This window comes from Arachis stenosperma, chromosome 7 (genome assembly GCF_014773155.1).
Source record: "Arachis stenosperma cultivar V10309 chromosome 7, arast.V10309.gnm1.PFL2, whole genome shotgun sequence".
Taxonomy (NCBI): domain Eukaryota; kingdom Viridiplantae; phylum Streptophyta; class Magnoliopsida; order Fabales; family Fabaceae; genus Arachis; species Arachis stenosperma.
The window spans coordinates 90,906,014-91,014,974 of NC_080383.1; the positions used below are offsets into that span (position 1 = coordinate 90,906,014).

Below are 108,961 nucleotides of genomic sequence, written 5' to 3' on the forward strand. Positions count from 1 at the left end.
AATTTTTCCTATACCATTTGATAGGACATATTATCTCTTGTACACTCATCAAAACACGCACATTTTAAGACAAAGATAAAATGGTGCATTTTAACTCATGAATGTTAACCTCCCTTTCGCTCACAAAACTTTCTCACATTCCTCCTCTCTTCTCGCTCACAATTACGAAAGGGATCTTGTTAGGGAGACAATAGATTATTTGTATAATGTGTATAATAGATTATTAAGTTATAAAATGAGTATTCTTTATACTATCTAGAATAAGCATTCGAGTACTAGGGATAATAAATATATTACCAAAAGCAGATAATGGATAATAAACATCTTCCCAAAAGCTTAAACTAATTTTGGGATTCACCAAAAATTAAACTCTTGACCTTTCGAATCTAGTTCTTTAATACCATGTCATGATACTACTCATCCCAAAAACTTCAACTAATGGAAAAATATAACACTAATGATTATATTTCTAATATTTCATAAACCTTTATTATACACATTGTACAAATATTTTATTGATTCCTCATATTTTCCGTTACGAAAAACCTTAAGCAAAGCACACTTGAACCAGAGCATGACCACGAAGATAGAGACAATAACCCGATGACATGATGGAGAATTGATGGTGCTCACTTGGCAGTGGCGTTGTAACACTCTTTTATTTTTTATTCTAAGTCTTATTTTAAGTCTTACTTTTTATACCGTAAAATAAATAATAACAAAGTGTCACAACAATTTTAAGATTCTTACAATATTATAGACGCTGCGGTGCAAGAAGACACTAGTGAGTACTGAGTAGTGACAATAAGTTTTATTTCCATGTGATTAAAATTTGTGCTCTATGTGATTAAATTTGTGCTTTTGCATTATATTGTCTCGGTTTTTATTCCATGTGAATTTTGAGAATAGTAGTACTAGAGGTTAGTATATTTTGTGATTTGTGGTTATTAATTAATTATTATTAATATTTTTAATAATGTAATATTATATCTAATGGTATAGAATTACATACTCTTTTATTGATAGTTAAATATTTGCTAGATTTTAATAAAAATGTTGATCCTAATATTTTTTCTTTTGACAATTAGTTTGTTTTAATTTTTTGGGTAAGATATATTTTGTATTTAAAATTTGTTAAAAATTTTAAAAGTATTTTTAAATTTTATTTTATTTTAAAAATTTTATATTTTCATCAAATATATTTTTGACGGTTAATTTTTTGAAAAAGTTAGAACTAATTCAACAATAATTTTACAAAAATAAACAACAATACAAATAAATTAGAGAAAGCTGTTATACATTATTACTATATTAATCTTAAATACACGAGAGGAATTATAATATATGTAAATGGTGGGATTTTCCTGAATGAATGGTAACTCATCTTGAAGGAATGAACCAACAAAATAAAAAAAAAATGGTAAAGCTGTTGAAAACTTGGTGAGAAGTGAGAAGACAAGAAAACAAATACATTTTGGATGTTTAATTGATGGATTGATTTGGGGTGATAGAGTACATATTCACTTGGTGGACCTAACCTTCGTAGGTCACACTCATCAGCTGGCCAGTAGCCACAAAAAGTCAGCATATATAATCAATTGGGATCTCATATATTCACCACCACCACCTTTACTTTTTGTCTTGTTTTAACACTCTGACACGGGGTCCAAGCTACCTTGTAGCATTTTTAAGTGCACTGACTTGCAAATCGAGGTGTATCCATCATTTGCAGACATTCATATCCATGAATCTTATTCTAAGTACCCTCCACTCATGAATCTTCAGATCAGATCAGATCCTCGTCCCCATTTTGGGTAAATCATTGTTCACTACTAAGCTAGTACCCTTTATTTGATTCATCATCCCAGGACATCAGTAAATTAAAGTTTAGGAAACATTTTAAGTGTATCGGAAGTATTAGTGCTCTAATTATTTTAACCGTTAATCTGAATTATAAAATATATATATAATATATGTTAATTGAAATCAACGATTAAAATAACTGGTGGATCGGTAAATATTTACTAAAGTTTAAGTGTGTATCTCTCCAATTTGTTAATTATTCACATCACGTTGGATCAGATGAGATATGTTAGTTAAATTCCCAAGTAATTAAGATTATGCACGCAATTTCGCTGTTTGGCAAGGTGATGTGCTATATCCAGTAAACAAATTAAAAAAATACAGACTATTAGATATTACGATATTTAAATATAATTTCATTTTTTTGAGTTATTGAAGATGGCTGCCAAATGTGTGTGAATGAAACAAACGCGGGTTCGGTGGTCCTGGAAGCCAAAAACTCAATTTGAATGCTAACCATACATTAACATCTTATCTTTTATATATTTATATATTTTAAGTCCCTTGGACATTTCTCTTGCTCCGTAATCCTCTTCTAAGTACAAGATATATTATTCAAATAATTATAATTAAAAATACAATACAATATAGATGTTTTTTAAATAAATATTTAATTTAGAAAAAGTCTACGACCAATAATTTTATTAAATTTTGATCGACATGTAACCTACAAAAGAAAAATGAGTAATCTCATGTCATTGGATAAAATTTTACACCATTAAAAATATTAGGATCTCGCTAGGGAGACAATGGACTATTTGTACAATGGACTATTGAATTACAAAATGAATATTCCTTGTACTATTTAGAATAACCATAATAAATATCATCCCAAAATATTAAATTGATTTTGGGGTTCATCAAGGATCGAATTATTGACTTTTCGGATCTAGCGCTACCACTCATCCCAAAAGTTTCAAAATGGTTATATCTCTAATACTTCATAAACTTCTATTGTACATATTGTATAAATATTCCATTGGCTCCTCATACTTTTACAAAATATTATTGATCACAAAAATTACTGGATCTAGCACTTATAATTAATTTAAGGAAAAGTATATGGAACCAACTAATAATCAGCCAAGAATGGAACAACATAATTAATTATAATTAATTTTAGGAAAAGTATATGGAACCAACTAATAATCAGCCAAGAATGGAACAACATAATTAATTATAATTAATTTTATTAATTTATAATTTAATTTGTTTTTTAAATTATTGTTGACCACGTTCAAAACATAAGAGAAGATACGCTAGTGATAGGAGAGAATCACGGAACAGTTCATTAGTTAGTTCCATATAATTAATTATATTTTATTAATGCGTAACACATGAAACATAGAAATCATATCCATATAATCACCGGTGCCTCTGATTTACTAGTTGGCTGATTCTTGGCTTATATAGAGTTGGTTCCCTAGCATTGTTGTTAATTTAAAGGAAGAAGCAAATGAAAGCGTTACAAGATTCCACAATATATTGACTAGGTAGAGATAGAGTAGTAATATACGTAGCTTTAATGGTATGACTTTTTCTTCCATAAAAGCTTTAACCACTTCTCTCTAGTTTCTTCAACAGAGACTGCCCTCTGCTCTTTTTCTTCTCCCAATTAATAGAGCGAGCAAAAGTCACAGTTTCTTAGAAAGAAATTAACCATGGCTGGTCTTGGTCTACAAAGATCTGCAGTGTCCTTCAGAAGACAAGGCTCATCTGGTTTTGTTTGGGACGACAAGTTCTTGTCTGAAGAAATCAACAAAGCTGAAGCTGCTGCTGCTGCTGCTGCCGCTGCCGGTGGCGGCGGTGCCAATAACAACCAGCAAGATAATAAAGACCTTCATCAGGATGCTTCTTCTGCTGCTGCACCGCCACTACCACAAATCAACACCGTCCAGAGAAGCCGTTCTAACGGCGGAGGAGCTCGCGGATACCGCACCGGAAAAGTATCGCCGGCAATCGAGCCACCGTCTCCTAAGCTCTCCGCGTGTGGCTTCTGTGCTGCTTTTGGAAAAGCAGACAAGTCTCATCGGAGAAGCCAAGTACCCGCCAAAACCAAGCATCATCGATCGAGGTAGTTTCTTTGTTTTTATCGATGTTGCTGTCGTTGTTGTTGTTGTTGTTATGCTAGGTGCCTTTTCCGGTGGCCGAAGAGAGCATATTCCGGTGAACGCAAATTAAGGGGTTTATTAGTGAATTCTCTTTAATTTAGATGTGTTTAGGTTTGTAGGGTAGAGTAATGATGAGTTTTGCGTTGCTCTTTTGCCTTTACAGTTTTCAATAAGTTTTATTTTTCTATTCAAAATATTAATAGTACTTTGATTTCATTATGCTTCTTGCAGACATGCTTTATTTTTAATTATTTTGGTCGGCTTATTATTGGATAGATAAGTTTATAATGTATGAATGTATCTATGTGTATACACTTGTTGGGTTCTTCAGGAATAATATCATTTGGATGTTTGTATAATGAAAATCTATATATAGAGATGATTACTATATATTGGGTTTTGAATGTTTATGAGAAATTATATTTAGTTATTTACACCAATTTTTTTCTATTATAATTATCATTTATCGGCAATAAGCAAACATACACAATGGTGGGGGTACATAACCCACGCTTCTATGTTGGCCTTTTAGTTTCAATCACATGATGATCCCAAACCCTCACCTATGGCTATTTCCCTTGTGGAAACGCAACTACACCAAAAAGAGAGAAAATGGAATCCTTTTTTAGTAACAATGTAATCTTTTTATGCTATTAGATTTTTGGAGACCTGAATTACAATGGATCTTCAACCCAAATAGGCCCAATAAATACAACCCAAATTTATTTGGTCTTTCTCTCCTCTTCAGAGATTCATAACCACTCATCAAAAACGAAAAAAGTGAACCAACTTGGTTGGTCGAATGGTCAACTCACTCGTCCGTTTAAGTAAGTGTTGGGGGTTCGAATTCCGCCTTGTGCATGCAGCAACCCGGTGAAAATGGAGATATTGATGTTGCAAGATTAGAGAATATGGATAGAATTCATTAAACTATGAAGGCACTTACTAGTTTTTGTTCTTTCTGGGTTCGGTTTGTCGTTTATGTAGAGAGATTCATTTCATAACTACATATCTTGATCAACTTTTGGTCTTACTTCGCGCAATTGGTGTCTTTTAATAATAAGTGTCTTAATTAAAACCACTATCATTATTATTAATATTAATGCATATAGTTTAGAGATTCTTGAATAAATTACTGAAATATCGAGTACCCTAAACTAGTTGAATTCAATGAGATAAACTTGATAGTGCACATGACATCACAGCACGTTTCAGTGTTGCCAAATTACCATTTCTAAGAAAAATCAGAAATTTCAAATTTATTTTCTAAAGTATTTGAGATATTCACCATCCATGAGTGACCAACTGACCATTAACCAAGTAGCTGCCAATCTAAGATGAAAAAGAGCCAAGTGCAATTTGTAGGAAAGTTCAAATTTAACTAGTGAACTGCCAAATGTACCTGAAGCTTTAACTCAGAGAACAATGCCTTATGATCAATCATAAAGTGCCAGTATATATTGCAGACTCTGCTTTTACAGGTAGCCACATCCCATGCTTCAATTCATAGCACGGAGTGAACTAAACACCCTCTTCATAAAAATAATTATAGAATGAAAAACCTGCATCGTTTCTTTCATGGATGCTGTCCTCAAGCATGGCAGAATCCAGATAAAAAATATGGAAGGGTCATCTTTTTTGAAATTCTAACTCCCCGTATACTACATTTATATATTACATTTCCTCATTCCCTATCTTACTATAACCTTTAGATCATGTTCTGCAGGATGCTCAGAAGCCCTGGAGTCTTCAATCAAGGTCTGCAAAATAACTGAAGACTCTGAATGCGTACCTTGACCCAAGTATTTATCTAATATCAGGGAATACTTAACAGCAGTTTGTAGGTCAATCTTACTTATGTCGCAAGTTATAGTATTTCTCCACTCTTTTGATTTACCTTTCTGGCATAACCCATGTAGCAGAGCGCTGAAACATACAGGATCCATAGGAAACCCCTTACTCTGCATCTTTGTTTGCAACAACTGAGCAGTATCAAACATTTCATGCTTACAAAGACAAATAATAATGGAATCATAAGCAGCAATCACAGGGCTCCATCCATCCGATATCATCACTGCAAAGAAATCCAATAGCAAGGTTCTGCAATCTTTGTCAGACTCATTTTTCTCAACAAGAACCAGTGCGTTTGTATTATTTGTCAAACCATTTATCAGATAATGGAACGTAGTGTCATTTGGGAGACAACTATTTGTCAGCATAAGTTCAAAAAATGTTGCTGCCTTTTCAAGTTTAGCGGTCTTGCAGAATCCCCCTATAAGTATAGTGTATGTGACAACATTAGGCTGCAAATTGAAAGATTGCATCCCTGCGAAAACTTTTTCAGCTCTGCCCAAATCTGCTATATTGCAGAATCCGTTGATCAAGGACGTGTAGGTGACCACATTTGGCTTGAGCTTCTGTTTCACCATCTGCCCAAACATCTTGAGTGCACTTTGCAAGTCATGCTGCTTCACATACCCATCTATAAATGTGGAATAAGTGTATTCATCTGGAGCATGACGTGCATTTTTAATCCTATTCAAGCATGACACAGCATCTGCCATCTTTCCGAATTTACAAAAACCTTTAATCATGGCATTGTACCCAACAATGCCGGGGTCTATACCCTTTGCAATTATGACTTCAAAAAGCTTTCTTGCCTCATCAAGTTCACCATTCCTAATTAATCCATCTACCAAGGTGGCATAAACATATGCATCTGGTTGAACATTCCGGTCAAGCATTTCTGAAAGTAGCAATTTGGCAGCAGGAAAATTCCCTTTCTTGCAGAGGCTACTCATCAGGACATTGTAAATTTGGGCATCAGCAATTACTCCCCTTTCCATCATTTTAACCCGTACCATAAGTGCAACATCAATTTCCCCAGCAGCAACAGCTCCATGGATAAAAGCTCCATACGAAACCACGTCTGGTTTTTCTCCTGTTTCGGCAATCTTAAAAAGCATATTTGATGCCTTAACATAATCCCCTTTTCTGCAATAAGCATGCATAAGAGGCGTATAACTAAACTTGTTAGGCATTAATCCCCTTTCTATTGCCCTCTCTAAAAGTTCATCAGCTTCTTTGATCCTTCCAACCCTACACGAAAAGTTAAGCATAATATTGTAAGTAGTAATATCCGGCTTACAGCCCATCTCAGCCATCCTTCTCATTGTCTCAGCTACTTTTGCCACCAGACCATGCTTGTATTGAGCATCAATAATATTATTATACACTTGAATATCCACACGCAATCCCCTCTCAGCCATTTCTTTCATAAGTTGATCAATTGTCACGAAATCCCCTTCCTTGCATAAACTGTTAATCATAGCACCATAAGTTTCTAACGTTGGCAAAAATCCCTTCAATTTCAGTTCCTTGAAAACTCTAGTTGCAGCTTGGAGATCACCCTTCTTGCAATACCCATCAATAATCATATTGTAGAACACAACATGGGGCACACAACCCTTCCCCCATCTATCTACAATCAACCTTCTACCTTCCTCAACCTTCCCAAAGTCGCATAGACCCTTAACCACTATCCCGGTGCTATAGTTATCCACAACCTTACCAGTGCCACCATCTGTCACAAGCATTTCATCATACAGCTTCCTTGCAACCTCAGCGTTCCCCCTTTTGACCAAACAATTCAGCAACGAATTAGAAGCGACAACACTGGGAAAACAACCATGCATTTCCCGCACTGTATAGAATAACCGTAGGGCAGCATCAACCATCCCAGAATCTCCGTAGGCTCGAATCAAAGAGTTCAAAGCTTCATGGGTAGGCTTCAAGTTCCCAACTTTCATGCTGTCCAGAACCAGCTCGATCTCAGAGAACACTCTGAATCTTGCCAGGAGCTTAAGAAGAGAGGAATAAGCAAAGCCATTGAGGGAACAAGAAAAGGGTCTCGAGTTAGCCCAGTCGAAGAACTTCAAACCCAGTTCCGGGTCGTGTATTCGGTCTAGAATGAAATGAGCAACGTCCGAAACTAGAACCTCGGATTCTGCAAAGCGAGACTCAAGGGAGTCCTGCCATTGGGCGTGGGTTGCCAGTATTCGAACGGCGTCAATAACGAGGTTGTGGATGCAGGGACTGAAGCGGGTCGGCGTAAAGGTGGTGGCTTTGGGGAGGTTACGGGGTTTGATTCGAGCGAGGATGGCCTTTGACATTGGATTTTGAGGGTTATGGTGCCAATCATTTGTGAAAGACAAGCTCCCTTCTTGGAGCTGGTTGATTTATTGTTCAACCAGATTCTGTTACAACCAACACGAGCTAATTATTTTGGATTCATTTCCACGGTACTGTGTGATTCATCTATAAGCATAGTTGTAAGAACCGAATCAGTGATCAAACCGGTCAAAATACTGATTTACTGATTTATTAGTTCAACCGATAAATTACTGTTTGAATCCATAAAACCGATTTCACGTAAATAAAAAATATAAAACAAATTGTTCAATGTTGGGGAGCATAACCTATTTTCAACTGTTCAATTCAAACCTCAAAGGGTTCCTGTTAGGCAAGACAAAAGCAACCATATATGCATTCACTAAAACCTGTTTTGGACATAAAACCAATTTTGCCAATTTGCTGAATGATATAAATTATGAGTAAGATTGGTGCCTAACTAAGACAAACAACCATGAGAAATTGAAAATGGATAACAAGCACTAACTACAAGTAAAATGGTTGCATTCAACTTGAAAATAACCATTCAAGTCAACATACATTTAAAAGCAACACCATAGTAGTTCAACAAAAAAGAACTATCACTACACTAAACAGATGCTCAATAAAAAATTCAACAAATTCAGTAAATTCATAATCAAGAATCAACAAACTCATAATCAAGAATCAACAAATTCAACCAGTTATAATTAATCATTTAACATAAACAGAACAGAATAACTAAAAAACAGAGATAATGGCATAATGCAGATCTTAGAGAAGTGAGGAATGAGGAGACCACCGACCTGTCCGAGATAGGAGGCAGTGGACGGAGAGGACGCGACGACAGCGCCGCCGACGCGGAGCAAGGTGCCGGGAAGCAAAGAACCGCGACGGAGAAGAGGACCTGCGAGCAGCGGATGTCGTCGAAGCCGCATCAAGACGACGAGACGAAGACGACGAGACGGCCGGCGGGATTGGAGCCTGGAGGGGTTGCTAGCTTGCTGCCTTACTGGGGAATGGGTGCCGTTGAGGGGTTGAGGGTTAGGGGGAGTGGAGATTGGGGAGGTATTCGAGTGTTTCGTGTTTTTTTTTTTTGTTAAAAAGACCCAAAACGACGTCGTTTTGGCCAAGGAAAACAAAAAAGGAGCTTCGAACCGGCCGGGTTACACAAAACCGCCGGTTTGCCGATTTATTTGGTTTTTCTCTCATCTTCAGAGATCCATAACTAACCACTCATCAAAAAAGAAAAAAGTGAGGGATTTGTAGCCAATATTTCATGCATCTGATACAAGGCAGCAGAGAGAGAGAAGCACAAGTAAAACAAGAAGGAAATTTCAAGAGAACCAAAAAAAGAGTACCAGGACTTGTATTAGTTGTATCATGTATGGACTAAAAATAATAAGTGAAGATTGTGAGAGTACATAGTAAGGAACTTTCGTCTTTCACGAGTATTGGGCACAAGCCAAATATAAGACCTATATTTCGATTTGTCTTCTAAAGGAACTATGTCCAACTATATTAGTATTAATTAGTGAACATAATCATTGCCCAAGTGAATAAGTGATACTTAACTTTATGTAGTGTCATCTTAAAAGCAGGTTTGGGCCTCACCTAAACTCTTGTGTAACAATTAACAAAATGTCGGTAGTCTTAGATTCTGATTTCTGAGTGAATGATTGGAAACCAAGAATGGCCTGAATCTGACAGAGAATGAAGAACCTGGGATATTGTTCATCCTCAAAAACAACAATCGTTATCTTCATTCATGTGGTAACAATACTTGTCACTCAATATCTCACCCAACGAACAGAAGCCTTTGACCCTCTTATCCAGCTGCCACGTTCCACCTTTACCAGAACCAGAACCCGAACTCGACCCAGATCTCGACGGGTCATTTCTGTCATTGATTTTGCTGCTAAAGGGGATGGCCTTCATAATGACACCCAGGTAATCACAAAGTTGTTTTCTTTCAACCCTATTCCATATTTGGTAACCATCTCTTTACCTTGTTTTCAGTCATTCCTCGAAGCTTGGAAAACTGCTTGTTCTTTCCCTGGGTTTGCGAATGTTGATGTTCCATACGGGAAAACTTTTCTTATCTATCCAGTTGACATTGCTGGGCATTGTAAATCAAAGATCACATTAAGGGTATGCACAAATAAAGAATCAAATCTCTCATATACACATGTAAATCTTAGCATCTGCATAGACTACACACACACATATGTAAGACGTTTTATCTACTTGATGTTCTTAAAGATTTTAGGTACAATAGTAGCTCCAAAAGACCCTGCAGTATGGAATGGCTTAAATCAGCGCAAGTGGCTTTACTTCCATGGGGTGAATCACCTTACTGTAGAAGGTGGTGGAAGCATCAATGGAATGGGACATGAATGGTGGGCCAGATCATGCAAGACCAACTCCACAATTGTATTGCCTAGCTCCTTACAACCTTAAATTCATGTTTACTTCAAGTCTAATCATCTGGGTAACTGAAAGTGTCTTCAAAATGTGTCCTTTTTGCAGCCATGCCATCCTGCTCCAACGGTTAGTGACAGTTATTTAACATGGAGGTAGTAACATATTTATTTGGTGCCTGGTATGAAATGAAACCACATTTACACTGCAGGCCCTCACTTTTCATAAATGCAAGAACCTGAAAGTGAAGAACCTTACCTTGTTAAATAGCCAGCAAATGCACTTGGCATTCACTAGTTGCATGCGGGTCGTTGCATCCCATCTTAGAGTGTTAGCACCTCCTTCAAGCCCTAATACCGATGGAGTCCACATTAGCGTATGTAAGGGTGTTGAGGTCAGAGATACTGTAATTAGAACAGGTGTGTTGGCCTAAAAGAAAAAGCTATTATGATTTCTTTCTAGGGTAATATTAACATGTAACTTTTGATTGTAATCGTGCAATTATTAGATAGTGGTTCATGTTTTAGATTAATATACACATACCAATGATTGGAATTTGGGACATGCGGAATGTCATGCATGTTACTTTGAGGAAAAATGGTACAAAGTACAAAGTATGCACTCTAGTAATTTGTCAAAAGAAAATAATTTGCTGCATAATGTTTGGTTTCAGGAGATGACTGCATCTCTATAGTCCGAAATTCTTCACGGGTGTGGATCAGAAACATTACATGTGGTCCAGGCCATGGCATCAGGTGAAAGTAGTTTTCATTTCCAGTTCACAAACACATTAAGAATAAGAAGAGAACAAATGTTAATTGACACTGGTTTTTATTTTCAGTATTGGAAGCTTGGGAAAATCAAATGTATGGGAGAAGGCACAAGATATATACGTTAATGGAGCTTACCTTTCCAACACTGACAATGGGGTGAGAATCAAAACATGGCAGGTAACTTTCTTCATCTCACATTTTTCACCAAGTTATATATAACTTCCCCCATTTCATACTCACACAAATCTCTTGCCTGCAATTTTTATTAGGGTGGGGCAGGTTTTGCATCGAAGATCACGTTTCAGAATATTCTTATGGAAAATGTGTCAAACCCAATAATAATAGACCAATACTACTGTGATTCCCCAAAACCATGTAAGAATCAGGTATGTAATTCTTGAAAGTTCTAACTCTCATTCATTTGCCACCATTGTGGATTGTTTTCTGGTAAAAACCTTATGTGGTTTTGAAATATGGTATGATTTGGGGAGCAGAGTAACTGCATAATCATCTTATCATAATCACTGGAACTGATAGCTTAATTCTTGTACTGACTGCAGACTTCAGCCGTCAAAGTAGAGAGCATATCCTTCATTAATGTTCAGGGAACTTCAGCCACCAAAGAAGCAATTAAGTTTGCTTGCAGTGATACATCTCCATGTGAAGGATTATATCTGGAAAATATTTCTATTGTATCAGCATCATGCTCCTTCATAGGAAACACATCATCTTACTGCTGGCAAGCTTATGGCTCTACTCAGGGTTTTGTGTACCCTCCTTCCTGTTTGTTAAGCAATGACAATTTCATTAAACAGAGTGTGTCGTTAGGATCAAAACCTGCTGCTGAATCAATCTGAACTTTACTCGAGTACACGATTTCGCAGACAATGATGAATATTATAAAGAATCCACAGAAGTTACATTTCCATCGATGATTATTCTCCTTAGTGTCTGTTCTTTTCTTTTTTGTAAATTCTAACAATCTATTCGTTATGTGCATGAATTCCCTAGAAATCGTGACTATTAAATCACAGATTTGGACTCAACCTTATATGCATTAACCTTCCTTTTTTTTTCCATTAACTAACAATAACAAATTTTAAAAAGATTATATCAATTTCATGCATTGGAGTGCTAAACAGTACTTCATCCTCGTAGGATCACAAGGAGAACACCAAGAAAAAAAGTAAAAAGAACTTCCATAGTGTGATAGTACAGAATCCAAATACATTGTAAGAATACAACTTATAGAGAAGATAGACACCATCAGAGTTTTCCCAAAATTTTTCTAATGTACGTTATAACAAACTTATATCTAGTGAATCAAATAAAAACAATGAACATATTGCAATAAAAATTACTGCAACATGTAAACAAAACTTATCCCAAAACCGAGACAATATTTCTAAGTCAATGAATCTTACAAGAAAACCCAACCTGTATTGATGGCCTGATCATCAGAGGCAGCAGCTCCATCCAACTTGAGCCCCCGCAAGGTTAGCGGGAACCAAGTTTGGGGCAGGCACAGGCAAGAGGCAAGTCCAGGTTTTCGGCAGTTCTGAAAGTTTTAGGTAGCATCTTATCAACATAGAGAGTTCCATCCAGGTGATCGCACTCATGTTGTAAAATCCGAGCCTGCCAACCTGTAGCATTTATTTCGATGGGCTCACCATGACGATCATAACCGGAAACCTCAACATCGAGGTAACGCTCCACAACACCTAGAAATCCATTAACACTGCAAAAATAAAGATGAAAACTATGTTAATAGTCCAATGGTAAAAATGGATAACAAGATGTTATTGGGAGATACCTCAAGCAGCCTTCAAAGAAAAGGGCTGTCCTGTTGGTCTTGTTCTTTAGCTTAGGATTCAAGATAACCTGTCACGAACAAATAATAATAATAAGAGTAAAGTGACAATTAGATTCTGAAGATTTTGACTTCGGACTAATTAGTCCCTAAAAAAATACAAATTTAGTCCTCCAGGATAGCAAATGGTGGACACATAATGTCCTTCTATCAATTCATCAACTAAAACTTCATGGTGATGTTTATATAGACTGTTAATTACTCTGATGTGTCTATCTATGAAAGATAGTAATGTAAATAACAACTTTTAGTGTAAAACTTCAATTGTTTTCATAGGATTTATAATAAACAGAAAGCAGTTCATAAAGAGTATATGAAAACTCAAAAAATAATAAATACTTCACTGTCCAAAACTAAATCATTTTCATGCTCATGTGACAGTAAAGAAACATGCATTACTATAAATAACGAAATACATAAACAATTTTGTTTTGTTTCATACTATTCATTGACAAAAGGATATACATGTCCACTGGTTGCTATTTTAGAGAATCTAATTGGTATTTTATTTTTTTTCTTCAAGGACTAATTACTCCAAGGTCAACAGCTTGGAGAATCTAATTGTCACTTTACTCTAATAATAATAATAATCATGCATGATTGAAGTAAGAGAGCTTAATGAAAAAAATGTGAATTTGCTCACACCAAGAGATCAAAAGGTCTTCTATCTTGAGCTTCAGCCTCTTCCTTAGTGTCAAGACCAATATATTCTTCTTTATCTTCCAAAACAATTATCTTCACAGAATCAACGAAAATTAAAACGAAATTACTAAGTCTGGCATTGAGATTGTTCATAGAAAATGGAAGAAAGAGAAAGTTAGGGGTACCCTAAAGGGGATTCCAATCTGAGGAGCAGCGAGGCCAACACCAGGGGCTTTCCTCATGACCTTGATCATGTCATCGATAATACTCTGCACTTTCTCTGACTTTATCTCCTTCACATTCACTTCCATTGCCCGCTCGTGCAGAACCGGTTCTCCAGCTTTCATAATGGAGGGCAGTTTCGACTTCTTGTTCCTTTCGAGCCCGCGAAACCACCCTGACCCTGCTTTGGAGCTCAAACATCTCGCCAACGACGTCGTATCTGAGCTCCGTAGTAGTGATATGGGAGCTCTGTGCGAACGGAGCAACCACAACCGCTGCACCACCGCCCCCATCACCTTGTAGGGACCGTACTGTGGTGGCGTTCTTTTTTTTATCTGTAATTTTGGGCTGAAAGCCCCTTACTTAACAAAAACGGGTGTTAGGTTAAGGGACTTCTTTTTGGGCTCCAGAACGTGTCACCTTTTAGATGGGCGGGCCCTGCGGGATATGCAAACCCCAAGGAAGTGAGGAACTATGGCGAACAGTGGAAGGCAGCATATGATTTTTCTTTTTTATTTTTTTCAATTAAATATGAAAATGGCTCTTTACAAAACTATAAATAGATGAGTAAATGAATAAATGGTCAAACTCTTTCTTGAAATATCACATGTTTTTTAAATGGGTCTCAAAAAATTATTTTAAAAATTTTTTCTTCAAATTTGAAGTTAATTTTTTTTAGTATTTTTATTTTTATTATTTAAATTTTTTCAAATATACTATAATGCACGGACACTGATACGGACATGGGACACGATACGATATGTGACACGTCGACACGCGAATTTTAAAATCTTACATGACACGGGGACATGCATACATATAAAATATAAAGTATTTTTTAAATATAAAGTATTAATATCAAAATATAAATTAAAATTTTTAATTATTTTTAATGTCTTATTTTAATTATATCAAGTATTTAAAATATTTTATTTTAATAAATAATAATATATTATATCTAAATTTATTTTAAGAATAAGACTAGACACGCATGTTGGATGAATATTGATAAGTGTCCGGATATGACAATTCAACAAAGTGTCCGTGTTTCATAGCAAATACACCAAATAATAAAAAAAATCTTTTTCTAACATATTAATTACACCTAAATAAACTCTTAAAAATTTTGAAAGACAAATTTTAATATTTTATTAAAAAAATTTGGTAACCAATTTAGAAAAAGAATGATTTTTTAGAAAGTAAATTGATGCAGTTGTCTACTTTAAAAAAAAAAAACAATAACTAGTAGATCAAATATATCTTCCTTCAATAATGATATGAACAAAGCAACTAAATTTACTGATTCCTTTGATTATGAGGTGCCAGAATTATGTTTTTTTGGGGTGGACAGGGTTATGAGTAGATGATGATATGGTATGATGGCTTTGTCTACATTTGAGTTGAGTGAAGTTTGCTTCCGGAAAAGGAAAAATATATGCTTGTTTTGAGATTGAAATCCTGAAGAAGCATGTCCTTGTTAACTCAGGAGGGATTCCATAACATAACGAAATGAATATGTGGATATGGATAAGGAATCGGATCTCTATCTTGCGTTTCCTTGGATAGAATCCAAGTCACTTTCACGAGACTGAGTCCATTCCCAAGAGCCATTCAATTATATACCATCGATTCTGAAGCCGTAATTTTTATTTTTATATGTGCCCCTTTTATGGGTAATATATAAATTAAGAATTCTGTTACAGAGATAATGGATTATTTATACAATATGTACAATAAATTATTGAATTATAAAATAAACGTTTCTTATGTTATTTAGAATAATTATTTGAGTATTAGGGATAATATGTACAATAGACTATTAAGTTACAAAATAAACATCTCATATACTATCTAGAATAACTATCCGAGTACTAGGGATAATAAATATCTTTCCAAAAGTTTAAACTGATTTTGGAATTCATCAAAGATGAAACTCTTGACTTTTCGAATATAGTGCTCTAATATCATGTCATAATATCACTCATCTCAAAAACTTCAACTGATAAAAAAAAGTAACACTAATAGTTATATCCCTAATATTTCATAAATCTCCATAAATTAAGAAGCCCATGTGGATGTAGGATTATGAGGTGCCATGCCTCTGAATTAAAGCCACGCATGGGCATCATTACATTATTATAATATGCTTAATAATTGGTAAGCTTGGTGCATGCAATGAACCTATCTAGAGAGTCCAATAATTTATGGTTTAGGCAGGAGGGTAAGGTGGGTGTGCCAGGTAATGAGCTTTCCCAATTAGCACTAAGAGTTGAATTAACGTAGCATTATTATTGTTACTTGTCTCGCCAACCATGGCGCTTCCGAAGGCTTAACAGGCACTAATCCATGTCTTAAGCCGTAAGATCAAATTAAATGGTCTGCTTCACATTTGGCACAACCGTGTGGGACTATATACTTCGAACTTCAATAAAGGCGGCACACCCTTACCGCTTTGACTTTTAATTTTCTCATTGGAAAATAAAAAAGTCATGATAAGTGACTATATATATGTTATTTAATAATAGAAAAAGTATAGGGAGCCAATGACCTAAACGTATAATGTATACAATGAAGATTTAGAAAGTATTAGAGATATGATTATTAGTGTTACATTGTTCTATCAGATTACGCTTTTGGAATGAGTCGTTTAGGCTATTGACTCTCTAGCACTACTCTATTTAATAAGGTTGAATTTAATGATATGTATTTAATAAAGCTTTCTTCATACAACAGATAAATTGTTTTATTTACTAAGCTTAGCATAACCGACCGGGTAGATATTCTAAGCACTTTTTTGCTTGTTACCATCTTTTAACTTTCTCAATTTTATAAACTATAATATATAATGCTACATATAGCTTTACCTATATAAGGAAGGAAAATGTGGTGAAGCATCACATAAACACTACACAGAGGGCTTTGAGAGATTTTTCAATTAGAGAAGCAACAATGAGAAGGAATAACTATGTTGAACCTTCAACTTCAACTTCATCAAGGGACAAGCAGCAAGCTTTTTCAGATGAGAAAAGAAAGGAAGGGACAAAGACAGCATCATCGGAGAAGAAAGAGAGCGGGGAAAAGAAGCTAGAGAGGAAGAACACTGAAGATATAAATGCCAGCGCTGATGCCTTCATCAAGAACTTCAGGCAGCAGCTCCTTATTCAGAGGCTCCAATCCATTGAGAACTATGAACAAATGCTTGCAAGGGGACTTTGATTAATGCAATATAATTATATATCATCATTAATTACATATATAAGGTTCTGTATGCATGCATATGTATGGATGTATCATGAATATATATTTGTACATTTGTTGTTTCTTTATTTGCTCTTTAATTAGTGCACAAGCAAGCAGGGTTTATTCCCCTGCTGCCAAAATGGAGCATCATGATGATGATGAATGAATTGAAGCCTTGACTGATGTGTATCATTCATTTATTTGGCTTATCATTAATGAAGAGTAGTTTATATATATAAATATACCTTGTTTTTTCTGTGATACAAGGATTCAATCATCAAACAAAGTCCTTCATAATGGTTTTCTAAAGCATTAGACTTTTCGTTATGGCACAGAGATACATAAATCTTGGTAGAATGGATAGTCATTTTGTTTCTAGAATGCAACATATAAATCTTAGTTAATTGCTTGTGTTAGGTTCTTTTCTTAGATAACATTTTGCCTTTTTTGATGTTCATTGGTAGAATAAAAGATCCATAATCAAAAAAAAAAAAAAAACTTTACGATTTATGAAGAATACTTTAAATTTAAAATATTCAAGAGCGAAATTTAGTTGAGACAATAGAGGATTATGGTTTTCCAAATTTTTTATAAAAAAATTAGTAGTACTTTTTCAAAAAATAACAAATAGTTTAGTTGGCTCAAATACTTTATTGCTAGCAACTTCTCTATTCGGATTTCGCAGTTCTCTGTTCAACAAGTAATACTCTCTCTACCTTTGAGTTCAAATATAAAAAAATAGATATTTTTTATTTAATTAATTTAATATTATTTTATATTTTATTGTTTATTTAATTTAATTTTTTATATAATAAAAAATATTAGAATATTCAATAAGTATTGATATTATTGTATTTATATAAAGGGATAAAAAAATTCAATAAATATTATAAATTACTGAAAAATTTAGTTCTTATTCAATTATTGAAGATTTAAGTCATTAAATATTCGAAGAGTACCATTATATTATATGAGAAATGCTAGGGGGCTAGCAACTTTGGTATTTTGTAACCATCAATTGGCCATCAATAGTATTTTTAATGGTGTTAGATTACATCCAATTGTGAGAAATCACTCACTTTTCTTTTGATGGTTAAGTGCTGGCAAAAAAATACCAAAATTGTTGGTTACTAGACTTTTCCATTTTATATTTTTATCTGTAGAATTATTTATTTATTATCTTATTAGTAACAAACTTAAAGAATAATTCTATTTATAAATTTTATTTTAATATAAATATTATTATTAAATTTTTATGTTAAATTTTTAGTCTCTCAAAATTTTATTTCAAGTTCTGCCACCGAATGTATTGGCATAATAATAATAAACCCATACTACAACACCATTATATAATATATATATATATATATATATATATATATATATATATATATATATATTATTTCATAATGTTATATAAAAAAATAACATTTACATACAATTTAAATAGAATAGATGTCTTAAAATCACTTTGAATTAGAATGTTTAAACACAAATTCTATAACAAAGTAATTTTACAAATATATGATTATACAAATGATTTCTTTATATCATTTAAAAAAAATGAAAACTAGATCCTAATCAAAGGACGGCTTTTTTTGGTCAAAGAGAATCAGTTTTTTTTATAAGTTTTTGTTCATGAAAGAAAGTTGAAACAAGTGATGATGGATTTAGGATGATCATTTATTGGAGTTGTGCACTGTCAGGTTCCCATATATCATTTTCGTGTAAAGCCCATTAAATGACGAGGCCACCACATTGGAAGCAATTTTTTATTTTCGTACCTCTAGATTAAAAAACAAAAAAAAAAAACATTCAAATCAACCAACTTATTTGTCAGCTGAAACTAATATCAATGATTTCAAACTTTATTAATCCAAGTTATTTTTGTTTACCATATTGGCCGTTATATAATATTGTATATTGAATACAGAAACAATCAAATCATAAGTATATATTCTGTTAATGCAAAATTTTTCCAATCAACCTATAGTAAATTAAGTATCGTGCAATCCCCCTTAATTACTAAATTCATGGGGTATTACTTTAACTTTGAGGTGTGCAAGAAATGTTTGTTTATTGAGAGTGTTAGGTTAGTTTGGATAAATAACTTAAATAAATTTTTTTAAAAGAAGAATTTAAAGAATAAAACTTTTAAATAAAAGTAATTTATAAATCAGTTATTTTGTATTTGAATTTTTAGTTATAGAAATATTTATTTTAAAGTTACAGTGTTTTGATAAATAATTCAAAAAATACAAATTTTTTATATAATAAAATAGATATTAAAATAATAATTATAACAAATACTTTTTAATATTGAAGGTTAATTTTACATAACCTATTTACTAAGATTGTTTAGGCAACTGATTTTTTATTTGTTCTCTTATTAGTTCTATTTTGTAGGCAATTAGTTCTTCTTATGTAATATCATTAAAAATTGGTTCTTCTACTTCATCTTTACTTATAATGGTATTCTTGTATGTGGTGAATAGTAATAAAATTTTAATTCACAATAATTTTGGTGACAATGTCAAAAAAATTATTGTGTAGTTAGTGTTTGTTATTTTATTGTGTATGATATGGTAGGTAAAAATAAAAAACAAATGTGAAATGTGTGGGCGGTGTCCATATATATTTTATAGTTGTTTTTTATTTTTTTACTCCTATTAGAAACTCCATACTCTTTTATTGGAGTTAAAAACTTGCTATAACTAACTATTTTTAATTAGAATGAAAGTAGATTTTTTTTACAGAAGTGATAGAATGACTTATCAAAAAAAAAGTCATATATTTTTACTTTTTCGAAGTAAATTAACTTTTCGAAAAGTTAAAAATTTTTATTAAAAGATGTTAAACGCGTACGGTGTCTTTTCATAATTTAAAAGTAAAAAAAAAAATAAAAATAAAACATGCTTTTAGTCAAACTTCTATATATATATATATATAGTAGTCATCACTATCTATACATATCCATACATTTGAAACCAAGGAGGAGAGTTTCATAAATCTGTTAACAAATTATTTGAGACAAAACTGCCATAGATGTACGAGTCAGCTTGATTATTATACCTAATAGTAATGTAACATTGTATGATATGTATCCCTATTCTTTTGAATTAAGAATTTTTTATCAATCATTTGAGTGAGTTAGGCGCATTAATTAATGATTAGTTTGCCATGAAGGAAATTAGCTTCACCTAACCCTGCTTATGATTTGTTACTATTTCCTAATAATAATACTCCGATAAAAGTGATGATCTAAAATTAATTAAGCATTGATGAGAAATAAAGTAATGTAGAAACATATAGAATAGTAATCACTGAGCAAGTTGGTGTGTGTTGGGGATGATGGTATTAGTAAGGTTGATAAGGGAGCAGGATGAAGAAGTGACGGCAGCAACGGCGGTCAAAGGGATGATCGGGAGGCTATCACAGTTGCAGATCTCTATCATGAAGGCATCAGGGTCATGGAAAAACAGCTGATCCACTTGGATGCCACTTTCTTCGACCTTTGCCCTCACGTAATCTATCTCCATCTCCTTCAGCTTCTTCTCTACTGCCCCCATGCTCTCGCACTGAAATGATATATGATTGTCCTTCGGATTAATTTCACTCTTCTTCACAATCTTCTCTGGATTCTCTGCTTGCAGCAAGTGAATTCCAATCCCATATCCAAATAGCCTGTCATCATGAATCCACTTCAATTTTATTACATGCATTATATAAAGAAGATCGCTAGGGAGCCATTAAAATTTATTGTATTTGATCATTAGTTAGTTATCAATATTTAAAAACGTGAAATAAAATATATTATTTGATGATTAAATTAAAAAAAATTAAATTAAAAAAATTAAATTAATAAATAAATAATAATAAAAATAATAAATTTTAATAATCTCCTTCATTTCTCTTATGTAAATAATAATTTAAATAAATAAATAAATGCATACCATGCGCCATCAAATTTGAATGATCCTGGCCTCCTGATTGGGAAAAATCCAAGAAGGTTCTGGTAGAAATTCATAGATTTTTCCAACGAACTGCATATCAATGATATGTGGTTCACGGATTTTAGTTGCAGAGGATTTCCTGCACTTTCCTTCATTATTTTTCTTCTTTCAACACACACATTAGTCTTAATGGACTGGATCCTATATATAAAGCAGCACTACATGTGTGCCACGTGTCCCCATCCCATTAGTTGCATCCACTGTGGATTTTTCTTTTTCTTTTTCGATGACACCTCATTTCCACGTTGCGGATTCGTATCCCTCCAAAGACAATAACGTCACTAGTAGTTTTGCTTTTTCTTCTAGTTTTCCATTTAATGTACCTTTACATTAAAATTTAACGTCACTAACAGTTTCTTACACACTATATCATCTTGTCTTCATCAAAAAATCTTTTAAAAATTATCCTTTATGTGTATTCAAATCTATACTATGATATTTTATGTGGCCCTCTTGAAATAATTTGTACTTCTTTTTGGAAAATTTGTAAAACTAAAATGTCTCGTCAATAATTTCAATAAACTCAGGCTGTATCTAGATATTCAATTCGAACCAGAAACTCGAAAGATATTCATATTCAATAATTAATTTCTTGCACCGGATATGATGACCCCCTGCCCAATTATTGAGTATCCACTAGATCGAATTCTTCGTTTTATTATACATGGATTTTCACATTTTCACATCACCACCAACTTGAATAATATACCAGTCATAAATGTGATATATATCTTCAGTAGTGCGTGGTTTGATGAAAAAGATATGCTATACTCTAAAAATTATGGTGAAAATTCAGGTGAAGTCGACTTTAGATGAAGTTGATATCTAAGAGTCGTTAAATGAAAATTTAGTCAAATCAGTCAAATCATCTAACAACTCTGAAGTATCAACTTCAGGTGAAGCCGACTTTATTTGAGTTTCTGTAAAAAACTATATATTCCATTATTCATGCAGTGCCACTTAAATTTTTTCTTCTTTTTTCGAAATGTTTTTGTGGAAGTATTATTATCAAACAGTACCTGTCAATTCTCATGTAATTTCAAGTGGATCGGATCAACTGGCAAGTTAATAATAGCAAAGGAGTTGGGACAACGAATGATTTGTTGGATCTTATCTGCATCAATGTGAGAATTCAGATTCATTTTAATGCATTTTATTTACACCGCTAGATGTTGCAAAGAAATCCACAAATTAAATTAAAATACATACAGAACCCCACTTGCTTTACGATTGTGTATTATTATAGGGATGCTATAAAAAATACTAATGTGATCGATGATGAGAAAGGACCATTACATATTTAAATTTACATTCACATTCGCTTTTGTTTAATTTTATCATAATAATAATAAAGTTGGAAATGATTGTACGTGGCAATTATATCTTAGTTGTAATCGTGTTATTTTGAAAATATACATTTTAAGATTGTAACAAACAAAAGGCATATAGCTATATTGGCTAGCTTCTCTTTTGGACGAACATGAAGGAATCCGATATAGATTCTAAGAAAGCTATCTACCACTAATTAGGCTGCGTTTGTTTTTAAAAATATGATAGGATAAGACACTGAAAATAGGATAAGACACTGATAGACAGAAACACAAAATTTTATGTTTTTGTATTTTGTTTGGTGATAAATTAGAATAAATTATGAAAATTTAATTTATTCTGATTTTTTTCATTCAAAAAATTTGAGATGAAAAATATAACAATAAAAAATATAATTATAAAAAATTAACAAGAATAATGAAAGAAAAATAAAAAATAAGTTTGTGTACCTTGTTAGTATCTTTGTGTCTTTTCTGTCAGGATGAACACAAAATACATTAATTTAGTGTCTCTGGACACATTGTCTCTATCTATATCTCTTCTGTCAAATACGATTTTGTGTCTCAGTATTCCTATCTCTATAAACAAACGCAGCCTTAATGACACTTAGTAGTAGCTAATCAGCTGCAGTGGTATCGAATTTTGAAAGTGACAGAAAATCAAATAAGGATTCTAATTTGCTTGATATGCCTTGTCTTGAAAGTGAAACTTGCACACCTTTAATTTAATTTCCTAGCTTTGTTAAATGCACATGCTTCATGCCTGATCCATCAGCAAAAAATAATTTAAGCAATAAAGTCCAGAAAAAAATTAATTCAAATAATAGCAAGGTCCTATACGAACAATGAGCCAAATGCGTTTCGTTAGACAACACATGAAAAAACATATATATAGATGGAATTCTATGGGCAAAAACGGGTGGATTTATACAATAACACGACAAATTACTTTTTTCATTTTAAATTTTACATGGTGAGGTAAGCATAAACACAAGTAGTAAGAGATGAGAGGTATAATATAACACGAAGATAAACTTAATTAAACTAACAAATATAATGTTTTTTTTTTACCAAAGATAAGAGACTCGAACCCGTAACCTCTTAATTAAATATAAAGAGACTATGTCATTTGAGTTATAACTCATTGGCAACACTCCCTTTCCCTTTTTTTTTTATTTATTTTTTGGTCAAGTAGATTGGACAGTGCCTAATCTTAGGCATTAATCCCATATTTCACACACCTACACAACATACTCACACACACTATATGGATACTATGAATTCTTGTAACATCCAGCCTCAGCTGGGATTTGAACCGGATGCAGCTTGATGAGAGGCGTAGAAATCCTCCATCTGTGCCAAGCCTCAGCTGCCTCTTTTTTCTTTTTGGTCATGGAGCTTTTTGTTTTAAAAAAAGGTGTAAGATATTGTTGTTGTATAAAAAAGGAGCAGCCCAATAATAAAAACAATAAGAGATGTTTGAGGCCCAATGATCTTGGCCCAAGGTGGGTTGAGAGAGAGAGAGAGAGAAAGAGAGTTTTGTACGTTCTACGTTGAGGTGCATCGAGGTGGTTGTACTTTGTAGTCTACATCACGAGCTGCTGTAAACAACCGGTTAGGGTTTTTTGATTCATCGTCTTCGTCTTCGTCTTCGTCTGAGAGAGAGAGAGAGAGAGAGAGAGAAGGTAAAAATGGAAGGGATAACGGAGGGAGTTAACAACATCAACATCTCTGATTCGTACAAGAAGAATCGCATTCAGGTTTCGAACACAAAAAAGCCTCTCTTCTTCTACGTGAATCTCGCCAAGGTACACGTTTTATTCCCCTCTCTCTCTCTCTCTCTCTCTCTCTCTCTCTCTCTCTGACTCATTATTATCGATTATCTGCAGAGGTACATGCAACAGCATAATGAGGTCGAGCTCTCAGCACTCGGGATGGGTATCATATTCTTTCACGAATATTTTCCTCCGTTTCTTATTTATTTAATTTTATTTAAACAAAATATGTTGCTGCTCGTAGTCACATAGGGTTGTTGGCATTGTCCGAATCTTTTAGCTTCGAAGATCTTCCCAACTCTAATTGGGTTGCTCTCTACCCTGAAACTGCCCTGTTCCACTTCGGGATTTAAAGTATAATCATTTCTTTAATTTGATCAAATATGGAAGTGTCTGCACAAAATTCGCCATAACAACCCTGCTAAGGAATGTGCATTTGCAATTATGACATGAAGATTTAGCTGAATCATTAGGGAATAACTTATTGGATGCTATTATATGAAAAGTCATATTGTTTCCTTGAATAGTTGATCTTTACTCTCTAGTTTTCAGTTCCATCTCTTTTATACCGGTCACCACTTTCCTTGAACTTTGGTTTCACTACCATTGTAATGTGTTTCTATCTTATTGCCACAGCTATTGCCACGGTGGTTACTGTTGCTGAGATATTGAAAAATAACGGGCTTGCTGTTGAAAAGAGTGAGATACAATCTTGTTTCATCCTCCTGGGGAACTTCCCTAACCACTTACCTTTCTAACTCCTAGTTGGTTGAATAATCTAATTTGATTCGTGATGGCGTCTTAAATATTGATGCAGAAATCATGACATCAACCGTAGACATAAAGGATGATTCTAGAGGTAGACCTGTCCAAAAGGCCAAGGTAATGTACAAATGCTGTTTTGTTTTACTCTAGAATGTTTGCCTTAGAGCCTGCTTGGCTTTGGCCATTGGCTTGTGGGTTTGTTCATTGAGGAGTTAAAAGAAGTGCATATAAGAATAATAACAATAACTATTTCAGATTGAAATAGTACTTGGAAAGACAGCAAATTTCGATGAGTTGATGGCTGCCGCAGCTGCTGAAGATGGTGAAAATGGAGATATTGATGAGCAGGGTGCATGAAGTTCTACGTCCATGTGGGATGATGATGTGTATTTCCTAGTGATTTGCATTTTTTTGTTGTTGCAAGATAGAGGATATGGATAGGATTCATTAGTAGACAAGCCCTTCAGTGTTGAACTATGAAGGCACTTACTAGTTTCTCTTCTTCCTGGGTTCGGTTTGTCGTTTATGTAGAGAGATTCATTTCATAACTATATATTGATCAAGTTTTGGTCTTACTTCGTCGCAATTGGTGTCTTTTAATAACAAGTGTCTTAATTAAAACGACTATCATTATTTTTAATATTAATGCAATATAGTTTAGAGATTCTTGAATAAATTACTGAAATATCGAATGCCCTAAACTAGTTGAATTTAATGTAATAAACTTGATAATGCACATGACATCACAGCACGTTTCAGTGGCCATTGGCAAATGTACTTGCCAAATTACCATTTCTACGAAAAATCAGAAATTTCAAATTTATTTTCCAAAGTGTTTGAGATATTCACCATCCATGAGTGACCAACTGACTATTAACCAAGTAGCTGCCAATCTAAGATGGAAGAGAGCCAAGTATATATTGCAGCTGTATAATTTATATCATTCCAGACTCTGCTCTGCTTTTACAGGTAGCCACTTCCCATGCTTCAATTCATAGCACGGAGTGAACTAAACACCGTCTTCATAAAAATAATTATAGAATGAAAAACCTGCATTGTTTCTTTCATGGATGCTGTCCTCAAGCATGGCAGAATCCAGATAAAAAATATGGAAGGGTCATCTTTTTTGAAATTCTAACTCCCCGTATATTACATTTATATATTACATTTCCTCCTTCCCTATCTTACTATAACCTTTAGATCATGTTCTGCAGGAGGCTCAGAAGCCCTGGAGTCATCAATCAAGGTCTGCAAAATAACCGAAGCCTCTGAATGCATACCTTGACCCAAGTATTTGTCTAATATCAGGGAATACGTAACAGCAGTTTGTAGGTCAATCTTACTTATGTCGCAAGTCATAGTATTTCTCCACTCTTTTGATTTACCTTTCTGGCATAACCCATGTAGCAGAGCGCTGAAACATACAGGATCCATAGGAAACCCCTTACTCTGCATCTTTGTTTGCAACAACTGAGCAGTGTCAAACATTCCATGCTTACAAAGACAAATAATAATGGAATCATAAGCAGCAATCACAGGGCTCCATCCATCCGATATCATCACTGCAAAGAAATCCAATAGCATGGTTCTGCAATCTTTGTCAGACTCATTTTTCTCAACAAGAACCAGTGCGTTTGTATTATTTGTCAAACCATTTATCAGATAATGGAACGTAGTGTCATTTGGGAGACAACTATTTGTCAGCATAAGTTCAAAAAATGTTGCTGCCTTTTCAAGTTTAGCGGTCTTGCAGAATCCCCCTATAAGTATAGTGTATGTGACAACATTAGGCTGCAAATTGAAAGATTGCATTGCTATGAAAACTTTTTCAGCTCTGCCCAAATCTGCTATATTGCAGAATCCGTTGATCAAGGACGTGTAGGTGACCACATTTGGCTTGAGCTTCTTCACCATCTGCCCAAACATCTTGAGTGCACTTTGCAAGTCATGCTGCTTCACATACCCATCTATAAATGTGGAATAAGTGTATTCATCTGGAGCATGACGTGCATTTTTCATCCTATTCAAGCATGACAGAGCATCTACCATCTTTCCGAATTTACAAAAACCTTTAATCATGGCATTGTACCCAACAATACCGGGGTCTATACCCTTTGTAATTATGACTTCAAAAAGCTTTCTTGCCTCATCAAGTTCACCATTCCTAATTAATCCATCTACCAAGGTGGCATAAACATATGCATCTGGTTGAACATTTTGGTCAAGCATTTCTGAAAGTAGCAATTTGGCAGCAGGAAAATTCCCTTTCTTGCAGAGGCTACTCATCAGGACATTGTAAATTTGGGCATCAGCAATTACTCCCCTTTCCATCATCTTAATCCGTACCATAACTGCAACATCAATTTCCCCAGCAGCAACGGCTCCATGGATAAAAGCTCCATACGAAACCACATCTGGCTTTTCTCCTGTTTCGGCAATCTTAAAAAGCAAATTTGATGCCTTAACATAATCCCCTTTTCTGCAATAAGCATGCATAAGAGGCGTATAACTAAACTTGTTAGGCATTAATCCCCTTTCTATTGCCCTCTCTAAAAGTTCATCAGCTTCTTTGATCCTTCCAGACCTACACGAAAAGTTAAGCATAATATTGTAAGTAGTAATATCCGGCTTACAGCCCATGTCAGCCATCCTTCTCATTGTCTCAGCTACTTTTGCCACCAGACCGTGCTTGTATTGAGCATCAATAATATTGTTATACACTTGAATATTCACACTCAATCCCCTCTCAACCATTTCTTTCATAAGTTGATCAATTGTCACGAAATCCCCTTCCTTGCATAAACTGTTAATCATAGCACCATAAGTTTCTAACGTTGGCAAAAATCCCTTCAATTTCAGTTCCTTGAAAACTCTAGTTGCAGCTTGGAGATCACCCTTCTTGCAATACCCATCAATAATCATATTGTAGAACACAACATGGGGCACACAACCCTTCCCCCATCTATCTACAATCAACCTTCTACCTTCCTCAACCTTCCCAAAGTCGCATAGACCCTTAACCACTATCCCGGTGCTATAGTTATCCACAACCTTACCAGTGCCACCATCTGTCACAAGCATTTCATCATACAGCTTCCTTGCAACCTCAACGTTCCCCCTTTTGACCAAACAATTCAGCAACGAATTAGAAGCGACAACACTGGGAAAACAACCATGCATTTCCCGCACTGTATAGAATAACCGTAGGGCAGCATCAACCATCCCAGAATCTCCATAGGCTCGAATCAGAGAGTTCAAAGCTTCATGGGTAGGCTTCAAGTTCCCAACTTTCATGCTGTCCAGAACTAGCTCGATCTCGGAGAACACTCTGAATCTTGCCAAGAGCTTAAGAAGAGAGGAATAAGCAAAGCCATCGAGGGAACAAGAAAAGGGTCTCGAGTTAGCCCAGTCGAAGAACTTCAAACCCAGTTCGGGGTCGTGTATTCGGTCTAGAACGAAATGGGCAACGTCCGAAACTAGAACCTCGGATTCTGCAAAGCGAGACTCGAGGGAGTCCTGCCATTGGGCGTGGGTTGCCAGTATTCGAACGGCGTCAATAACGAGGTTGTGGATGCAGGGACTGAAGCGGGTCGGCGTAAAGGTAGTGGCTTTGGGGCGGTTACGGGGTTTGATTCGAGCGAGGATGGCCTTTGACATTGGATTTTGAGTGTTTTGGTGCCAATCATTTGTGAAAGACAAGCTCTCTTCTTGGAGCTGCTTGATTTATTGTTCAACCAGATTCTGTTACAACTGAGCTAATTATTTTGGACTCATTTCCACGTTAATGTGTGATTCATCTATAAAGTTTCTTAGCTACAAAATATAATTAAATTTAGGATCCCGTCAAGGAGACAATGGACTATTTATACAATGTATATAATGGGTTATTGAGTTACAAAATAAATATTTTCATACTATCTAAAATAATCATCCTTTAATACCATGTCATGATACCACTCATCCCAAAAGTTTTTAATTAATGAAAAAAGGAACACTAATAATTATATCTCTAATACTCCATAAATCTCCATTATACACATTGTATAAATATTTTATTGACTTCTCATACTTTCTCTTAAATTTAATACCTATTATTACTTCATTATTAAATTAAAAAGTAACAATTAAATATAATTAATATCTATATTAAAAATATAATCATAACAATTTTTAATTACAAAAATTTAAAGTGTATAATAACACAACAATATTTGTTTATTATGGATATATTCTAATATATCATTATTAATAAAGTATATTTATAATGTTATACTACATTTTTTGTATTTTTATTCTCAATTATTTTTTTTAAATTATCTCCAAATATACTAAAAAAAACTTCAAAATTACACTATACAATACCATCAACTCGAAACTATCAACAAACAAATAAAAAAATTATCTTCTTAGTATTAATTATATTTAAATTTTTATGATAAAGTATAATAGTGTATGAGAAATTCTTCTGTTATATAAAAATATTAGAAAACACAAATAAGTCAATATTATAGAAAGTAGCCGACTCTACAAGACTTCTGTTGTTATATATATATATATTTTTTTTTTGGCTTTTTAAAATAATTATATTAAATTATATATAAATTATAAAATTCCGCCTATGTTACACTTGCGGTATATAGCTGGTCCCAAGCTCGGATAAAGGAGGAGGGTTGTGTTAGGTCTTCGGCAACCAACATAAAAATATAGCCGAACCCCCATGACATGAATCAAAGACATTATTGCGCTAAAGCTAGGTCGTTGCCCGGAAGCAACGCGCCGTATGGCTCGAGTACGGTGTCGAAGCAAGAGCCGCTGCATCGGTGCCCGGATGTAGTGTTAAATGAGCAAGGGTTCTCGCGTTTTCGTGAACGGACGAGGGTAAATAAGCTAGTTCACAAAGGAAAAGGTAAAGGTCGAAGCGATAGAAGGTTGAGATTTGGGACATGGAACATAGGCACTCTAACAGGAAAGTCCATGGAGGTGGTGGACACCATGACAAGGAGGAAGATTAACATTATGTGCCTACAAGAAACGAAATGGGTTGGTGCAAAGGCTAGGGAGTTGGATACTTCTGGTTTCAAACTTTGGTATACAGGAAAGGTGAAGAATAGGAATGGGGTCGGAATAATTGTGGATAAGCAGTGGAAGAAGGACGTAGTGGATGTCAAGAGGGTGGGAGATCAAATCATCTCTATCAAACTTGTGGTGGAGGGAGGTGCTTTCCATGTGATTAGCGCCTATGCACCGCAAGTGGGTTCGGACGAACAACACAAGATAAGGTTTTGGGAGGATCTAGAGAGTTTGGTTCAAGGCATACCTTTGGGAGATAAGATTTTCTTAGGAGGAGATTTAAATGGCAATGTTGGGAGAGAAGTGACTGGATATGGGAGTATTCACGGAGGCCATGGTTTCGGGGTGATCAATGCCGAGGATAAAACTATTTTGGACTTTTCCTCAACTTTTGATCTTCTCATTGCAAATACATGTTTTAAAAAGAGAGACGAACATCTTATAACCTATAAGAGTGGCATGACAAGCTCTCAAATCGACTTCTTCTTGTTGAGGAGAGTCGACCGGAAATTTTGCATTAACTGTAAAATTATCCCGGGAGAGAGTTTGACAACACAGCATAGGGTGCTCGTCATGGATTTTCGCGTTGAGCAAAAGTTGAGGAAAAGACATCATACCAAGAACTCAAGGACGAGGTGGTGGCGGATGAAAGGTGAGGAACAAAGAAGCTTCCTAAGACGGGTAGGAGAAGAGGCAAAGTGGGATGGGAATGGAAGCGCGGAAGAGATGTGGAGGGAGATGGCAGAAGTTATTAGAAGAACAACAAAAGAAAATTTTGGTGAATCTAAAGGAATAGGACCAAGAGACAAGGAGTCCTGGTGGTGGAATGCGAGTATACAAGAAAAGATAAAGATAAAAAGGGAATGCTTTAAAGAGTGGTCTTTATGCCGCAATGCAGATAACTGGGAAAAATATAAGGCGGCTAAGAAAGAGACAAAAGTGGCTGTAAGTGAAGCAAGGACAAGAGCATATGAGGGTCTCTACCAGTCTTTGGGCACGAAGGAAGGAGAAAAATGTATATATAGGATCGCAAAGAGTCGGGAAAGAAGAACGAGAGATTTGGATCAGGTTAAGTGCATAAAGGATAAGGATGGAGAGGTGTTGGCTCAAGAGGAGAAGATTAATAAAAGGTGGAAGAGCTACTTCTACGAGTTATTTAATGAGGGACAGAAGACTCTTCCGAGCCTTGGTCGATTATGCACAAGGGAAGAAGATCAAAACTTTGACTACTATCGAAGGATTCGAGACTTCGAGGTAAAAGAGGCTCTAAAGCAGATGAAAAATGGCAGGGCAGTAGGACCTGATAATATCCCGATTGAGGTTTGGAAGGGTCTTGGAGGAAAAGGCATCAACTGGTTAACCAAGCTTTTTAATGAGATTTTAAGGTCAAAGAAGATGCCTGATGAGTGGAGAAAGAGCACCTTGGTACCTATCTACAAGAATAAGGGGGATATACAAAGTTGCGGAAACTATAGAGGGATTAAGCTTATGAGTCATACTATGAAGTTATGGGAAAGGGTGATAGAACGGAGGTTGAGAAAAGAGACACAAGTAACAGAGAACCAATTTGGATTTATGCCAGGCAGATCTACCACTAAAGCGATATACCTATTAAGAAGGATGATGGAGAGGTATCGTAGTAATAAAAGGGATCTGCATATGGTGTTTATTGATTTGAAAAAAGCGTATGATAGGGTACCAAGGGAGGTCTTATGGAAGGTTTTAGAAAAGAGGAGAGTAAGGATCGCATATATTCGGGCAATTAAAGACATGTATGATGGAGCAACAACTAGTGTGAAGACTCAAGGTGGTGTGACAGAGGAATTCCCTATTGGTATAGGATTACACCAGGGATCATCCTTAAGTCCATACCTTTTCACATTAGTCTTGGAAGTACTCACAGAGCACATCCAAGAGCCTGTGCCATGGTGCATGCTTTTTGCCGATGATATCGTCCTTATGGGAGAGTCAAGGGAAGACCTAAATAAGAAGTTGGAGTTATGGAGAGAAGCTCTAGAAGTGTATGGTCTGCGCATAAGCCGTAACAAGACGGAATATATGAAATGTAAATTTAGTTTGAGAAGGGAAAACTCCAATATAGAGGTGAAGATTGGAGAAAACATCCTACGAAAAGTTAAAAGTTTTAAGTATCTTGGGTGCATCATACAGGATAATGGAGAGATTGAACAGGATGTAAATCATAGGATCCAAGCAGGTTGGTCAAAATGGCGGAGTGCATCTGGTTTTATATGCGACAAAAAGTGCCTTTAAAACTTAAAGGTAAATTCTATCGCACCGCTATAAGACCGGCTATGCTGTATGGTACGGAGTGTTGGGCGGCTAAAGGGGAGCACGAACATAAGCTGAGTGTGGCAGAGATGAAGATGTTGAGATAGATGAGTGGCCATACGCGATTGGATAAAATAAGGAATGAAGATATAAGGGAGAGAGTTGGAGTAGCACCCATTGTGGAAAAGATGGTTGAATCGCGTCTCAGGTGGTTTGGACATGTGGGAAGCAGACCGATAGAACATCCAGTCAGGAGGGTGGATGAGATGGAAGATGGACAAAGAGCGAAAGGCAGAGAAAGACCTAAGAAAACCATTCGTGAGGTAGTCAAACGAGATCTACATGTAAACGGTCTCTCTGTAGACATGATACATGACAGAGCACAATGGCGTCGTTTGATTCATGTAGCCGACCCCATTTAGTGGGACAAGGTTTTGTTGTTGTTTTGTTGTTATATATATAAATTATAAATATTTTTACAAATGAGTATAAAAATTTAACATTAATCCACATATTATCTAATTGATTCCTAAATAATATAATACTTTAAAATTTATATTATACAGTATAGTTAATTTAGCTCTTCGCACATCACACAGAGTCTTATTCTAGTTGAATAAATCATTCATGATCTGCGATTTATATAGAAGAAATGTATCCAATCTCTCCAAATGTTGTATTTGCATAAATTTAAATCCCAATTGTTTTGAATATGTGATTTACCCAAATCAACCAAATGAAACTCATCTATTTGATGGCCTCATTTAAGATTTCAAAAAAGCCCTCCTCAAGTTCCATTGCATATAGTAGCCACTCCTACATACAAAATTTGCTAGAATTTTAGAATTTCGTCTCAACTATAGATACATACATTTGGTGCTGTGTGATTTCAATGCTTTGTTTATATGATTTACAATAGAAATATTGGATCCTTTGGTGGTATTGACCTATGTAAATAACTCTCTCTCTATCATAGGGTGAAAGGTTGTTGTAATTGTCGTACTTGCATGCAATATATGAATGTCCTCTGTTCATGATCTAAGCCGAGGAACTTCCAACCGTCCAACAGCACTGTCAGCAAATCAATAACTGCAGTTGTTTCTCCGCTCGCCCTGTTTTATTATTCCTATTGATGGTCAAGTTGTTACACACTAGATGTCTAATGTCCATGGGTAATCACAAAACTGATACCATTGATTTTGTAATTTCTTGCTGTAATGCTCTCTCCATTCTCCATCGTTGCAGCCACTGGCTGATGCAAATTGTACTATAATTCACTTCAACCAAAACTTGAGTCCTAAATGAGAATGCCAAAGCTTCAAACCAGGTGAACATTCTGCAATTATATCAGCACAAAAGCTTTAAGCGCTTATTAAAACAGGTGAAGAATTAATCCAAAGCACATCAGACCAACGAAGATAAGATCAAGTTTCAAAAACGAAACCCTCTCTATAAACTACTTGGTCCTTCCACAAGAAGCATCAACCCCGCGTAATGCAGAGTGAACAGAAGCCATCCAATGAATGTTCCATAGCTTTTTGCTGAATTTCCTATATTGTGACCTTGCAATATATGTTACATCGTCAACCTCCGTTAAGTTTGACCCATCCTATAGATGGTCGGCTGCAGTTTTAAAAAACAATCACATGAAATTGAGCATGGATTACATGACAAATGCAGATAGTGAAACATGTCAGATCAAGAGGCATATCAAACCTTAGGCTAAGTAGAATAAAAATTGGAGGATATCCCCTTTGAATATTCAAAATATCAATAAAACCTTCATGTCATTATTAGAAACCACGTAAATTGTACTAGGCTGCTAAGGCAAATTGCAATTTCAATAACTAATCTCAGATATCCATTCCACTTTCTATTTGATATGATCTCCTTGGAAAGCATAAATGGCTGAAGCATTTGGTGTTCTCATTCACAAAATTCAATGCTGTTCATGCAGATGACAGTGATGTTTTAAGAAGGAAGGAGCAGTTAAGACAAAAAAAAAAAAGTCTACCTACTGCATGTCACCATAATAATCAAATATACAAGAGAATGTTAAAGTAGCTGGCATGTTGATTTCAAGAATATTATTACCACGTTTTACATCTGATCATTGATATAAAAAATGAATATTGTGATATCCACCACAATTCTGAAAACATTACATTAGTATTTTAATAACTAAATTTACATCCATGCAATAACATACATTCATGCAGGCACAATTGTGCAGAAGTTATACCCAAAATACAAAATAAGTTATTCTTCAGAATAAACATGGGACATAAATCCACTCCAGATTTCAGGCAATGCAAGTGGAAATTCACTTAATTGGTTAATGTTAATACTCATAAATAGCTCTAAGATCATCCAAGACTTGTCAGCAACGTAAGTAATCACAAATATGGTGTATGTGTGTGAGAGATAGAGCCAATGATGCTTGTATTATACAGGGGAAACTGGTAGAAACACAGCAGAACTCATAAAAAAATTGGGTGAGCAAAGGGCGCTATAGAACTTACACAAGAGTTTTTATTGTATTTGCCTCCTGAAATTTCATCCTGATGAAACTTTATTAAGGAAGGTACACAAAACTGAGTGGGAATAACTATATTTGACTTCTTGTTAGATGCAACACCATCAAATTCCAGGCTTGTTAATTTTTCAACATGTATAAATGAATGGAATACAAAGAATATGAGATGCTTTCAGGTTTCTGTTTCTAACTGATTTCCTGTTCAGCTATTCCACTTAATTCAACTATTCAATATGGACCACATGGCAGTCAAGTGATCAGAAGAGAAAGGAGGTTTCCTCCTCTTAACCAACATAAGGATAGTCCTTGCTCTATTGATCTGCCCAATTCCTTTGAGGCTTTTGAGCAGCATACATATTGTATCCACATTTGGAAACCAATTCTTCTGCATACTATCTCTGCACATAGTGTAAGCTAGATTGAAGTCCCCACTCTTACACAAATAATGAATCATGGTCTGGTAGATCTTACTGTTAGGCTTATGCCCCTCCCCCAATAAGGCATCGAAAACCTTCTTCGCCATGTCAATAAAACCAGCTCGGCAAAACCCTTTAATCACCAAATTATAGGTGGCCTCATCAGGCGCAATCCCCACTCGCCGCATCAAACCCATGGTAGCATTAGCATCCCAAGCCCTTCTCATACAAACCAAAAACTGAACCCGGACATTAAAGGTGGCCAAACTCGGCATCAACCCTTTCAACAACATACGGTTCCACAAACCAGTCCCAATCTCCCACCTTTTATTCCTGTAAAATGCGGACAAAAGAGTAGTATAGGTCACCACATCAGGGTTAACACCCTGATTTTCCACCTCTAGCATAAACAAATAAGCTTTTTGCAACTGGCCCATGTCACAAAATGCCTTAATCGCAATATTAACAGAATAAATATCTAATTGAATGCCAAAACTTTGAGGAGCAGTTCCTAAGAAGTCAACAAAATTATCGTAGTTTTTGGTGCTAGACAATACCAAAAGCGTGGCGTTAAAGGACTTGACGGTTCTACAGCACCCAAAAAGGTGCATACGATAGAAAGTGTCAACGGCGTGTTGGGTCATACCGGCCTTGCCGTAGAGCTTGATGATGCGAACGACGAAACCCTCGCGGCGGCCCTGGGGGAGGTGGAGCTGGTGGTCAAGGAGGCGCTCGATGTAGTCGAAGCGGCGCGCGCCAGCTAAGCGCGAAACGGTGTCGTCGAAGGCGAAGCGATTCTCAACGAGGATAGGGTTGGTAGCATTGGCGTTGAAGAGGTGGAAGAGCTTGTCGGGATTACGCTCCGATTTGAGGCGGTCGAGGGCGGGGGCCAGCAAGGGTTTTGATGGAGAGGTTTTGGCGTTTGATTCAGAAGAAGCTGCGGCTGCGGTGGCGACTGCGGCAGGGGAGAAATTGCAGAGTCTGCGCGTGGGTCGCAGGGAGAGCATGATAAGGGAGGATCATGCCCCTTGCCGTTTTGCAGAAAGATCGCACTAACGAAGAACCTCCATTTTAGTACTTCTTGTAATCTCAGAGACACTCAGCTAACAAATCGAAGAATAGGGTTTGAACTCACAACTTGCAAACAAAAGGGCGCCGCCAAATCCAAATGCTCATGCTCATGGGCTTCCGCCACCACTACCCACCCTTCTCTCACTCTCCGCTGCCGTTATTTTCTCAATACAAATTCTCGTTTATACTATTCTGTATTTCAACTCTCAACTCTCAACTCTCAAAAATCCATCAAATCTCTCTTCTCTTAAAAATAACTTCACTTGAATCACAACCTACTAATTATATATTGAATATCTCATTTTAGGTTCAACTTTCTTACTTATTGTTAGCACAATTTGTTAAAGGAGTATTCATTTTTTTTTGTTTTTTTGTTTTTTTTTTCCGAAATAAACTGTTACTTTAAATTATATATATATGTATATTTAAAAAAAAAAGCAAAGAAGTTAACAAATAAAAAACTCAAATTTAAAGGGTATCAGCACAACTCTATTTAGCATTCCCTTTGGCAATATATGGAAAAGTTTAGGCTCAGCAGTTTTATTGAATTTTGACTAGCATATAACCAGTAGAAAAATGTGAGCCATTGGATGAAATCATCAAATTACCATTGATGGCTAATAAATGACTAATAATCACAAAAATTACTGGTCCCATATCATTGCTCGACAATATATTTATGGACTATGGGGCAATTAATCTATGGAAAGAGAGACTATACACGTGTACTGAATTTGGACCTCAATCTACATCTAACAAAGCATTAATCATCAATAATAACAAAACTTTAGTAATGTTTATATATCAAAATTGGATTTAGTTGAAGCGTAGGTATGGGTTAAAAGAATGAAAAAAAAATAGTTCTTTGCTCTTAATATATGCAAAAGTAAAAAAAAAAAATCAATCTTACACATTTTTTTTTAATTTACAAAGCATCAATATATTAGTAAGGGAAAGGGGGTTGCTGCTCCAATTGCTTGGCAGAGCATCAGCGCTCTTCATCTTTGCTACAGGGTGTGCAAGCGAATTCCCCTCTCTTGTAACCCATACGAACAGGGTCAACTTACCATAGCTTTGGACCTGCTTTAATATGCATCACACAGAAAATTAACATAAAAAGCATAAACCTTTTTTTATTGTATGAAAAAGAATGAAAAAGTAATAGTTCTTTCGAAGCTCTTAATATATGAAAAAAAAAATCAATCTTACACTTTTTTATTAAAATTTACAAAGCATCAATATATTAGCTAAATTTGTGTATAAATTAAAGGACAATTAATATCCTGTAGCATCAGGGCATTGGATGAAGCAACGTGTAATGAACAAGTGGACAAGTAGGAACAGCTATAAGGAGGTTTGGTTTTGATTTTTATTTTGATTTTTATTTGCCGTCTTCAAATGGTGATGAGCAACCCCAATGTACCAATGAGGACATACTGCAATGAAGAAAGAAATAGCTTTAGCACAGAAAATCACTATGGGGTTCACCAAAAACAAGTTGCATAGACAAACCTTAATGATAGGCTTTTCCGTCAAGATAATTGTGACCCAACCAGCATAAGGTAAGGACCTGCATTAACAAAATATATCACAGACACTTCATTGAGTTGTCGTGTCCGCTTGTCGGACACATTTTGAACACGATATTCATCGACATTCGTCCGACACGTGTGTCTGTCGTGTCCAACCGTGTCTTAATAAAAAATAAAAAATTCTTCTTCGGATACACTTGGACACACCTAAATACCATCACGTGTCAGTGTGTCCAATTTTATTCTTAACATGTATTTTTAAAATGAGTTTAGAAATAATATATATTATTATTTATTAAAACAAAAAATATTTCAAAAACTTTTATATAATTAAAAAAAGATATTAAAAATAATTAAAAAATTATTTTATATTTTAAATACATACCATGTCCCTATATCTTATAAGATTTTAAAATTCGTGTGTCCGCGTGTCCCGTATCGTATCGTGTCCCGTGTCCGTGTATCATAGACCATAAGCAATGATGATATGAATCAAATATGATAACATGAGCTATACATACCCAATAGCTCTTCCCATAATGTGGTGCCTTTGTAGCCAAAGCTGACCTTGAGCATACAATACCCTGTCATCACCCTCGTTGCCATCTCCTGCCCAACACAACACACCACGCAAACACATGAAATATATAAAGAGAAACTAATTTTCTTGGTGAGAATATGCCAAGTTTTAACAAGTACCTTTGGTGAGAATATCGACCTCCCCAGTATCTTGTCTTTCATGTACCTTCAAAGTTCAAAATGATCAGGCCTATTAGAGATATAACCATTAATGTTACCTTTTTCTATCAGTTTAAACTTTTGGAATGAGTGATTTCATGACATGGTATCAAAGCTTTATGTCCAAAAGGTCAAGAGTTTGATTCTTGGTGAATTCCAAAAGTAGAAAAATAGCATAAGACAAATAAAAGAGAAAAGAAGGCCTATACAAAATCAAACAAACCCAAAAGAGACTTTTGTTTGAGGGGGAGTATTAGATATATAACTGCTAATAAAAGAGAAAAGAAGGCCTATACAAAATTAACCCAAAAGAGGCTCTTGTTTGAGGAAGAGTATTATAGATATAACCATTAATGTTATAGCTTAAACTTTTTGGATGAGTGGTTTCATGACAAGGCCAATGAGATGGGTTACTAATGAACTAATTATAAGCAGAGCAGAGTGTTGTGTTACCTGAATTACGCGATGAACAATGGGGATGTCACGCCCCTGATAACCAAAAGGAAAATAATAAGCGAATAAGCAAATTAAAGGCATAGAAAAGTGATGGATGGAGTGAAGTTACATCAACATTAAAGACAAGAATGTCGCCTGCGCGAATTGGATCTTTGCTCATATACAAGAATAGGATGTCCCCCTGCATACGTAATAATAAGCTAAGTCAATGAATCAATTTTTAAGGAAGAGATAGATGACATACCCGCTTGAACGCTGGTTCCATGCTTCCAGAGAGAACCACCACCACAGGAGATTCAGTGCCACTCATACACACCAATGCTTTCCATATTATCAGTGCAGACCCAACAATCATGCCTGAAAAAGTGTGTGTAATTGTATTGTATGTACTCTAAAAAAACAAGACTTGGAGTAGAGGAACAAACCGAGTGTAATAGCTTTCATGAGCTGCTGGCGAATCCACGTCATTCCTTCTTTCTCTTCTTTCTGATGACTCACACTCTTCAATTCAATTCAACCGTGTTATGATCTTCAAAGAACTTTACCCTCTTTTTATTTGAAGTATTCATTCTTTGGCACAACATAACACAAGGTTGACGCAGTATATTTGCACCTATCCAATTACAATGTGACAACACATTCGAATTCGGTCACACCTCTTCCAACTCATACGTTACATTCTTGGCTGACTCAAAACAAATACTTCCAAAATCTAGAAAACATTGACTACAACTTTTCTGTCATTCTTTTTAGTGGAAACAAATGAAGGAGCTCATTGTTTATGGTACAGTGTAAAATTAAACGGAGCCCTAAAAAAAAAGAATGCTAGGGTTAACAATTTTAGTATTTTGTAATTGAAATTACATCTAATAATGAGAAATCACTCACTTTCTTTTTGATGATTAAGTACTAGACAGAAAACACAAAAATTACTGGTACCCTAGACTTTTCCAAAACAAAAAAAAAATTGAGGAACAGTTTGGTGCTAAAACAGAAACATGCTAAATTGATGATTTTAATCCAACATTCCAACCTTAATATCCCACAAGAGTTCCCTTTTGTTTTATCTCCCAAGCAGTTCTGGTATTTTACTCATCCATGTGGATCCATGCTATAAGGCCACGTCACTCCCAACACAACTTTCTTTTAACCACAAACTCCATATAATTCTAGCCATGATTTGGCATCTTAATATTGATTTGGGCTGAATTTATGATGATAATAATAATAAACGCTTAAAAGTTCATACAAAATCTAAATAATGACTGACAAAAGCTTAAATCACATTAACTTTATGGTGTTAATTAGTATGACCTTATGCCTTAGATGAATTAGCTCTTATCCTCACGAATTCTGCTGAATTTCTTGTGGGGGTTATTGAAGTTTCAGTTTTTATTTCACAGCTTGCAGGCAATTCAGTGTTTCAACTTCCAAATATCAATGGCTCTTCAGCTTCATGTTCCTGTTTGTGCTGGGCTCTTGAAGTCAAGGTCAAGGGTATGCTCACTGCCACAGCGAAAAGTGAGTACCTTTGCTACTCTTTCGCAACCCCGAAGCGATTCAGGGAACTGGGTTGAAGCTACAAACACTTTCTTCCTCCAAGACAAACGACCCATCATGTTGTTTGACGGTAATCTACCCTCAAACCTCAATTATCATCCCTTCATGTTTCAGTAATCAAGGTGTTTGATAAAAGTCTTTCCTTGTAATTGTCACACAGGTGTCTGCAACTTGTGTAATGGTGGTGTCAAGTTCGTTCGTGATAACGATCGGAATAAGTAAGCCATCTTGTTTTCTTTTCGTGTAAAATGTATAGCCTTCTCTTTTTTATGATTTCACAGAACAATTTAGTCTCTTGTAGTCTTACATATTGTTCACTTTTGAACAGAACAATCAGATATGAAGCTCTTCAAAGTGAAGCTGGTAAAATGTTACTTAGGAGATCAGGAAGGGCTCCTGATGACATCTCAAGTGTTGTTCTTGTTGAAAAAGACAGGTACTTTCTTGAAAGTTTTAGTATTATTCAATTTTAGACCAGTCTATGTAATTTGGTCGGATTTCCATTGTCTTTCTAACCGAATGTGTTCTTATATATAGTCATTGTGAGGAAAGAGGAAATTGCTAAAAAGATAAATAAGTAGTTGAACTCTTGTGACTTTTTGGTTGATTATTATTCTAGATCATACATCAAGTCAGAAGCTGTATTGAAGATAATGGAGTACATAGACTTGCCCTTTCCTCAGCTTGCTGCACTTCTTAAATTAGTGCCTCTGTGAGTACCATTTTCCCCTTCACTTTGCTTTTTTTTAGCTGAATGGGAATAGGGTCATGACATATCCCATGGATGGCTTCTGCAGGTTTGTGAGGGATTTTGTTTATGACAATGTTGCAGACAATCGTTACAATGTTTTTGGTCGTTCAGAATCATGCGAAATATAGCACTGTCTTGCATTAATATATACTGGCAATAATATGCTATGTTTAGAAAATAGAGTTCTTTGTTGTTAATATCATTATAGAACTATAGTAGTAGAATATTCTCAATTGAAGCACCAAAGTTTCCTCAAATCTTTCAGTTTAATTTTTCTGTATACTGCATAGCAGGAAGTTTTACCTATTGATTTATATAATATAGATGGAAAGAAGAAAATCAATTCATAACAATACTATAGTTGCAATTTCAAGTTCAGTCTTGTTCTGAATAATAAGGAAGGATTGTAAAAGTAACAACTAACAAGTGTCAAATATATTATGTGCCGTAAATATATGTAAAGTAACCACATAAAAATGTATTCCAATAAGTTTCTGTGTTCTGGTTTAACAAATAACTTAAACCGAAACCTCAACTGAGTGAAAAAATCTACATACAACTGATCCAAGAAGTAGAAGCAAAGAACATTGTGAATAAATGGTAACTAATGCACTTGAATACTATTTTACATCCCATAAATGAGGTCAACATTATATTCAATAAGTTTCTCAAGCCTTGTATGTGGGAAGCCAAAGGCATACACTGATTTGATACACGTGTAGCTAGCAAGCATGTCAAATAATTTCATGCTGCAGTTTGGCTGCTATTTCTTCTGGATTGAGCAGGAATAATACAATCATGCCCTGCAATGAAGAAAGAGTTGCAGACTAGGACATATATAGAGAGAGAGAGAGAGAAAGAGAGAGAGATACATGTGGAAGAAGTGGCTTTGGCGTGTGGAATGAGGCATTCATCTTGGTGACTTTTTTAGGAAGGAAAAATCCTCTGGCTTTCCTATGTACAATCTAGCTAGGCAATAAGCATATCTGGCAATATGAGATATCATCCATTAATTGAATTACATGAGTTTTAGATGAATTAATTAAGAAAAAAAGAAAGGGATTTAATTTACTGACCCGATGAGTAGGATGATGACAGAAGACACCATGAAAAAGTACTGATAGCATTTGTATTTAGCTTTGTGTTTGATATTACAGCCTGCAGGCACATACTTGCGGCTAACATATCCATATTGAGGTCGCATCAAGAGAACAAAACCCAGGAAAAAGCCGGCCAGAAATCCTCCTATATGAGCTGAATTGTCCACGTGGGGAAGAAATCCAACGGCCAAATTTAGGCCAATGATGATCAATAAACTTATAAGAGCTGCACACTTGTTTGCATAGATTGTCCAGTTTGTTAGAAGCTCGGAAAGCATGGCTCCCAGAAGACCGAAAAGCGCACCGGAGGCGCCAACCGATATGGTCTTGGACGTTGCCGTGTTTTTCAAATGTATGAGAGACAACAAACCTCCACCAAAACCAGAAAGCAGGTACAAGGCTCCGATTCTCACTGCCACAAATGATGATGATGACAATGATTTCATGATTGTATGAAAAAGAAAATGAAGAAATTAAATGCTTATTGTTAGAATATAAAAGAAAATCAACTTATCCTCTTTAACGAGGATACCATGGCTATGATACCATGTTAGAAAGGATAAGAGAGAGTAATAGAGAAACTGTTTATGTGTATTCAAGTTGTCTATTCAAATTATCTAGAATGATACAATATAGAAGGGTATTTATAAGAGCTATAATCTCCTATAATAAATATTCATATATACTAAATAATTATATTCTAATACTTACAGAATCCGAATTCCTCCTCGAGGCGAATGCCTATGAAGAGAAGGCTGAACATATTGGCGACAACATGGACAACTCCGGCGTGAAGAAACATGCAGGTGAAGAAACGCCATGCTTGGTGTTTCTCCAAGACTCCATCCTCTTCAAGAGCGCCTAATATCCGCAGGCTGCATGGATGGATGCATGAAGAGTGTTGTCAAAGAACAATAAACGAATGATTTGGACGAAGAAGAAAAGAAAAGAAAAGAAAAGAAGCGTACGTGCGGGTAGAAGGGCCGAGGAGAGGGTTTTCCCGGAAAGGTTGGAAGGAGAATCTGCCCAAATGTTTTGAGAAGAGACATGAGTCTTTGTTCAAGTAATCTGGACAATCATTGAGGTACATGGTGTAGACGAACATGCCTATGTTGCTAACGAATATTACTGGGACAAGCCATGACATCCATTGCTCTCCCGGCGGTGGATGCCAATGTCGGGCCGCCTCTATGTCCGGCGAGTGCGGCGCCTTCTTCCCCATTATTATGCCTCACAATTCACAATAACAACCTATCCCTCATTACTAATTAATTATTAAGGGAATGGATGGCGCCCTTTGTCTACCTGTTAATTTAGGTAACTCAACTTCCCTTCTTCATTTTCTTACATTATCTTTTATATTCATCTAAATATATCCTTATGTTTCTATTTCTTGCAACAATGTCAAGCTAGGATGTTATTTTATTTTCTCCAAACACATGAATTATTTTTACAAATAATAATGGTACAACACCAATCTAAGAAACTATATATAATTATCTCAATATTCTATATCCAACAAGTAAAGATTATTTAACAATTGATGAGATCTGTTTTATTCTGAATGGAGGAAGGTGACTTGTCACTTGAGCAAGCATTTGACGGCAGGTTTGGTGTGGGAGGCAGTTCCATGGGCGTTGTGGCAAAAGGAATACACTTTCCTCCCTGGAACCGCATGCTGTATATACACACGATCAAGCACAATATTGTAGCATCCCACGTTTTGGTCGCAACTCAAATTGATCGCTTCATCCATCAATGATGTTCCAATAATTCCTTTGTATGTTACATCGCTCACTCTAATCGCTTGAGTCTATAATTCAACAAAAAATAATTATTTCTTTTTATTGAAATAGAATCATTAGTATTAATAGTGTATGTTAATTACCTTGTTTTGGCAGTCCACCCTATTAGGGCAATAAAATTGGTCAATGATAATGGGGCTATTGGCACGAACAAACTTAATCTTCTCAAATGTGATATTCCTGGCATATCCAGCTCCACCCTATTAGATATAATAATGTATTACTACATGTGCATGACCCAATTTGCCTGATTAATTACACATATATACATACCTGCCAAGTCTTGATCCTTACTCCAGTCATTGTTTCAGTCAAAGTACAATTATACACATGCACGTCCTCTACAATGTCGGTTTCACCTCTTGTTCCCAGTGATCCAATGCTGCAGCACCCAAAATTAAATACAATGTTTTCATAATTGACCATTAATTAAACAATTCCCCTGTGTTACTAACAACATTCTCCCAACTTCTATCAACTTTTATTTATAATGGTGTTTAATGGAAGTGTCTTTGTGAATGTGTCTAATAAAAATATTTTTTTATGACTATGTTTAATAGAAGTATTTTTATAGATATATTTTCTGAATGTATCTCTTTATATGAAAATGTTTGGTAACCAAAGAAACTCAGCCAAAAATAGTCATTACTTGTCTTATTTAGCATTTATTAATTGTCGTGACAATTAATGAATGTTAAATAAAACAAGTTCTGATTGTTTTTTTTGTCTACCTAACATTATATGTTTAAAATATAATAATTAATTATTGTTGATAATAAATTGGCAGATAATATGTTGGTACCCTATATTTTTTTTTTAATTAAATTAAGCAAAAGATCGGGTCGGGTCGGGTCGGAGTAGGAACCTGATACCATGGCCTGGACCGCATGTTATAGCAAATATTTTGATGTGTGAGGATCCAGCACTAATAGCAACACAGTCATCCCCGGTTGCAATGTAAGAATTAAGGACTTTAATGTTGGTAGAACCAGAAATATCAATGCCATCGGTGTTGGGGCTTGTTCCCGGAGCAATGAGTCGCAGGTTAGAGAGAGTGCCTCCGTTGCAGCTTGTTAGAGTTATATGGCTTCTTGCCGGGTTAAGACTAGTCAATCCTTTCCATTGAAACCGGTTGCATCTATTCAGTGTTATTGCCTGTTGAGAACAGAGTCCAAAAACAAGTTTCAATCTATTTATCTTTTGGTGAAAACTGGCCTGCAGTTATCTATATACGAGACTTCTCAACTAACAACTTCGCATGAAGATAATTGCACGTGAATTTTTTTGTGAAAAAAACTTCACGTAAAGTTGATATCTAAGAGCTGTTAGATAAAAATTTAGTCAAATCATCTAACGGTTTTCAGGTATCAACTTCATGTGAAGTCAACTGCACCATAGTTTTCACCATTTTTTATTTATTTTGTAATAACAAATAATTCCACAGCTAGATAGTATGCTTACTGTTGGTGGACGACATTTTGTCCCCTGCAAAAAGTTGTCATAAATAAAGAACTCATGAAAATTTGAAAATGTATAAAAAAAAAAGGTGATTAATTGAATATTGTAATATAATTTGACATGTATAACTAAATTTTGGTATAATAATTTTTTATTATTATTGCATAGTGAGTTTTTACCATGAAAAAAAAAAACAGAGAAATTTATAGACTGCTTACAGGTGCTGGATTTCCCAAGCAAGGCTGTTGCCACCAGATAGAACCTCGACCATCAATTGTCCCTTTTCCACTGATAATTAGACCATCCACTGAATTAAACCCAAGCCACGTGTTTATGTGGGACCCAGCATATTCCGATTTTGTTTTAGGTGCAACTATGTTCCCTAACACCTGATCACGATAATGATAAATACAGGTTCTCATCAGATCAACAGTAGGGGAATTCCAATCAAAATGGAACTAAATATTAGAAGTTAGGCTCTCAAACGGGCTACTCAGGTTCATTTAGCTCCGGTTTATTAAGCGTGTGGATTAAATGAATTGGTTCATTTAAATTCGTTTTATTTGTGGGCTAAAATTGTTTAATTCGAATTATTTGTGGTCAGTTCGATGGGTTAAACGGGTCAATCTGTTTATCATTTAATTTTATTTTTTTAAAAATATTTTGATAAAAAATATTATTTTCATGTCAAAATCCTTTAAAAATAATATTTTTTAATTAATAAGTCAAATTTTCGAGTTTGATCGAAAGAAATATCAATTAAAAGTACTTTTTTTTAAAAAAAAATGTAAAAAAATTAACGGATCACCCGTTTAGCCCGCAGGCTAACCTGTTTAACCCGTCATTTTTTTCGGGTTAACCGAGTTTAGCCTGTTTAACCCGAAATTTAAAGGAATTTAATTTTAGACACAAAGTTTGCCTATTTAAATGAATAAAAAGGGCTGACCTGAGGGGTTTAGCCCATTTTGAGTATTAAAAGGAAGTATGGACCTGAATATAGGTATACTTAGATTTGCATGGACCGTTGAAGGAAAGAGGCTTTAGCATGAAGGTCTTCCCTGCTGGTATTATAAGCTTAGATATATCTCCCTTGCTCGAACACACTGCTTTCCACGCCTTCTCAAACGCCTATGTATATCTCTTTATTAATATTTGAGATAAGAAATGTAATTCAAATAAGGTGAAAGCTCGGGTGCAGTCGATTTCACGTGAAGTTGATACTTGAGAACTGTTAAATGATTTAACTAATTTGACTAAATTTTCATCTAACGACTATCAGATATCAACTTCACGTGAAGTCGACTTTACCTGAGTTTTCACCTTCAAATAAAGTTATTAGTTACCGGTGAATCGTTGGTTTGTCCATTTCCAACTGCTCCATATTGTAACACATTGAAACTTGGTGTCACGCTCAATCCTGCTGTAGCCACACTCAGAATTACTATAACATCCAACAATAACTCCTGGATCAAATAATATGTTAGTTGAAACAAGCTAATTAAGAATACATATATATCATGAAAATGTAGAACTTGATAACTAATTAAGATCGATCTCATACTCACCATTGTAATTGTCTTGGGCCACATGATGACACCTTCAACAGTCTTGTGTGTTATATGTATAAACCCCCTAATATCCTCTCCTATATATAAGGAAGGGAACCATGCATCTGCATTGTATTTGGACGCTGATTTTAGACGTTAATTTAATTTAGCTTTCTCTTTATTGATAAAATAAACACTACTTACGTTCCAAGATTATTATTGCCAATATACGTACGTACAAGATTCTTGTTTAACTCTGTTAATGTTCTTTGGGTGTATTAATAATTGAGATATATATATAGAGGAGTGTTAAAGGACCAACACTTTTGTTAAATTTTGACCAACAATTAACTATCAAAAGAAAATTGAATGATTCTATACTATTAGATGTAATCTCATACCATTAAAAATATTATTAATGGTTAATTAATGGCTAAAATTTACAAAATCTGTTGACCTTAAACTTTCACACACACACATATATATATATACATATATATATATATATATATATATATATATATATATATATGAAGTAGGGTTGTGGAAAATTAAACTGTACACAAGCTAGTTGGAAAAACACATGGCCTAATGGAAATTAAGACATTATTTCCACAGTAAGCACATGAAGCAAATTACATCCCTACGTCTTCTTCGGAACTTCTACACAATTAGCTTCTTCATTTGCACTCAATACCCATGTAAGTAAACTTCAGTAAGTACAACATAAAAAGGATTGATATTGATCTAAGGATCAAAAGAAATCGTCTACTTTGATTTCAAAGCACGTTTAGTTATCTTCCATTGGAAATAAAATTAACTACTTGTAAAATTTATTACCGAAAAAAAAAATTTGCCTCGACGTAGGTTCCAATTGTCCTTGATTTCTTGCGTAGCAAGGTTAATTGCTTTCTTGAGTATTATTTTTTTTATTCTTCTTAATAAAAATTACGAAAGAATAAGACAAAAAAAGATGAAAATTTTTTATTATACATTGTTGTTGTACATTATAGAAGAATAATACTATTTATTTATACTAATTATTAAATTAATTTTAAATTTTAAAATTAGATAAAATAATCAGAATTTTTAAATAATTCTATTAGAGAAAGATAAATATAACTAATTTAGAAAAAAATAAATATAATAAATTTTGTTTCTAGAAAAAAGATAAGATAATAAATAAAAATAAAATAAAAATTTAATACTTGTATCATCTTAACTAGCATATGGCTATGCCCTTCAGGATATATTATTTTAAGATAAGTTTTATTTTAGCGTCAAATATGTTGATGTAGCGCATTTTAGCGACATTTTTATACTTTTTTTAACATTTTTTAAAAAAATATATTGTATAATCTATCATACATAAATTAATATTTAATGATTATTTATGTTAAAATTTGTCAATAATTTTAATATTTTATTTTATATTTTTTTTTAAAATATCATGATTTTTTTTATATTTTCATGAATCAATAATTTTAATATTTTATTTATATTCTTTTAAAAATTATTATAATTTTTTATATTTTTGTAAATATTATATATAATATTTTATTTTACTAATATATGTAAGTTTTAGAATAAGTATGTTGACGTAGCGTGTGCTAGTGCTAATCTACATGTTAATGCTATTTTTAGAAAATATTATGCACTAAATAATTAGATTTGTTAACATTTAATGATTAATTATTGTCAAATTTGTCGATCATCATCATTTGCATTCTGGGAATAAGTATATTGATGTGGCGCATCATGGTGTGTACATTTTTTTTTTCAACTATTTTTTAAAAAAGTATTATGTAGTTAATCATACACAAATTAATATTTAATGATTATTTATATTAAAATTTGTTAATAATTCTAATATTCTATTTTATATATTTTAGTAATTATTATGATTCTTTTTTATATATTCTAGTGATTCAATCACCAATAATCAATAATTCAAATTCAACAACAGATTATATTTTTATTTCAAGCATATTTATGGTAGTACATTCTGGTGTCAGTTTGAATACTTCTCTCTGTTCTCAATTAATTTTTAAAAAGTATTATGTAATCAATCATACATAAATTAACATTTAATAATCAATTATATAATATATGTTGAGATTTTTAATAATTCTAAATATCATCTCTTTTAGTAATTATTATGATTATTTTTTTATATTTTTGTAAATTAATAATTTTAATATTTTATGTTATATCCTTTTAAAAATTATCACAATTTTTTCTTACATTTTTGTTATATAAGTAATTTTAAAATTAAGTATGCTGATAATGTGGTGCGTTCTAATAATTCCAATCTATATGTTGATATTATTTTTAGAAAATGTCAGTATTAAATAATTAGATTTATTAATATTTAGTGATTAATATAAGTATTTTGTGAATTTTTTTAATTAAATATAAGCACTTTATGCTTTTTTTTATTTTATAAATGTATTAACATACGACAACTTTTTTTTAATTAAATATAAATACGTTATGAATTTTTTTACTTTTTAGATTATTTGGTATTAGTGTAAATAATAAAAATATATAAACTTGTTTTATATAAGATAAATATATTCATAAATAGTTTATTTTAAAAGTATATTTTAAATATAAGTATAAAAAAATAGATATTTTTTATACATTGCACGTATAGATACACTAATTTATAAATATAGAGAAAAGGAATCTGTTTACACCAAAGATTTATATATTGGTGAATAAATTATCATGCGTGATAAATTTCATCAATCTAACTGCTGATTAATGTTATATTTTTTTTATAGTCAAACTTAAGGGCGGAGTTTAGTTGAGACAATGGGGTTATGACCATCTCCAAATTTTTTATAAAAAAAATAGTAATATTTTTTAAAAAAATAAAAAGGGAAAAGTTTAGGGCCAACAACTTTATTAAATTCTGGCCAGCATGTAACCAGTAAAAGAGAAGTGAGTAATCTTACATCATTAGATGAAATCTCACACCATTATAAATATCATTGATGGCTACAAATTACAAAAGTTGCTAGCACCCTAGCACTCCTCAAATAAAAAATAGTTCAGTTGGCTCAGATACTTTATTATAACTTAAAGCACCCAAGTTCACTAGCAGTTTCTCTATTTGCATTTTGCAGCTCTCTATTTAACAAGTAACTCTCTTGATTGATAAATTGATTTGTTTGATATTAACTCTTCCAGTATTTATAACTACTACATCATTTTCATCAATGAAAATAACAAAAAAAAAAATTTGAAAAAAAAATTGCTAAAAAGTTTAGTTCTAATTCAATTATTAAATAAATTTTGTTAGTTCTTACAATTTTGTTTTTGGTTTTAGTCTAATAAAATTCAACATATTTCTATTATTTTAGCCTTTGTATTAGTTTATCTACCAAACATATATGTTTCGATGAATAATTCTTGTATTCTTATGTGTTTATTTTCATAGAAATCTATGTGTATGTTGACATAGACCTTGAATAATGTAGACACATGGATTGATATGCAAGAGTTACCCACTAAGTTGGTTAACTCAATTAGTCATTGTGTTGGTATCCTATCTTTTACGGTGAAAACTCAACTGCAGTCGAATTCACGTGAAGTTGATACTTGAAAACCGTTAGATGATTTGACTAATTTGACTAAATTTTTATTTACCAGCTCTCAAATATCAACTTCACGAAAAGTCGACTTAACTTCATCTGAGTTTTCATCATCTTTTATTTATGGAGCAAAGGTGAAAATGCAGTGCATGAGCAAAATGGATTTATCGCCATATAAATGACAAAAAGTCAAAAAATGAGAAGGTTATTCTGTTAGTAATTATTATTATAAGGACTACACTTGTTAATTTGAGCCCAAACACCGCGTGGAATGAAGTTATGAAAGTGAAAGGTCATGGGAAGCGCTCTGTATCCGGATACGGTGAGTGTTTCTGGAATCCAGCCATCAACTCCATCTCTGTACAGTTCTACGTAGCACACCTGCTTGATACATGGTCCCCCGTACAAGTCTACTCTGTCCTTTCTACACCTACTGAACCTCCCTGATGATGGATCCTCCAGCCTTGCAACGTATACTCCATTCCCATCAACGTCGCGTAATCTAAGGCTGATTGAATCCCTCGTATACGTCGGCGAATCGCAGCTTGTGCTGATGGTCAGTGAGTAAATGCACCCACCACCACCACGCCTATTCTGCACAATTCATATATATACATTACAAAGTAGTCAACAAAGCAGTTCAATTCATCTATATATTAAAATTACCGGCTGCGGCTGCGGCTGCGTTCGGGTTCTGTTTCTGTGGTGCTTCAAGAGTGATGCATTTACTCTACCTGCTGGCTTTGCTTCCGACAAGGCACCAATGATGCAAAATGTGATTACTATTGAGCTTACTGATGCTTTCATCTTTTTGTTCATCACTTTTTCTAATTACTTAACTTTTATTGATTACTCAAGGACTTCACCATTTAATTTACTCGCAACTACTTTCTTAGTTACTTCTATATAAAGGACTAAGAAACCTCAATAATTTATTATATTATATATTTTCTGTGCCCATTTCCTTTCATCAAAGGCCGACCGGTCAAGTAAACAAATTATATATGATTAACATATGCAAATGTTTTCATCAAAATATTCTCTATGCTATTTTAAAAGTTGAACTAACCTTTCAGTATTTGCTATAAGGCAAGAAACGAAACCAATATTTATTTATTATTTTAATGTGAAAGACACGTTAATTCTGACCCCCCCGGGGGGGGGGGGGGAATATGTATAGAATAAAAATAAAAATAAGCTAGTCTTATACAGAAAATCCAACATTAGGCCCATTACAGAAGAAACCCATAGAAAAGGGTTAACAGTAGGCCCACTAGATTCCTAATTTATTAGATGTTGTTGGGCTAGAAGGAAGGCCCACTAGGCGAAAGCAGTGGAGGCGGAATAACGGTAACAGTAGTCAAAGCCATACCAAACGCCGTAAGGAATGAAAGCGTTGTAGTAGAAGGTAACGGGGCTGGAGTAGTAGCCAGATACGGTGACGTACTCGGGCATCCACCCATCGTATCCGGTTCTGTACAGATACAGATAGCAGATTTGGTAGGTACAGGGTCCGTAAATCTGAAACGTATCCGTAGAGCAGCGCTCGAATGTTCTAGAATCATAAGGATCCCCAAGTCTTGGAACATAAACCTGATAGCAATCGATTCCAAATAGGAAATATATATAAACCTAGCGATGAATGGAAGCAAAAGGAATAGTATAATATAGTGTACCTGATAACCATAGGTGTCGCCAAATGCGAGACTGATTTGATCTCTCGTATAGGAGGGAGAGCTGCAGCTTGTTTTAATGGTTACTGTATAAGTACAGCTACTACCCTGCAACTTACAAGTTACAACCCTACATATTTATCATCATTCATATAGGAAGAGAATATTCTTATTTCTTACAAGTTGCTGCTGAAGGGTTTGGTTGGGCTTGAAAGATTCGTTAGCTTGAGGAAGCTGAGTGTGAGTCTGATCATCAGTGGAGAAGGAAGCAACCACGCAGAATATGAGGATTATTGAAGTCACAGTCTTCGTCTTCATGCTTTTGTGTTGTATTCTGCTAACTGGTAATGAAACGATCTAAACCAGTGGACTAGACTCTAGAGGCACACAGCCTTGGTTTTCGGATGCCCACGTCTCGCAACAAAGGACAAGGGGGTAGGTGTACTCATCTCCTTAAATACATTTATTTATTTCCCTTAGCATCAAAAGATCCCTTATGCTAATCCTTCTAAAATGATTCAGATTTAAAATTAACATTTGAGATAGAGAGATCAATTACTAACTGTGACGGTTTATAGTTATTTACTTATTTTTGTTTGATATTTATTTTTCATTATAGTATTATATAATATACTAACATAAATAATAAAATTAAATTTGAATGGCAGAAAAAAAAAATTATATATTCTTCTCTTGTTATATTTGTATCTTTCAATCTTTCATTATAGTGACTAGTGATGTTTGATAGAATAATTCTCCTGTCCCTGTTAGTTAACTTCCTTTTTCTTAGTTTTTATCTTCTAGTATATGAACCTTGGGTGCTTTCTACCTATTTGATCATGAGAAAATTTCACCGTTTTCATTTTTCAACGCATGTTTTTTGCAAATTAATCATTAAGCCGATAAATTTTTCGAAACGAAATTATAAACCTAAATTAAGTAAATTTTACAAATTAAAAACAGTATAAAATTGCTTGATGGGAAAGTGAACTTTTATCTGTATAAAGCATTATTTTATTTTGTCTCGCAAAACTCGTGTTATGATTTTTAGTCCAATCCTCGCAAACGACAAATTTGAGCCAGTCAATGTCAAAAAGTTTAACCTATTTAAATGCAAAATTTGAAGCTGCATCCTTTCCAAAAGTTAAACCATTTCAGATTTCTCACTTGGATCCTACAGTACTTTCCAATGTTCTTCCGGCGAATCGTGCCTCTCAACTCCATAGTTCTCAAGCATAAATACAAGTCGTACAAAAGAATAAGATGAGATCAAATTGCGGAACAACGCTTTTTGCAGTAAGCTATAGTCTGGGGATAAAAACCGTCGTCCAAAGAATAAAAATAATCGTACACATGTGACATCTAACAAAGAGAACTTACATGAGCAAACGAGAGACAACCAAAGGGGTGTGTTTTTTTTTTTTGTGTTTGGGAGAAAAAGAAAGAAAAAAAAGAAAAAAGGGGGGGGGGGGGGGGGGGGGGAAAGCAAATTGCGCAAGGTACAATAAAATCAAGCATATATAGATGTCGATACAAATATTGTCTCAGCAGAATCCTCAATGACATTAGCAGCAGTACTAGAGACTCAAAGTAAGAAAGCTCATACCGAGAGGATTGCCTCAATGATAGCATAGCTGTTGCAGAACTCATATATCCTACAGAAACTTCAGCGCCTTCCCATTCCAACTAAGAAGATGCTAAACACAACTCAGATTGATGATTGCGTTATAATTGGCCATTAACTTCTCATTCAGAACTCTGTCGGAGGTTTCAACCTTATCAATCTTTTGATTCTATCTTTCTCTGTATTTTCCAAATATCCCTTCAAAACATACACAGGCCAAGTGTCAAGCAAAGCATCAAGAAGAATTGCTACTTATAACAACGAAACACAGACGTTGTATAAAGGTACTGTTTGGATCAGTAATGAGTGACCCCAGATAACAAAAGGCATCACAATATATGGGGAGAGCTGAATCACTTTTGAGTGGTATTGCAAAGTTTCTTCCTTCGACAGTTCATATGAAATCTTATATGCATATAACATGGAACAATATTTCACGAGAATAAATGAAAATAATGTCAGATTAGATGGGCCTCATCCAAAACGGATGACCTCAATAATAATATTCATTTGCACTAGCTAGATATCTATCAGGATGCATAACGCTTGATGAGTTGATGTCATCAATTGAAATGTCTCACGTCAAGCAGAGTGAGTAACCTGAGAAATTCAAAACAATCAAGCTCTTATATTAAGTAGTACAGCATGTCTCCTCACCTTCCATACAATTTCATCCAAGCACAAGCATATCCTTCCATACTTATCAAGGAAAAGGCGCTCAGTTGGGGGCTTCCCACATACATCCTTCACAGCTGAGGTTATGACAAAGATTACCTCCGACACTGAAAATTTAAAAAAAAAAAAAAAAAAAAAATGCTAATAATGTACCTTTTGCAGACCCTAGAAAAATAACAACAATATGCTTGACATTGTTGAAATTGATGATGCCATGAAATATTTATAAACAAAATAACCTGCTTTTCTTAAATATTAATAAGATATTTTCCCTTTCTCGGTAGGTAGACAACAGTTCCCAATAAGTTGAGATTGTGAGTTCTATATCTCATCAGTCCGATTGATTTCGAATTTTCCTTGTTTTATTCTTCAAAAAGTCATGCTAGGAAAAGAAATATTAGTAAGAAAAGATCTAGTTTCAAAATATTTTTGTGTATTGGTTGCCGGTATCTATTACAAGACAGAAAAGGGGCAAGTCTCTCCCACCACTTTCTCCAAAAATCTCCTTAATCATCTCAAAAGAACAAAAGGTTATGAATCTAGGACCTCCAAGCCAGTGCTTCAATTTCAAAACATGTGAGCATATCTGGTTCCAAGCATCAACAAATGAGATGACTTCTTTCTAAGGTTTAATTATTACCATTACCAAATATGAAACATTGGGAAACATTCATATTGATATTAGAATCAACAACTGACATGATAGTTTTGTGTACTTTATTTTACCATCATCAAGCATAAAATACAGTTAACTGGATACATACAAGCAAGTTCATCATACTCGTCCTTGCCCACAACATATATGCTGACATCCCCTAGAACTGTGTACACAATATAAACTGACCTGAAAAGAATAAAATACGTAAGCCAAAATACCATATCAATGTCACATAATAATGAGTCATGATTTTTCTAAAATACAGGAACTTGAATGAACAATAGTATGCACTATGCAGTGAAGCAAAAGAGACTAGATGGGAAAATATTAATAGTAAGCAATATTGTTCAGTTTGTTTATTCTCTTCCACCAAACAAACACAAAAAACTAAACAAATGGAAAACTGAGTATAGTCCATCACTATAATCTCTCTCTCTCTCTCTCTCTCTCTCTCTCTCTCTCTCTGTTTTTCAATAATAATAATTCAGGAAACAAGTTTGAAGAGCTCATTTGTCTTGCCTACTACTACATTTCAAGTAACCACAATGGAATCCTCCTCCCTAACGGGTTCAGAATCAAATAAATCTGTAAAATAGACGAACCAATTCATGTTGGCGCACACACAGACAAACATCCATACATACATAAATGACATGACATTGAATCTTCAAGGAATGAGAAGCATTAGAGAAGAAGAGACTAACTTGTGGCAAGCAACGAGGAGCTCTTCATTTTTGGCACCCTTGAGATTGTCAGCTCCTAATTTAACCAAGAAGGAACGCCAGTGTAGCCGCTCCTCTGCAGGAACACCATGAAAACTGAAACCATAAAGCCACTGAACTTAGATCGTTACATAATCATAAAGCCGAAACCATGACCATTTTGCTGTTCCTTTGATTTTCTGAGCAATTATGATTATGAACTGAAAGCTCCTCTCTATGAGGAGGAGGAAAATCGGGATTTCAAATTGCTTCAGAGATCAACAACAACAAATCAGCTACTTCTATCTTTCATTAACTACATAGGGATCTAACAGCAATATGAGAATTACATTACGAAGCATAGAAAGGAAACGAATCAAAATTGGGATAAATGATATAGATAACAGCAGGAAAAGAGAGAGATCTAAACACACCGTTCGATGAGGATATTTCCCTCAACGTTCGCAAACAGCACCGCCAGTATCATACTCTCAGCTTCTCTTTCTTCCTCTTTCGCCTGCGAACCTACGAGCTCCGATCGATGAAACGGGATCGCAGAGATCTTCTCTTGTTCTCCTACGCTTGGCGCTGCTTACAATTACTTAAATGCCCCCTTATTTTTACTTTTATTCCTTTATTACTTTTAATATATATAATCGATTAAATCGTGTTATTTTTATTAAAATTAGATCAGACAAATTTATTTGACTGAAAAATAATAAATCAAATTTTAAACTTGTCTAAATTAATATATTTTTTTATAAAAAATGACTACAATATTTCTATTATATAAAATAACTAAAATATTCTTATTATATATATTAATTTTGAGAATACTAAATTCTAGTTTTTTTTCTGTCGTCATAGAGTTAGAATTTAGAATTTTTAAAATTAATATATATATATAATAAAAATATTTTAATTATTTTTTATAAAAAATATTAATTTAGACCGATTTAAAATTTAATTTATTAATTTTTTGACTAAATTAATTTGTCGAGTTTAATTTTAATAAAAATAACATAATTTAATTAGTTATATGTATTAAATTTTAATTATTAAAAAATATATTTTTAATATCTTTATCCGAATGATTTCAAATAATAAACTCTTATTATAATCACAAGACTTGTCAACCCAAATTTGGGCAACTAACCATGATATATATACGAAAATATTCCCTAGTAAAAGCACACACGTGTTTGCACTTCACATGGGAATGTGATGCAACATGCACAAGGCCTAGTTAACTCCCCTTGATACAAATTCACCTACTACAAACCTATCTTCAATGTGAAACTATAGAAATCATTATTCAATGATAAAAATTAAACCCAATAAGCTTTCACAAGGAAGCCAGAGCCTATTTTTATAAGGCTAAAGCACCCTAAGGCTTATACCATTTTCGTACGCATGCATCATCATCATTTAACACCGATACATATACTACTACTAATAATTGGAGATCATCACAAACTAGAATAATTAAAGCATGGTTAAAGTGAATTGTTATCTAGTATCTACCAATGCATACATGTATATAAACATCATCATCATTATCATCATATGGGGAACAGCTCATAGATATACAATGAATGTGACAAAAAACAATTAGGAGCTTCATCATCTGCCTTGAGTAGTCCCCACTTTGAAGGCAATTTAATCTTCCATGTTCTTAATTTTTAGAGACAGAAATGCCCTGGCCTAAAGATACCTATAAATCTCCATCACATGGGGTTTCTCTCTTACTCCAATAGTTCCATTAATTTCCAATCCCGAAAGGAATATTTCAGTATTATCGCATTCGCACCCTTTATAGAATATACATGAATTGCTTTTCCGTTTTTCTATTTCTCCAAAGCTTCAACGTCATCCCATAAATTAGATTCATTCGTTTGTGTGACTCCAGTTCAATTAAGATGAAAAATGCGGGAACCGTATTGCCTTGTATATATTAACGTAACTAGAACAACACGACGTTACACATTCCGTGCATTAAATTGTTCATTTTGCTTATACTTGTTAGTTTAGCATAGTGCTTGAGATTTTATTCCATATCGCTGAAGATCGTTTCCATTTCAAAACTCTTGCATGTGCGTACTCTAATCCTTCTCCTAAAACCACATTTGTCGGCAGGAATCTTCAAATCAAGCTTTCAGAGTTGATTATCATGAATCATCACGCTGTCAGTATCAAATTCAATAAACAATCTTAATCTGTCAAATGATTTGGTGTGGTCTACATACACAGTACACACACACAACAAATTAAATTGAAATCATGTCATAGTCAACAAAATTATTAGCACATGTTTTGCTTCTTATAATTAAATCAACAAGGACACCATTTTCCCCACACCTTTGTTTTAGTACGATATTCTTTAGTTTCTTTCTGCTCTATCATGTGGTTGGCTACACTGTTTATTAATTAGTTGCATGCAGATGTACTTATATATGTTCCTTTTCTTCTTATAAAGTAGATCAACATATACATACATCTATGTCATATTAAGATTTGCAAATTTTGTATTTTTGGTTCACCTATAATATAGCCCATAGCAGCCAATATAGATACCTCAGTTTATAGTAACTAGTTTAAGTCTTAATTATCAACAGTAGATTTTGTGATTTGTAGTCACTAATTAGCTATAGACAAATTGGATAAGTCTACACTCTTAAAAATTAAAATTTATTATTAAGATTTAAATTTGGAAATAATAAAAACTGCGTATAAAATTTTTTAAATGGATGGAAGGAAACACTCTCCGTAGAAGCGCGTAATTTGAAAGTAGATATTGTTTGATTTCGCCACGGTGAACATTGAGTTTGTGGCAATTGAAAGAGTCCAGCTCAAGTTGGCTACAGACAAACAAAAACGTAAAAAACTTCTGTATAATTTAGTCACAGAAAAGCAAAACGTTGCAAATGATTACCACGATTATAAAAATTTGCTACTGCTTCTTGTTCTTGAGTATTTTCCCAGGTAAACTACGTGTTTCTGGTAGTGTTAGAGAAACTAGTGCATATACGAGTATCTGTATAATCCGCTGACATATAGGATGATGTCACAAACCATGTTGTCGTTTTCCCAATTTCTACAACTTAGAATCCATTTGAGTATTCTTTGTTCTTAGAAATTAGAATGAATATAATAGTGCCTTGAAGTGTTACTGTAGGGATTAGGGATCGTTAGGCAGTGGTAGTTAAAAAGAGGATAGTTTTAGAAGAAGACAGAGAATGGAATATAGAGAAGAGTATAGGTAGTTGCACATATGAGGGAAAGAGCGTTTCACATGCAAAATATTAAATATATATATATATAGCACATACACACTCCTACTTGGGACAAACAAACAAATAATTAAAGAACCACTACATGGGACTTAATTATTATTATCAATAATATTGCTTATTCAATTTTGTATTAATAATAATAATAATAATAATAATTGAGTTAATTCCTATTGAGAAGCTCTTCTATCATCTGCAGGGCAATCCTCTGTTCCTCATCCAAGCCACCGTTATTATTGGTGGCTTCCTCTGGCTTCAAGGAAGAAGAAGCAGGTTGGGTGGTGAGGGGGGTGGTGGTGTTGTTCCTTTCCAACTCGACCATCATGATCCAGTTGGATTCGGAGCGAGGCCCGGCCCGCTTCTGCCACACACCAATGTGGCAATTCTCTGTGTCGAGCCTGAGGCACGTGAGAGAAGGTGATGGGGACTTGCAACACTTCCTCAGCTTTGCACTAAGAACTGCAGAGAATGTTGTTGTGGAAGATGAAGATGAAGAAGAAGCAGTGCCACTGGAACTGTTGTTGTTATTGTTATTGTTCTCTGAAACTGGGAAGTTAGTCTTGGCGTTCCTTCCACTCATCAAAATAGCTGCTTCATCGTATGCTCTTGCTGCTTCTTCAGCAGTTTCAAATGTTCCAAGCCACACCCTCCTTTTCCTGAAACAACATTCACCAAACTCAGTTAGATATACATACTACTAATTAGTTTAGTTTTGTTTGATGATAGATGAATACAAGACGTACAATAATGGGTGGCGAATCTCAGAAACCCAAGAGCCCCAATGGCGTTGCCTGACACCTCTGAATTTCTTTGACTGCACCATATCAGAGAGAGAGAGAGATAGTAGTGAAGAAGTAGTGCTGAGGTTCAAATGTGGAAGTGGCATATGAGTTAGGGGAAGAAGCAAATTAAGGCTATTTCTCAACTTCTGATATATATATATATACTTGATAAGGGTGCGTCTGCAATAAGTGCTAACTAAATATCATATTAGCCTTTGATGCTGATAGCTGATAGGGTAGTAAGTAACTAACCATGCATATATATATATATATAGGGTTACACTAGAATGTTTGGTTACAACTTAGCTATTTAATTTCTTATCCCTCATAATTAATTAATCTTAATTTGCTGAATAGATATTATAAATTAAGATGGATTGTGATGCTTCATTATATGTTATGATAAAATCACATGAGGGTTGTCTTTATGCATGGTTATAATGATGTTACATGGAAATGAAAGTGTCAATTACGCCAAGAAGGAAGCCGTTACCTTCTAACTTAGAAAGACGCTTTGCTCCATACATGAGTTTGGCAATCAATAATTATCCATGTCATCATCATTTTGTATATATAATATAGTACCAATTAAGTTAGGGAAAGTATAAAGAACCAATGAAATACTTGTACAATGTGCACAATAGAGGTTTATGAAGTATAAGAGATATAACCATTAGTGTTACCTTTTCTCATCAGTTGAAACTTTTGGGATGAGTGGTATCATGATATGGTATTAGAGCACTAGATCCGAAATGTCAAGTTCATTTTGTAACTCAACAAATTCAAATCCAGTTATATACTGTCACAGTACAAATTTGAGAACATACATGCATGTTATCTTGACATAGGTAGAATACCAATATCCCATTACTTGGTCCCTCTCTTTCTATTCAATGAAAAAGTACAACCACAAAACTAGTACTCCCATCCTCTACATGCATGTATATATATCAAAGCAACCATTTCTCGTAAATTTATGACCTTCCCCTTTGAGGTAAAAACATTGAATTACAATATAGCCACTCCCAATAAACCTTAGGTAAAAATTCAGGTGAAGTTGACTTTACGTGAAGTTGATAGTTGAGAGCCGTTAGATAAAAAATTAGTCAAATCAGTCAAATCATCTAACGACTATCAGTTATCAACTTCACGTGAAAACGACTCCGTCTGATTTTCTACCTAAACCTTAATCCAACCACTAAATGTTTATTTATTTAACTAGTGTAGAACCCGCGCTTTGCGCGAGTTATCTATAGAATCTATTTTATTATATTTATAAATTATTTACTTGTATAAAGAGAGATTTATAATAGTGTTTTTTTATAATAGTGTTTGTTAATAACATATCACAAATCGAAAAGTTGAATTTGTAAATTTTAATTTTTTTTAAATGTTTAAAATGCAAAACCCATCTTTGGATTTTGTGACCTTTAAAAAACTTATCCTCTAATTTGTGAATTTTTTTTTTAATTTTTAAATCAACAAATCGAATCCTCCTATTTGTAATTATCTTTGTATTAAATTAAAATACATCACTTTTTCATAACTGAGAACAATACAACAATAATTTCTATATAAAAAAAAATTAGCCACAAAAAGATTATTACATATTTGTGAGAAAAAATAATTTACTTAGTATATAGATATACTAATTAATATTCAACCTGATTATTTAATAATTTTGTTTAGTGATTTCTAATTTAAGATAGATAATACATATTTAATTGATAATTTTTAAAGGAAAAAACATATATTTTAACAAATATTATTATTTAAATTTAAATTATCTTTTTTTACAAAGCAATTACCTAAAATGCTTCACAACTTTCATATAAAAAAATTACAAATTTAATAAATATCAATGTTTATATAAAAGTATATTAATTAAAATCGAAAAATAGCAATAAAATCTTTTTAAAAATTTTAAGATAATTTCTTACTGCACGCTATTTAATCTTTTCAAAATATAGAATACATTGAGTGATTTTTGTATAATATTCATAAGAGGTTAAAAATTATAAATGCCCCTTTTTATAACAAAAAATCATGAAATTTAATATCCCACACTAATTTTATGTTATTTCACAAATTACTATAACCAATCCATTTTATATGTATAAAATACCAATATTGATATTTGATACAAAATGAATGAGACCTCAAATAGAAAAGCACTTGAAATCATTATAATTGCATTTCATTGATTGACCATACAAAGATAATTAAGGTATATTATCACTTCTACTTCCATAACAAAAAAAATTAGTCTAAAATCTAATACGTTTGTCTATTAATTATTTTAATCATTTTAAATTCTAAAAATTTATTATTCATGCAAACGTTTTTTATTAAATTAAAATGTCAAAATTTTTAATTATTATAGAAAAAAATTATTCTAAAATTTAAAATACTACAAATCATCAAATTATGTTCACATATAAAACACTCAATTGATTTTTCTTGAAAAAACTCATTTGCCTATAAATTAGTAATAAAATATATGATTGACTTTCTCTAACAATAACTGAAATATTTTACATAACATACTAAAAATACCAGTAGAAAAATATATAATGATCAAAACCAAATTCTCATGGCCTCCACATTTAAAATGACACCAAAACAGAAAATTTATTCATTCAATAAAACCATGGCCTTCACATTTAACATGATTTATCAGCATCTCAACAGAAGTTATATGACTTGTTGCTTAACTGAAATCAATTGAAAATGAAGTTATGAAAATAATCTTGGCTTTTGGTCTGTAAATACTTTCATGGAAAAAAAAAAGTCAAAGAGTTATCCTCAACCTTCTATTATTTTTATAGGTCCAATAACAAATACAAAACTATAACCTGTCTTTGGTGAGCATAACATATATATCCTAAATTTCTAAGTTACCATTTCCTAGTTCATGCTTTTAGGGTTAAAATTACTTTAATTGGAATGATTCAACTTCAAAGTAATACAATGAAATAATAAAACTCAAAACACTTTAAAAGTAATAACAACAAAGAGCACAGACAGTCTCCAAAAAACCAAAATAAATAAATAAATAAATACACACTTCTATGAAGTAAGATAAGCAAAAAGCATTTATCTAAGATCCTTCATTAACAGTATGAGAAATATAGGAGATTATCCTACATGCTAAGAGACTGCCTGCTTTTCTATCATTAAAGAAGCAAGTTCTCATTTCTTAGAATTGATCCTCTTACTCATTTGCTAGAATTTTTGTCTTTGCTGCTGCTGCTGCTAAAAAGACATAATATTAATATATAGAGATTTATATAAGTAAAAAAAAATTGATGTCGAAAACCCTTAGAAAATGAGTATATATATGTCTAAAATCCCAAATTTAATCAAATAGATATAACATCTTTCTAAGATGAACTATGAAATGCATTTTAAGGTTGAAAATACCACAAATTTTTTTAATCTCACGTCAAGTGTACTTTTGAGGGACCAAATTCTTAATCTGATTTTTAAGTAACTTAATAATCTTCTTATAACGAAAAGCACACAAAAAACAAATATAGAAATTTTGATGGTCCATTAAACTTAAAAGCTTTTCAAAAAATAGAATCACCAAGACAAAATTGTTAGTAAAAAATTTCATCACAAAATAGTAACAATTCATAATAGTAGAAAATTTGAATCCTGCATCAAATTGATTCAAAAACAGCATTAATATCATAATTAAAAAAGAAAAAAAAAACAGAATAGGTGAAAAACAGAGGAATAAATCCATCAACGAAGAAAGCATCATTTTCTTGGGTAAGTCCTTGATATCTTACCTAATATTTACCTCTAATATTTTGTAAAATTCAGTAAAGCATATTTTATTATAATGAGCACAAATTTTACAAACTGCCTCTTCCTTTGGAATATTAGTCATAGTCATAGCATTCTCAATGGCTAAAAAGAGAAGAACAAAAGTGAGGATGCATTAGGAGTTTAAAACATCAAACAAAGCTAAAATTAAACACTTATTTTTTGCCTTCTCTTTCTCAAGAACTAAAAATCCAAGAAATGTATCTGAAAAATTATCCAACCACCCAAGAAAATGGATTTGCAAATTTAATAAAAAAATCTATCAATAGCCTGAAATTGCCGCATATAGACAATAGAACAACTCAATGCACAAATATTATCATGAAACAACAGAGCAATTAAAATGATAAGGAATATGTAAGCTTCCCAATAAGAAAAAAATTAAACTAAGTAGTAGAGGAAAAAACACAATGTTAATACTCATATGTAGTAGCCAAAACATAAAATTAAACTAAGTATGTAAATATGTATATCCCAATTCTCGGTAGTATTAACAGATTGAGTTTAAATTAAATGAGATTTGTCAGAACATGGTGTCAGTGTACTAATTTGAATGCTAGCTGTGTTTGTACAGGTAGAAAAATAGTAGATCGGAGATTTTTCTAAGTATGAACATATATAGCATGCTTCACTTAATTATTATAAATAACTCAACCTTCGCCTTGCTTTAGAATTTTGTACTATTTTCTGTTATACTGTCTATATATATTCCAACCTCCATACTAGTCCAAGTTCTAGCTACCTAAGCTAAATTAATAAAATTCCACCTTTTAAGTACAAATGTTTCTTCATTATTATGGAGGAAAAATAATGAAGTCTCGAAAAGTAAGAAGATATGTTTCTTTTTCTTGGGTAAAAGGTGCTAATTTTACACAATGTTGAAACTAACTGCGCAGAACTACTATATGTGTTAAAAAAGAAGAGAGTTGATGCGATTCAGATCCGGTAAAAAAAAAAAATTTTAATCCGTTAATAAACAAATAATTAAATTAAATTCTCTACCCAAGGAGGTTTATTCTTCCTCTAATCCTCTACGTATGTAACACTATGGGGTTTGTTCAGGTGAATTTCTAGAAAAAAAAAAATTTTAATTATTTTTTTTAAAAAATTTTTATAAAAAAGTAAAAGTAATTTTATGTTTGGGTATTTTATGTAAAAAGATTTTTTTATCTATCAATTATGTTTGAATATAATAATATAAAAGTACTTTTTGTTTATTTATTAAATGAAAAACATCATTTTTTAAGGAAAATAAATCTTTTAAAATAAGATGTGAATTACAATTTTTTTAAAAAAAATATTTTTTTATTTTTTTATTACTTTTATTTTTATTATTAAAAATTTACTAAATACACTAAAAAATAAAAAAAAAATTTTTCTATTAAAAAAAGATATTTTTTATCAAAATAATGTCCCCAAACAATCAAAGAAATAAATAAAGATGGATAACCTTCGATTCCTATGTATTAGGAGACGTTCTCTTTAATTTAAAAGGAGTTGCATGGTTATTATATAGCTCATTAGTAGAATAGCCAATAATTAAATTAAAGAAGTTGTTGAGATTATTATTCATTAAAGACTATAATAGCTTCTTTTAAAAGACTTTATGTAATGATAATCAAAGTAATAATTAATCGGGCGTCAATTTTATCCCTAAAGCTTGTAATTAACCGTCAAAAGAAGGAGCACAATAAAAAGAAAAGGTTTGACCTGTTAAGTAAGTATAGGAGATTATGCTATTTGAGTTATAGTTTGTAAACTTATTTTTTTAAAAAAAATAAAGTTATAATTCAAATAATATACATAATCTCTTCATACTCACCTATAAGTTACAGGTTCGAATTTTATTTTTAATTTTATAAAAAAATTAATTTTCATTTAATACACACATACAATTATTATTATTATTATTATTATATATATATATATAAAACAATATTATTTGTACACTAAAATTAGCCACTAAAATTAGTTATCAATATATTTATGTATAAATATATGTGTAGTTTCATTTATTTTTAATATGTATTAATATTTTAATATGCATTTTATATAAATGACTAATTTTAATAGCCGATTTTAGTATACACGTAGATAGTCGATATATATAGTAGGGTGCTTTATTTTGCATGTATATACCTCCAAGAGAGGCATGCCTATATATAGATCAGAGTACATGAACTGAACCCTTATGAATGCCTAAAAATATTTAAATTTAAGATCACAATAATGTTGGATAAAATTAATTGTATGTTCAATCATATAAAGTTGATCATCAAATTAATTGCCCTCCATTACTCACTCTAAGTATCAACGTTAATAGAATAGGGTTACGTTGTGTGTCTCCTGTGCGTTTTCACTCTTATCAACAACAGTATATATAGTTACATACGTCAATGTAGCAAAGTCTGATCGATAACGAAAAAAACAAAGGAAAGTAAATAAATTTTTACTTGGTGCATGGTCTTGAATATTTTCAGATGTGTTGTCGTAACAGAAGTTACTGAGAATTGTGCACGTTACTTAAATAGACACGTTTTTTGTTTATAAGTTGAGTGGGCCAAAAGTAGTAGCTACCTAAATCAAAGGAAGGCATTGCGTGAATGTTTTCATCGTAATAGAAAAATTAACGGTCCAACAGCTCAGCTGGTGTAATGTGAGAGTGTATGTTATATAGTACAAAGACATTTACCATATGGTATTATTATTATTATTATTATTATTGTTATTATTATTTCTTGTGGTACCTCTTAACTAGCCTTTATAAGGGGAGAGTGCTTCACGCACGTTCCCCTCATCAACCACCACGTTGTCATTTTTATTAATATCATGAACAACTCAGAGATGCAACTAAGGGTTTATATTCAATCCTCAGGGTCATTCCCTTGGTTGGACAATCTTTGCCTAACACTGTGCCTTGTCTAAATTTTGATATGTGATTCTAACAGCTATCTCCCACATTTTTTTTATTTTTTGTTTTTTTATCTTTATCATCATCAATCTCGGATCAGAATACTGAATAAGAATAACCACTTCTCTTTTATTAATTATTACCCACTCCCCTCTCTACTACTACTAGTCCTAGCTTCAATCTTTGGTAATTATCAATTTATTACGTTGCAATATAATAGAGTCCCAAACTTGGAGTAGTATTAGGTCGAATGTCCACTCCATTTCTGATCGAATCTCTAAACTACCATTTAATTAAGGAAAAGTATGAGGAGTCAGTAGAATATTTGTACAATGTGTACAATAGAGGTTTAGGAAGTATTAGAGATATAATCATTAGTGTTATTTTTTTTCTTCAGTTAAAGTTTTTGGGATTAGTGATATTATGATATGGTATTAGAATTCTAAATCTAAAAGGTCAGGAGTTCGATTTTTGGTGAACTCAAAAATCAGTTTAAGTTTTTGGAAAGATGTTTATTATCCCTAGTATTCGGATGATTATTCTAGATATATAGTATAAGAGATATTCATTTTGTAACTTATATAATCTATTGTACATATTGTACAAATAAACCATTGTCTTTCTAGCGAGATCCATTAATTAATTAGCAATAGTTCTAATGAACCGGTCCAAGCAAAGGAATCTATATTTTGTATATTCTTCTCACCAAAACTGGGTTGACGAAGCATAATGCAACCTTGAGGAATTCGTGTGGGTCTGTCGTTGCTTTACACTCTAAATAGATATTGACATATAACAACAATATTCTTTTTTTTTATGAAACAATAATTTGATTAGTATGTAGTCAATACTTAATTAGTATTTGGAGTATCACTTTCAGTTTCAGGCCCAACTTCACTCCATGGTGTTGATGTCTTATCCTCGCAATGCAACCGATATATTAATATCTATGTGTATACTATATATAACTAGATATTAAAAATAAAAATATTTTAATACATAATTGATTCAATAAATAAAAAAATACAGAGATATAAAAAATAATAAAAGTAGATAAAGACTTAAAAAAAGAGAAAGAAAAAGATAACGTGGATGAAAATTATGCGTAAAATGAAAAGATAATTGCAATATAAATAAAAAAAATAACTGATAATTATTTTTTTGACTTTTTTTAATGGTAATTATATCAACTACTCATTATTGATAGGATTAAAATGAAAAAAATTAAAATTGAATATCAAATTTTCCGTATCCGTTTTATATATTATTATTATTAGATATAGATAAAAATAAGGTAGGGAAAGATGAATTGTTATGGCAATTGCAAAATAAAATTGGTGAAAATTTTTTATTTGGAGTAACAGTAGGATGTGTATGGAGAGAGAAAGCCAAGCACAATATTTTAAAAATAATAATTATAATTATTTTTTATTAAGGACAATATTAAAAAGCAAATTTGGACACTAAACTCATGTTTTATTATTATACTAGTGTATGTTCTCGTGTCCTACACGGCATAATACATAAAATTATATAAAAATTTTTATTAAAATTTAAATAAAAATATATATAATAATTATTATTATAAACGTTTTACAATTTAAAAATATTAAAAATAATTAATATTTATTTTAATCAATTTAAATTTATTGAATGGTCATCTCATTTGTTCGCTTAAGCAAGTATTTGGAGTTCGAATCTCGCCTTGTGTGTATCACAATCCATTAGTTAGCGATAGATCCTTAATAAATAGAACATCAATATATGGTGGATTAATTCTCGACTTGCCAAGTTAGAAAATGTAAACCCCGGTTAAATTAGTTAATAAATTAGTTTTTAATAAGGAGGATTAGAAATGCGAATATTATATCAAAATAGGGTAGAACTCATCGAAATGAGAATTTTGACACTAATTTTGAAGAAAACGGTCCAAGATTGGACCGAAAGGACCGAACCGGTTGAACCGGATCCGAACCGGGCTGTCGGTTCAACCGGACCAGCCCTATTAAATGAACCCAGCTTTGTCTTCTCCCTCATTACTGCAGCAACGAAGCTTTCAGCTTCCAGGGAGAAGAGAAACGAGAAACATTCCCGTAACCCTTACGTTAATTTCCGATCCCCGTAACTTCTCCGTCCGAGCTCCAATCGCCGCACCGTTTGCGGCCACGCGTTCACCGCGTCGAGCTCTACACTTCTATCGGAACAATTTCATAGGTAACTTATTTAATCACTCTCAGCTTCATCTTCCCCCAATTTTTGAATTTTAAGTGGGAATATTGAATTTCTTTGATTTCTGATGTTTTAGGATCCAATTAGCTTGAGAGAAACATTCACTCTTGCTTATGTGTAGCTTGGGTAAGGTGAGGATACGATAATTCTATTTTATTTTCATTAAATTTGAGCTTTGAGTATTAAATTGGGTATATATGTATTATGAATGTGTATTAGGTTGAAAATAAATAATTGGAGCTTGAAATTGTGAATACTGGAACTTGGAGGAAGCGGATTAGTTGAGTTTTGAGGGGTTGTCTTGGTTTTGAATAAATAGCTTTGGTCGTTACGTGGAAATCGGCTAAGGTATGGTTTAGGTTTCTTGCATTTAATATATAATGTTCTGTGAAAACTTAGGCTAGATGACCATAGGATAAGTTGGAATGTGGGTGTATGTTTAATGTTTAGTAATTTTTCGATGAATATATTTGGTTGAAGTTTATTGGATAATTAGTTATTAATTTTGGATGGTGAATGTTATTACTGATGAACATGGTTAGTTTGGTGCTTGTTGATTAATTAATAATTTGGTGAATTATTGATTTGAGGTATCTTGTGTTAGAAGCCTAGGATTAGTGAACTATGATCCTTAGTTGAATTTTTGGTTGTTGGATTTGAATATTGTATGAGTATAATTGTTGATCTGAGGTAGATTTATTGTGGTGACTGTTATGATGATGAGGAAGGGTGTGTTGAATTGAAAAGAAAGCAGGTTTGGACCCGAAAAGGGTGGCAAAGTCCGAGTTTTAGAGGAGGTGCTGCCAAAATTTTATAAAAATTAGAGATTTTGTTTATATGATTATCTAAAAAGATTTAGATTCAAAGATTATATGGTTTGAATTAGAGTTATTAAGAAAGTAAGTATGTTTTAAGTTTGAAGTTTGATTCTTAGAAAAGAATGAATTATGTTTTGAATTGGAACTATTGATGGACGAAATGAGAGGTGTGATACCGAAGGATAAGGATTGAATATGTTTAACGTATGATGATGAATGAGATGCAATTGAGAATGATGTGGATGTTAATGAATTATAATTGAATTATTTATATGGCTTATGAATTTGAATAATCTGAGATACGAGGTTCCCTGGATAAAGTGCCGTGGCTTGCCACCACGTGTACCAGGTAGAAAACTCGATACTCTGTTGACCCTACGACGTAAGTGTGACCGGGCACTATATAAATTCCCGGGAAGGTTACCCCCATTGAGCAATATTGATTATTTGAGATAAAGCTATGCATAGACTCTTGGGGATGCACGTCGGGGGACAGTCTAAGGACAATTCAGAATTGTCGGGTTGGCTGGATAACCGACAGATGAGCCTCATCAGTCATAGGACAGGCATGCATCATATGCATACTATTTGAACTACTTGCTTGTGCATTAACTGGGTGTGCCTAAATGTATCTGCTATGCTAAATGTATATTTGTTACTTGCAGTACTTGTAACCTTCCTGTGCTTGCTTTATCTGTTTGTTTGTCTGTGAAATCCTGATGGAGATGGAGGTATGGAGGAATGGCAATATGAGATTTAGGTTTAAGGTTAAGTTAAATCAGGTTTACATATTCTTAGAAAACCACCTTTTATGGCTTCTGTTTAATACTTTAAGCTCTACAAACTGAGTGTCGGCGTTCTAGGATTGCCTCTGGCATTCCCAGGATCTTATATCTTATGTGTGTGGCACCTTTACCATACTGAGAACCTCCGGTTCTCATTCCATACTATGTTGTTATTTTTCAGATGCAGGTCGAGAGGCATCTCGTTAGGCGTCTGGACTCTTGAAGCGGAGTGGTTACTGGGATATTTTTGTTATGCTATGATGTATATATATGTACTTAGCTTTCTCTCCGCATGACTTATTCTTTTTGATCCTCTTAGAGGTTTATGGAGAGGCAGGATTGTGTATATGTACTTTTGGGTTTGGATATGTATGTATATATGTGTAAATATTCTCCGGCCAGTCTTGACTTCGCAGGCTGAGTTAGGAGCTTGTTATTTTGTATCCTTGGTATTCTACTCCTACTTCTGTTATCTTATGGTTGATAGTTATGGTTTTCTTAGTACGTAAGTTAACTCGTTCCTTGAGCGTTGCGCCTTTATTGTGCGATTTTTATTTCCCCCTTTTCTTCAAGGCTCCTAGCATATTATAATTCTTCTGCTATTATATGTACTTATTTTATTTTAGAGGTCATAATACCACACCACCTTCATTTTACGACTTAAGCGTAAAGCTTAGTGTGGTAGGGTGTTACATTATGGTATCAGAGCAGTTCGTTCCTATAGAGCCTGAAAGACGGACTGATTGTACTTCTGTGCATTCTCTGTATATGTGTTTATGTGCTATTAGGATATCTAACTGATATATATGGCATAAACGTTTGTGAGCATGCATTTGGAACTTAAAGCATTAGACCTGCGATATTGAGACTGATCAACTTAATATCACTTGTTTGGTGTATATAGGGACCAGATGTCAACTCGCGGACGCGGTCGCGGGCGAGGTAGAGGTAGGACAGGCACCGTTACTCCTGCCCCCATAGGGACTGATCCAGTAGACTTTATAGCTGCCCTGGGAAATATGGCTGCAGCTATGCAGGCGACAGCTGAGACACTGGGTAATCAGATAAATCAGGGCTATCATGGAAATAATAATGATGAGGATGGTCCTATGACACTTGCTACATTTCTAAAAGTTCATCCTCCAACCTTTAGGGGAACCTCAAATCCCACTGATGCAGATAATTGGATTCAGGCTATGGAAAGGGCATTACAGGCACAACAGGTTCCTGAAGAGCAATGGGTTGAATTTGGAACTTATCAGTTGCAAGGTGAAGCTCAATATTGGTGGCAGGGAACACGACGTATCCTGCAGCCTGATGGTGCTGCGATTCCTTGGGAGGTTTTTCGGACAGAGTTCTATAAGAAATACTTTCCTAATTCAGCCAGAAATGCCAAGGAACTTGAATTAATGCAGTTAAAGCAGGGACAAATGACTATTGCTGAGTATACCAGTAAATTTGAGGAGTTATGTCGCTTTTCTCGTATCTGTCAAGGTGCGCCTGAAGATTTTGCTGAATGGAAGTGTATTAAATATGAAGGAGGTCTTCGGAGTGATATTCTGAGCTTCGTTGCCCCAATGGAGATCAGGGTGTTTTCTGAATTGGTGAATAAGAGTAGGGTGGCTGAGGATTGTGTGAGGAAGGCGGCAGCAGAGAAAGGAAGTTTGAGGGTGCCTTTTCAGAGACCTTCAGGAAGGAACTTTGCTCCGAGAGGTAGAAATTTCAAGCGTGGAGGCTCTATTCCGTAGCAGACTCAGGGTCAAGGTAATTACAGAAGGCTGAATACCAATGTTAATCAGGGAAGAAGATTTGGGAAGCAGCCACAGCAGGATCTGAATTGTCAGAGGTGCGGAAAGTATCATCCTGGAGTTCCGTGCAGACTAGGACTTGGAGTATGCTATTCCTGTGGACAGCCTGGGCATATAGCCAGTAATTGCCCAGAGAAGAAGAAGTATGAGACTGGTAGGGTGCAGCAGCCGGGGAGAGTATACACCACTTCTACCGTAGGTGCTGAGGGATCTGAGACACTGATTAGAGGTAATTGTGAAATGGCTGGTAAAATCTTAAATGCTTTATTTGATTCAGGAGCAAGTCATTCATTTATTGCATTTGAAAAGGCCCATGAATTAGGATTGAGAATGGTGGTTTTAGGTTATGATTTAAAAGTATATAATGCTACTCATGAAGCTACGGTGACTAGGATAGGATGTCCACAAGTTCCTTTTCGAGTACAACAGCGTGAATTTGTGCATGATTTGATTTGTTTGCCTATGACTGGTCTTGATCTCATTTTGGGATTGGATTGGTTATCCAAAAATCATGTTTTGCTTGATTGTTCTGAGAAGTCAGTACAGTTTATGCCGGAAGGGTCAGAAGCACCGGTTGTGGTGAATAGTTACTATTTAAATTCTATGATAGTAACCTGTTCTGGAACTGAATGTCAGGGTATTATGTTATTAACTGCGGGAGTATCAGGTGATGATCAGAGTTTAGAGCAGATTCCGGTTGTATGTGAATTTCCAGATGTGTTTCCGGATGATATTAATGAATTCCCACCTAACCGAGAGGTTGAATTTGCAATCGAGTTGGTACCTGGATCCGGTCCAATTTCGATTACTCCTTATAGGATGTCACCTTTAGAAATGGCGGAATTGAAAGCTCAGCTGGAAGATTTATTGGGTAAGCATTTCATCCGACCAAGTGTTTCTCCGTGGGGAGCACCAATGTTACTAGTAAAGAAGAAGGATGGGAGTATGCGTTTGTGTGTCGACTATCGGCAGTTGAATAAGATCACTGTGAAGAACAAATATCCGTTGCCTAGAATCGATGATCTAATGGATCAGTTACAGGGAGCCGGTGTGTTTTCTAAGATTGATCTGCGATCCGGATATCATCAGATAAGGGTTAGAGATGAGGATGTTCCAAAGACTGCTTTCAGGACGCGTTATGATCATTATGAATATACAGTAATGTCTTTTGGGTTAACTAATGCCCCGGCAGTATTTATGGATTATATGAACAGGATTTTCCGACCGTATCTGGACAAGTTTGTCATTGTCTTCATTGATGACATTCTTGTTTATTCTAAGTCTGAAGAGGAACATGCTGAACACTTGCAAACTGTGCTGCAAATTCTGAGAGACAGAAAGTTGTATGCTAAGTTATCTAAATGTGAGTTCTGAAAGAGTGAAGTGAAGTTTCTCGGTCACGTGGTGAGTAAGCTGGGAATAGCTGTGGATCCTGCTAAGGTGGAGGCAGTGATGAATTGGGAGCGACCAACTTCAGTGACAGAGATTAGGAGTTTCTTAGGTTTGGCGGGGTATTATCGCAGATTCATTAAGGGATTTTCACAGCTCGCCTTACCTTTAACTAAGTTGACTAGGAAGGATACGCCTTTTATTTGGACTCCGGAGTGTGAAGAGAGTTTCCAAGCATTGAAGCACAGGTTGACTACTGCACCTGTATTGGTGTTACCTGAACTAAGTGAACCATTTGAAGTGTACTGTGATGCATCTCTGAAAGGTTTGGGGTGTGTTCTAATGCAGCACCAGAATGTTGTAGCATACGCCTCACGGCAATTAAGGCCGCATGAGATGAACTATCCGACACATGATTTAGAACTTGCTGCTGTTGTGTTTGCTTTAAAGATTTGGAGGCACTACCTCTATGGTGTTAAGTTTCATGTTTTCTCAGACCATAAGAGTTTGAAGTATCTTTTTGAGCAGAAAGAGTTGAATATGCGTCAGAGGAGATGGATGGAGCTTCTGAAAGATTATGATTTTGAATTGAATTATCATCCAGGAAAAGCGAATGTTGTAGCAGACGCCTTGAGTCGGAAATCTTTATATGCAGCTTGGATGATGCTACAGGAGGAAGAGTTACTGAAGGCATTTCAAGGTTTGAATTTAGGAATTAGAGAAGAATCTGGAATTTTGTGTTTGAGTCAGTTGCAGATTTCAAGTGATTTTAAATCAGAACTTCTGAAGGCTCATCAAGACAGTGAAGCGTTACGTAAAGTATTACCGGCAGTTGAACAGGAAAAACAGTGGAGAGTGTCAGAAGGCCAGGATGGTTTATGGAGGTTCAAGAACCGGATTATTGTGCCTAATGTTGGAGACCTGCGACAAAGTATCTTGAAGGAAGCTCATAAGAGTGGGTTCTCAATTTATCCAGGGAGTACTAAAATGTATCAGGATCTGAAAGCGATGTTCTGGTGGCCAGGGATGAAGAATGATGTGGCATTGCATGTATCTAAATGTTTAACGTGTCAGAAGGTTAAGATTGAGCATCAGAGACCATCAGGAACCCTTCAGCCTTTGGAGATTCCACAGTGGAAATGGGAGAGTATCGCAATGGATTTTGTGATAGGTTTGCCTAAAACCCGATCTGGTTGTGACGCTATTTGGGTGGTTGTGGATCGACTAACAAAATCAGCTCACTTTCTTCCTATCCGAATAAGTTGCACAATGGAGGAATTGGCTCGAATATATATTAAAGAGATTGTCAGGTTGCATGGCGTGCCTTCTACTATCATATCTGATAGAGATCCTCGTTTTACATCAAGGTTCTGGGGAGCTTTTCAGCGTGCATTTGGGACTCAGTTAAGCTTGAGTACTACGTATCACCCTCAGACAGATGGTCAATCAGAAAGAACTATTCAGACCTTGGAGGATATGTTAAGGGCGTGTGTTTTAGACCAGCCGACGAGCTGGGATCGGTATATGCCATTAATAGAATTTGCTTATAATAATAGCTATCATGCGAGCATCGAAATGGCTCCATATGAAGCTCTGTATGGCAGAAAATGTCAGTCTCCACTATGTTGGTATGAAACTGGAGAAAGGAGTTTATTAGGGCCTGAAATGATAGCTGAAACGACTGAGCAGATAAAGAAGATTCGTAGTCGAATGCTTATAGCCCAAAGCCGCCAGAAGAGCTATGCTGATCAGAGGCGAAAGCCTTTGGAATTCGAAGAAGGAGAACATGTCTTTCTGAAAGTTACACCAACCACTGGCGTGGGAAGAGCTATTAAGACCAAGAAACTGAATCCTCGTTATATTGGACCGTTTGAGATTCTGAAGAGAATTGGACCAGTGGCTTATAGAATTGCCTTACCGCCGTACCTTTCGAATTTGCACGATGTATTTCATGTATCGCAGCTTCGGAAGTATACTCCTGACGCAAGTCATGTTTTGGAACCAGAACCAATCCAAGTAAGAGAAGATCTAACACTCCCAGTAATTCCGGTGAGAATTGATGACTTCAGTATTAAACGATTACGCGGAAGGGAAGTATCGTTGGTAAAAGTAGCTTGGAGTCGAGCTGGTATTGAGGAACATACTTGGGAGCTCGAATCAGATATGCGAAAGGACTATCCAAATCTCTTTTCAGGTAACTAGATTTGAATTTTGAGGGCAAAATTCATTATTAGGTGGGTAGGATGTAAACCCCGGTTAAATTAGTTAATAAATTAGTTTTTAATAAGGAGGATTAGAAATGCGAATATTATATCAAAATAGGGTAGAACTCATCGAAACGAGAATTTTGACACTAATTTTGAAGAAAACGGTCCAAGATTGGACCGAAAGGATCGAACCGGTTGAACCGGACCCGAACCGGGCTGTCGGTTCAACCGGACCAGCCCTATTAAATGAACCCAGCTTTGTCTTCTCCCTCATTACTGCAGCAACGAAGCTTTCAGCTTCCAGGGAGAAGAGAAACGAGAAACATTCCCGTAACCCTTACGTTAATTTTCGATCCCCGTAACTTCTCCGTCCGAGCTCCAATCGCCGCACCGTTTGCGGCCACGCGTTCACCGCGTCGAGCTCTACACTTCTATCGGAACAATTTCATAGGTAACTTATTTAATCACTCTCAGCTTCATCTTCCCCCAATTTTCGAATTTTAAGTGGGAATATTGAATTTCTTTGATTTCTGATGTTTTAGGATCCAATTAGCTTGAGAGAAACGTTCACTCTTGCTTATGTGTAGCTTGGGTAAGGTGAGGATACGATAATTCTATTTTATTTTCATTAAATTTGAGCTTTGAGTATTAAATTGGGTATATATGTATTATGAATGTGTATTAGGTTGAAAATAAATAATTGGAGCTTGAAATTGTGAATACTGGAACTTGGAGGAAGCGGATTAGTTGAGTTTTGAGGGGTTGTCTTGGTTTTGAATAAATAGCTTTGGTCGTTACGTGGAAATCGGCTAAGGTATGGTTTAGGTTTCTTGCATTTAATATATAATGTTCTGTGAAAACTTAGGCTAGATGACCATAGGATAAGTTGGAATGTGGGTGTATGTTTAATGTTTAGTAATTTTTCGATGAATATATTTGGTTGAAGTTTATTGGATAATTAGTTATTAATTTTGGATGGTGAATGTTATTACTGATGAACATGGTTAGTTTGGTGCTTGTTGATTAATTAATAATTTGGTGAATTATTGATTTGAGGTATCTTGTGTTAGAAGCCTAGGATTAGTGAACTATGATCCTTAGTTGAATTTTTGGTTGTTGGATTTGAATATTGTATGAGTATAATTGTTGATCTGAGGTAGATTTATTGTGGTGACTGTTATGATGATGAGGAAGGGTGTGTTGAATTGAAAAGAAAGCAGGTTTGGACCCGAAAAGGGTGGCAAAGTCCGAGTTTTAGAGGAGGTGCTGCCAAAATTTTATAAAAATTAGAGATTTTGTTTATATGATTATCTAAAAAGATTTAGATTCAAAGATTATATGGTTTGAATTAGAGTTATTAAGAAAGTAAGTATGTTTTAAGTTTGAAGTTTGATTCTTAGAAAAGAATGAATTATGTTTTGAATTGGAACTATTGATGGACGAAATGAGAGGTGTGATACCGAAGGATAAGGATTGAATATGTTTAACGTATGATGATGAATGAGATGCAATTGAGAATGATGTGGATGTTAATGAATTATAATTGAATTATTTATATGGCTTATGAATTTGAATAATCTGAGATACGAGGTTCCCTGGATAAAGTGCCGTGGCTTGCCACCACGTGTACCAGGTAGAAAACTCGATACTCTGTTGACCCTACGACGTAAGTGTGACCGGGCACTATATAAATTCCCGGGAAGGTTACCCCCATTGAGCAATATTGATTATTTGAGATAAAGCTATGCATAGACTCTTGGGGATGCACGTCGGGGGACAGTCTAAGGACAATTCAGACTTGTCGGGTTGGCTGGATAACCGACAGATGAGCCTCATCAGCCATAGGACAGGCATGCATCATATGCATACTATTTGAACTACTTGCTTGTGCATTAACTGGGTGTGCCTAAATGTATCTGCTATGCTAAATGTATATTTGTTACTTGCAGTACTTGTAACCTTCCTGTGCTTGCTTTATCTGTTTGTTTGTCTGTGAAATCCTGATGGAGATGGAGGTATGGAGGAATGGCAATATGAGATTTAGGTTTAAGGTTAAGTTAAATCAGGTTTACATATTCTTAGAAAACCACCTTTTATGGCTTCTGTTTAATACTTTAAGCTCTACAAACTGAGTGTCGGCGTTCTAGGATTGCCTCTGGCATTCCCAGGACCTTATATCTTATGTGTGTGGCACCTTTACCATACTGAGAACCTCCGGTTCTCATTCCATACTATGTTGTTGTTTTTCAGATGCAGGTCGAGAGGCATCTCGTTAGGCGTCTGGACTCTTGAAGCGGAGTGGTTACTGGGATATTTTTGTTATGCTATGATGTATATATATGTACTTAGCTTTCTCTCCGCATGACTTATTCTTTTTGATCCTCTTAGAGGTTTATGGAGAGGCAGGATTGTGTATATGTACTTTTGGGTTTGGATATGTATGTATATATGTGTAAATATTCTCCGGCCAGTCTTGACTTCGCAGGCTGAGTTAGGAGCTTGTTATTTTGTATCCTTGGTATTCTACTCCTACTTCTGTTATCTTATGGTTGATAGTTATGGTTTTCTTAGTACGTAAGTTAACTCGTTCCTTGAGCGTTGCGCCTTTATTGTGCGATTTTTATTTCCCCCTTTTCTTCAAGGCTCCTAGCATATTATAATTCTTCTGCTATTATATGTACTTATTTTATTTTAGAGGTCGTAATACCACACCACCTTCATTTTACGACTTAAGCGTAAAGCTTAGTGTGGTAGGGTGTTACAGAAAATCCATAGAAAAAAAATTGTATTTGTCTTTAAAATAGAATAATTTTTCATTAATAGAAATAATTATGAATTTTTGTCTTTGTTAAAATTTACTTGGGAGAATTTTATTTATTACTATAGTATTCATTCTTGAAATCAAAACAATATAATTAACATTGTTACTTGTTAAAACTTCACATTTTATGAAATAATTTTTAAATTCTCAAATTCATAAACTTATGTCATTACAAAAGTAATTAGATCGATTAATATTTTTTGGTAATATGGTGTATCGAAACACCATCGTTGAGTATTAGTTAGTTTGAAAAGAAACCGATAACAATTTTTGTTATTCAATATATAATTTATTCTATTGAAAAATAAATTAATATTTTTTAAACTTGTAAATACATTTTCTTTTAATTTCTTACACTATTTTATTTGACTATATTTACCATTAAAAAATAGCAAATAACCATACTATCTTACAATATATATGATATAAAAAGTAATTTCTTATCTTAAAATTAATTTTGGTTAGTGAGATAAAATTTAAAATATTTTTTTTATTTTCTTACTCAAATTTAAATTTAAATTTAGAATTGATTAACAACTCATCATTTTTTTAATTTCAATAAAAAATAAATTGGTTAGATGCAAAATATTCATCATTTAAATTTTAATTACCAAAAATTGATTAAAAATTAATTATAAACTTAATAATTGATAATATATATATATATATATATATATATATATATATATATATATATACGTAAATAATAATATCTAATGTATTGGTTATTTATTTTTTTTGACAGAATTAATGTATAATCTATTGAGGATTAATTTATTATCCAAAATTTTTTTATCAACTTTGTAATATGTGAAAATAGTAATCTTATTTTTTATTATTATTTAATATAGTTAATTTATCGTAATAACTTATAGTTAATGAGTTAAAAGAAATAAATCGAAAAACATTCTCAGAAGCATGCTATGTCAGCTTCATCATTAAATATAAAAATTTGATTTTTATATAATAGAATAGATAAATTTAAATGCATAATATTATTCTTATTAAAATTATCTAATTATATTTATGCAACTTAAACTTTTAGAGAAGATTATTAATGACATCTTATTGGTCAAAAAACTTATTAATGACTCTAGAGTCTAGATAACTTGATGTGAATTTTTTTTTATTTTTTACATGAACTTTAGATAAAAAAAATTAATTCTGACATATAATTGAAAACTTAAAATGCAATTAATAAATAAATTTTATCTATAATTGTTAATGAGATGTAATCTAGATATAATAAGAAATAAATCATATAAATAAAAATTTTGCATAATAGATAGAATTAAATTCAAGGATAACGATATTTTTTAATTAATTTTTTTTAATTTATTCAATTACAATAATAATAATAATAATAATAATAATAATATATTTTTCTAATTTAATTTAACTTTTTCGTAGACAATTCTTAATCTATTTTATATTCATCTACATTAAAAAACAAAAAGAAAGAAATAAAGGATATACAATCTTTAACACGGTATTCTTTTAGTTATTTAGAAATCTAAAAAAAAAAAAGCCTTGAAAAATCAAATAGCCACCTAACTTTTCTTGCCCTCAATTCTTGTGACCTCACTCCCAAAAACCCAAAAGAATAGAATATTGCTTGAATTGCTTTCGAATGCAGTAGAGAAGAACATGCAACTTCTATCTCGTCGTCGTTATTCCACCTGCCCAGTCACTACCGTTGTCGTGTCCGCTCTGCTGCCGTGTGCGTTGCTATGCGTCATCCAATTTAATGAATTTAATTAGAATAAACAATAAATTATTTATTTTATTTTAGACTTCATAAATGAGAAAACCAATTCACTGATACAATAAATTACAATTAACGTAGTCCAATTAATTAAGTAATATAAATTATAATAAATTATATTAATATTTAAATATCCAATTAAATCAATTAGTTGATATAATTAAGTCATTGTAATAAATTGTATTGAATGAGTTAAAATAATTAGATCCGGAAACACTCTGTGGAGCATGCTACGTCAGCTCTATCATTAAGTGCATAAATCCAATTTTTATATAATAGAATAGATAAATAGAATAAATAAGTAAGTAAGTATTTACACTATTATACTTCTTGTTCTACATGATGACTTAAGATATTTGTTTTGTATGTTAAATAATATAAAAAATATTTTGTATCTTATATTCATTAAATATTGATATTAAGAAAAAAATTATGTAATAAATTTTATAAATAGTAATTATAAAAAATAAATAATTATTTATTATATATAATAATTCTTGGTATACATAGGATCATGTATATATTAGGATATCTATTTTAATTATGTGAGTAATCATTGTTATTTTTACTTTTTTATTATATTAGTAAATAATATTTAAAACTAAAAGAAAGAAAAATAACTAAAAAATTTTCTTAATTTGAATAAAAACTCTCTTATAAATATAGTAAAAATATAAGATGTGATGTAGAAAAAAAGTTAAAGCGACATAAAATTTTACTAAAAATAAAAATATTTTTTTGTTCATTTTTTTAGACACATATCTATTTTATTCAAGGTATAAATTTTAATTGATATAAACTAATGATAGTTAAGTATACCAAAAAAAAAGCAATCAATAAAAAAATAAAACTTAAATAAGGTAAATATGTTCTGAAAAAAATTAGAATAAAATAAAAACTCCAATTATAACCATTAATCATAATCATATATATTTATTTTAAGATTTATACTTCAAAAATTCAGAATATTAATATTTTGTATTTTTTTATTTTTTTCAATTTTATACTATTATAAATATTAGTTGTTCTCTAATAATAGCAATCCTTTTAAAAGAATAAACATAATTAAATAATTTTAAAAATATATGATGATTTTTAAAATAACAAAAAATATACAATTACCTAAAATATATTATTTTTGTGTAGCAATTGAAATTTAATTGTCAACATAAAAGTTATATATAATATCCTATCATAAACAAATAAGTGTTTAATCAAAGAATTTAATATTTATATAATATAAGAAATAAATTAAATTTTGAGCTTAATCATAGTATACGCTCAATTTTAAATTTTTATAATTCAAATTTTATCATTATTGATACTCAAATAATAGAAATGATATATTAATAAATAAAAAATATTATTAAAAGTTAAATATACAGATAAAAAATTATAACTTACAAAAATATCTCTAAAAATTATTAATAAATATTAAAAGTCATGTATTTATATAAATTAAATTATATTAAATTGTAAGATATTTGGATATTTAATTAAATTTAAAAATAAATAGTATGCCAATTCAAATAATTTAGATCGGAGATAAAAAAGATATATAATCAAATTATATCATATAACATAACATTTCTATAAGTTTCTTTTATAAGAGATTTAATATAAAAATATTTATCATCATTTATTTAATGTAACAATTTAAATTTAGGTGAATTGTTCCAAAAAATACCTTTTTCAAATTATTTATTGTTAATATCGGTTCAATTTTATAACATTTAATGATGACATAAATGATTATATTTGAACTACAAAATTAACCTAAAACAAAATATAGAAATGGAAGAGAACAAAATATTAAGACAAAAAAATGATTAGAAGCGTAAAAATAGAAAAAAATATCAAATTTAAATAATGTCAAAAAGAATCTAATATATAAAGATGTAAATTGTAAAAATAGAGGGATACATATATAAAGGAGAATAGCATGCATGCATAAACGTTTTTTCACTATATCATAATTTGCTCCAGCTATACAATGAATTCAGCCGCAGTCGGCAGCTCCAAAAATTTGCATCGGTGCACCTCGAGCACATGACCTGATTTCTTAAGTCGCAAGTATGCCGAGCACATTGACATTCAATTCCATTAGCAAGCAACAGTAATGCTTAAATTGAGACATTTTCGAGTTATAAACAAACAATCAACAAAACATTATTCATCCATACCTTCTCATTTATCCATAAAAGAAATTTTATATAAAGAAAAAAAAGAAGAAAAGAAGAGTTGAAATAGCAAGAGTGATAAAAAAAGATGATTCTTATCATTTTGTTTGGCCGTCTATATATAGAAGACCAGAAAATCATGATTATCTAACAAAATTAATTTGTATTTATTGCATTTAATTTGAATAAGCAAGAAATGATCATATTTTAGTTTAGTATTTAATTCACATGATTTGAATTAGACTCAATACATATAATTTAATTTGATTTAATTATTAGTTAAAAATATCTCAATTGCTTATTTTATTTATAGATTTATTATTTTAATTATTAATAATTTAATTAAATCAATTAATTAATATACATAATTTATACTAAATTTGATTTAATAAATTAAAAAATACTATCAGAATATTAAAAAAATAAATTAAGAAATACTATTAAAATAAATTGATATAAATTATAATAATTATGTAATATTTAAATATCTAATCAAATTAATTAGTTGATATAATTAATCTCATAATAAATTATATTTAATGAGTTAAAAGAAATAAATCGAGAAAAACTCTCAGAAACATGTCACGTCAGCTCCATCGTTAAGTGTAGAAATCCGATTTTTATATAATAGAATAGAAGAATAGATAGATAGATGTTAATTCATATATAGTATATAAACAAATTTAATTAGAATAAATAACAATTTATTTATTTTATTTTAGACTTTATAAATAAAAAGACTAATTCACTAATATAACGAATTATAATTAATGTAGTATAATTAATTAAGTAATATAAATTATAATAAATTATATTAAGAAAAGAAATATTTAAATATCTAATTAAATCAATTAATTGATATAATTAAGTCAGTGCAATAAATTGTATTGAATGAGTTAAAACAATTAAATCGGGAAACACTCTCCGAAGCATGCCACATCAGCTTCATCATTAAGTGCAGACATCCGATTTTTATATAATAGAATAGATATTATATTATATTACTAACGATTCAACTCAGTCGCTTTTCTATTATTTTAAAGAGATTAATTTTTATAATTTTATTTTTTATTTATAAATTGTTAAATAATTAAAAACTAAGAATATAAAAATTTAAAATAAATATAAAAATTTTATAGATTATTTAACTTTTTGGAATGTATAAAATTTATAAATTTAAATTAAATAAAATATTAAAAAAATATTATGTTAGTTATTATATATAACAAAATCAACATAAAGATTTACAAATATTATTTACAATTTAATTATTTATAAATATTATTAAATTAAAATATTTAAATTTAAATTTAAACTTAATAAAATAAAAATAATAACCAAAATAAAACTCTAACCAATTTAAAATTAAAATAATACTATTAAAATTAATTTTTTGATAAATCTGGTATATAATGAAAAATTACTTTTGCATGAGTTTTGAATGCGTTGAGAAATTATTTAGTGAGCAATCTCGTAATTTTAGATTTTTTAAAAATTATTTATGTCAAAAAATTATAAACATAAATTTAAACGAAATTTGAATGTATACTAAAACTATTTTATGGGCAAGAATGCTACACATCTATGTAATCATGTAATCAAGTTGGCCTAACATCAAAAAAATCCAATACCATTAAATAAAACGTGAAATACACGCACTCAACACACACGAAATCACTCTTGCCCAATGCTTCTTCTCTTCTTCTTCTCTTCTCCATCACGCTTCTTCTTCTTCTCCTCCTCTTCTTCTTTTTCTTCTCACGCTCGTTTACGCACGGAGTGTCTTCTTCTTCGCATTCTTCTTCGCATTCCTCCTCCTCCTTCTCCTCCTTTTTTTTCGCATTCATTCTTTTCTCCTTATCGTCATTCTTTTGTTGTTGTTGCTGTATTTTTTTGTCTTTTTCTTCTTCTCTCTTTGGTGAAGAAGCAGTAGAAGGTGAGGAAGAAGAGTTTTGAATAGTGCAGAATGAACCGAACACAGTACTCACGGTGAACCGAATACAGTACTCATGGTGAAACAATTGTATAGTACTGAGTGAACGAAATATAATCCATTATTATATAAAATCAAATTCAAACAGCTTTCTGCAGAATGAACCGAACACAATACTCATGGTGAACCGAACACAATACTCATGGTGAAACAATTGTATAGTAATGAGTGAACGAAACATAATCCATTATATAAAATCAAATTCAAACAGCTTTCTGCAGAATGAACCGAACACAGTACTCATGGTGAATCGAACACAGTACTCATGGGAAAACAATTATATAATATTGAGTGAACGAAACATAATCCATTATATAAAATCAAATTCAAATAATTCTGCCTACAATTTACATATTATCAATTCAATTCAATTCAGTACACCTCCGTCCATTTAATTCAATTCAAATTAGCAATTGCATTCCATTCAATTCGATTCAAAATTGAATAATCCAAACTGATGTTTTTAGTGGCTAAGAGAAAGGTGGGTTAAATCTTAGCCCCCTTTTTGCTTGATTACACTTGCTGGTTTTTGAGGAGACTTTTTTATTTTTGTCTCGTCCCTAGCCACGAGACTTTTATTTTTGTCTCGTCACTTGGCACGAGATATTTTTTTAATTTTAGCTCCTGTGCAGTAGAAATAGAAATAGAGTAGAAGAGAGAGAGAATTACACCCAGATATATCTTGGTTCAGCTGCTAAGTGTAGTGCAGCCTACATCCAGTCTCCATCACAACAACGATGGAATTTCACTATAATCTTCTTGATTATAGACTGTAAAGTGCTAACCCCAACTTACAAGGGGATTTCCACAGAATCATGAAACACAACATAGATGAACAAAGGAACTCTAAGGACATCTATGACTTTTTATTTTAATTTTGCACTCTCTGACTTTTTTCGCTCTATGGCTTTTTCATATAAACCTCACTGTTTGTCTTTTTCTATGAGACTCAAGACATGACAAAATTAAACAGAAAAATTACAAAATAGAATACATTGAAGGCGAAGAAAATCTGTTAGCTTATGTAGCTCTGAAAATTCTGTGCCTTGCACTCTCACTCTTCTTCCTTGCTCCAAACCGTGTTGTTCTCTCTTTTTATAGAAGAGGGAAGCCTCCACCTTTGAAGCCAAAAACCAAGCCAACTTCTTCTTCTCCAAGAACAAAACCGGTTCGGCCAGATAGAGAGAATATATAACCCATGCAAAACCTAACATGCAAATACCTCTAATTCTTCCTTGGTCATCAGACTTCATCAATCCGAGCGCTCCATCATTGACTTGCTCTCCAAGATGAATTTCTGGCCCTTGATGCTTCATGATGATGATGATGGCTTCATTTGCTCCAATCTCTGCCTCTTCCATCACGTAGCCAGCCTAGCTACCTTCTGTGGTGGTTGAGCAGAATAAGAGACAAGACATTCCTTCAAGGATCTTCACCTAACTGGCCGAAATCTTCTTCTACCATTTTTGGTATGAAGAAGCCAATATCTCATCACAAAATCTTACCACAAGTAATGAGAATCTTAGCCACAGCATACTTTATGTTTTCTTTTTCTTGCCATCATTGTGATGGTCTTTAGCTTGCTCCTAGCTTCATCTTGATAGCTTGCAAAAGCTTCCATGGTTGCTGTGATGGAAGTGACCGAAAATGAGAGAAGAGATGAGAGAAAAGATAAAGTAGAAATAAAAGCATGTAATAAAGTAAAACAAGCTGAATTAATTCCTACTCCCCTTTCTTTTTTGGTGGCGTGTAGCATTAATGAGCCATCAAATCAATTGTATAATCTCTCTCATGTTTCCAATACAAGTATTAACTCTTCTTGATAAATTTTGAATTCCATCACTTGATTAAAAGAATCCGTTGGAAGCACGAAGCAAAACTTTTGCTTTCTTCTCAAGATTGGTTTCGGACCAACTTTAATGGTCTTGGAGTATGAATTTTAATTGGGCTTGTATCACAAATTCTGGCCCAATAAACAAGAATAATAATTCAGCCACAACAAATAAAATATTTTTACATCAATGCTGAATGTATTTATAAAACACTTAGGCTTGCAATTTTTCTTTTATTTTCGACTCATATTAAAAACCTGCATCACAAAATTATTAATTTAACAAATTTAATAATTTTGCAATTAATAAAATTAATAATGTTTAGTCATCACAAATTTAGAGTTTTCCAAACCCATCACAAACTTTGTCAGTTTGATTGGTTTCAGAAGAGTAATCCAAATCGCTCTCCATTCAACTGATTTGAAGTTGAGTCATTCATTGTTTCGATTCAGAAATGCATATCGAAGAAGAAAACGAAGAAAAATAGGAAGAAGATAAATGCAAGTAACCAGATCGAAATAAGAAAACGAGAAGATGAACGCAATCAGAGGAGAACGACGAAGGCAATGCAGATCAATAAGAAAGAACGCGAACAGAGAAGAAGAAGAAGGTTTACATTGCAGCAGAATATTTATGTTAAGCAAAGCTTTAGGTTACAGCATGTTATATGTAGCGCGTGTATGACAAACGGTGAGGGATAAATGACGCGCGTGCGAAGGAAATTACTTGTTAACCATGTAAAAAATACATGAATACAGAGCTTTTCTATTTTATGTGTTATCTTATTATTTTAGATATGTTAAAATTATTTATATTAAAAAAATATAATTTTAAATATATTATTTTATTATTTTATATGTGTTAAAACGAATTTTAAATGTGTATCAAAATCAAAACTAATGTGTTAGTTATAAACTTATAATAATGGACAATTTTGTTATATTTGACTCAATAAAAAAAACACGATTATTAAATCACATTCACACCTAAGTGTTTACATTCTGCTACTCTAAGTGGACGGCCGCTGTGCGGCGTTAGCAATGGCGCGGTTTTTTTAGATGAGTTGATTCCTAAAAAATAAAAAAAGTGATTTAATTAAATAATATTATTAAATTAAAAAGCTGAATAAAAAATTAAAAAATGACTCTTAAAAAATAAGTAGCATTATCAGATAAATTAAAAGACCGTATATTTATAACCTGACTCAAATTGATTGCAAGAATACGTAGAAATTCACTTTTAAAATATCCTATTTTTAATACCAAAATCTTAAAATTTAATTTAAAAAGAACGAAACAAACATATTTAAATTTTTAGTTATAATTTGAATTAGATAAAGTTCGAAAATAAAATAAAATAAAATTAGTTTATAGTGCAAAAAACAGTTCTACTAAATAAGTTTAATTATTTTTTCTCTTAAACCCTTTTTATTTATTCAAAAAAAAAAGCACTTCTACATCGCTTAGTGCTTGTTTGGGCGCCATTATTTTGATAAAAAAAATATTTTTTAGCGTTTGACAAATTTTTAGTAATAAAAGTAAAAGCACTGAAAAAATGAAAAAATGATGTTTTTCATGTAATAAATAAACAAAAAAATACTTTTATATTATTATACCCAAATATAGTGCTTGTTTGGGCGCCATTATTTTGATAAAAAAATATTTTTTTCAATGAAAAAAATCTTTTTATATTTTTTATTGTGTTTGGCAAATTTTTAATAGTAAAAATAAAAATACTAAAAAAATAAAAAATATCTTTTTTGAAAAACTGTAATTTATATCTTTTTTTAAAAGATCTTTTTTTTAAAAAGATATTTTTCATATAATAAATAAACAAAAAAGTATTTTTAAATTATTATATCTAAACATAATTGATAAATAAAAAGATATTTTTACATGATATATCCAAATATAAAATTATTTTTACTTTTATATAAATTTTTTTAAAAAAAGATAACTCAAAAAAAAATTTTTTTAGAAGTCATCCAAAAAATCCTTAAATATCTCAAGTTTTGACCATATATATTAACACACAGTGATGCTCAACTAAAAACTATATATATTTTTTCTCTTGAACCCTTCAGTTCTACACCGCTTACTCACTTAAATTATTCATTATATATATATATATACAGAGACAGTGGTTCTCTTGTTAGCTAGCTAGTTATCATGGAATGGGGTTGGCGTCCCGTTGTACACTCCATTCATTTGTTCCTGCTGATTGCCATTATTAGCATGGCGACTTGTTGTCGGCTATGGCTCCACAAGCCAGCATATGCTTCACCACGATCTCCCATTCTATGGTTTATATGTGTCTCTTATGTGCTCTTCGCTATCATCGTCTTCCCAGTGGCCGATTACACGCTTCAACTTTTACGAATCAACAGACTCGCCAATTCTCTTCTTTGGAGAGCTATTTTCTTATTCACCCATTCAATTTCCCTAGCCACTCTAATTGCTGTCGCTGCACTTGAACCACCAACGGTCTCTGCCACTGCCCCACTAGCCCACTTTGCAATACAGAACTTCTTTGCCAGTGCGACAATGATTTCCTCTTTCTCTACGGTAGCTCTTGTTGACAACGCCCATAGATGGATTCCCCGTCAGAACGAGGTAGATCATTTGGCATTCGATATTCCTGTTTTAGCCTTGTTGTTTGCCATATATCCAGTGGTTATCGGTGTGCGATTGGCAGCTGCTTCTCACGCAGTAGTTGCTACTGAACCAGTGGCTGACATTGCTTGTGCTGTACTGGCTGTCTGTTCCGTACTCTTTTCAATGTTCTCAGCTGGCTTCCTCCCACTGCCTTCACGGCGGGGTGGCGGCCCACTGCGTCTACGGCGGAGTGGCCGAACGAGATCGAGATATATGATAAATAGGATCTCCTTTACACCTTTAGTTAGTTCAAATATAGGTTTGTCAGTTGTTATTACCGTCTATTTATTTATATTTTGGATTTGGATTCTCTAAAGTTTGAATTTCACTTTAGAGAGAAAAGTGTGATCTCTCACCATTAATTTTATAGGTAAGACCAATAATAAATATGAAAGAGAAACTATTCAATAATAAATAGAATTGCTTTAGACCTTTAGTTAATTATTAGTTCAAATATTGGTTTGTTATCATCTATTTATTTATATTTTTTTATGTAAAATATTTTATTCTACTAGAATTTTTTATAAATAAATAAAATAAATATATTTATTCTGCTAGTAAAAGTAACGTTATAATACAAATTTATACAAAATATAATACCAAAAAGATCATGAAATTTTGAATGAGTAGTTGAATGAGTGGTATGTAAATGGTGGACTACTTATCACTACAATGATCAACCAGGAATGCTAGATAATGGGTATGATATTTAATTGATCAACCAATAAGGATACAGAAAGGAATGAAGGAATGGCATACTCAATGTTCGGAATATAATGCTTAATGTATGATTATGACTTCAAATGACTTCTCTATGAAAAATCATACAGAATGTTTTTTCTTTTTTTTTTTTTTTCATTGCCCCTCATTATATCTATCACTTTCCATTAGTTAAAGGTAACCTAACATAAAGGTGATAAACAAGCTAAGATCCCTACAGAATTTAATTAAAAGACTTAGATGAAATGGTCTTCCTTGTTTTCATAGAATAATCATAGTCGTGGTCAATCATATGCACTTGGTCAACTTGCAAAGTAACCGTCAATGCCCTATTTTGAAAGGTCAATTTGGGCTTTTGAGTTTCCATTTCCACTTTGGGCCTAAAGGCCCATAACTTGATCCATTCATTATTGGCAACCACAAATAGTTGTTATTAGGGGTGCACATGATCCGGCCCGGCCCGAAGGCTCGGCCCGGTCCCGAATACTTTAGGGGCTAATTTGGTGTGATTTCATCGGTTTAGGGTCAGGTAAGGGTCTCAAAAATAGATCCGGTCATTATTTCGGGTCGGGTCCAGACCATAGCTCGGGTCACCCGAAGTCGGCCCGGTGGCCCAGTTATCATACACAATTAATATTTTGTGTTATTAGTGATGGATCATAACTATTCTTATGTGGAATTGAAGTATTTTGTAAACCTTAATATTTTGTGTTATTAGTTATTATAAGACTATAAGTTAATGTTTTATGTTTAGAATGCATAAGACTTTAGACTAATGCATAATATTGTGTTATTTGTATTGATTTAAATATTTGGTATTATTAGACTATTAGTATTGATTGTGGTTATGTTTTAGTATTGATTATGGTTATGCTTTAATTTTGAAGAAGGGTTGGTTCTTGTTATATTTTTTTAAGTGAATTTTACCATGTTAAATAATGGTTGGAGTCTTGGAAATTTGGATATTTTTACATGCTAGCTAACGTAATGTAATGTTAACGGCTCGATTTTCACTCGGTATAATTGTGTCCCGAAAGTGTATTGGTTTCATCGGGTCTAGGATCGGGTTCGAGTCTAATAAATAGACCTGATATATATTTCGGACCAGATTTGGGTCACATCAAACCCGACTTCACCCGACCCATGTGCACCCCTAGTTGTTATTCTGACCAAATGACCCAAATATGAAAAAGAAAAATAATAGGTCTCATTTGAATTGTTTGGAAATTAAATTGATTAGATTACAACTTTTTAATATAATAAATAAAATTGTAACCTTTTATATTTATAAAAATAGCTACAGGTGTATAGTGGTTTTTAATTAAACGTAATCCGTTACAAGAAAGTGATATACATAAATTGTTACAGGATGTAGCAGTCGTTATAGGGTAGAGTGGTTTTTGAAAAAATTTTGCTAAACAAAAAGTGTGAATGGCTATAGCTATAGCGGTTTCTGAAGAAATACTGTCTTGCTGTTTATGCATAAGGAATTGTCTATATGTATCAATGACTTAAAAAATATAATTTTTTTACATAAAAAAATAGATATTTAAATAATGATGATAATAAATATCTTTTTATAAAATTTTAATTCACAATAATTTTAAAGACAATATTAAAAAAATTATTGTATAGTTAGTGTTTAGTAATTTATTATGTATGATATAGTAGGTAAAAATAAAAAACAAATATCAAATGTGTGTCATGTATATTTTATTGGTATTTTTTATTTTTGCTCCTCCTTTAATTTATTAGGGTCTAAAACTAGCTATACTATCAAAAGAAAAATAACAAGCTATATAAAAACAAAATTACGTGTAAAAAAAATATAATTAAAATTGAGATTTCATACTACATAATACACAATGTTAAATATAAATTTAATAATAAAAATAGAATGATAAAACATAAAGGAATTTCTATAAAAGTAGTACAATGATCTATTTTATAAATAATTTTATTTTAGTATAAACTTTTATTTTGATAAAAAAATTGTATAAACTTTTTAAATAATTTTATTTTGAAATAACAATCTAATTAATATTCTTTTATTTTTTTTTACATTAAGTTGTAAGAAAATATAATGCTTAAAAAAATAAAATTGATTAACTCTTTAATTTAGAACTTATTCAGGATTAAGTTAAATATGTAATTATCGTAAAACTTGTTATTAAATTAAATATTTTTATTTTATATTATTTTTTTTACAATGCCATTTTATGTGAAACCATATTTAATCATAATTTAAATAAAATAATTAAATTTAAAATATAATTTCATATCAAAAAAAGAAAAGACAAAAAACAACCATATCATGAAGATAGTCATTGAATATAAGATATCAGATTTTGAGGCGGGAAGAGAAGAGTGCAAACACATAGAAGAAGAGGAATAGAGAATTCTTTAGAGTTCAGTGAGAGTAAAAATTGTATTATCGTGATTGAATTGTTAGAGGGATTAGAAATTGATCTATCACAGACTATAGAACAGGTACTTATAGTATGTGACGTTCATAATGTAACAATTAGTCCATGTAACTAATAGCATAACTAGCTAACTGAATTACTTAACAGACTGTTGAGCTATCATTTGGCAAATTAACAACTCTTTTAACTACTTCTGCTTCTGCTTCCTATCATTTGAGGGGTTCACTTGTGCACACTTAAATTGAAAATTTTTTTTAAAGCAAAGAAAGTTTAACACAATAAAGTGGAGTAAAAAGTCAGGTACTATAGTATTACAAACAGAAACATAAATCCTCTGTCATTTATGGCATTGCCATCAACAACTAAAAGGATCACTGCCAGTCCATTCTTGGTAGCTCAACAGCGTTTTCTGTTGTATGATCTCAACACCTGTTTCCTTATTATTGAAAATCCTAGTATTATGTTCCAACCATATGTTCCAAATTACTGCAAAGAACCCAGTCAGTCAAAACTTCTGCTCTTGTTTCCTCTTGTGCAAACCAGTCCAACTCTCAAACAGACCTCTTATGGTTTCCGGAATAGCCCAAGTTCTACCAACAGACTGCAATCAAGTGCACCACACCTGCCATGTTAGTTCACACAGAAGAAATAGATGCTGGACATATTCTATCTCCTTCTTACATAGTACACAAATATTATCACTGTGATTAATAACGCCTAACTTACTCAACCTCTCTTTAGTATTAACTCTATGAACAAGCACAAACCAGCCAAAAAACTCAATTCTCGGAGGCACCACTCCTCTCCAAATTGAACTTATGAAACTATAGCTCGTATCGCATCTGACAGAGTCTCCGATTGCAGGACCTGCATAAAAGATTTAGTAGAAAACACACCCTTACTATCAAACTTCCAAACCACATTATCCTCACTACCATTTGATAACTTTACTGGCCGTAGCCTCTCATGAAGCTGGTGGACAAGTTCCATCTCTCATTGGAATAACTCTCTTTTTCACTGAAAATTCCATATCCACTCAAACTCATCCCAAAACCCACAATCCTCTATCATAAATCCTTGTTGGCTTGAAATAGAGAAGAGTCTTGGAAAAGTCGCTTTCAGCGACCCACCTTGCACCCAGTTATCTTCCCAAAATAGAGTGCTCCTTCCATTCGGACTTCCATCGCCAGGCCAGTAACCAATTTATCTCTTATCTGGTGTTCTTTTATATTTAACTGGCATATATCCTTTCAAGGCCCTCCTTTCACCGAAAACTTCTGATTTACCAACATGATCCCAGGGTTCAAGTTGTTACACGAATAGACAATCTTCTTTTATAAGGGACAATCCTCTTTTGAAAACCGCCACCACTACTTAAATTAAAAACTTAGGATATTAATTAAGTTGAGTTGGTTTAATAATTAGTTCATTAATCCTTTTCAAGTAAGAGAGAGAAGCGGTGGTAATGGAATCATAATTTTAACTTTATATTATTTTTTTTTACACTACTTGGTAGCATAGTTCTCAGAACCGAACCGGTGATCGAACCGGTGAGATTACTGGGTCACTGAGTCACTGGTTCAACCGGTGGGTCACTGGTCGAACCGGTTAACTCGGTATAATTAAATAATTATATAAAATTTAATTATTTTTTATCATTTGTATTTTTATTTTTGTTTTTATAAAAATAATTATCATTTTTAAATTTTAATGCTTTATTAATTAGTTTATATTCATTTTTTATTATATTATTATATGTGAAAAGTCACGTAAAATTATTTTTTTGTGAAGTTGATATTTAAGAATCGTTAGATGATTTGACTAGTTTAACTAAATATCATCTAACGATTTTTAACTATCAACTTCATACGAAGACAAAAAATAAAATAATATATTAAAACAATAATATTAATAGATATCATATAATCATGAAAAGAAAAAATAAATTGTGATTAATTAAATTTTTTTATTTATCTTTTTAATTTGTATATATTTAATAAAATTTATAGTTAAATAAAATATAATTGATTTAAAAATGAGAGACTTTGAAATTAAAATAAATTGAATATAAGTGAAAAGCAAAAATGCTATATGTATTATAATTTGTAAATTAATTAATGAGAATCACTCCAGCTTGGTGGCAGAAGCATGCTAGCTTTATGCAGGAGGAAGGGGTTCGAACCCCATTGGAAGTATTTTGGAGAATTTTTCAAAAATCATCACAAGCTGACACGAGGGTATGGTGCATGGTGGAGTTGCAGATTGCTGGTCTATTGTACATTCACCTTTAATATTGACCGATTGACTCGGACCGGTCCGGTTTTCACCGGTTTACACCGGGTTAGACCGGTTCGTACCGATTCTTTGCCTGAAACGGTCGCAAGCTTGGACCGGACCGGTACTAGGTCCGGTTTACCGGATTTCCGGTCGAACCGGCCGGTCCGGTCCGGTTCTGACAACTATGCTTGGTAGTCTATGTAAAACAATCTTTAATCATAATTTAAATAAAATAATTAAATTTAAAATACAATTTTATTATTCTCTCTCCTTAATGCGGTACAATAATTATACTTTAAATATAAATTAATTATATTTTATTATATTTAAGAAACTGTTTGCTAGCTAGTATACACCAAACTGTGAATACATTCCATGAAAAAGAAAGTGACATAGAAAATTATTAGAACAAAAATATGAAGATCATTGACCCTTATTACATATTATTCTAGACGTAATTTGCTTGAATAAATTAAACACTATAAAATAATGTCATCATCATACTCCAATGTAGCCCTCAATGAGTTGAAAAGTTGCATGTTTGGACATATCAAATTATATATACATACAATAATATTATGTTATATCATAGTAATGGTTTCAAATCTTCAATCCTCCAATATAATCCTGGTTAGATATTTCATAAAATCATTAATTTGTGTACTTCCAACCATAATCATAAAATGTTTAATTTAATTTGAAATTTTTAATTTTTGAATCAACAAGTCATATGAAATCAAAATGTATTTGTTTGTTATTGTATAATTAGAATTAGAGACCAAAATTATATAAATTTTGAACATTTTTTTATCAAATAACGAACCAACTGCCAACACAATTAACAAGTATATTTTTTTAAATAAATATAATACCACCCAAACTCATTTCTATATTAACAAATTGGACCACAAATACAATGAAATTCTAATAGTCCTATGCATAAACCGCTCCTGTGTGTCACAGTTTATGCAAGACAGTATTCATGTAACATCCTGAATTTTTTTTAAAACATTTTACATTTGATTTCTTTTATTACTACTTTACCTTCTAATTTTATCGAAATTCCTACACTATTCTTTTTTCTTTTTTTTTTTACCAAACAGAACCATAATCCTCAAATTAAACCCACCTACACTCTCTCATATACAAACACCCACGCACTAAGAGAACAAAAGAGAGAAGAGGAATGAGAGGGGACAAAGGAGAGGGGAAGACAGCACCGGTGGAGGGAGGACTATAAGTGATGCACATGCGAGAGAAAGAGCGACATCTTAAAACAGATAGGGAGACCATGACGTAGAAGAGGGAGGAGGTGCTGCCTCTGCCGCCACTAAGCCGTCACTGTCGTCGTCGTCGTTGATGAAGAACCCAGAGAGAGACTTCAAGAAAGGGGAAGGAGAACGCGACGGAGCTTGTTGTAACGACCCAACTTCTAGGCTGTCATGACCAAGGCTAGCAGCCAGGCGCTACTATTTAGTTGACTTTAGATACTTTAGACCATACATTAAGTGTATACATATGAGCCTGTAGCACTAGTCGAGAATCGTGTATCTAATCGTACATATCGGAATAATTGTAAATTAAGCAGTTAATACAAAAAAAAAAAAAAACAGAAAAGCATAGCATTTAATATCCATTAGTCAAAGATTGACTTAGAAGGATTAATTACTCATATAAAGCCAAGTTTGACATCGTAACTCTCTTTTTCTTTTTAATTTTCGTTTTTTTTGCTAGAAAAATCTGTTTACCGATAACCTGGTTCTTACACTTGTTTCCCGGAAGGTAGTGATGGTGGCGGTGGCGAGTGTTGTCGCCGCTATTGTCGTTATTGGGAAGGAGGCCGCCGTCGAACTGCGTGGTGCTGTTGTTGCCGAAAAAAACCATCGTTGGAGCCTCTGCCATTTTGCCCTAACTTTGTCATTTATTCTTCCTTCGCTGGAGCCTTCCGCCACTACTCTTTCCCTTTTGAAAATACCGCAAGAATCGCTTCGCACCTTTGTTAGTTCCTTTTCACCACCATTCTAACCTGATTAGTGGTTGCTTGTTCTATTTTGTTTTTGTCATTGTTTTACCGCTACCATTGATGATGTTGTCGTTACTCTTCCTTTAGCTGTTGTTGTTGCGTGCCACTGGTTTGTCACTTTCGCTCATTTGTGTCCCGGACTCCCGGTTAGCTGTTCTGTCTGTCTGAGCTGTCGCTGTCTCGGTTTAAATTCTGCGCTTTTTCGTTCCATTCTACTTTAACCATCCTCACCATTTAATTCGGTACTTCGAGTTTGGTCTCGTCGGTCCCTTGTGGCCAATTTATGAGTAGACTTTACATTTTTAATCGTTAATTTTTTTGTTTATGCTATTTTAAGTTTTTTATTATATTTATAAAATTATTGTTGAAAAATTTTGATTTGATTGGAATAATTGATTTATTATAGTTGAATAATTATTTTTACGAAGTTCATACCTTAAAAATTTTTATATGAGAATATATATATTTTTGATGAAGTTTTATATTATTTTAGAATATTTGATTTTACTCGAATATATACTTTTAAAGTATTGAAGTATTTGTTGGTATTCACTTACTTTGAAATTATGAAATATGTTTGAATTTTTTTATGATTGAAAAAGATTTCTGATGAAAAAGTATTATCTGATTTGATTTGATTTGATTTGATACCTTATATATCTAAGAGATCAAAGATTTGTTGTATTTGAAATTATACGTTTTGAATTGGTTTGGGAGTTTCGTATTAGAAAATTGTAGATGTTAACTTAGATGCATCTGACTCAGACTCTAGCTAGCAGGGGTTGCTAGCCTAATGTGTAGACCATACGTTAGATCTGTTATTCTTTTAGGACACACAAGAGGAAAGGGCTACCCATAGATGTAGAGCCGCCAAAGTGTGGACTTTTAATTTGATTTTTGTATAAGAATTCCTTTATTGATTCATTTATTATTATCAACTACTATTTTGTAATTAAAATTTTTTTGATAATAATATTTATATGGTCTCATATCAATTATAGGTGTATTGTCTAGTCACTGAGTTACAAAATTCGCCCATTTTTTCTAAAAATATTTTTCAGGAACAAATACTTAACTATGTGAGACTTTCTATTCAAGAGTAACGATCTGTAATGAGTACCTATTCTTTGTCGAATTTCTAGATGTTATATGCTCTATATGTCAAAGACAGTATCCGTTCATATTTATTTATTTTATCTTTTGTTAAAAATATGTAACTATTCATTTTAAAACTTGTAAATTTATTAAAAAAAATACTTGTAACTTTTTTATTTATCTCATATTTAAATATATTAAATTTGTTAGGGGTTTATTTCTTTAAGTTTCAATCATAGCTCATTTTAGATCGTGACAATTCCTTGAAAAATCATTATAGTTACTCGCAGTTTCTGGTCAGTAAAATTTGTTCACAAACTATTATACTCTACAGTAAATTTTACTCAACACAAAATCTACATAAATCAGTATACTTTGTAATAAATTATGTTCAATTCAAAACTATTATATTCTATAATGATTTTTATAAACATAAAAAAATTACAATTTTATTTACTATATTAAAAAATTATAATCTGATAAATTTAGTTTCAAAATAATTTATAGAGTATATACCCATTTTGATTCTCAAAGAATTTTGGACCAGTCACATAACTAAAATTAATTACTCGATTGGTCCCTAACAATTAATTCTGTCAGTCACTTAAGTTCTTGGCTCCGTTAACTCTAACGGAAGACAAAATGGTCCCTGACAATTCTAACAGGGGACAAAATGATCCCTGACCTCCTCTGTTCGGAAACAACACTGTTCTGTCCCATTTTTCATCATATCTCGCATAACACTAACAGTCTAACACTGTAACTTCAAGCTACACAATGCACACTCTGCAACTTCAATGTTCACATGAAAAAAAATCCTCAACTTGTTCTCAACCAATTCATACTCAGAAAATTAATAACTGTCTCTCAAGTACTTGTCGTCTTCGATGGATCCTATGAATCTAGACAACAAGTCTAATTAGTCAAGACCCATCGTCGTCGTTGTCATCTCCCTCCTTCTTTACCCTATCATCTCCATGACCACATTGTCCACCACTTCGATCGCTTCTTTTAGCTTCTTCTCGAACTAATGTTCAGTAATCGCTTCAGTTTCCGTATGAGCGGCAATGGCGACATTACTCGTTGTACTAATAGCTTGGATGTGAGGTCAAAACTGTCTGCCAACTTGGACTCTGGGAAAGAAGGAACACTTTGTTTCTATTTCAAATGAGAATTTGCATATAATGTTGAAGGAAAATTTTTTCATGATGTCCTAATATCCAACAATCTATATTGCTTGTCGGAGAGTGGAGAAAGGCATGTCCTTGGAGTAGTTGTGGAACTTGGTCTTGAGGATGTGGTGGACATTATTGGGGTTGGAGGTGATGCTGTTATGAATGACGTGGAAGTGGAAGCTTCTGGTAGGTGAAGTGCAGAGGAAGTGAGTGTACCAATCACAGAGATTTAAGAAGTGTGTGGTCCATAACATATTGAGGTAGGTGCAACACGCGTGACAGTTATACCATGGCTTGATCTTGAAGTTGAAGAACAGGAAGAAAAAGATGGAGAAAAAGACTGTGAAGGTGAAGAAGGAAAGTATGAATGTTAAGGTTATGCGAGATATGAAAATTGGGGAAGAACAGTGTTGTTTTCGAATAAAGGAATTAGGGATCATTTTGTCCCTTGTTAGAGTTGTCACAGATCATTTTGTTCTCTGTTAGAGTTGTCATGAACCATTTTATCTTCCGTTAGAGTTGACGTAGCCAATGATCTAAGTGACTGAGAAAATTAATTATTAAAAACCAATCAAGTAATTAATTTTAGTTAAAAATTAAAATGTCTAATCTAAAATTCTTTAAAGACCAAAATGGGTATATACTCTAATTTATATATGTAATTTGTCTCCGTAAAGGTTGTATGCGGTCATACATGTGTATTTTTGGGGTCCGTCATATCCTTCTAGAGGCTTTGAATACCAAAAATTAAAAAGCATATTGGGCAGTGCCTGTGTGGCTGCTCCGCCCCAACAACGCATAGAAAATTTTGTTAGGCGTCTTCTCTATTACTCTCATAATTCTTGTGTCATAAATTATAAAAAATTGTTAAATGTTCACTAAATTAATATATAAAATAATATTAAAAATAAATTAAATTATATATATTTATATATAAATATATAATAATTTATTTAAAAAATTAATTTTTTTATATATAACCTTTTTGAAAGGTTTTTTTTATAAAAAACATTTGTTGACCTACATGTTAGCAATCTGTTCAATATTGGACATTTTGTCGTGACAAAAAAATATATATATATACATATAATAGTTTAAAAATTTTTTAAATGTAATAGTATACTAATATTTTAATAATTTTAATTGTTAATTTTAATTATAAAAAATATATATTATATGTAATCAAGATTAATGATTTAAGATCACTAAAATATTAGTGTACTGATATACTTAAAAACTTTTTAATAGTTTAACAACAAAATACCAGAATAAATAAATGAATAATGAATGGAGAATCTTAGTTTAGAAAAATGCATGTTATATGTAAATAATTATAATAATCAACACGTCTAATTCAGTCTAGTAAAACAGAAAAAGATCATATTGAAGTGACATGATGATGGCAAATGCAATCATGTTGAATTCTTTTTAAGATCATGAATCGCGGGTAAATGGCCCTATGATGACCCCACCAATATCACCAACCATTAAACAAGAAGAGGATATAAAGCTTATCTTATCCCGTTCTTCCAAAGTTATTACTTACCATGGCTAACTTTAGATTTCTTTTTTTGTTTCTACATACACAATTTGAATACCTCGCGTTTACATATCTATAGAGAGATAGGCTCACTCATATATATAGTTCTTGTTCATACCCTGGTCCAATACTAAGGCCCAGATCCAATTAAAAGGCCTAATCTAAAGGATTAAGCCTAGCTAAGCGCCGCCTTTTACATAAGAAGTCGGTGTCATTCACGACTTGATTTGAAGAGGTCGGATGTGAGATTGGCTGGCAGATAAACACTCATTCAAATGAGTAACCGCCCCTAAAATCTCTCTAACCGCCTCATAAAGCCATATCTTAACCTCCCCAAGATAATAGGGACGGTTACTACCCTAAAGATACGGCACTACACCAACGGTGGTTATTGGCTCACCACTATAAATACACTGACATCCCTCAGGTATCTCTAAGTCCAATACTCTCTAAGACCTGCTTACACCCTTGCTAACTTAGGCATCGGAGTGTCTTTGCAGGTACCACCCCCCATTCACACACGAGCACAAGTCGGACGGAGCCTCCCGAGTTGCGGACCTACCTGGAGTCCTCCTCTATTATACACTTGGGCCGCCGAACGCCATCCATTGGACTAATCTCCGGTTACATACCGTAACATTGGCGCCGTTGCCGGGGACCCGCGAGATCATCCCTCGATGGCAGAAAGATCCCATGAAGAAGGCCATGTCGAAACGGATTCTGAGCAAGAGAATCTGGACATGGGCAATGACAATGAAGACACAGCCCAACATCAAGATAATGATCAACACAGAGAGGGTACCTCCGGAGTAAAAAATCCGAAGGTAAATTCCTCAGATGGGCGTGAATCAGAAAAGGACGGACCATCCCACGTAGCTGAATTAATAGGATTGGTCCATAGCCGCCTGGAGCAATTGGAACAAGAGCGGGAGAAACAAAAGGAAACCGAAAGGTACCTTAAAGAGGAGATGGAACGGCGAAAAGAGTTAGAAAGAAAACTCTTACAGCTAGAATCCTCCCTCAAGAACTCCCGCAATGAAGGCGAAGATCAACTCCTGGGCGGAGAAGATCCCTTCAGCGAGGACATAATGAGGGCAAAAGTTCCAACGAACTTCAAAAGCCCTGATATGGACCTCTATGATGGAACCACGGATCCAAAGCATCATCTAAGCAATTTTAAAAGTCGGATGTATCTAGCCGATGCCTCCGACGCTACGAGATGCAAGGCATTCCCGACAACTTTATCGAAAGCAGCGATGAAGTGGTTCGATAGCCTTCCCCCGAGATCCATCACCAGCTTTGAAGACCTCTCTAGGAAATTCTTGATGAGGTTCTCAATACAAAAGGACAAAGTAAAACATGCACCCAGCCTCCTGGGAATAAAACAGGAGGTCGGAGAGTCTTTACGAGCCTATATGGAAAGGTTCAATAAGGCATGTTTAGAGATCCAAGACCTGCCCACAGAGGCAGTAATAATGGGGTTAGTCAATGGACTCAGAGAAGGTCCCTTCTCACAGTTCATATCTAAAAGACACCCCGTTTCTCTAAGTGATGTACAAGAAAGGGCCGAGAAGTACATCAACATGGAAGAGAATGCAAAGCTAAGAGACCTGAGTTCACGACCTGGACCCACTTCCTCCTCTAGGGAGAGAGAAAGGGAAGTCAAGAAGAAGGAAGAGCTCGATCTCGAGAGGCCCAGGAAGTACCACTCTTATACTCCTCTAAAGACCTCTATAGTGGACGTATACAGAGAGATATGCAACACTGAAAGGCTGCCACCCCCAAGACCCATTAAAAATAAAAAAGGGGGAAGTCGCAGTGAGTATTGTGAGTACCATAAAATATATGGTCACTCCACCAACGACTGTTACGACCTCAAAAATGTGATAGAAAAGCTGGCTAGAGAAGGCCGGCTTGACAGATATCTCATGGAGAGGTCGGACACCCATGGAAAGAGAAAGCGGGATGATATGGACAGGAGAGATCCGCCACCACAGACCCCAGAGAGACATATCCATATGATCTCGGGAGGATTTGCGGGAGGCGGGATCACCAAATCTTCTCGCAAAAGACATCTCAAAAGAGTCTACCAAGTCGAGGAAGAGACACCCGACTTCCCTACCATCTCATTCACGAAAGAAGATGGGCAAGGGATAATCCCCGGGCATGATGATCCCGTGGTGATAACTATGATCCTAGCCAACGCCCATCTCCACAGAACCCTAGTAGACCAAGGAAGCTCGGCGGACATCCTTTTCAAGTCGGCCTTCGACAAGCTAGGGTTAGATGAAAAAGAGTTAAGAGCTTACCCCGACACCCTATACGGGTTAGGGGATACGCCAATAAAGCCACTGGGATTTTTACCCCTTCACACCACCTTTGGAAAAGGGGAAAAATCAAGGACTCTGAGCATAGACTTTATAGTCATCGAGGAAGGGTCAGCCTACAATGCCTTAATCGGCAGAACTACCCTTAATCGCCTTGGAGCAGTGGTATCAACTCCTCACCTCTGCATGAAATTCCCAACTCCCGGAGGAATAGCAACGGTGAGAGGAGATCAGAAATTGGCAAGGAAGTGCTATAACGAAAGCCTAAACCTGAGAAGAAAGGGCAAAGAAGTCCACACCATAGAGTTGGGTGGAGCAAGAACCAGAGAAGAACTACGGCCTCAACCGGGAGAAAAAACCGAGGAGATACAAGTCGGTGAAGAGGAAGGAAAAAACACTTACATAGGAGCCAACCTAGGGGAAACCCTAAAACAAAGGTTGGGAGAACTCCTAAGAAATAATTCCGACCTTTTCGCATGGAAGGCTTCCGACATGCCCGGGATTGATCCCGAGCTCATGTCCCACAAGCTCTCGGTTTTCCCAGGGTCCCGACCTGTACAGCAAAGAAGACGCAAGCTCGGCCCAGAACGAGCCTCAATAGTAGAAGAACAAGTACAGGCGCTCCTGGAAGCCGGCTTTATTAAAGAGGTCAAATACCCAACATGGCTAGCCAATGTAGTGCTAGTCAAAAAACAAAATGGTAAATGGAGAATGTGCGTCGACTATACCGACCTGAATAAGGCATGTCCTAAGGACCCTTATCCTCTACCGAGTATTGATACCCTGGTGGACTCCAGCTCGGGGTACCAATACCTGTCATTCATGGATGCCTACTCGGGATATAACCAAATCCCGATGCATGAACCCGATCAGGAGAAAACATCGTTCATCACACCAAAAGCCAACTATTGCTACGTGGTCATGCCATTCGGACTAAAGAATGCAGGAGCCACGTATCAAAGGCTGATGAACAAAGTGTTTTCCCCCCATATAGGGAACCTAATGGAGGTATACGTCGACGACATGTTAGTAAAAACCAAGCAAGAAAACGACCTCTTAACCGACCTCTCACGAGTCTTCAATACTATAAGGTCGCATGGGATGAGACTAAATCCCGCAAAATGCGCCTTCGCAGTAGAAGCAGGGAAATTTCTAGGCTTCATGCTAACGCAAAGAGGGATTGAGGCCAATACCGACAAATGCAGAGCCATCCTAGAAATGAAAAGTCCGACTTGTCTGAGAGAGGTTCAACAGCTTAATGGCCGACTTGCAGCCCTCTCCAGGTTTTTGGCAGGATCGGCACTAAAATCCCTTCCATTATTCTCCTTATTAAGGAAGGGATGCCAGTTTGAATGGACTCCGGAATGCGAGGAGGCGTTCCAAGAGTTCAAAAAATTCTTAAGCCAGCCTCCTATCTTAACCCGACCAGTACCGGGAAAAGACCTTGTCCTATACCTATCCGTGGCAAACAGGGCTGTCTCATCGGCCCTGATCAGAGAAGACGAGGTCGGTCAACACCCGGTCTACTTTACCAGTAAGGTTCTACAAGGCCCTGAGCTAAGGTACCACAAACTAGAGAAGTTTGCTTACTCCTTAGTGATAGCCTCACGAAGGCTACGACCTTACTTCCAGGCTCACACAATAAGAGTCCGTACGAACCAGCCCATGAAGCAAATCCTTCAAAAGACGGATGTCGCAGGGAGAATGGTTCAATGGGCGATAGAGCTCTCCGAGTTTGATTTGAGATACGAAACTCGGACTGCAATTAAAGCCCAGTGCCTCGCCGACTTCATAGCGGAATACGCAGGTGAACAAGAGGAAAAAACGACTACATGGGAACTCTATGTAGACGGATCCTCCAACAAGACGGGGAGAGGCGCAGGCATAATATTGGTGGATGGAAAAGGAACCCAGATAGAGGTCTCCTTAAAATTTGAATTTTCGGCTTCAAACAATCAGGCAGAGTATGAAGCCTTGATTGCCGGATTAAAGTTAGCAGAAGAAGTTGGCGCTACAAAGGTGATGATCTACAGCGACTCACAAGTGGTGACTTCCCAAATAAGTGGAGAATATCAGGCGAAGGACCCCAATATGAAGAAATACTTGGAAAAAACCTTGGAACACCTGGGGCACTTCGCGGAAACCGAGGTTAAGCACATAACTCGGGATCTAAATAGCAGAGCTGACGCCCTATCCAAGTTAGCAAGTACCAAACCCGGAGGGAACAATAGAAGCCTGATCCAAGAAACCCTCCAAGAGCCCTCGGTATCAAAAACAGAGGATCAACAAGAGGTACTTGAGGTAATCGGCCTAAACCTCGGATGGATGAATCCCTTAGTCGAATACCTGAAATTCGACATCCTCCCCAAAGAGGAAAAAGAAGCTAAAAAGATCCGAAGGGAAGCACAACATTATACTTTGGTGAGAAATGTCCTTTACAGAAGAGGGATATCAACACCATTGCTGAAGTGCGTGCCGACCTCAAGAACCGCCGAGGTATTGGAAGAGGTACATAGTGGAATCTACGGAAATCATCTCGGAGCAAGGTCATTAGCCAGAAAAGTAATCCGAGCCGGGTTCTACTGGCCAACCTTGCAGAAAGATGCCACAGAATTTGTGAAGAAATGCCAACCATGCCAGATGCATGCAAATTTCCACGTGGCTCCACCAGAAGAGCTCATCAGTATAACTTCCCCCTGGCCTTTCGCAAAATGGGGAATGGACTTGTTAGGTCCTTTTCCCCAAGCACCAGGGCAAGTCAAATACTTGATCGTGGGAATAGATTACTTCACAAAATGGATAGAAGCGGAACCACTAGCCACTATCACCGCCCAAAGAAGTCGCAGGTTCCTCTACAAAAACATTATCACAAGGTATGGGATACCTTATTCCATTACCACAGACAATGGAACCCAATTCACCGACGCCACCTTCAGGAATCTAGTAGCCAGTCTGAAAATCAAGCATCAGTTCACCTCGGTAGAACACCCACAAGCCAATGGGCAAGCCGAGGCGGCTAACAAAGTCATACTGGCAGGATTAAAGAAAAGATTACAGGAAGCAAAGGGAGCTTGGGCTGAAGAGCTCCCTCAAGTATTATGGGCTTATAGGACAACTCCCCAATCCGCCACAGGAGAAACGCCCTTCAGATTAGTCTATGGCGTAGAAGCCATGATTCCAATAGAAATCAGTGAGCAAAGCCCAAGGGTAATTCTCCACGATGAGGTCGGAAATATACAGGGGCACAAAGAGGAGCTCGACTTGCTCCCCGAAGTCCGAGAGGGGGCCCAGATAAGAGAAGCTGCACTAAAGCAAAGAATGACTGCGAGGTACAACAAAAAAGTCATTCGAAGAACATTTGCTACAGATGACTTGGTCCTAATCAGAAATGACATCGGAGTCAACAAATCGGGAGAGGGAAAACTCGCCGCGAATTGGAAGGGACCGTACAAAGTCAAAGAAGTCTTAGGAAAAGGTTATTATAAAGTAACCGACCTAAATGGCAATGAGCTACCGAGGTCGTGGCATGCTTGTAATATGAAAAGGTACTACAGTTAGAAGCGAACTCTACTCCCTGATGTACTCTTTTCCCAACTTCACGATTTTTTCCCAAAGAAAAGGGTTTTTTCTGGAGAAGGGTTTTTAATGAGGCATCATAGTAGAGGCTAAGGGAAAATAAGCAATCAAGACCCTTAGTAGCAAAAAGGTACCTTCCCAGTTAATAAAGATCTTTTTCGTTTATTATATCTCTCTTAAATATCCTTCTTTATTTTTATAAGTCTTTCTACGAAACGCGCCGACTTAAGCTCGACAAAACGTGAAAATCCCATGAACCGACCTAACATGGTCGTCAGGATGAAACGACGAGGTACAAGTCGGCGTAAAGATGTTATATGAGTTGATCGTACTAAACTCGGGAACAGTCCGACTCATAAGTCAAAGACAAGAACCCGAGTAGAAAAACTCGGATATATTCCGAGTTAATGAAAAACGCATCGCAAAAAATAACCTAAGTCATAAAAACTCACTAAAACAAAAGTTGAGTATAAAGGATAAACAAAAGAGATATCAAAACCTGGAAAAAGCTCAAAGGTTGCATACAAACCTTTGAACGAAAAGGGGCTTGAGAAAACAATACAAGCCAACAAAAGGTTTCTTCAGAAAAGATCAAACATATCCAAAACAGAAAAGCATGTGCACGCTCAAGGTAACTTAAACCCTTATCCAAAAAAGGGTACGGATTGGAATATTTTGTTTACGGCCTTAAAAGGCCAGGAAAAGCAATTGTTCACAACCACCAAACAAAGAAATAAAGTTTAAAAAAGAAGGGACCCACAGGCCGGGCCCCCATATAGCCATAAAAATAAAAGAGTCATTTTTTTATCGGAATAGAGGAATCACCACCACCAGGAGAAGCGCCACCAGAACCGGGAGGAGGAACGGAGGAAGAACCCGAGGCATCCGTAGGACGAGGAGGAGACTCGATAATTCTCTGTCCCCGAGTCTTCAGGTCTGACTCGGAAATGACCTCGGGGACAGGAGGATCAACGATGGCGCCATCAATAACTACCTTGTCGGGATGTAAAGGAGAAAGGTCCAAGTCGGGAGCGATAACTCTGACTTGTTCCAAGAAAATTCTCCAAGACTCCTCAGCACCATCGGCGATAGAGTCCTCCAACTCGGCGTATGCGTTCCGAGAGTTCAGCAAGTCCTTCCTCACGGCCACAATATCTTGAAATAAGCTATGGTAGCTGTCTTGCGCCGTCTTCCTCAGGTTAGCCTCCAAAGTGCACTGAGCCCGGAGCTTACCTACCTCCTCCCTAAGGTGATCCCTCTCCTTCCTCAATTTATCTCTCTCCTCCTTCAACTCCTTCTCATGTTTTTCAAAAAGAAGAAGTCTCCCCTCTAACTCCTCAACCCTCGAGGTTGCACCCAAGGAGCTAAGGGGAGCCTTCTCAAAGATGTCCAAAAGTTTGCCGCAAACACCCGCCGCCCTAAAACTCTCCTCAGCCATGGTAGTGAGGTGGTTTCGAACAGAAACATCATCCATACTGATAAAAGGATAGATGTTCTTTCGGACGAATGCCATAGCATCCGCCTTAACCCCACCATCAAAAGAAGAAGAGCCAGACTCTGAAGTCTTGCGCTTCTTTTTCTCGGGCTCGGAGAGAATTTGGGCAGAAGGAGGTGGTCGGGGCAAACTCGAGGAAGAAATGACAATGGGTTGAGAAGGAGTGCCAGTGTTCTTAGGAGGAGGAGGTGGAGGAGGGGGGAGGTGATCGCCCCGGCACCCCCGGACCTAGCCCGGGACTTCGCCTTGGCCTCCCGGACCCTTTGGTAGGCCTCCTGAGCGTTCTTTTTTGCCATATCTACAAAAGAAACAACCAAGTTACAAGTCGGCAAAATGTAAGTCGGCGAAAACAACTCGGAAATAAAGAATGCATGCACTACCTATTTGAGATTGAACGAAAGACGGTGTTCCCTAAAGAATTTTTCTGGTATCCAAATAAGGGGACCTCCCCCACGCTTCTCGGAAAAACCCTACAATGGCCGCCTCCACCTCATCCAGGTCATCGGGACCATATTTTTCACAAGAGGAGGGCGGCGACCAATAAAGGAGAAAGCGGG

General features: G+C 33.9%; 17 protein-coding genes and 1 long non-coding RNA gene across 26 annotated transcripts; 6 read left to right on the forward strand and 12 right to left on the reverse strand.

Moving 5' to 3' along the window:
• Positions 1 to 3,352: 3,352 nt before the first annotated feature.
• LOC130941695 (MAPK kinase substrate protein At1g80180-like) lies at positions 3,353 to 5,929 on the forward strand. 3 transcript variants are annotated; one of them, XM_057870271.1, is made up of 2 exons: positions 3,353 to 3,937; positions 5,701 to 5,929. In XM_057870271.1, exons 1-2 carry the CDS (start codon positions 3,525 to 3,527, stop codon positions 5,747 to 5,749), a joined length of 462 nt encoding a protein of 153 aa, XP_057726254.1. In that variant the 5' UTR covers positions 3,353 to 3,524; the 3' UTR covers positions 5,750 to 5,929. The 3 variants fall into 3 exon arrangements, with proteins under 3 accessions (XP_057726254.1, XP_057726255.1, XP_057726256.1); XM_057870272.1 differs by lacking the exon at positions 5,701 to 5,929 and adding an exon at positions 4,632 to 4,662; XM_057870273.1 differs by lacking the exon at positions 5,701 to 5,929 and adding an exon at positions 4,723 to 5,021 and having other exon boundaries at positions 3,354 to 3,937.
• Positions 5,135 to 9,403, reverse strand: LOC130941692 (pentatricopeptide repeat-containing protein At1g52620-like). Of its 2 annotated transcripts, none has more exons than XM_057870264.1 (2): positions 8,951 to 9,403; positions 5,135 to 8,230 (listed from the first exon to the last, which is right to left on the reverse strand). In XM_057870264.1, the coding sequence occupies exon 2, from the start codon at positions 8,144 to 8,146 to the stop codon at positions 5,666 to 5,668; it is 2,481 nt and encodes an 826-aa protein (XP_057726247.1). In that variant the 5' UTR covers positions 8,147 to 8,230; positions 8,951 to 9,403; the 3' UTR covers positions 5,135 to 5,665. The 2 variants fall into 2 exon arrangements, with proteins under 2 accessions (XP_057726247.1, XP_057726246.1); XM_057870263.1 differs by having other exon boundaries at positions 5,135 to 8,291.
• A 454-nt stretch (positions 9,404 to 9,857) lies between these two features.
• On the forward strand, positions 9,858 to 12,361 carry LOC130941693 (probable polygalacturonase At1g80170). Of its 4 annotated transcripts, XM_057870268.1 has the most exons (9): positions 9,858 to 10,094; positions 10,164 to 10,295; positions 10,407 to 10,577; positions 10,674 to 10,694; positions 10,777 to 10,984; positions 11,239 to 11,320; positions 11,407 to 11,515; positions 11,608 to 11,724; positions 11,899 to 12,361. In XM_057870268.1, the coding sequence occupies exons 1-9, from the start codon at positions 9,858 to 9,860 to the stop codon at positions 12,193 to 12,195; spliced, it is 1,374 nt and encodes a 457-aa protein (XP_057726251.1). In that variant the 3' UTR covers positions 12,196 to 12,361. The 4 variants fall into 4 exon arrangements, with proteins under 4 accessions (XP_057726251.1, XP_057726250.1, XP_057726249.1 ...); XM_057870267.1 differs by having other exon boundaries at positions 9,858 to 10,295; XM_057870266.1 differs by having other exon boundaries at positions 10,164 to 10,577.
• A 159-nt stretch (positions 12,362 to 12,520) lies between these two features.
• On the reverse strand, positions 12,521 to 14,571 carry LOC130941694 (peptide deformylase 1A, chloroplastic-like). Its single transcript, XM_057870269.1, has 4 exons — positions 14,036 to 14,571; positions 13,854 to 13,943; positions 13,152 to 13,219; positions 12,521 to 13,076 (listed from the first exon to the last, which is right to left on the reverse strand). The coding sequence occupies exons 1-4, from the start codon at positions 14,363 to 14,365 to the stop codon at positions 12,836 to 12,838; spliced, it is 729 nt and encodes a 242-aa protein (XP_057726252.1). The 5' UTR covers positions 14,366 to 14,571; the 3' UTR covers positions 12,521 to 12,835.
• A 5,998-nt stretch (positions 14,572 to 20,569) lies between these two features.
• On the reverse strand, positions 20,570 to 21,430 carry LOC130941332 (glyoxylase I 4-like). The gene is made up of 2 exons (XM_057869801.1): positions 21,266 to 21,430; positions 20,570 to 20,996 (listed from the first exon to the last, which is right to left on the reverse strand). Exons 1-2 carry the CDS (start codon positions 21,418 to 21,420, stop codon positions 20,633 to 20,635), a joined length of 519 nt encoding a protein of 172 aa, XP_057725784.1. The 5' UTR covers positions 21,421 to 21,430; the 3' UTR covers positions 20,570 to 20,632.
• A 2,773-nt stretch (positions 21,431 to 24,203) lies between these two features.
• LOC130941333 (uncharacterized protein At2g34160-like) lies at positions 24,204 to 25,768 on the forward strand. The gene is made up of 5 exons (XM_057869802.1): positions 24,204 to 24,461; positions 24,543 to 24,591; positions 25,065 to 25,127; positions 25,246 to 25,310; positions 25,449 to 25,768. The coding sequence occupies exons 1-5, from the start codon at positions 24,345 to 24,347 to the stop codon at positions 25,548 to 25,550; spliced, it is 396 nt and encodes a 131-aa protein (XP_057725785.1). The 5' UTR covers positions 24,204 to 24,344; the 3' UTR covers positions 25,551 to 25,768.
• Positions 25,769 to 26,107: 339 nt separating this feature from the next.
• On the reverse strand, positions 26,108 to 28,922 carry LOC130941331 (pentatricopeptide repeat-containing protein At1g52620). The gene has a single exon (XM_057869800.1). It carries the CDS (start codon positions 28,848 to 28,850, stop codon positions 26,373 to 26,375), a length of 2,478 nt encoding a protein of 825 aa, XP_057725783.1. The 5' UTR covers positions 28,851 to 28,922; the 3' UTR covers positions 26,108 to 26,372.
• A 4,312-nt stretch (positions 28,923 to 33,234) lies between these two features.
• Positions 33,235 to 36,853, reverse strand: LOC130939201 (pentatricopeptide repeat-containing protein At1g80150, mitochondrial). The gene is made up of 2 exons (XM_057867323.1): positions 35,075 to 36,853; positions 33,235 to 34,175 (listed from the first exon to the last, which is right to left on the reverse strand). The coding sequence occupies exon 1, from the start codon at positions 36,509 to 36,511 to the stop codon at positions 35,309 to 35,311; it is 1,203 nt and encodes a 400-aa protein (XP_057723306.1). The 5' UTR covers positions 36,512 to 36,853; the 3' UTR covers positions 33,235 to 34,175; positions 35,075 to 35,308.
• Positions 36,854 to 37,682: 829 nt separating this feature from the next.
• On the reverse strand, positions 37,683 to 39,863 carry LOC130941772 (uncharacterized). 2 transcript variants are annotated; one of them, XM_057870361.1, is made up of 8 exons: positions 39,727 to 39,863; positions 39,546 to 39,658; positions 39,411 to 39,482; positions 39,299 to 39,334; positions 38,807 to 38,852; positions 38,629 to 38,716; positions 38,088 to 38,145; positions 37,683 to 38,011 (listed from the first exon to the last, which is right to left on the reverse strand). In XM_057870361.1, the coding sequence occupies exons 1-8, from the start codon at positions 39,767 to 39,769 to the stop codon at positions 37,970 to 37,972; spliced, it is 498 nt and encodes a 165-aa protein (XP_057726344.1). In that variant the 5' UTR covers positions 39,770 to 39,863; the 3' UTR covers positions 37,683 to 37,969. The 2 variants fall into 2 exon arrangements, with proteins under 2 accessions (XP_057726344.1, XP_057726345.1); XM_057870362.1 differs by lacking the exon at positions 39,411 to 39,482.
• Positions 39,864 to 40,467: 604 nt separating this feature from the next.
• On the forward strand, positions 40,468 to 42,729 carry LOC130942084 (DCC family protein At1g52590, chloroplastic). Its single transcript, XM_057870769.1, has 5 exons — positions 40,468 to 40,931; positions 41,022 to 41,079; positions 41,190 to 41,297; positions 41,481 to 41,573; positions 41,659 to 42,729. Exons 1-5 carry the CDS (start codon positions 40,742 to 40,744, stop codon positions 41,738 to 41,740), a joined length of 531 nt encoding a protein of 176 aa, XP_057726752.1. The 5' UTR covers positions 40,468 to 40,741; the 3' UTR covers positions 41,741 to 42,729.
• LOC130940133 (RHOMBOID-like protein 5) lies at positions 42,523 to 43,934 on the reverse strand. The gene is made up of 4 exons (XM_057868182.1): positions 43,681 to 43,934; positions 43,424 to 43,587; positions 42,689 to 43,124; positions 42,523 to 42,598 (listed from the first exon to the last, which is right to left on the reverse strand). Exons 1-4 carry the CDS (start codon positions 43,932 to 43,934, stop codon positions 42,523 to 42,525), a joined length of 930 nt encoding a protein of 309 aa, XP_057724165.1.
• Positions 43,935 to 44,294: 360 nt separating this feature from the next.
• LOC130942083 (probable polygalacturonase At3g15720) lies at positions 44,295 to 47,597 on the reverse strand. The gene is made up of 9 exons (XM_057870767.1): positions 47,541 to 47,597; positions 47,319 to 47,438; positions 46,966 to 47,103; positions 46,194 to 46,364; positions 45,979 to 46,002; positions 45,383 to 45,672; positions 44,791 to 44,899; positions 44,601 to 44,717; positions 44,295 to 44,525 (listed from the first exon to the last, which is right to left on the reverse strand). Exons 1-9 carry the CDS (start codon positions 47,562 to 47,564, stop codon positions 44,295 to 44,297), a joined length of 1,224 nt encoding a protein of 407 aa, XP_057726750.1. The 5' UTR covers positions 47,565 to 47,597.
• Positions 47,598 to 50,942: 3,345 nt separating this feature from the next.
• Positions 50,943 to 52,174, reverse strand: LOC130940235 (embryo-specific protein ATS3A-like). Its single transcript, XM_057868324.1, has 2 exons — positions 51,788 to 52,174; positions 50,943 to 51,715 (listed from the first exon to the last, which is right to left on the reverse strand). The coding sequence occupies exons 1-2, from the start codon at positions 51,938 to 51,940 to the stop codon at positions 51,335 to 51,337; spliced, it is 534 nt and encodes a 177-aa protein (XP_057724307.1). The 5' UTR covers positions 51,941 to 52,174; the 3' UTR covers positions 50,943 to 51,334.
• A 45-nt stretch (positions 52,175 to 52,219) lies between these two features.
• LOC130940236 (embryo-specific protein ATS3B-like) lies at positions 52,220 to 53,238 on the reverse strand. The gene is made up of 3 exons (XM_057868325.1): positions 52,975 to 53,238; positions 52,798 to 52,902; positions 52,220 to 52,714 (listed from the first exon to the last, which is right to left on the reverse strand). The coding sequence occupies exons 1-3, from the start codon at positions 53,110 to 53,112 to the stop codon at positions 52,442 to 52,444; spliced, it is 516 nt and encodes a 171-aa protein (XP_057724308.1). The 5' UTR covers positions 53,113 to 53,238; the 3' UTR covers positions 52,220 to 52,441.
• A 1,046-nt stretch (positions 53,239 to 54,284) lies between these two features.
• On the reverse strand, positions 54,285 to 57,049 carry LOC130940486 (uncharacterized). Of its 2 annotated transcripts, XM_057868620.1 has the most exons (5): positions 56,887 to 57,049; positions 56,456 to 56,569; positions 55,858 to 55,937; positions 55,076 to 55,200; positions 54,285 to 54,616 (listed from the first exon to the last, which is right to left on the reverse strand). In XM_057868620.1, the coding sequence occupies exons 1-5, from the start codon at positions 56,937 to 56,939 to the stop codon at positions 54,545 to 54,547; spliced, it is 444 nt and encodes a 147-aa protein (XP_057724603.1). In that variant the 5' UTR covers positions 56,940 to 57,049; the 3' UTR covers positions 54,285 to 54,544. The 2 variants fall into 2 exon arrangements, with proteins under 2 accessions (XP_057724603.1, XP_057724602.1); XM_057868619.1 differs by lacking the exons at positions 54,285 to 54,616; positions 55,076 to 55,200 and adding an exon at positions 55,229 to 55,679 and having other exon boundaries at positions 55,820 to 55,937.
• A 2,856-nt stretch (positions 57,050 to 59,905) lies between these two features.
• On the reverse strand, positions 59,906 to 60,565 carry LOC130940332 (ethylene-responsive transcription factor WIN1). Its single transcript, XM_057868445.1, has 2 exons — positions 60,486 to 60,565; positions 59,906 to 60,398 (listed from the first exon to the last, which is right to left on the reverse strand). Exons 1-2 carry the CDS (start codon positions 60,563 to 60,565, stop codon positions 59,906 to 59,908), a joined length of 573 nt encoding a protein of 190 aa, XP_057724428.1.
• Positions 60,566 to 69,320: 8,755 nt separating this feature from the next.
• On the forward strand, positions 69,321 to 71,562 carry LOC130941327 (uncharacterized). The gene is made up of 4 exons (XR_009070619.1): positions 69,321 to 69,483; positions 69,575 to 69,629; positions 69,718 to 69,846; positions 71,283 to 71,562. It is a non-coding gene; the product is annotated as an uncharacterized LOC130941327 (long non-coding RNA).
• Positions 71,563 to 72,012: 450 nt separating this feature from the next.
• LOC130940134 (uncharacterized) lies at positions 72,013 to 74,283 on the forward strand. Its single transcript, XM_057868183.1, has 3 exons — positions 72,013 to 72,814; positions 72,901 to 72,956; positions 73,015 to 74,283. Exons 1-3 carry the CDS (start codon positions 72,013 to 72,015, stop codon positions 74,281 to 74,283), a joined length of 2,127 nt encoding a protein of 708 aa, XP_057724166.1.
• Positions 74,284 to 108,961: the final 34,678 nt, after the last annotated feature.

Bases quoted from the DNA above. Each gene is read 5' to 3' on its own strand.
- LOC130941693 (XM_057870265.1), top strand. From the start codon at position 9,858: ATGAAGAACCTGGGATATTGTTCATCCTCAAAAACAACAATCGTTATC. The intron at 11,321-11,406 runs GTGAAAGTAGTT...TTTTATTTTCAG, and splicing joins GGTCCAGGCCATGGCATCAG to TATTGGAAGCTTGGGAAAAT. The intron at 11,725-11,898 runs GTATGTAATTCT...TACTGACTGCAG, and splicing joins CAAAACCATGTAAGAATCAG to ACTTCAGCCGTCAAAGTAGA.
- LOC130940235 (XM_057868324.1), bottom strand. From the start codon at position 51,940: ATGAACAAAAAGATGAAAGCATCAGTAAGCTCAATAGTAATCACATTT. The intron at 51,716-51,787 runs GTAATTTTAATA...TGAATTGTGCAG, and splicing joins CGCAGCCGCAGCCGCAGCCG to AATAGGCGTGGTGGTGGTGG.
- LOC130939201 (XM_057867323.1), bottom strand. From the start codon at position 36,511: ATGCTCTCCCTGCGACCCACGCGCAGACTCTGCAATTTCTCCCCTGCC.
- LOC130940134 (XM_057868183.1), top strand. From the start codon at position 72,013: ATGTCAACTCGCGGACGCGGTCGCGGGCGAGGTAGAGGTAGGACAGGC. The intron at 72,815-72,900 runs GTAGAAATTTCA...AATGTTAATCAG, and splicing joins AAGGAACTTTGCTCCGAGAG to GGAAGAAGATTTGGGAAGCA. The intron at 72,957-73,014 runs GTATCATCCTGG...TCCTGTGGACAG, and splicing joins AATTGTCAGAGGTGCGGAAA to CCTGGGCATATAGCCAGTAA.
- LOC130941333 (XM_057869802.1), top strand. From the start codon at position 24,345: ATGGAAGGGATAACGGAGGGAGTTAACAACATCAACATCTCTGATTCG. The intron at 24,462-24,542 runs GTACACGTTTTA...GATTATCTGCAG, and splicing joins TCTACGTGAATCTCGCCAAG to AGGTACATGCAACAGCATAA. The intron at 25,311-25,448 runs GTAATGTACAAA...TAACTATTTCAG, and splicing joins GACCTGTCCAAAAGGCCAAG to ATTGAAATAGTACTTGGAAA.
- LOC130941331 (XM_057869800.1), bottom strand. From the start codon at position 28,850: ATGTCAAAGGCCATCCTCGCTCGAATCAAACCCCGTAACCGCCCCAAA.
- LOC130940236 (XM_057868325.1), bottom strand. From the start codon at position 53,112: ATGAAGACGAAGACTGTGACTTCAATAATCCTCATATTCTGCGTGGTT. The intron at 52,903-52,974 runs GTAAGAAATAAG...TGTAAGTTGCAG, and splicing joins AAACCCTTCAGCAGCAACTT to GGTAGTAGCTGTACTTATAC. The intron at 52,715-52,797 runs GTACACTATATT...GATTGCTATCAG, and splicing joins GCGACACCTATGGTTATCAG to GTTTATGTTCCAAGACTTGG.
- LOC130940332 (XM_057868445.1), bottom strand. From the start codon at position 60,565: ATGGTGCAGTCAAAGAAATTCAGAGGTGTCAGGCAACGCCATTGGGGC. The intron at 60,399-60,485 runs GTACGTCTTGTA...ATGTTGTTTCAG, and splicing joins GAGATTCGCCACCCATTATT to GAAAAGGAGGGTGTGGCTTG.
- LOC130941694 (XM_057870269.1), bottom strand. From the start codon at position 14,365: ATGGGGGCGGTGGTGCAGCGGTTGTGGTTGCTCCGTTCGCACAGAGCT. The intron at 13,220-13,853 runs GTGTGAGCAAAT...TGTTCGTGACAG, and splicing joins GAAGACCTTTTGATCTCTTG to GTTATCTTGAATCCTAAGCT. The intron at 13,077-13,151 runs GTATCTCCCAAT...TTATTTTTGCAG, and splicing joins TTCTTTGAAGGCTGCTTGAG to TGTTAATGGATTTCTAGGTG.
- LOC130942084 (XM_057870769.1), top strand. From the start codon at position 40,742: ATGGCTCTTCAGCTTCATGTTCCTGTTTGTGCTGGGCTCTTGAAGTCA. The intron at 41,080-41,189 runs GTAAGCCATCTT...ACTTTTGAACAG, and splicing joins CGTGATAACGATCGGAATAA to AACAATCAGATATGAAGCTC. The intron at 41,574-41,658 runs GTGAGTACCATT...TGGCTTCTGCAG, and splicing joins CTTCTTAAATTAGTGCCTCT to GTTTGTGAGGGATTTTGTTT.
- LOC130941332 (XM_057869801.1), bottom strand. From the start codon at position 21,420: ATGAAGGAAAGTGCAGGAAATCCTCTGCAACTAAAATCCGTGAACCAC. The intron at 20,997-21,265 runs GTATGCATTTAT...TCATGATGACAG, and splicing joins TTCAAATTTGATGGCGCATG to GCTATTTGGATATGGGATTG.
- LOC130940133 (XM_057868182.1), bottom strand. From the start codon at position 43,934: ATGGGGAAGAAGGCGCCGCACTCGCCGGACATAGAGGCGGCCCGACAT. The intron at 43,588-43,680 runs GTACGCTTCTTT...CCATCCATGCAG, and splicing joins CTCGGCCCTTCTACCCGCAC to CCTGCGGATATTAGGCGCTC. The intron at 43,125-43,423 runs GTAAGTATTAGA...CATTTGTGGCAG, and splicing joins CGAGGAGGAATTCGGATTCT to TGAGAATCGGAGCCTTGTAC.
- LOC130941695 (XM_057870271.1), top strand. From the start codon at position 3,525: ATGGCTGGTCTTGGTCTACAAAGATCTGCAGTGTCCTTCAGAAGACAA. The intron at 3,938-5,700 runs GTAGTTTCTTTG...CATGTTCTGCAG, and splicing joins ACCAAGCATCATCGATCGAG to GATGCTCAGAAGCCCTGGAG.
- LOC130941692 (XM_057870264.1), bottom strand. From the start codon at position 8,146: ATGTCAAAGGCCATCCTCGCTCGAATCAAACCCCGTAACCTCCCCAAA.
- LOC130941772 (XM_057870361.1), bottom strand. From the start codon at position 39,769: ATGACGTGGATTCGCCAGCAGCTCATGAAAGCTATTACACTCG. The intron at 38,717-38,806 runs GTACTTGTTAAA...TGTGTTGGGCAG, and splicing joins GGTCGATATTCTCACCAAAG to GAGATGGCAACGAGGGTGAT. The intron at 38,012-38,087 runs GTTTGTCTATGC...TCTTCATTGCAG, and splicing joins CGGAAAAGCCTATCATTAAG to TATGTCCTCATTGGTACATT.
- LOC130940486 (XM_057868619.1), bottom strand. From the start codon at position 56,939: ATGATACTGGCGGTGCTGTTTGCGAACGTTGAGGGAAATATCCTCATC. The intron at 55,938-56,455 runs GTTAGTCTCTTC...TATTCTTTTCAG, and splicing joins CTCCTCGTTGCTTGCCACAA to GTCAGTTTATATTGTGTACA. The intron at 55,680-55,819 runs GTAAAATAAAGT...GCTTGGAACCAG, and splicing joins GTATTTTATGCTTGATGATG to ATATGCTCACATGTTTTGAA.
- LOC130942083 (XM_057870767.1), bottom strand. From the start codon at position 47,564: ATGTGGCCCAAGACAATTACAATG. The intron at 45,673-45,978 runs GTAAGCATACTA...TGTTCTCAACAG, and splicing joins CAAAATGTCGTCCACCAACA to GCAATAACACTGAATAGATG. The intron at 44,718-44,790 runs GTATGTATATAT...TATATCTAATAG, and splicing joins TAAGGATCAAGACTTGGCAG to GGTGGAGCTGGATATGCCAG.